The sequence below is a fragment of the Vigna umbellata genome, chromosome 1, assembly GCF_029865625.1.
Source record: "Vigna umbellata cultivar VRB3 chromosome 1, Vumbellata_1.0, whole genome shotgun sequence".
Taxonomy (NCBI): Eukaryota; Viridiplantae; Streptophyta; class Magnoliopsida; order Fabales; family Fabaceae; genus Vigna; species Vigna umbellata.
In genome coordinates, this window is record NC_142165.1 from 100,916,706 (window position 1) to 101,060,884 (window position 144,179).

Here is a 144,179-nt window from a genome sequence, read left to right on the forward strand (position 1 = left end):
CAACAACAATAGGAAGGAGGACCACTTTGGAATGGAAGCATCAAAGTTCAAATGATGAAATCCAAACTCAAAAGTTACATCATAGATAGCCAAGTTTGGATGACAAGGTAAGAATATATAGTGGTTTTGTCCTTTGGATAGGGCTGTTGGGTGGTGTGGAATAGGAGGGAGAAGGTTTGATGTGTTGACATATTGCATGGGCTAGGGTTAGGGTGAGGGACCCCTAAGGTTCGTAGGGTATGGAGTGGTTCAAAGTGTGTCTCCTCATAGACTCCATTGATTTGTGACGTGAGAGGGGTTTTGGATTTGCTTGTCTTGAACGGGAGCTTCATGGTTGTGGTGGTTCGACATGCATTGATGAATGTCTTAATTCATTGTTTGTGTTTGTGGGCGCGTGCTGGTTGTCCTTGCATTTGCATTTGCATTTGCATTTGTATTTACTGTTGAGTGGTTACTGAACAAGGCAAGCAGAAGTAGTAAGAGCTTTCAGTGGGAAACACCCACATCAGCCAAAAATTTAACACTCATTTATTGATTATCAGTAATAGTAACTTAAATTGTTTTGTATTTGGTGTGGTTATAAAGCATGGAATAATGAATTGAATGGCTTGGGTGTTGGACGACACTGATTGAAAATGGTGATGTTAGTTAATTTTTCGGAAGACATGAGGTACTACAGTGCAGAACGTACACACATGATTGTCTGTGGGCAGATATACTGACCAGGAAGGTTAAATGCATCTTTAGATATGTACTTTTATACTTCATTTTAAATGAACTTTATTTTATAAATTTAATTTTATACAAATGTTAAATAATTTGATGATCGCAGACAATACTTTAGGTTTATAGTTGTTAAAATGACTTGAGCTTAACTAATAGTGCACATAGAACAAATATATAACTAACACAGACTATAATAACATTAATATATATATATGTAGAGAGAGAGATAATCATATATGTATGAAAAGAAACATATATAATTCGATAGAAAGTACAAATTAAAAACGTTTTTATTCAAAAGTGAAAACTTAAAATTATAATGAGACAAAACGGGGGTATGTATTGGCACAATAAATACTTAAATACTATTTAATGAATTATTTTTAACATCTTTTTGGTAGAATGATGGGAAAAAAATATTAGATGTTTGATTTTATAGAGAGAAAAAAATGGTTGAACTTACTTTATTATTTCTTACTTATTTCTATTGATTTTTTTCTTAGTTTTGTAATATCAAAATAAATTACACATTTCAAAACATTTTATCTCTATTTCTAATATATCTTTAGTTTATCAGAAGACTATAAGTTTCAATTTTATTTCTTATTCCTTATTTTCATCTTATATACTTTTATGATAGTTAAGTATTATGATGCATAATCTAACTAATCGTATTGTAATATTCACGTTTCCAATATCTGTGAGAATAGAAATGGTTTAAATGAAATGATGTATGAATATTTTATTAGTTAAGTTAAAAATATTATAAATAAGAAGAGCTACTATTCAAGTTTTTTTTTTTATAAAAGTCACTATTTTCTTAAAATATTTTTTCTTTATATTTTTTATATATATTTCTGAAATAACTATTATTTTTTTTCTTAAATTTTGATTTCATCTTAGAGATATCGGTATAGAATAAAACACTTTTATCCTACCATAAATTAATTGAGTGGTTTTTTATTTATTTGAGTTGGTTTTATGAAAATGGTTGCTTGTTTAAGAATAAGGTTTTACATGCGTTGTTTTTGAGACAAAGATTAATCTTTGTAAGTTTAAGAGCATGATAACATGTTTATATTATTAATCAAAGTATGTATTTTATAAGTTGAATTTTTCCCGTGATAATAGAGAAGTTGAAAGGTTAGACTTGATGAAAAAAGTTATATTTTATCAATATATTATGCTTGAATATTATTATAAGGAAAATAATGATGAATTTATAATTTATTAGTATTAAATTGAGTTGGAGTGTAAATGAATTAAAGTATGAGTGTAATATGATTTATGATGTTTGTAAATACACTTATTTTCAACGAGGAAATAACATGTTGGGATATTCATGTTATATATTGAAATTGATATTATGAAAAAAATGATCGTAATTCTAGTAATATTGAACCTGCATAGAGAAAAATATTAAGTAATGATAGTTAAGAAAAGTTTTTATAACTTAATTTGTAGAATGGAAAGAAAATGTCTTATAAGTCATAAATATTTACACTATCACACAAGTGGATATGTCTAATTATATATAGCTTTGTTGTGTAAGATAACTTAGTGAAAATAATTATACATATTTTAAGTATAATTTAACGCATGTGCTTATCTTTAATAACTGGAGTCAAGTGTTATGTAATATTAAGAGTAAAACATTTGATTTTAATAAATGTTTATTAATGAATCAATTATGTATCATGAGAGTATACTAATGAGACGAGACGTGAGAGATCATTTTGAAATGTGAAAATGTATATGTATATGCATGAATAAAAATTTCTATTAATTTTTCAATAAATATCTTAATTATATGTTTTTCAAACATGGAAAATACTTATTAGTATTTTCTTCTCCTTTTTAAATATTTAAGGTTGATAAACGTAAATTAATAAACGTAAAACGCTACTTTGATGTTTAAATTAGAATATTTTAATTATCACTTAATCTTTTTTATACCCACACCAGTAATACATTAAAATAGGAATATATTTTTTCAAAAAAACGTTGATAAAAAATCTTTTTTAAAACGGTGTGAAATAAAAAAAAATGCTGAAATATTTAAAAATACGAGAAAGCATTACATTACGATGTCTATAACTAAAATTTGTTTTAAATTTAAATATGTTTTAATTGAAGGTATTTTATTTTAAAAATAAGAAACCGACAAGAACTCCTAAGAACCTTTGAGATTGATTTTTGAAGTTTGAAAATTGAAGACATAAAAGTGGCATCCAAAAGTGTTTTACACCATAACGCATGTTCCATTCTTTGTCGGAGTTGGGTCTGGTTACTGTATCTATTTTCAGTTCATTACGTAATGCTGCGCAAAGTGACCACTTTATGGCTGAAAAAGCAAGAGAAAGAAAGTAGCCTTTGAATAGTAAATCATTTCAAAATTTGCTACATATCTATTTGTTTCAAGAGTAAATATATATTTTTATTTTAGATTATAGTATTTATCTCTTGTACTTCATTTTTTTATACGTATTTACTCTACACACAAATGAGAAAATGAAAAAAAAAAACTATGTTTGTATTTACTGATTTTAAAAGTAAAAAAACAACAATAGATTTACAAAGATAATTACTTTCACTTTCCACCTCCATATATAAGAAAATAAGCAAATTAAAAACAACATAAATACTTCATAATTACATATTTAGTGAAAGAATATAAAACGTATTATGTTAGATTATATAACATAATATACCTAATTATATTTATAATATAATAAAATAATAATAATAAAAAATATAAAATTCAAAAGAATAATAATAAAGTTATAAAATAACAATCATAATAAACTATTAAAAATAAAAAAAATTACGTATTTTTATTTTTTTCAAATTTTTTAAATACTAACGTACATGATGACAAGATAACTCTTTATTTATGATGTATACGTAAGGTTTCCTCAGTTACGTTAGTAGAAGACCTAATTTTAACTTACTGAATAGACATGAATTTGAAATGTATCTATTCAACCAGGACTATATCATATCAATTACCTTCTATTAACTAATCAATAATTAACTATAAAACAAGTTGGTGGACCACGTGGTTTAAATCCATCAGATAAAAATCAATAAATAATATTATAAATAATACATTTTATGAGATATGTAATTTATGTTCATTAATTATTGTAATTATGGTTAGCTGATGCACTTGATTAATTTGAACATCAGAATGTCTTTTACATACATAATCACCGTCCAGTTTGAAAAGCACTAATATTCTTAGACAAAACAAGTGTCCTAAGATTGAAGGTTTGAAGTGTTAAAATGTTTTTGAAGCTTTTTTAAAGTATACTTTCCATTTTATAAGAATATATACATGATTGACTTTTGTCTTCTCCATTTAGTTCAATATTCCACCAATGATACATTTGTTTATATGATTTAAATTATTAATAAAACTTGAATAATATATCATACAACCAAATTGAACTGATTTTATTATAAATATTGTTATTATAAACTAATTAAAAATATACGTAACCTCGACGAAGCTCCTACGGCAATGACCATTATCATGCCCAGAAAGTTTATCCTTAAGAATAAGGATATGTAATTTCTTTTATTTTCCTTAATATGATCTTGGACCAAAATAAGAGTAAGGATAATAACAACAATTAACAAAAAGATTTGCGCCCATATGATTTACGAGATTTAGTGTGGAGTGAATATTCCTCTCCACAGTTTCTACGCTCTGTTAACTGTATTAAAAGAAAACATATAGATGTATTTAAATATCATTTTAAAGGTCTACTTTGTAGTTTGTTATTCATAATTTATTATATTTTTTATTTTTCTGAAAACATTTTTAACAATAATTAGAAAAAATAAAGAGAAAAGTTCGGGTGTAGGAGTGGGCAAAGGGCCTTGTTTGATGGGGGAGACAGTCTGTAAGGAAGTCGTACGAGCCGTTTTATGGAGCAACGTTTTACCACGATGCATTGTATTGCTTCCCGACCATCACTGGAACAAACCATAAAGATGTAGACCTCCCACATAGAAAAGGAAAAACAACGAAAAAGACCTTCCCAACTTTTTCTAACTTTTTAAAAATACATCAACAACTCATTTAATTTAAGTAGTCTTTTCAAACTGAAACATTATAGATAAAAGAAATATAATTGAAATGAAATACCTAAGACGTTTCGACGATGATTAATTACAGGTTAAATTTTTCGATAAAGATTAGTTATCACAAAACTAGTAATGGTCCTGTTGAAAATAAAAAAGCTAATCTCTAACTATTTCGACTGTTTAATAATAATCTATTATCTGTTGTACATATATACATTATTTTGTTAATGAGAAATCACTCTCGTTTTCTTCCATCTCTCTGTTGCATTCTCTTAACTCCTACCATCTCTAATAGTGGTATCAAGAGTAAGATTCGAAAACCTGGTAGATCAGTAACCGATCAAGAAGAAATAATTGTCGTGATAACAGTAATATTTCGGTGTTTGATGGAAAGGGATTCGACAATTGGTGTGAAGATGGACGCCATTCTTGGATTTCAAGAAGTGGACGAGGTAGTCAAGAAGGGTTTTAAAGAGCCATTGAACGGAGACTCTGAAGAGACAAAGCGACAGTGTAAAGAGAACAAGAAATTAGACTGCAAGGCCCAAATGTTGTTGCACCAATGCGTGTAGGCCACCATCTTCAAGAAGGTATCAAAGGCAGGCACGACGAAGGAGACTGGGACATTCTTCAAAAAGGCTACGACAACACAGGCAAGGTCAAGAAGATCAAACTACAAGGTCAAGAAGATCAAACTACAGTCACTTCAATGACAATACGAACTCTTGGGCGTGGAAGAACAAGAATCTATTGTTGACTATATTGAAAGAATCCAAATGGTAGTGAACACCATGAAAGCGTGCGACAAAGTGGTGAAAGATAAGAAGATCGTGGAGAAAATCTTGAGAACGCTAACCCCACAGTACGATCATATTGTTGTAGCAATTGAAGAAAGAAAAAACGTGGAAGACATGAAAGTGGAAAAGTTGCAGAACTCGCTAGAAGCCCATGAACAACGTCTGCTTGAAAAAAAAAACCCGAAAATGAAACGAGTTTGAATCAGACCTTACAAGTTTGAAGCAATTTCAAACCCAGAGGAAAAGGCAGAGGCAGATCTTGGGGAGGCAGATCTGGAGGAAGAAACATGAGCATTTCTAATCAAAATGTCGGAGAAGAATGCAACGAAAGCAAAAGAGGCGGAAACCAACGAGAGGAAGAAAGGACAAAAGAAGTGTTCAATGCTACACCTGTAATAAGTTTGGGTATTACTATGCAGAATGTTGGCACAATGAAACGACAAAGAACACCAAGAATGACAAGGCAACGAATCTTGTTCAAGACGCATGCGATTCAGAGTCTAACCATGTTATTTTGATGTGCACAACCGAACGGTTTTCACCTTTCGAGCAAACGGATGTAAATGATAGAGAAACCGTACGGGTGTCATCTTCAAATGTAGCAAAAGAAGAAAACAAACGATTGTCGTATTCAAGTGTAGCTAGTTAAGAAACCGAACGATCTTCAAATGTAACAGAAGACGAAATCGAGCGGCTGTCGTCTTGGATGATGAAGAAACCGGATGGTTTTTGCTTTCAACCCGAAGATCTATGATGAAAAGGTGTTGTCTTCAAACCGACCGAGTGTTGAAGAAGAGATGTTGTTTTTTAACCGAATGGGTGTCGATGAAGAATATCAATTGTCGTCTAAAAATCGAATGGTTGTTGTAGAAGAGATTTTATCATCAGACCGAACGATTGCTGTAGAAGAGATGTTGTTACTAGACCGAGCGGTTGCTGAAGAAAAGGTGTTGCTTCAAACCGCACAGGTGTTGAAGAAGTGGTGATGTTCTCAAACCGAACGGGTGGTAATGAACAAACCGAACGACAGATGTCTTCAGACCGAACATGTTGATGACAGACTTGCTATCTTCAGACCGAATGGGAGTCGATGATGAAACTGGACGGCTATTTTCGTTCAACCGTTAAACCGAACGGATGAGGGTTGCTGTTTAGAGACCGAACAGATGAAAATGATAGATTGTTGTTTAACGGGGGTTGACGGTCAGGTGTTGTCTTCATACCGAACGGATACGTTGAACAGGTGTGATTGTATTGTAGAACACATGTTGCAATCAAGAGCAACACAACATGCAACCACGCGCCGCATTCAAAAGAGGATGAATCATCGTGGTACTTGGACATGGGGTGTTCTAACCACATGACAGGAAGGAGAGAGTGGTTGGTGAATCTTGATCCGAGTATAAGAAGCAATGTGAGATTCGCAGATGATAGCACGATTACAACGGAAGGAATTGACAGAGTCTTAATCGCGGACAAAAATAACAGAGTTGCATATATGGATGATGTACTGTATGTTCCAACAATAAAATTTATTGAGTCTTAGACAATTCTTAGAGAAGGGATACACTGTGACTATGCAACAAGGACGAAGTGTTTGATGAAAGGCAGCAGTTGGTGCTCAAAGCCTCTCTTGCCAGAAACCGAATGTTCAAGGTGAATCTAATTGCTGCTAACGTCCATTGTTTTGTTGTTGTTAACACTGTGACTGAAGGATAATTATGGAACTATAGAGTCGGTGATGACAGAAGAAGAGGAGATCTAGAAATATGAGCATAGGCATGGTAAAAGAAGAAACAAACATCGAAAGAAAAGACGAAGAAAACCAAATAAAAAAAATCAAGTCAAAGTTCAAAAAGAGAATTGATAAGTAATACTCTCAGAGAGGGAAAGTAAGAGTCACAATAGCAATAGTCAATCCCAAAGGTTTGTAGAAGACACTAGAGCCAACTATAATTTTGACATATGATTAGTTTTAGAGGAGTGTATTGAGAATAAAAACTAAACTCTAACTGTTTGATAACAGTCTATTCACTGTTATACATATATACATTGTTTTATTCACTGTTGTACATATATACATTGTTTTGTTAATAAGAAATCACTCTCGTTTTCTCCCATCTCTGTTGCATTCTCTCAACTCCTACCATCTCTAACAGCTCCGTCCTAATGATAGCAAGATTTGCATTGGCTTTATTAATTTTAATTCTATCGGGAGATCATCCGATAACTTTTGGGCAGTAACTCTCGAATTAATTCGACGTAGCCTAAAAATATAGAATTCAATGATCCAGGTCAATTGCACTAACCCAGAAGAATAAATACAGCCCCGGTTTGGTCATGGATGGGTGTTCTTGCTCGGCCATTAGTTATAGTTACATCTGTCTCGAATATTAATACCACATACACACAAATCTAATATAAATGATGTTCATTTTAATGTGAATTGTTTTTCTTGTATGAGACATGTATTCCACTCTTGGGCAGCGATAAATAAATTGGGCAATTGATAAATGACGTGCTTTGAATCAAAGGCAGAATATGGCTAAAGAAATGCATTTAATATGCTAACAACATATATTTGAAACGAATCAGGAAATACACAATGAGGTTGATACATTCAGGTACCACAAAAAGATTTATGGAAGTGAATTAATTTACAATATTTCATCTTGTAGGGCGTAAAAAGAACCATCATCTACAGGTAACGACGGTGGGGTTCCAGGGGGTATACAAGCAGCACCGTTCTCACCAGCACATATACATAGAGCTTCAGCATCTCTGAGATTTGCATCAAGGTCGATGTGACCACTTAGCTCATTAATAAACTTCAACAGGGTGTCAAAGTCCATTTCCTCTCGAATTATTTTACCACGATACCGATTCAAGATTGCCACACACAAATACAGGTGCAGATGCTCAGACGGATAATGTGTCCATAAAACTTCCCACAAGCGCATTGTTTTCTCGTACTCAAACTCCCTGAAATATCAATCGATATCCTTTAGTTGTCAAAAGCATTTATATAAAATGCTTTAGGTAACTCTACGCAAGGCTATACCAGCCAGCAAATTAGCAAACCTATAACACTAACAAACTTACATCAAAGTGAATTTGTATATATTTTCCACGAGTAAAATCACCTATCATGTAACCTTTGAACTAAACTTATATAATTCCCCCCAACATTCTCTGTAACTGTCGAGGACACAACTACCAAGATAAAAAGAGACCAGACTTAGTGATCCTAAGAAATGTTGTTCATCATGGATAACACAATAAAACTATTGGTCACTCTAATCTGACAGAGTGGGTGCTTCTTCTCTCTGTCTGAAATGCTCTCAAGAATATGGCATCCTTCTGGCAAATCTTAGAACTAAAACACGATAATTCCAAAGTGTAAGAGAGCATTGGCCACAAAAAGAAAGCGGCACAAACTGAGATTAATTACTAGCAGCAACCGAAAGAGTAAATTTCAGATGTATGTTTGATCTTTTGGTCTATCCAGAAAACTTAGTTATAGTCAACTCCCTTCGGTTGTGCTGATATATCCAAAAACTATTTTCAGAAGGTAAGTAGAAAATAACTACACTTAACACACTCCGAAGCATTAAACATCATATGCAATATAACATGCACCAAAAGTTACTGAATTGTGACAATTTAAGTAATCCAACCTTTTAAATTGAATCAAAATCCACCGGAAGCAAAAGAAATAATTCAAGCAGTCACGTTGCTTAAAATAGTTATGCAATGGACTATCAAGCAGCTCCACCAACTGCAACAACGAATAAATGTATCAGTTCTGAATGCTAAAGCAACAGTAATAAATCTCAGTTTCAAATTTCATATAAAGAGTGTAGAGACCAAGTTACTCAATGCAGCATTATAAAGGTGGGATGTGACTGCTAGATACCATACCATCAGACATTGGCTGTAGAAAGCTCAAGTCAAAATACGATTGCATAAAATTCCTATTCTGCTATCTAGTTACATGAATCGATATGAAGCAAAGAAATATTTTGGGTTTACAATGGCCAACACAATCACCAATAAAAACCTTGAAGAAATACCCAACAAAAGCTAGTTATTGTAGATGAAAAGCCCCAGGCAATATAAACCCCACACCAAATCTCATTTCCAGTGTTGCATACCCCTCGCAATTAGATTACTAATTTCTCAACATGATTCGTGGCCCATGGGCCTGACACACCCAAGCAGGCTAACTCTGCATTAACACACTCATTCGCAATTGAGAGACATGACAGTAAGCTTCATATCCATTGATAAGAACATTGGGGAAACCATAACAAAAAACTTAATACTTAAGGCCTTTATAAACCCTACACTAGAATCTCAAATTTCAAATGTTGGACTCAAGTCCAGACTTTATAATTGGATCGTAATATCACAAGCCAAGCCTAGAGACCTCAGTCTGGTATAAGAACATTCTGTCAAAGGAATAGAACATAATTTGACCTTCACAATAAAGAAGATATTCACCTACAGTGTATTTAATGGAAAGACTTGAAAAGAAAGCACAGACGCACACAAGTCATTTGGAGTCAAACAAATAATTGCTGATTATATTAGGAATACATGTGATAGATTCCACAGGTGAGTGAAGTTATACAACCTAAGACCAGAGAGGAACAAGGAAGGTAAAGGTCTTGTTATGGACAAAATAAAATACAAAGTTGATTATTGAGGATAGTCAAGGGCATGCAATTGATCAAGATGTAATAGGAAGCACATCACCTCAAAAAACAAGAGGAACATTGTAGTGAAAATAAATAACGGAAGGCACTATTTCAACTAGGTGACAACTTTTGCATTAGTGGCACCATTGTCTCATGGCCCTGCAATTTGAGAGAAGACTGAAATTGGGAAGACATATATGTGGGCATTAATGTGCAAAATTTTGATGGATGACCCGAATCGAGAAATAGTTTCGTACAAAAAATTTGTAAAGTAGAAAAGATATCAGAACAATTTTTCATTGAAAGACCCAAGATCAGTTGAAAAGTCATGACTAAACGTCATAGGATAGTAATATCCTAAGGTTACTAGGCCCCCAAATATTGAAGTGAACAAAAACAAAAGGTGATGCAACACATTTATTGACTTGAGGACTATGTAAATGAACAGTCTAGACTTTAAGTGAAGAGTTTAAGTGAAGAGAGACTGGGAACTAAATAAGCAGCTTCTATAAATTGCAATATCCGGGGCATTGATGAGCGAGATCAGCAGGGGTAGAACAGACAGAAGCAACTGATGGTGAAAGATGATACAATCCCTTAAACTAATCTAGAACAAGAACAAAATTATTCAGACGGGAGCAAGTTTGCAAATGGAAATAAAATTGAAATGGAAACCAAGAACAAACAAGACAATTTAAAGTAAGACTTTGAAAAGGGTAAGTTCGACCAATGCCACAAATTTTAATGAGTCAATGCGAAAGTAGCATAAGGCAAAGAAATTGATGTAGCATAGCCTTGACTTGGAACCATAACTTGACAGCAGCATCCCAAATGATGTAGTTGGCTGACCCAATGAGATTTTCACAAGGGATTATGATGGTGAAACTCACAGCAGAGTTATCACTAGCAACAAGAGATGCATTGTCAGCAGAAGAAGCAATGAAAAACGATGTCAAACTGTAGGGGTGGCCAAACAGGAGTAGAGGGGCTCGTCATAGCAAAGGGGTACTCGAGGGCGTGGTTGTTGAAATCAGAAAAGTGGTTCTGCAGGATTAAGGACATGCCTGTGAACTATAAGTGGAGAGTGGCAACGTGTGGGGCAGTGTAAGGAGCTACTGCTGGTTCCATGGTCACAAAGGGAAGCAATGGTGGTTGGAGGCATGTGCTGGGGCATTGTCAACTGTATCACTATGATTGGCAGCAAAAACTTTGCAAAGTTGGACGAGAGTGTGAAAAGAATATAGTAGTGTAAAGTTAACCAATACAAACACAACAACCTAATAAATAACGATTAATGATGCAGTGCTTGAATGATTTGTTAAGGGCAGAGAATAACCTTAGATAAAGCAAAAAGTTGAGAGTGCATGCCGTTTTGATCCCGATTAAAATTGGGTCCCAGACGTTCCATTAGAGCAACAAAACACCAAAATGCCTCTGACTCATCATCCATCACAAACAATATTGGAGATAGAAGATCACTCATTCCCTGTTAAAACAGCATTTAAATAAGATTCCCTACCTATATGAGATAATAATCCAATTCTTGAATTGGAGGAAGGAAGAAGACGGCATATGGAAACAAAGATGCATGATGATTTATGGTTTCAAAATATAATTGATTCAAGATAGTAACTATTAAGATGCACCTCCTTGCTGTAGTGAATACATAACATATTCTTTATTAATCAAACAAGGGGAAGGAGCAAGACAGAATATGGAAACAATAAAGAGGCCTAACGATTCAAGGTTTCAATATATAATTGGTTCAAGAATATAATAGCCACAAAGATACTCCTCCTTGTTGTAGTGAATACATAACATATTATTTGCTTAATCTAACAAGAGGAGGAAGGGGGTAAGACAGCATATGGAAACTACAAGATGCATAATGATTCATAATTTCAAAACACACATAGTTTAAGAAGATAATAGCCATTAAGATACCCATCCCTGCTGTAGTGACTACATACATATTCTGTTTAAGGAAAAATGAGGACTCAACTTCCAAAAAGAATAACATCAAAATTTTGGTAATCAAGATATATAATATTCACAGCAATTAAAATTAAGTCCGAAATGCACGGCATAGTTACCTGGCAATAACCAAGATCGAAGTTGTAAAATGAATAGGTCAACAGTATATCTCGTAGAATATTTACATTTGGATTATCATCCCCTTCATAGAAAGGGATCGATCTATCAGTTCTCACCTTCAAAAGTACAAGATAATTAAAACTGCATTAGCATCTTTTATCTGTTCATAGTCATTCAAATTTAAAATCTGTTCCACTAGCTTACCACATCTTTCTCAATAAGCCCTTTCCTTTCCCTGAATTTTGTGAATCTTTTAGCCTGTGCAGAGGATATACTCTACAGAGAAAAAAAAAATTACAAAATTATATTTTGAACTAAGCTGACAGCTTATAGAAATAAAGCAGAAAAACAATGTTAAAAGAGATGGCAAATACATTATTAGAATTCATAATTAGAGGAAAAACAATGTGACAAGGTCACCATATTTGAGTAACTGGTAGGGTTAGGGTATGTAATAAATTGTAAGCTCCATATTTTCATTATGGTTGCATGTAAAATGTTCAACGTGGTAGCAATAACCAAGGAACTTTGGATCAAACATGGTTCCTGGACAAAAAAACTTTCACCTTATGAAAGCGCAATGTGGCCACAACTGGTTTTGCTATGTATGCTCGAAACCTAACTCATTTACAACCATATTTGATTTTATATCATAAGTCGCATCAATATACTCAACACCTCATGGATGTTTAATTTACATATTTGGCAAACAAACTATGAAGTAAAGGTATTGCAGACTATATTGTAACATTGGGATCCAAAGTATAAAAAAGGACACAGACCTCCGTACAATTAGTTCCATCAAACTTTTGATAAATAAACATTTTTCAAGTGATTAATATCAAAGCAGAAAGAGAAATACATCAATTAAAAAGAATGTAGGAGCAAATGAAAACCTGCCACTGGTTCTTTATGTTCTCATATTCTGACTTTTTAACAGACTTCTGGAATTCTCTCTCAGCATATGTTGACTCATATGGATAATATCCCAAAAGCAAACTCCAAACCTATAATTTATATATAAGCTTTAGCCGATGAAGAACATGTATTAATTTATAATCAAAATGCTTAGCATCAAAATCATTACATACGTGATAAACCAACCTCATTTCGTAATTCATGGTCAAGTCCACCATAAAATACTCTTTTTCTCAAAGCTTCTGAATCTGTGACTCGCCCTTCAGAATCCAAGAAGATAATCCACTGCAGATGTTTGATCCCAATACTAATTAGCAAACAACTGAAAACTTTGATAAATCTTTTACATAATAACACAAATGTTATCCCTCAACACTTGCAATCAGAATGGCTATAAGAAACAGGTGTCACTTCAATAATTGCAATGTGAAAGTATTGCATTTAAGATTGCGTGAAGGGCATCACCAAAACTAACATATAAGCTGTAATCCCATCTCCAGAATGCACCTTTAGTGGCACAGTATGCTAAAAATATAATTGGACGATATATTTGAGATGGAGGTTTGGAAGGGAGAGAAGACACTAAAAATATTTCATTTCAAGTAATGAATTAATGAATTCAAAAATGAAAAGTTTACCCCCCAACTCTTTTCCCTTCCAAATCATCCACCCAAATAGAGTCTTATCCACAATGACATCAACTTTCAAAATTAACGAAATTAAAAGTATAACCCAGATCAAAACATGAACAAGTAACTTAATGGATTTTCAGACAGAAAAAATCCTGAAAGTAAAAAATTTGGCTTCCTCGGGTCAAAAAAACTAATACAAGAATGCAAACCATCCATGCACATGAACTAAAATGTGTTGAAGTTGCTTTCATTCCATTTCAAACTCTCCATTTCCAAGGATTAGAATCTCCCTCGTGATGCAGTTTAAATCCTTTAAGTTCCTTTATTTTCCCTTCCAACACAGTAAAAATTAAAAAGTTATCAAGATCAGCTACAAATAAACTCCTTGATGTTTCAGCCATTTTCAATTTTTCATGTAAAACTAATTTGTAACACAAATTCCTTAAAGTTCAGATTAGAATGAAAATGTTAAATCTATTAGTTCTTATATCCCGTAAATCACAAGGGAAGCAACAGCTTTCAAAAACAGAACATAGGGTACCTTGTAAACTGGCTCAACTACTGGGTGATGTCAAATCTTATAGAACTTCATGTTTTATTCTAACTCAAACTCCAAGAAGGTCATTTACAATTATCTGGTCTACCCTAATTTTTACTGAAAATATGTAAAGAAAATAAAAAAAATATTAAAATTTGATTATATCAATATTTATTTTAATAACACTGAATTAAGGATAAAATAAACATCAACGAACATCATATCCAGCATCTGTGGGAGGGAGTAAAACCAACAAATCTAACTGAGTGTTGCAAACGGTTAAACTAAATCCTTCTAGATTGCTAATAACAACTGGATCAGAACATGAAAACAGATTCTTCATTGCCTGCACATAAACTGAATTATCAGTTTTTACAAGGTATGCACTCCCCACGACAATGATCAACTATCACACCCCTTCCTAACTCAACTAGCTTTTTATCATACCCATCCAATTAATAACCAACCACTTACAGGTAGCTTCTATCTGATATAATTATTCAGAGTCTTATCCTGTGTCCCTTCTATTTTTCCTACTTTCGACACTCTTGATACGAGGCCTCAGCAATCAATCAATCCCCCCTAAAAACCCAACTTGTCCTCAAGGTGAAATTCAATATCTTATGCTGACTCCCAACTAGTCCCGTCATCTGGTAGATCCTTCTGCATAATTAACACCTCCACAGTGGGTGCCATTCTCTCATAGTCTTCTCTACTGCTTATCTTGCAGACGTGGGTATGTCCAAACTTCTCATAAACCCTGAAACACTCCCCTTTTCTGACCTTGTCTCGTATTTCTGCTTCTAACAGTCTCTTGAAAGGCAGTACTCCTAAATACAAATCACTTTCAGATGCTAAAATTCCAGTGCCAATTGGATCTATTATTTGTAATGATCTGATAAGAACTAGCTCCCTTCCTCCAAGATGGCCTCCTGTGTTCGCCACTGCAAATTTCTATTTTTGAGCTTTGCTCATCCTGTCTGACAGTCTTCTTGATTCAAAATCCTTCAACTCTTCACGCATCTTATCCTTCACGTTGTTCAAGAACATGTCCATCAGGTACTACTCTTCAAAAGCCTCCATTACCCCTAAATATAATTCAAATTGAGTGATAACAAGTTCACAGATCTGGCCTGTTCAGAGCTAACACCAATTCAAAATGACTTTTTTATCATAGTGGGATGGAATCTTTGGATGAAAACATTCTTGATCCCTTGCCAGGATGGTTTGGTTAACAAGATTCCCCCCATTGGTACCATCATCCTAAGGCTTCTATGAAGATATAAGGTGATAGGATATAATGGGTTTAAGATAGAAGGAAGAAGAAATGAGAGGGTGGTTAAGAGGGAAAGGTTATTGACAATTAGTTAGTGAGTGGGAAGGGGAAGGGAGAGTTTATAAATAGTGTGTTTTGTACAAGATTAGTTAGTCATTTTGTACATTTGGGTATAGATTGGATATTTGTTCCAGTGGAGGTGATTCTTTGTACTTTGTTTCACTCATACATCAATAATATACAGTTTTGTGTCTTTTCGTGTGTGTTTGAGAGTTGAGGAGTGTTGTTCGGCTTCTTGACAAAAGAAGCCTATCAAGTTTGGTTCGACTACCGGATTCCCTTAGGAGAGGACTATCGGATTCCCTTAGGGAGGAGAATGTGATGGAAGGAAGAATCAATACTTTGGAAGGAAAAGTCAATACTTTGGAAGGAAAAGTCAATACTGTGGAGAGGTGGGCCAACAAACAGAAAAAGGTGCTGGCAAAACAGAGAAGAAATATCCAAGAAATGATATTGGAAGACCAGAATCAAGAAAGGGACTCAAAAAGAAGGGAGAAATCTCTTAACAGAGCAAGAAGGGGAGGGAAAGAGGAATTTCTGCAAGACAACAAGAAAGGAAAGAAAGAAGTAACGGAGTAATGAAAGATGGAGAAGAACTACCCAAGAAATAAAAGAAATGATGCAGAATATCAAGATTCAATAAATTAGCAAGAAGTGATGAATCTGCCATGAAAGGAAAGAAAGGGAAAAATGGGGAGGGATGTTGTGAAAGGTAGTCAACTAGACATCAAGACATCCAATAAACCCTCATATGGAGGAGAAAATTCAACCAATGGGGAGAAGAAAAGAGAAAGGGATATCAGTGAAGAGGGGAATGTTGTTACCATTACAACAGGGAGTAGAGTGTCAGAAGCTGTTGTTTTGAGTGTTGATTGTTTAAGAGGAATTAGAGGGGAAGACAGGAGAGAAAAAAATATATGTGAAGGGAAAGGCAAAGACAAAAACTGTGATGGAGAAAATGTCGATGATGCTGCGGAGAAAATGGTAGAAGTTGTTGATGTAAGGGTGGATAATTCACAAATGTTGATAGGGAAAATACATCAGGTGAAGAGGTGAAGACCATGATGGGAAGGTTGTGACTCTTGCTTCTCCAAGTAAAGGTGCAAAAGCTACTGTTTTTAGTGAAGATAGAGTGGTAGGTTGTGGTGGGTATGTCAAAACAATGAAGAAAGGGGAAGAATTGATGAGGTCTAGGGTTAAAACAGTGGTGTCAGGGAGTGACCCAATTGTGGTCTAGGTGTCCATGGGTGCATCCACTAGGGCTGCTACAGATCCATTTCCTGAAATTACTGAGGTTATAACACCTGCAGATCTAGCTTCTAGCAATGGCCACAAAGGAATTTCCAAGTTTCTTGCAAAATCTTTATTAACTAGTCTCTTATATTACACACATTGGTGAAAGGTAAAGATGGTAGAAAAGAAACTTCAGGAATGGAAGTAGTGCAAACAGTTTCAGAAGCAAACTAGAATACTTGTGCTCCGCAATGTAAGAGGTCACATGTCAAAAAGCAGTATAGAACAGTCATATGGTCCAAGGGAATCTTGGAAAAGGAGCAGTTCTTATTAATGGAACAGAAGGAGACAATAATTCTTTCATATAGACCACCACCCAGGCCTCCAGACCTGAATTGGAGGACAGTGGCGAGTGGGTTCCCTTCATATGATAACACAATGATGAAAAGGAGCCATGAGATCAAGCTTCATGGTTCCAACCTTGAGGACAAGGTTGTTCTACAACAGACTGTAATGATAGGATATAAGGTGATAGGGTATAATAGGTTTAAGATAGAAAGAAGAAGAAATGAGAGAGCAGTTAGGACAGAAAGGTTGTTGACCGTTAGTTAGTAAGTGGAAAGGGGAAGGGAGAGTTTATAAAAAGAGTGTGTTTTGTATAGGAGTAGTTAGTCATTTTGTACATTTGGGTATAGACTGGATAATTGTACCAGTGGAGGGAGAGAGGCTTCCTTGGGGGGTGATTCTTTGAACTTTGTTTCACTCATACATCAATAATATACATATTGTTTTGTTGTTCAGCTTCTTGACAAAAGAAGCCTATCATTCTATCCCTAAAGCCACCTTAACAGCGTGCATCTTTTCCCCTTCTACCACTCCTCTCAATCTGAAATCCAGCTTGCTAACCCAACTACATGTTTCTTTCCCAACAAACAGGTATCTGCAATTTCCTCCGTCTATCACTTGACAGATTCCATGATGGTGATCAGCATAAGCTTTCTTGGGTCACTTCATAGTGCTTGAGCAGAAGACCACCAAGAACTGGCATGACTCCTCCAATTAGAGTTTTCAAGAATCCCATCATGCATGACTTGACAATCTTTCAAGCAATACCTATAACAGAAGAATTGCACAATTCATTTGTGCGATTCACACGCTTCAAGTGAAATTTGTGCGACCAAGCTGAAGATATTCTATTGTGATTAACCATGCATCCAACAAGTAACCAACTAACTGTTGTTAGCCAATATTTATTTTTGTTACAATTACTCAGGGGCTTATCCTCTGTTTCTCCAATTTATTCTACCGTTAAACACTCCTAATAAGAGGCCTTAGCTACCAACAGATTGCATCATTTGCAAAAGAAACAATAAGCAAAAATTGCACGTTTACAACGGCCATCATGCAAAAGAGTATATGCAAAAGAAGATCTTATACATAATATGATGATTTTAGCAGCCTGTATGAGAAATACTATCTATTATATCAAATATACATTTCATACCTCTCCAGAACCTAGAGGTGGTTGCCGTGGTTTTCCCCATACTAATGATAAATTATCAAACTGCCAGAAGAGAGACAAAAGACCATATAATTAATATTGTACAGTGGAAAAGGGAATCGGGGGAAAATACACTATATTTTATACAAATATAAGCAGAGTATCCAAAACCAAATCATAAAAATAGACACTAAATAGATATTACCTCCACAAACTTCAGATTATATGTAACAGCTATGGACAATCAATTTTTTAAAAAATATCAGCAGTATTCTAAATCAATTCAAAACAGTAGAAATTAAATATAATATTTCCTCCATAAAATTAAGATTATGCACAACAGCTATGGACAAGCAATTTTTTACAAATATAAGAAGTATGCCAAATCAATTCATAACAGTAGACACTATGATATTACCTCCACAATTTCAAATTATTCATCACAGATTTACAGAAGCCAACTTAACACATGGACAAGGAAATTGACTTTAATTGGTCATTTTTAATAAGTCAGTGTGACTGTTAAAAATGGACTTTAAATCTAACTCAACCCCACAAAACCGGCTTATAATATAAGGTTTGGACCCACTTATAAACTATGAAATGACCTTATCTCTAGTAGATGTGAGACTTTCAACACACCCCCTCATGTCGAGGTATATACATCTCGAACGTGGGATTAGACATTTTTAATGGGTGGTCCAATAGCGGCCCGATAGCGGGTGGAACAATATGTCCAGCAAACAACAAATATCGCTAGGATAGGCTCTAACCATGGCTCTGATACCATGTTAGAAGTGGACTTTAAGCCTAACTCAACTCCACAAAACCGGCTTATAGGGTGAGGTTTGCACCCACTTATAAACTATGAAAATGGCCTTATCTCTAGTCGATGTGGAACTTCCAACAATGACATTGAACAAATCCTAGCACCTTAAATATGAACAAAATAGTACAATACTTCTATTGTTTTATCCTTTTCTAATATTTGTTTCTTTCATCAACGAAGCACTTATTGATGCCTGTTACCTCAGCAAATTAAAAAACCTTGTACTTAATGAAATATCTTGAAAGTAGCCAATGGAACTATTAGAGTAACCCAGATCAGAAGCTTCACAACGGCCTCCATCTCACATCAGATCATTAGTCAATGCCATCGCACTGTTCATTGTAAGTTAATTACGTTCAGGGTAGAAGATACCAACAAAGTAGGCACACCAAACATTTCTAATTACAATAATTCTTGTGCCTGAAAAAACAAGTTTCCATGCAGATAGTAAACTAAAATTTACAGTTGTGATGCAAGAAAAATAGGTTACCTCCTGAGAATCCAAGGCAACACAACTTTCATCAGAAGTCTTTTCCTCAACGAGGGAAGACTTCCTAGGATGATGATCAAGATTAGTCTGGGCATGGGTCCTCCTCTCACTGAATCCATTACTATGGTTTTCCCTAAAAAGTTGTGATGTTGTCTCTCGGGCAAATTTTGTGACAAGCGAAAACTTCTCTAAAACATTAATAGAGAGGTCTCGAGCAGGATCTACTTTATGACTAGGTCTCCCATGGAACTGAGCAGCACTAAAACTTCCATTATTGACATCATTATCAGCCCTTCCTTGGTTCTCATTCAGAACGGATTCATCAACAGAGAGATTTGAAGGTCCACATGCAATGGGAACAGCTCTGGGCAGCTCCAAGGAAGACAAAGTCCTCTGGATGTCATTGCAAATGTTTAGAAAAAATATAGCAATCCAATTTAAATAGCTTGATATTTAACTATTATAAAAAAAGGGCTTCACAGACCTAAGGGAATTATAGACATAAGCACTTTCATTCATCTCATTTTTCTAGCAAGACAATTTATTAACATTTGGACTGTGAGAATGAGAACAAAACAGGAACAAGTTGCTTATGATCTTCTACCACTGATGTAAATTCTCCTTTGCAAAATATTATTTTCAATCTACAAAGGATAGTATGAATCTATGATCCCGCAGGAAAACCAAACAAAGTCAATTGAATATTAAACAACTCATACCTGCAGTGTATTCTGAAAATCATTTACAAGGAATACGTTGGCATCCTCTTCAGATCTACATTAGGCATAAGAATAAGATTATGCGAACAAACTTGCATGAAAAACTTGAATAAGAAATCACAGAAACATGCTGCAAATATAATATCATTTGTCTTGCAAATATAATATAAGAATAATGGTAGCATTAAAGAGTGATCTTGATGTGAACAAAGGAGGAAATGGCTTATGTAAATTTGTAAATTACAATCTGCAACTGTAGAAAATGCGCTTGATGATGATTCTCCATCATCTAAAAAATCATTGCACTTATTAGGATGTCATGAATGTTGCACATACCTCATCACTTCTTCATGACTAAAAATGGTTAACTCTTGCAAATAATACATAATGATATCATACGAAATTAATTTTTCTGATCAATAAAACACTGCCAAATTGTATGTTCATCATTTCATACACATTGAAATAACATCATATAAATCCAGAGAAACAAATGCAGGATCAACAACTAGCTACATAAGATTGGCTATGACAATATTAATAATTCCAAATTAAAAAGAAAATTAAAAAAAATAAAAAAAATCAGTAGAGGCATGATATGAGGCTAACCTCACAAGAAGAACATGCTGCTTTATTGTAGCTAGGAATTCTTTGACTCCTCCACTATAAAAATAGAGTGGAGGATAAGCAAGTCCTGCAAAATTTTATCCAGACAAGATTGAATTGTAGAACACATCATATAATAAGGAATAGACCGAGTCAAACATCTAGAGCTGCCAGGGATGTAAATAGTGTCAACGAGAAACACAAACATCTTATTTACCAAATCATTGTTATTCAGAATACTTCAAAATACTACAACTAGATAAATTTAACAGAGATTACTTCAGAAATGAACCATAACAACCTTTCAAAGGGAAGTCATACGCCACTGAGCCAGCAATTAAGTTCAATAGCAGATAAATAAAAAGACAAGACAAAACAATTTAATCAATACAAATGAAGCATACAAATCAAGAAATGACAGCTTGGTACTCAAACACTTGGAAAAACAACTCATATTGAAGTTACAAGCATTGGTGCGCCAACATTGGCAAAAACAACTCATGATAGTATTGAAATGCAACAAAATACACCGACTGCTTAAAAAGGAAGCATCAAAATGTATTGAGATTGAAAAAATCATCAAAAACAAATGGACGTAATTGTATTTTCTGACATTTATTATTGAAAACATACTCAATCTTAGAAAGTGGAACGAATCAGCTAAAAAATGATAGCAGGAGGCAGAATAATTGCTATTTTAAATGCATACAAAATAACTTATACTACATATATAAATACTAAAAAAATTCATAATAAACAATAAGTCACAATAATCACCATCAAACTGTGAGCAATAAAAACATTGTAATGAAGCCAAAAAAAAGTAAAAGATGATGATGAAATTAATAAAAAAGTCATAATAAAGTACATAAAAAATTATCAGAAAGTAAAATGGGTGTGAAGTCTAAAGAAAGAAGGATAAGAAGTACTCCTATAATGTCGGAAGTAATCAAGGTCAAAACAAATGTAACAGTCATGAATATATTACCCCCCAACAACAATAAACAATACTTCAAGGGTAAAATTGGAATTTTGAACCTTATACCAGAGTAGGGAAAGCATGTACTGTTTTTCCTTCTATAGGCATTATAGAAAACAACTCCCACTGCTCCTCTATTTGAATCCCATATTGACCAAGACCACTATGAATAAAAAGGAAAGATATGACATTTTTTAAATTTTATTTAACATTTTTAAATACACTAAACTTTATTTTTCAACTATCATATTACAAGACTGATGAGTCCCAAACCCCTATCAAGGATGGAGGAAAGTGTTTAAGGAAAATAAGCAAGATTGGAGGGAGGTTTCTTGACCTTTCTTCTATTAGTGTGCTTAGTTTTTGTCTTAAATAAATTCTAGACTCATGTTTGTGTCTTGGGTTTTGCAGATTTGATAGTAGCACCTCCCCTTTTAAGGTTGTCACCTTTTAGAGGAATGAAGGGCTTAGGAGGACGCTAGACCAAGGAGTGTACTCACCACACCCATAGTTTTGCTAAGAAGACACCCTTAGAAGTGGAGAAGAGAGCTTCATGAAAGTGGAGAAGAGAGCATCTTGGAGTGAGGGCTATGCACACTTGAAGGAGAGAGAATGCGCTTTTTGAAGATTTTACAAATGATTGGAGAATTATCACCTTCCCTCATCATTAGGCTTCTAGAAAGATACTTTGTGATTTTGCTAGTGTATCCCTCATCTTTGTATTATTGCTAGGAGGTCCCACTCTAAGCCTATTTAAAAGGATCTCCTCCCCACTTGTAAAGTGTTGGTGAATGAAGAAGTTATTATAGCCATTTTTGGTTGTGGGTGCCTCTCTTTGAGAGTGAGCTCATCCTTTGATCTTATCTTGAACTTTGGTTCATGCGGTTTCTTTATTTCAAATCCCTTTATATTATGTTCATTGCTTCTGCTCCTTTATGATTATGTCTTGTCATTTTGTTCATTTTATTTGCTTATCTTGAATCAATCTTCTCTTATTTCTTATGATTATCGAGTCTATTAAAGTGAATCTTCACATCTAGATAACCTTGTTATCTTAATATCCAATGGGGATCTTCTTGATACTTTCTTAAGCAACATAACACAAACTCCTTGTCCTCTAGAAACAAGAGACTCTCGCAGGAACCCCTTCCTAAACTTTTCAAAAGTTACTGAGCCTACATCCATGCATCACAGATTGAGATGCATTCATTTATGTTGGAAATATAGCATTTACAGTTTATCAACCTTCCAATTAGCTTTGTTCCATACACCTATCTTAGGAAATTGCCACATTTTAACCGTTCTCTTGAAAATAATAGTAGTGGCATAGTATTTTTGTAACCATTTATGTTATAAACTGATCAAGTACATTAAAAAAAAATCTGTCCTTTTCTCACATTCTATCACCAACTTAAAGAAACCTTCTATTAACTTTTCCAGTGCTAGACACGGCTAGACCAATTAGACAACACTTGAAATGTTCACATATAGTTAGCTTTTTATTCAATCAGGCTGGCATGCTTAGACTAGGTTCCCTTCTGGTTTTCGTTAGGCATATAGAAGTCAGTGCTGGCTGATGGGTTTTCAGCGCAAATTTTGATAACCCCAATTCTTAAACTTTAATAACCAATTTTGAGTTCTATGGAAGGGTATCCACTTATGCACTGTCTGCAGATTAAAATCCAGATGAATTATACACCAGCACATCAGTTAGCTTACCAGAAAAGGGCAGAACACATGTAGAAATTTTAAGTCACCTGCCCTACAAAAGAATTATTTATCATCCATCCAAGATATTGAACTTATGTCCAGAATAACTGGAATTAACACCCTGTGACCAATTTGTTATTACATTATCAAGTCATGTGTACCTCTTGATTTCATATAAGATATGGGTAAATACACCTAAAAAATAAACTACCTGGTTTATAGAAGGCCAGAAGTGTAATATAGAACAAAACAATTATAAAAAAAAAAACATATAACACCCACCGTATTCATAAAGAGTAATTCACCTGATGATAGAACAACGATGATATATGGCCACGCAAGAGCAGGAGTATGCCTCCGGATGGACCTGATTTCAGTGAAGGACACCGCCTTTATGGTATATAGGTTTCTTTCTGAGTATGAAATGGAAAAAAATAAAAATAAACGTATTGATCGCGTTGCACGGAGCAAGAAAGTCATACAGAATGTAAACTACCATCATCAGACAGCCTGGCCTCTGAGCTATTCCCTTTGTAAGGTATCCAAGTCTAGAAGCGGCAAGAAGACATTTGATTTAATTAATAATTAATAGTACAAGACCAAAAAGAAACTAAAATAATTAATGATCACCATAAACAAAGACGAGTTTTGCTTAATCAATTTCAATCTTCCACTGATTCTTTCAGATGCAAACTGAGTCGGATGAATTGCGACATTTTCTTTCGTAAATACAATTTCGGCATCTTCCCGAAGGGAGTTCTTGGTACTGTCACTCCGCAGCATCATGCTAGCAGATCCCTAATCCCAATCAATCCGAGAAGAAAAATGGAAAAGTCAGTCAAATTTAAGAATAAAAGGCAGTGCATGAGTGGAGTATTCAATTGAATCGCCGAAAACCCTGATTGAAACGCAAATTGATCGAAAAAAGCAAAAGGTCACGACAAATCGTGAAGTTAGAAGGGCGACGGTCTTACATGTTGCTGCGACGCGGCGTAATCGGCGTCGTCGGATAAATCGTGAACCTCTGATTCTAACATGGAGGATTTCGCAGAGAACTAAAGGCTACAAGAACGAAATAGAGATATCTTGGTGGCGAAGGAAAACCCGTTGTGCGGGGAAATTAGAGAATGGAGAGAACGTAATGGCTGTTACTCGTTTCGTTTGTCTTCGACGCGGGTACGGAATCGTTTCGAGAAAATGGTTTAAGTATCCGAGATAAACGGCTGGGATGGATCGATTTATTTTCCATTTAATAATATGTTTATCCTTTGGGCCCACCGGCCCGGTGTTCTTGAACTTTCATTTATTCACCTTTTTTTCTATTCACCGCCTTGTGGACATTACAAAGAAACTTCTCTCATTTTTAATTTAATTTTATGCCTAAGAATTTAAGGATCTTGACTAACCTTGTTTGCTTCCCTCTCCTTGAGAAAGTTAAGGGGTGAATTTGTATGGAAAGCTAGTGGCATTGATTGGATGATTGAAGGAAAAATACACAAATAATTTGTGGGCTAGTCTTGATTGTATATCTTGATTGAAGGAAAAAAACACGAAAATCAAAATAATTTTTTAAAACTTTCTTATCTCATGAAAAAAGAGAAAAACGAAGTGTAATAAAAACAAACATAATTAAATTTTTATTATATTTAATCGATTAATCTTATTACATACTTTTAAATTAATATGTAACATATAATAATTAAATGTTTATAGATATATTTTATTATTATATTAAAACGAATAATTAAAATAATTAATGAAATAAATATAATACTTTTGTTAACATATATTTTATATTAAAATAATTAATTAATTAAAATAAAAATATTTTTAAAAAATAATTTTACAAATTATGCTTTTAAACATATATCAAAATATTTTTAGAAATTAATTTTATGATTTTTTTTTAAAATGTATTGAAAATTTATTCTATCACTTAATCAAATTCACTGCGAAAATTTTCTAATTTTAATTCATACAACCTCACTTTTGACTAACTTTTTCATTTTCTTCTTGTTCCACTATTTTAAATTCACTATCTAATCCAAACACATGCTTTGTGAGAATTTTAGTTTATTTGAACAGAAGACAATGTTTCCAAAGTATATGTTGATTTGATGGTCACTTTTGTGATACCAATAAATTTATTCTCTATTTTTCTCTTTCAAAGGTTGCGAAATTTATATTATCTATTATTCCATAAGACACTTTTTCACTTAGGTTAAGTGAGAGAAAGAAATTGAGATTAACTAAGTTAGATTTCTTAAACTTATAATTGAGAGCGTAATCCTAACAAATTTGAGTTGTTTGAGTTGAATTTAACAATCTATTTTTCAAGCATTTAAAATGGGCTAACGAATTAATTAATAATTTCACGCATGATGTTTGGATCTTTTTGGTAAACTTTATGCTACCTTTTTCATTAATTTTGTTTTGTTTTATACTTATAGGTGGTTATTTAAGAATATTTCTCTTTACACATCTCAATAGGTGTATAAAAGATAAAATTAATCGTGGACATTTTTAATTGAATTTTTTGTATTCATTTTCATATCTTAAGGACTTCATAATTTGGAAGCCTATTTTAAAATAAAAAAGTCATATATAAAGAAAAACCAATTGCGGATTTCAAAATGGAATATTGAATTTGATAGTCATTATAGAAATTTATTTTGGATTGTATAATTAAAAAAAATTATATGTTAAAATATAATATTATTTTAGATTGTGTAATTAAAAAAATATTCCATATTACACTATACAAAAATTATTGTTTTTTAAAATTTATTCTGTAAAAATGATTTAACATTTTTGGTTTAGAGTTTTTTCATATTAATTCGTAATATTTTATGTAATATATGTAAAATCCTTATATAATATAGTAAGTCCACATTTTAATATAATAGAACAGTTAGAAAAAGACCGTAAATAAAGTATTAAGGTTACAGTCATCTCAAACTTAGTTATAATTTAAAACTTAAACATAATAGAGTATTTCAAGATGATAAGGAACAACTAAGAGTCATAACTAGACTAAGCTGCAGCATCGTCTTTCTCCAAAGCCTGCTCTAGAGACACCTCATCAATCTATGCTCACATCCAAGTGGATGATCATTGCAACAGGAAACACAACACAAACAAAAGACAACCACAGAAGCAAGGGTGAGCTAGACATACAAAAATCATGTTATAACAGTCACAGGCAATATACAAGTAAGGACATATACTACGCTACGCAAACATGACTTGTTGCATTTTAACTTGACTCGTTTGGACTTAGAATGTTTGCCGAGCTATGACGGGTCATGCATTCGTGGTGGCCTCTACTGCTTTGCAAAGTCATTGCCAATGGTTTTCACCCCTACCACACTCATGAGGTTAGTCTGTTATCACTCACCTTGGGCCATACTGGAAGCACCCAAGACTAGGAACTCCTGCTACTACTCACGACATGGTTCAATCCTCTCTACTTGAGAATGATTGACCATTGTAGTTTCAGGATAACCCCTGAGACTGAGCTACCATGCAAATCATTTTAAAACACACAAAGGGCACCACCATGGATCATCTCCTTGAAGATCATGGAATTACGTCCAATAACCATACTTTTAAAACCACATACTTTCAATCACCAAACATGTCTCATACACTCGCATACTTCAATACAATCACATTACCACCATCATACTATGCATTCCAAACATTCCACACACCTAATTCATCCAAAACAAGAGCAAAAGTGAACTCTGGACTCAGAGGATTCGCACAGCGCACCCTTAATTCGCATAGCGAACGCAGCATGCACCAGACTTTCAACCTCTCGCATAGTGCACCCAGGTCGCTATATGAGAACCTAGACAGATACTACCCCTCCCAAAGAATCGCTATGCGCCCAAACTCGCCCTTCGAATTAAAATAGTAGTGACTCCATACCACCCCCAGTCGCATAGAGACGAGATTCGCTATGTGAATCTCCAGACAGAGAGCAGCACTCTCCAGTCATTCGCACAGCGCACCAGCTCGCACAGCGAATGACCCAGACAGTGAGCACTCTCTACAGGGACTCGCTATGCGAGACAGCTTGCATAGCGATTCTGCATCATCTGCAGAACGCAAATTCTCCAAAATCATGCACTCACACCAGCCCTTACCATTTCCAGGCCTTTTCCCCAATTTCTAACACCCTTAATTCTTGTTTTACACCTAATTGAACTTGTCTAGATGATTATAAACGTTCCTACTACAATTCTAAGGTGATTTAGACTCAATTTATACTATAGAATACCAAAATCAACAACTTAGGGACCCAAATCCAATTCTACTACTTGTAACTTGTTTTTGACCAGTTTGAGGTTCCTAACAAGTCAAAATTGACCTATCTGAGCTACCCAAACAGCACAAGAACACACAAGACCTCCAGTGCCCAAAATCACCACCTCACTTCCTCTCAAGTGACCCAAAACACTACCATTCCTCTTAACTTTAAACATACAGCTGCTACCTTAGATTTTACTCATCTAACATCCTCAATTGCAGTCACACAACACGTTTAAATCAATTCACAAGCATTAGTTCACAGATTCCCAGATGAACATTTCAGCACATAACATTCCATACACTCAAAACTTAAAAACGCAACACAAACAACACAATGATGCATAAATCAATCCATACACCTAACATATAACAACTTATAAGAAAGTATTCTAGCTCCTCTTACCTTAGGGTTTCGCAGCTAAGCTCACAACTTGATTCAACAGTGCCTGACTCAGCAAGAACTCAACCAAACCCTACAAACCACCCAATGGGTGATAGAACAACTCTTTAGAGCTAAGTTTTGACAAGAAATTGAAGGAGAAGGTTTCTAGTTGCATGAAATAAGTAAAATAGCATGCCCTAGGTTCCAAAACAGAGGAGGAAAAAGAAGAACTACTTACCGGTCCGAATGAAAGAAGTAATCGGTTCAAAATAAAGCCCTCTACGTTGTGGACGCTTGGACATCACCTAAACGAACATGCATTGAGTCAGTGAGTGTGAAGGTTAGAGAGAAGACAGAGGAACTTGAAGTTCTGAGCTTTAAAGAGAGAATGAAAGCAGGCTAATGAACCAAGTTTGTCCAAAATATATTTTTATACTGAAATAGAAATCTGACTCTATTAGTATAATATATTTTAATTCACTCATTAAAATCTAAATTTTCAGGTTTTTACATTTTCTTTTGTATGTTTTTTTTATGGGTTGGTATGATTTCTTGTATCTTATATTTATTTATTTTTTAACATAAGCTTATTATGAAAAAGTTGTTTTTTATCTTTATGTTAACTAAGATGTCTTTAGATAATATGTTTTTATTGTTTAATTATTTTTTTATATATTCTATATATTTGTTTATTTTTAATACAGATACTTATTATTTGTTTCTTTTCTTTAATAAAAGTCTTTATGAAATAAATTAATAATTTATATGACGAATCAATCTCTTTATTAATATAATAATCAATAATACTGCAGTTGAGTTCGTTCCAGCAACATCTATATTATGATCGAAATCCAAAAAACTCTATATATTGAGTAAAAGAATGTCTTAACCAAAACAAAACAAAAAAAAAAATTACCAAACAAAGGTATTTAGGATGAAAATAAAATTTGAATCTTTTAAATGCAAAAAATATCCAATCAATATTCCATTTCAATTCAACTAGTGAGATTAAATTTAAAATATAAAAAGTATAAATTTGGATTTAAAACTAAATCATTAACATAAACTTAAAATACTGCGCATAACTAGGATTGTGAAGTGAATCTGAATATTTAAATCTTTTTATAGCAATAATTTTATTAGTAACAATGGAAATACAAGCTGAAGTTGTCGTATTCCACATGCAAGGGAACAGTTCTGGGCAGCTCCAAGGAAGATTAAGTCTTCTGGAAGTCATTGCAAGTGTTTAGAAATAACATAGCAACCCAATTTAAATGGCTTAATATTCAATTATCAGAAAGCCTTATAATTCATCTCATTCTTCCAGCAAGAAGAAGAAAAAAGTTACTAACATTTGAACTGTGAGAATGAGGAGCAAGTTGCTTATGATCTTCTATCACTAATGTAAATTTTCGTTCTTTGGAGAATATTATTTTCATCCACAAAGGATAGAATGAGTCTATAATCCAGCAGTAAAACCAAACAAACTCAATTGAATATCACACCGCCCATACCTGCAGTTTATTCTGAATATCATCATTTACAATTTATACGTTGACATCTTCTTCAGATCTACATTGGGTAAACAAGTAAGATTATAAGAACAAATTTGCATGAAAACTTGACTAAGAAATCATAGAAATGTGCTGCAAATATAATATTATTTGTCTTGATGCAATAAACTTGATCATGAATTTGGCATTGTAAAGGTTTTACTAGAATCATGCCGACACTAAATGGTGGGCTATTGGGAACCCTTTCTATGTGGATAATAGACCTAAATAATGTGGACCATTATGTCTCACTAGGTTAAATAGAGATGAGTCACATTAGTAGGATACATTAGAGTCATTTGAAGAGAAATAAAAGCCAAGTGAGAGAAAAAAGAAGAGAGAAAGCCTCTTTCCTGCATAACCCTAAACCTACACTAGTGTCTTTCCTGCATAACCCTAAACCTACACTAGTGTTTTCGTCGTTGTGAAGTCGTTCACCATTGGATCGAGCTGATTTTTGGACAGTGGGTTCCAGACATATGGTTTTTCATTCTGGCCGTTCGGATCGGAGGTCTAGTTTGGGAGAAATCAGTCCCGCACCAACAACCCTATTTTGGAGAATTTTCATCTTCTTTGTTCTCATTTGTAAGCATTTGTGCTTAGTTAAATTGGCTTATTGAAAATATCATTTGGTAAATAATAATAATACCAAATGATATTTTCAATAAGCCAATTTAACTAAGCACAAATGCTTACAAATGAGAACAAAGAAGATGAAAATTCTCCAAAATAGGGTTGTTGGTGCGGGACTGATTTCTCCCAAACTAGACCTCAGATTGACGATCCGAATGGTCAGAATGAAAAACCATATGTCTGGAACCCACTGTCCAAAAATCAACTCGATCCAACGGTGAACGACTTCACAACGACAAAAATACCAGTGCAGATTTAGGGTTATGCAAGAAAGACTTTCTCTCTTCTTTTTTCTCTCACTTGGCTTTTGCCTCTCTTCAAATGACTCTAATGTGCCCTACTAATCTGACCCATATCTATTTAACCTAATGAGACATAATGGTCCACATTATTTGGGCCTATTCTCCACATAGGAAGGGAGTCCAATAACCCAACACTAAAGAGTGATCTTGATGTGCACAAAGGAGGAAAAGGCTAGTGTGTATTTCCAAACACAATCTACATGCGTAGAAAATGGGCATGATGATGATTCTCCATCTTTTCAATAAACACTGCACTTATTAGGATGTCATGAATGTGGCACATACCTCTCACTACCTCATAACTAAAAATGGTTAAGCTTTGCACATAATCGCAATGATGTCAAACAAAAATCGTTTTGCTGACATTTAAACAATACCAAATTTCAGGTTAGTCAATTTCACACAGTGGAAGAAAAACATCATATAAATCCATAGAAAACAAATGCAGGGGGAATAACTAGCTACGTAAGGTTGGCCATGGCACTATCAACAATGCCAAATGAAAAAGTAAATTCAAAAATATCAGTAGAGACATGCTGATAGGATATGAATGTGGGCCTTAGAAGGAAGGGAAGACAATAATAAAATATAGTTGTTAGAGGGGTTTAGGGGTCTGTTAGGACAGTTAGGAAGCAGGGGTAGGATAACTGTCCTGGTGGGGTGTTATGTTCAGTTTAGGAGGAGTCTTTAAATAGGGAAAGGGTTGTCTAGGGATGTGACCTTTGGTGATTAGATTGTAAAACAGGTATTGACCTGTGGAGAGAGTTAAGCCTCTATTTTCTTGTTGTACAGACATTCTTTTTGTCAATACTACACAGTTTCATTCATACCTTGCGTCATTTTGTGTCAAGAAGGAAGTTCTTGATTAGGTTCCAGGAACCTATCACATGCTATCTGAGGCTAACCTCACAAGAAGAACATGCTGCTTTATTGTAGCAAATAATTCTTTGACTCCTCCACTATATAAATAGAATGGAGGAAAAGCAAGTCCTGCAAAATTTTATCCACACAATAAGCTATAGACTGAGTCAAATATCTAGAGCTGCCATAGATACAACTGTCACCAAGAAAACAGAAACATCTTATTTACCAACTCATTGTTATTCAGAATACCAGTGAGCCATAATAGCCTTTCAAAGGGAGGCCATACAGCCACTCAGCCAGCAATTAAGTTCAACAGCAGATAAATAAAAAGACAAGACAACAATTTAATAAATACAAATGCAGCGTACAGATTGAATGTACAAATCACAGCTTGGTATTCAAACACTTGGAAAAGGTTCAAATATTCATATTTAGTTAATAGAAATTGATGTTACAAGCATGGACGCACCAAATTTGGCGAAAACACTTCATGATGGTGTTGAAATGCAACGAAATGCACCACTCCTTTAAAAGGAATTATCATAATGCGTTAAGATTGGAAAAATAATCAAAACAGAAAACGTAATTGTATTTTCTGACATGTATTATGAAAAACATACTCTTGGAAGTGGAACACGTATAAGCTAACTCTGAAAACACTACAACAGGATAGCAGGAGGCGGGATGACTGCTATTTTAAATGCCATAATACAAACTAAATAACTTATACTACATATATAAATACGAAGAAAATAAAAAATTCATGATAAACAATAAGTCACAATAATCACCATCAAACTATGAGCTACAAAAACAGAATAATGAAATTAATAAAGAAGTCAAAATAAAGTACACAAAAAATTATCAGAAAGCGAACTGGAGAAGAAGTCTAAAGAAAGAAGGATACGAAGTACTCCTATAATGTCTGGAAGAATCAAATTCAAATAAGATGCAACATTCATGAATACTTTACCCCCAATAACAACAAACAATGTTTCAAAAGTAAAGGTAGAATTTTGAACCCTATACCATGGTAGCGAAAGCAAGCACTGTTTTGGCTTATATCGGCATTATAGAAAACCACACCCACTGCTCCTCTATTTAAATCCCATAGTGAAAGGCCACTATGAATGAAAAGGAAAGATATGACATTCTTAAAATTTTATTCAACATTTCTAAATTCACAATCTTATTTTTCAACTATCATATTACAAGACTCTGGTAGTACCCTTTTCATAAACTTTTCAAAAGTTACTAACCGTACATCCATGCATCACAGTAAATCACATGGAGAGATACATTCATCTACGTTGGAAAAAAAGTACTTTCAGTTTATTAACCTTCCAATTAGCTTGGTTAGTGTTTAGCTGAGTTCAATGTATCTATGTTACGAAGTCGTCACATTTTAACTGTTCTCTTGGAAATAATAGTAGTTAAATAGTATATATGCAACCATTCTTATTATAAACAGATAAATCCACTGAGTGGGAGTGGAATAAACTCTTACATTCTGTTTGGATTAAAGATTTCTAAATTTTCAAGAAATAGAAATGAATGACATTTGAATTGAATGCAATTGAATTCTTTCGATATTTTAAATAGTCTTTGGACAGAGTAATTAAAATAATTTATATTTTAATTTTCTTGTTTGAATAAAGTAATCAAACTTTTCTTTTAAAATAAAATTCCATTTTAAAATATAAAATTTTAAAATTAAACTTTAAATAAATATTAGTAAACTTTAAAAAGATATTTTTGAGAAAATTTCAAATTTTACTAGTTATTTGATATCCCTTCTAAAGATTTCTATTTCCTCAAATTTCCTAATCTAAACAAGATATTTTACCCAAAGAAATTTCAAATCACCAATAAATGAATTGCTCTTTCAAATTACTTCAAGGTCAAGCATCAAGAAAGAAAATCTTTCTTTTTCTCACCTTCTATCACCTACTTCAAGAAACCTTCTATGTATAAAAGTTTCCATTGCTATACACGGCTAAAGCAATCAGTCAACACTTCAAATGTTCTCAGGTACTTATAAATATAAAACTCACTGTATTCACAAACAGTAATTCACCTGATGATAGAACAACAACGATGTATTGCCACCCAAGAGCAGGGGTATGCTTCCGGATGGACCTGATATCAGCGAAGGGCACGGTATAAATGTTTCTTTCTGAGCATGAATGAAAAAAAAAAAACAAACAAGATCAACATATGTATCACATTGCACAGGGCAGTAAAGTCATACAGAATGTAAATTACAATTATCAGACAGCCTGGCCTCTGCTGAGCTATGCCCTTTGTAAGGTATCCAAGTCTAAAAGCGGCAAGAAGACACTTACATTAATTTAATTGTAATACAAGACCAAAACGTAACTGCAAAAAATCAAAGATTACCATAAATAAAGACGAGCTTTGCTTAGTCAATTCCAGTCTTCCAGTGATTCTTTCAGACGCAGACTGAGTCGGATGAATTGCGACATTGTCCTTCGTGAATACAACTTCGGCACCGTCCCGAGGGGAGCTCTGTTTGGTACTGTCACTCTGCAGCACACGCTAGCAGATTCGTAATCCCAGTCAATCAGATAAAAAATAATGGTAAAGTCAGCTAAATTTAAGAATAAAAGGCAGCGTGTGAGCGGAACATTCAGTTGAATCGCGGAAACTCTGATTGAAACGCAAATTGATCACATGAAGAAACAGGTCACAGGAATTCGTGAAATGAGAAGGTGACATGACAGTCTTACTTGTTGCTGCGACGCGGCGTAATCAGCGTCGTCGGATAAGCCGTGAAGCGCCGACTCTAACATGGAGGATTTCGCAGAGAACTCAAATCTACGAGAACGAAAGCGAGAGATATCTTGGCGGCGAAGAAAAACCCGTGGTGCGGGAAAATGTACAGAATGGAGAGAATGTGATGGTTGTTGTTACTCGTTCCGTTTCTCTTCGACGCGGGTACGGAACCGTTTTGTTTGAATGGATGAAGTATGCTAGATCAACGGCTAAGATGGATCCAATTATTTCCATTTAATATTATTTTATTATTTGGGCCCACCGGCCCATTGTTTTTGAGCGCAGCCTTGTGAACCTTACTAAAATACCTCTCCATAGTTTTAATTTAAGTGTATGGATCTGGTACTCAAATAATCCTAAATGTAAGTAAAATCTATCATTTGCATGCTTTCTTTTTTAATCTTACTTCTGGTATATTTATATGTCAGTGCACTCTTATTTTTCATTGCTGTTATTTTGAACTTAGTTGCCATTACCCATATCTATTCTCCTTATCTAAATTTAGCATTTTTATGAGTATTTTGATATGTAAAGTTTAAAACTCATTTAAATCGAAAGAAGACATTGTGAAAGCACAAATTATCCAATCATTAAAGGATGACTAATAATTACATTTCTACCTGGTTATAAATCAATTTTCTGCCATGCATAACTGATTATTATGATTAATTAGAACGACAAATTGTAAATGAAAGAATGGAAAAGAAAAAAAAACAGAGTAAAATGTTATTATTTATATTAAAGGAAAGAAGATAAAAAAAAGTAAAGGATAATTTATATATATAAAAAAGGATTATCTATTTTTTATTTAACCATCATTATTATATACTATTATTTTTTAAAAATATATCGAGGCACCAAGTATCTCTTTATAAAAATATATTTATACCGACGTATAATGGGATTCTACATTATAACATCTACAACAATATATAATGGTGTTTTCCATTCTAATGTGCATATTTCATTTTCTTTTTTAATCCTAAAATTACAAAATTTATAATATTAAACAATATGTAAATGATCGAGATTTTTCTTTTTTGGTGTAGGCATTTATAATATATGGTCGTTATTATATGAATCCAAATTAAAATAATATGTATTAAACAGTGTCAAGATAATAAATTATTACTATCTTATAGATTAGATATATTTTTCTGATAAAGTATCTTAAATACAGTATCTTAAAGTATACGACACAAATACTTAACCCAGATTAAAGTACCGATGTATTATAGAGTGCATTTTTGTGATTAAGAATGAAGATGAAGCAGATGGAGAAAGAGAATACGTGTGTGGTCAATTGAGTGATTAAGATATCGTGATAGGAAGAATAGATATGAAGGATGGCAGTGATGGAAGGTAGAGATGGAGATCTGAAGCGTGATCTTGAATTTGTGCACTTGGCACGTGTAATTAAAGACAGGACATGTGTCCTATTAAAGAAGGGTGACATAACACACCATTTATTACATAAAAAAAAGAGAGTTAATGTTATTGGGTATTATGAACTAAATTAGAGTATTTTTTAAGTATGAGAACCTAACAATAATAAGGTTTGAAATAAGGATTAAAACAGAAATCACATTATAATTTAGAGACAAAAGAATATAGTTATTTTTTTCTTAAATGTATTTTGAAATATAATTCTAAATTATATTTTTTTAAATATATTTTAGATTATACAATTTGAAAAGTATTTTCAGATTAAAAATATATGTTCTAGAATATATATTTTGGAATATAATTCTAAATCCAAAAATATATTTCAGAAGTTCACAGTTCATTAAAAATAAGGAGGCGAAGGGGTAATTTCTGTTTTTTATTATAATTTTAGTCAGAGGTAATTTAAGGTTTAATTTATTTTTTTTATAATTTTAGTTGGGGTAATTTAAGGTTTACAAGTTTTGTGGATGTGCACGAAGGAAAAAAAAAAGGAGTAGCAGAAAGAAACAACCAGAGTATTGCAGTGGCTACTATATACAGTGCATAATGTCCAAAACAGTGGTCCACGTAGATGCAAAATGTTCCTTGTTCGTCTTTTCGGTCTTGTAGAATATTTTAGAATGGATTTTAAACTATTTTTGAAATTTTCATTCCCTAAATATATATATTGGTAGGTTTTATGAAATCATCTAAAATAAATTACAATTAATTTCTAAATACACAATTAAGGTTGCAAAACTCACTCTTAAATTATTTGTTTTTTGGTCAGGAGGACCTTCCATATCAAATTAGAATGGTATTTAACTTTACCTTTTCTTTTAGTTCTTTCTCAAAATCTAAAACTAACTATATCAATTCTAAAATTTAAATTAATAAACATTTAATAATTTTATAAATTTGAATTAGAAATTTACTTATAATTTAATTATGATTTAATATGTTTTTAGTTCAAAGATATATATAAAAAATGATATCTTGAATTTAAAATATTTGAAAAAAAATCATTTGAAAGTTAATATCCCTACTTCCTTGTTAATAAAGTTCCATTCTTTACCTGTAAACCAAAACAAACATCCTTAGCCTTCTAAAAGTGTTATTTCTACTAGCTCACTAATTTATGCACACTTTTACTATTTAAAGCTACTAATATAGTCCCTCCATGCCTAATCTTACACTAGTGCTATTACATCACAACATTCCTTATACTAAAAATTTTCCTTTATCTCACCTACCATTCCTCGTTTATAAACTTTATATCTGATTCCAATACACTTTCAAGAAATTTACAAGTACTTTATTATAAACCTTTCAAATATTGACAACTCATTAAAAAATAGATAATTAATCGAGTCTTTTATTTACACATGACAAATATGGTACCATATAAAGTTACTCTCATATATTTTAAGTTATTCCATATAATCACTCTATTTGTAGAACTTTCATCTTCCAAAACACTTACACAATTTCACATTTCCCCACTAAGATGATATATATTTATGTTCTACCATGTTCTATACTCATATGTCCTTTCTCATTTTAATTTTTTCCTGCCATGGGAGGAAGTTAAGGGTAATGAAAGAGAAATTGTGCATGATAAGGAAGGAAAGAGAGGGACAAGGAAGGGTAAGCAAGTGAAGTTGGCGTGTCTTTACTGTCTTCGCAAACAGACAACTAACCTTGACTTCGTTGCCATGCATAGCTGAAACATTTATCCGTCATATTCCAAACCTTCCCTAACTTCTTTATTTCCTTTTACCTTTTTTCGATGCAAATTCTTCCCTCATTAACATATCTTCATCTTCCTACTATACCTACTTTCCTACCCTTAACACAATACATCAAAAACTTCCTCAGGGGTTCTATTTCATTCAAATTTTCTCTTAAATTCAAATTCAACTACTAGTATGTGCCTCTACATATATAAAAAATACATAAAGTTACTCATAATTAAAAGATAAATATGAGTTAAAAATAAAATATGAAGCATTATCCTAGTATTTAGAAAAGACAAAATATTATCCAAAGATATTGTTTAGAAGTTTTAAAATGGATAAAAAAAATTTATATCGTGAATACATTTTATTGTGATTTTCAATGTATTTTTAATGCAATTTCTAATGATTTTTTATTTTAAGCTATCTAATTAATTAATTTCTTAAAAACGATTTACCTTCATTTTTATTTATAAAAAAACCAATTTAATCTCTTTATCCTAAAATATTTAGTAGATGAATTAAAGTTAAAATATCTTAAAAATAAGTAAAAGTAATTACAAATTATTTATATTTAAAAGTAAAAGAAAAAATTGCTTTTTTTAATGAGAACAGAGCTAATAGTTAACCTAAATTGTTTTAAAATATATTAGAAAGAACAATATGGGATATGGATAACGACATGAAGGATTTATTAAAGAACAAAGTTTCCCCCCACACAAAAAAGAAAGAAAACCTTATCAAACAGAAAGAAGAGTCAAAGTTTGAAGAGAACAGCATCATAACAAGAAAAAGATTTTTCTTTTAAATACGCAAAAAGCACATATAGTGACTGAAATATTCCCTTGAACAGTAAGACTTGAGAAAGCATGTTAGCTTTCCTCATTGGAGGAGGGCCAACAGGTCCCTTGCCATGAAGGCTTTTAGAAATCTCAGTTATAATAAGAAAATGGCTGGGTGTCCTTGTCCATTATCCACCTTGGGGACCCTTTTCATGAAATGAAAAAGAAAAAAGTAAAAGACTTGAAATAGCAGCATATTCTTTCTGACTTCTTCTGACCATTGAGGAATTTATGTTTCCCCAGCAGAACTTTTGGCACTTCAACCATATACATGCACGAGTCTAGAATATTATGTGTACTTATAAGAAACGAAAGGCCCAAGAGTTCATGAGCAAGCTATAGGTACCTTTTGACCATCCCTCAGTCTTTAACAAACCCTAGAAAGAGGAGTTGGAATGGAAAGTCCTAGGATCTGGTGAGGAAAGAAATGAGAAATATGGGAATGGTTTAAGGCGTGGGGGAATATGTTTGGCCAGTGGCACGCCAACTTATCGCCACAAATCATGAGAGAGAGATACACGGGTATTCTTTCAAGAACAATGATCATTTAACATTTTGAGGTCACATGAGAAGAACAAGAGGGAAATTATACACGTAATAAAGGTTACTGGTCATAAACAAAGTTACTGTTTTTTATTACAGTAAATTTATCTTACCATGCAAATTAACAAACTTTGATTATATGTGGCTACCCATGGCACTTTGTAGTCGAATAATTGTAAAAGTTTTATATCATCAATGCATGCACTATTTACTGTTACTTTTGTTTAACTTTGTTGGTGATATTTTTGGTTTTTTAATTCTACCTCAATCCTTTCTTTTACCTCGTACAGAAAAAAAATGCAAAACTGTTTGATGAAAGGGTCTTTTACAGTTCCCGAAAGCTTGAAATGGAGGGAAGAATACATGGAAAACAAATAAAAATGAAAGAAAAAGGGAAAAGCAAGAATAAGAGGAAGTGGAAAAGAATGAAGAGGAAAAGAGAAAGTTGTAAGCAAAACCCAAGGAGAGTGTCTCCTAGTGCAGGTTCAAGGCAGGCCCCCTTTGGCGCCGGTGTCCCCGCGCGCCTTTTTCCTTGTTGCGTGTTTCTATTTCTTCTGTTTCTTTGTTTCAAATATTGCAAACTCTATACTTCTCAAACTTCTCTCTAGACATATCCCTTCGCTGACATTCTGCACTCTGTTCCCAATCTATATTTTATATATGCGAATCTCTCTCTCTTCCCACCAACGCACAATTTGACCATATATTAATAACTTTGTTTACTAATGCTTATAATACTTAATTAATTAATGTATATTACCAAAAAGTACCATGTTGCAGATATTGTATGCCAGAGACAGGTTGGTCACTAAAGTTTCCACGGGATGTGCCATGCAAGATGGTAAGCATTTTGTGATTCAAGAAGATCGTGCAAATAACAGAAAGGGTAGTTAAACTAGTTAATCAGATTTGCATATTTCTGAAAGAAAAGGGAAAATAAATGTGATATTATAGACGGCATTGATCAGAGATAGAAAAGAACTGATTCAATTTGATTTATGATTATCTCCATTTAAATAGTGTTGGGTGGATATTTAGGAAACCATGATTTGTATTCCTCCAGCCAGGGTACATATAAGCCAACTATCTTATTCTCTCTTGCGAAAAGCATAATCAAATGCAAGCATGATCTAAAAGGGTCCTAGTTAAAAACAATAATTAATGCTAGAAAGAAAGGGCACAACTAAAAGAGTTGTTTGGGATGTGTTTCATATTGTGTGTGTGTGTGTGTGAAGAATATTTCAGGTGCATGCGCAAAGACAGAAGAGCTTGATTTTATTGAGTGCAAACTAAGCATGACAAACCCTAAAGTAAGTGTTGCTCCCCCTTGACATCATTCCACTCACCATCTTCACCTTCCCATCCCGAGGCAAAACCTACCAGTATATACATTCTCTGCTTCTCCACCACATCTCATATCTTCTCTATCCTTCTCTCACTCTTTCTCTACATAGAATCCCACATTTCAATTCCTTTACATTTCATTTTGCCACTCACACATGTCATTCAACACTAATAAGCCATTCCTTTTTCTTTTGTTTATTTTGGAAGCCATGCATGAATATATGCTACATGTATGACCTATATAGGTCCCTCTAAACCCTCTACCTGATATCGTTATCTACGTAGAAATGATAGTGTTCTATAGCTATATGTAAGATATCTCGACTTATTACCAAAGCAAAAGTGACTTAATAAAACACGCCTTTGCGTTTTGTCTATTTCTCAGTTTTTGATATACCCGTGATTGGAATGTGGAGAACCCACTTCTGTTTGGTAGGAATATAAATCTATTTATGGGTTTTGTGCTTTCCACTTTATTAATTTTCATTTAGGCATGCTGCTAGCGCATATATAGTTGCACCTGAAGCATTGATAGCGACTCCCATCTCGAATTTAATTTGTGTGGTAAGTATAGTGATGTTCCTAAACATCAACCAACCTTATATCACTGCATTCTTCCTCCAGCTCCACCATCATGGTCGCATTTCATATTCATGCTTTACTTACAACAAGGACATTCAATAATTGTGATTAGGTGCAAAATGGGACCCTGGGGGATATTGTTTAATGTTGAAACGCCTTTTTCTTCCTTTTTGGTAGATAGGCTATTAGCTAGAGAGCTATCCAACTGCTTGAAATTTTCATTACCCCCCACTTCTGTCATGGATCTTCAATAAGTCATATCATGGCGGAACGATATAATACTGCTGGGATCAACTTGTGCTGATTATGTGCATGTTTTTCATCTGATACAAGAGAGAAATGATGGATGATAGTGTCTGTGATATGGGAGGCAGAGAAAGCGATGTTGGTGAGGTTCAATCCGAAGACGGATTTACATGTAGAAGCAGTAAAATACGATCTCAGATTGAGCCGCGCCAATATCACTTATCATTGCTGAGTCCCCCTCATTGTTGCTTTCCAGCTCATCACAACTCATCAGATTCTCTCGTCAGAATATTACTTCCAACGTTGATTAAGGTTGTCATAAACAAACATTTCCCTCTTGGTTGGTCCAATCTTTGACTGAAACCAGTTGCTGCTACCAGTAAATCCAGAGAAGCTCTAACTCAAGTGCAACATCGCGATTATCACTACAGGTAAGTAAGAATATTTATCTATAAGATCGATCTTGATTTGGTGCTTGCTTTTCTGGTATGATATTTTGATTAGGAAACCTGAGACCAGATTTTATTGCATCTGTGTGTGTTCTCCCTTGTGATCTTCTCATCTACATTAATATCAAGGTGATCCGACATAAAGTATGAGACAAACGCTAAACGGAGAAGTGATCTATGTAGTTTAGCCATGCATATATATCATGTCCATTTTCATCCTTATTTTTGTTTAACGAAAGTTTGGTAGTTAACTATTCACTCTGAATGTCTTCGCATTTGATTAATTAAAATAAAAAAGTCACAGCGTATATTCATTTTTGTTCTTCATCCTCATATTTAATGTGAACTTCATGAATTATCTGCATAGGATTTCAATTTCATTTTTCCCCTTTGGCAACCATCGGATTTTAAGATATTAAACAATGATAAAGTGGACAAAGATCGAGGCTATCTCGTGTCAGTTTGAATAGTTAGATATCGATAAACTGGAATACAAGAGACTAAATTTGTCGTCTGATCAGCTTCCAAACTAAACCATTTTATAGTATTTTGACGATCCAAAGTGCTTCTGAATACGATTAGTGGGACGTAAGAAGAACTGTTTGCCCAACAGTGTTCAGTTCTTTTGTCAAAGTTGATGATTTTTTAATTTAATTTAATATTTGCGATAAAGACTTGGTCTTGTGTTGCATGTGTGATGAACAGTTCGTTAACACAGCATAGGTGTTTGATGATTGGTTTGGGGTGCTGTTTAAGTTGAACTAAGAACAGTGCTATAAGTTGTTTTGATAGAGCTGGTTTAGACAAATTAATTTGAAAATGAAAAGAAGTGTTTGTTTCTTGGGAGACCAAAGATTGACTTGTTTTATTAGAGTAGCTGGTTGCAGTGAAAATCAAGGTCCTGGATGGGGCTAATGATAAGTGATTGATGTTATAAGTGATATAACGGTGAATTGAAGTTTCCATGTTTGAGTCCTTCAAGTCTGGCTGGGGGCTGTTTGGCTTTGGGGGAGATTAGTAATGATTCATGGACAAGAATGATAGTTACTACAGAGAGACATTAAAAAACGGGGCCTTACACTTCGAAATTATTTTTTCCCATCACTTTTTCATTTGTTTCTGTGGCTCATAAATGTCAGTTTTTGGAATGTAATTATTCCCCTTCATGTACATCTTTCTATGTGATTAATGGTTAAATTCCACATTATATAAGAGAAACATTAAATAGGATAAATGAGTTTATTGAAGGTTAATTACTTTTAGATGGATTTTCAAAATGGAACCATTTAAAAAAAATTGAATTGAGAAATTATAAACTATGAAAATTCAAATTTGGTTACAAAGTGATTACTTTTTTTCCTTTTATATATAGTGGGTCTGATTTGATTAGAAGGTGTTTTAGTTTTTTTTCTAGGGGTTTGAATTGGTTGACCGTTTACCGTTGAATATGGATGAGGATGACTTAAATTAATATTATTTTTAAATGTAAATAAATTTTATTATAATTGAACTCTTAATTGATCAATTAAAAATTTATTATACAAAGTGTATATTTGTTAATGATCAATTAAAATCATTTTCCCTGATTTTCTGGAACTCTATTATTATGTTGTTGTGTGTAGTTGATTTTTTAATTAATATAGCATAGAATTAATTTATTTTTTACTATTTTGGTTTGAATTTGTGATTATAGTAATGTAATGTTTTACTTCAAAATTATTCATTAATAATGTTAAGTTGGATGGTTGTTCATCCAACTATATGTATCATACTAGTTTTAAGAAGTGGGCCTTTCAAATACAAACATTGTTAAAATTGAGTGAAAATTAATAAAAAATTTCCTTAAACTTCTCATTTTGTCTTAAAAGTATTTATAATTTAAAACATAGTATCAATTTTTAGACCAATATTATAACTTAATTGGTTATTTATTTAAATTAATTTCTTAAGAATAAATAATTTATGTTTTGATAATATAAAGAGTTTTTACAATGTTATTCAATAATAATTTGTTTCATATGATAAGTTTATCATTTTTTACAATAACTACATTAAAATTCATGTAAACGATGATTCTTCTATTGATTGACAACATAAAACTTTTAACATGATTAGGATATAATACGAGGCATAAATGATATTATTCATTATTTATTTATATATTATTTATAAATTTTAAGATGATATTAGTTACTATTTTTAATAAAAGTAAGAAGATTAGTTATTTTTTATTCACAATGTATGGTAATATTAAAAATAAATAAAATGTAATCAATAAATATTTTCATTAATCTTTTTCAAAAACAACATAAATGCTTTATGTTTTAAGGAAATGTGTCACTCGTATTTTAACTTTGTAAACCAATATTGGTAATATGATTGACTATAGAGATGTCAAAACGCGTAATACGGCTCGATCCGGCCCGGTCCACCACGGATTGGTCACTTAATGAGTTAACTCAACTCGATTTACTTATTAGCAAGTTTAAAAAACTCAAACCCAGATCGACCACATGTGTTAGTGGGTTAAACAGATTGACTTACTAGCTCATTTAATTATAAATTTTTTCAAAATAAAAAAATTACAATTTTTTTAATTCAAATCTAAATAAACCTTATTCTGATAAAGACAATTAAAAAAAAGTATCATACAATCCAAGCGTAATAAAAAAATATGTACAAAAGACGAACAAATAAGTTTTTAATATTGATAATTTTTTATTAATTGTTCATTTATAATATTAGAGTCTTTAATAGATAAATTTATAATATTTTTTTCTCTTTTGAAACATCTTCTTCTTTATCACCATCTATAATATAATTAAAAAAATTATATATTTTTTTAAATCCAATGGGACTTAAATTCGTGGTGATTTGTAGGTTACAACTTATTTTCACATCACTAATTGATTCAAATTATATCTTCAAACAAGAGGCTGTTCTAACAAATTTACTTTCCTCAGTATATTTTGTATAAGTTACAAATTGAAGAATATAGTTTAGAAATTGCAAATAGTAAATACACAATTTGAGTTTATTCTATTGGGTAATTGTGTATTTAATGCATTATATTTTTATAACTTCATATTTAAACTGGAATATTTTTAAAAATATTGACTTAAATAATTTCATAATAAAAATATTTAATACATTAAACACTCAATTTAAAAATAACATCAAAATATTTTCTCTTAATTATATTGGAAATTTTAAAAGACATTACTGTAACATTTTTATAATTCATTGAAATTGAACACACTTTAAAAGAAATTACAAATACGCCTGCTCAATCAACTCAGTTGGAATTCTTTTGACAATTATTATGGCATCTATTCAAAGAGGGGAATAAAATATTTGCTAGAAAAGTAAAAAATAAAAGCGTTTTTTTTTATGCATCAGATAATGACTTTTAATTAATTCATAAGAATAAATGAAATTTTGATGAAAAATACCTTTGAAAAATTTATGTTAATAATTTTGTTGACAAAGAAAATGAGATAAAAGATGAAAGGAAAAGAATAGAATTATAATTTACTTGTTCGTAAAAACATTATAATTTCCGCTAGAATAATAGAAAATAGAAAATTTCTATTTATTTAAATCTAAATAACTAATTAAATGGTATGTACAGAAACACAATACAACAATGGATAAAACCCAGAGTTTATGAGATAATTTATTCTTCTGTTTTCTTTTCCATTTATTGTACTATTAACATATTAATCAAATTAATGAGAGAGTTTTTTGGATTCTCAATAAATTTAAGAGTTTTGCTATAACTGTTTTTCAAGTCTCACATAATGTTTTTGAAGAAGTTAAATTTGTTTTGTAAACGTTAAATATTTAAGATTTAAGTTTAAACAAAGGAACATTATTTCTTGTGTGTGAGTTTCATTGCTAGCCTAATTGAGGCAGCAGAAAAATTCATAATTAACCAATTTTTAAGAATTATGATATAATATTAAAATCTATTTTAATTTGAAAACTTTGTACTATTAAATAAATAAACTGTTAAAAGTTGTATATACTATCTAATATTGTAAGATAAAAAATATTTAATAAATTATATCGTGGCTACATCAAGATTCAAAGTTGTGAAAAAGTGCAAATTGAATTTCTGATATTTATATAAAAGAAGGTGGTTTTTGACCCAAAATGTGACAATTTCTTAATGAATTTAGGTGTTTGAGCATAAGTTTTAAAAAGTAGGGTTGACATTATATGAAGAAATGTTCATCTAAAAATTTGTTTTTCTTCAAATAATTATTTAATTGAAAACTTTATTTATCTTTAATTGAAATGGATTTTGTTTGTCGAGAGCAGTTACTTGATCATTTTCTTAATTTTATATATATATATATATATATATATATATATATATATATAATATTATACTTCTGTAAAATAATAATAAACATATAAATTAAAATTAATGTATATAATTGAAATCACTTCATTTATATTTTTTAATTATAATATTGTTATTTTAAAAATAAATTTATAAACTTAATTATTTTTTTATGTATTTCGTTGTGTTTTAACAATAAATTTTGAATTTTTTTTATCGTTATTTAAGCTAAAATTGACCATTCCTTGTGAGTTTTATTTATGTAATTTAAAAAATAAAATAATTGAAAAATATTATATAAGCAAGTCAACTATAACTTATTTTAAATAAGTTAACGTTAGACATGTTATTATATGAATATTTTATTAAGTAAGAAAAACGAAAGCAATACTAAATTTATGATAAAATTATTTCATATACATAGTTAAAATACCTATTTAAAAACTAAGTAAAAATATAGATTGGTTACCGTAAACCTATGATATCTTTTACGAAAATGATTTTATATTTTAAATTTCATTTAGAAAAAAGCTAAATTCCTCGACATAAATGAATAAAATAAAGTGTTCAATTTACTAAAATTAAATGCTTAATTATGATAACTTAGATGGAGAATGAAAGTTATAAATATATTATAATATTTATGAAAAATTAATTAAGATTTTTTCATAATTAATTTCAATATTGTTTTTAACTTTTAATTTACAAAGGAGAAAAAAATAAATATACACATTTCAATGGATTTTAAATCAATAATTAAGTAAATAAATTTCAATAAATCACATCAATAACTTTAATTAATGCAATAAACATTTTTAATCTAAAAATTAATAAATATTATGTATATTACTTTCGATTAATGCAAATTTTAAATTATTTTCTACAGTTTACGGTTATTTTGAAAATAACATAAAATTTTAAATATTAACCGTTATTTTTTCAGTTTTGTTTAACTCTTTTGAATCACATTAATAAACCGGTTATAATGAAAAGATTAACTTGAGCAAAAAAAAGCATTTAAAATTTATCATTAAAAAGTAACTATATTCATTTTGAAATAAATAAATATCTAACTTTTATTTTTAAAAACAATACTATTATAATTATAAAATATAAACCAAGTGTTTCTAATTAATTACTTAACATATTTATAATTAGTTTATAATAATATAAATCAACTTTTTAAATTAAATGTACGCATATAAAAGATAAAAAGAAAATAAAGTTATCATTTAAATGTCCAACTCATTGTGGAAAAAAAATTAGTAAATTTGTTAACTAGGTTACCACCAATTTAAAATGACCACCTGACTTAAATTTGTAATTTTGTTTTTTAAAACTTTACCTAGATAATAGGAAATTTTGTTAAAGAAAAAGGTTGAGCAATACGAAAATCGAATAAGTAGAGTTGGTTTAAACCATGTTCCTACAGATAAAACCCAGTTGAACCCAAACCCAATGAAACATGAATGATTACATTTGATCACATTGAAGCCCACAAACATTAGTATATGTTATTGTAACATAGTTTCTCTCAAGGTCATGGGCATTAACCAGATTGACCCTCAAACAAGAAGGTTGCTACTTACTTTGGAAGTTCTTGCAGAAAGTCATAATCATGATATGTATGGCAACAAGGATCTAATTTTAGTTCAAAATGATAAGATTCCAATGAACTTTCTGGGAACTAAACATCATCAACATGTATAAATCTTTTATTTTTTAAACACACTGGCACGTACCAGAGGATATGGACTATCTTACAAGAACAAAGAAATGATGCACAATTCTGACAATTTTTTTCTTAAAGGGGGAAAAGGAAAGAACAGTAATAATAGATAAGGAGTTTTGCCCATTGAACCGTATAACCAGAAGCTCATTGTTTCAGAAAAGCAAGGAGGGGAATCTGGTATCATTATGTTCCATTTTTTTTCCCATCGTTTGTTTGATTGCAGTGTTAGTGTTAGTTTTCTCACTCACACTGCTTCCTGGTCCAACCCACCCTAGCTAACTGTATTTGGAGCCTAATTTTTTGTTTACCTGAAGGACCAATGCATAGTGTCAATAATGGACTATACAGATACATTTGGTTTATCCTAATAGTGACAAGATAAGGTCAAAGATTGGTAGATATTTAGTCCAATATTTGAATGATCATATTAATATGCATGCTGATATATTAATTAGGTAATGTGTTTTGGTCTTAAACCATGCCTACTTATGATTTGAGTACACACAGGTTAAATAATTGCCCAGTGAATCTTCTTGCCACTATCTTGGATATGCACATGCTGGTATAATAAGGGGAGAGAAAAAAGTTTTCGTCGCCACCTAAGTAACCACTGAGAAGGCATTATTGCTGGTTTTCCTGCCTTTTACTTTTCTATCTTCTTGTCACGATATGGTATTCACTGGGTTTCTTTCGTGCAGGAAATGAATTGGATTTTGTAAGTGTAGCTTTAACAACTATAATAAAGATACATCACAGACTTTTGGCAGGGCCTATAACAGTGATTGGGTTGCCATTGTACTATTCATTTGTCCCCAGTTAACGAGGATATTTACCTGTTTTTTACCAAGCATGCGTCCTGTCTCAGACCTCTAATATTGCTGAGGTAAATATTGTAAGTTGTAACCTTAAGAATCTTGCTACCAGGGGTGAGTAAGTAGTACATACATGTCTCAGTTTCTTTTGTCAAAAGGCATACACCTCCATGATCCATGATCAGATCAACTCTGTGCTGGACACTGTTTTTTGAGAAAAAAATATTGATTTAAAAGGGTATTTGTGAAAATCAAGAAAACTTGTACCAAAAAGGGTATGCACCAAACAACTTGAAGTTGCAAGAGCATTGTGTTTCAAAAACTTCTTTGGCCAAGAATAAAAGTTCAGTGTGAGAAATTGTTCTTTAAAGGTAATTGTTGTATGAGAAAATTGGTGATGTGTGGTTGCTAGTTAGCATTATACGCACAATCATAAACTTAAATCCCGTGTCATCATTACCAAGGTGAATTCCTCACTGTTAAGCCTCGAAATTTTGTCTTGATTTTTCTAATTTGAGCAATGGATGAGTTGCATGTGACAAAACTATAGAGATGGGGGCAACATGGTCTATCAAAGTATTCTCAATTTGGTCGGGACACCTTTATTATCTATAATGTCAAATCAATGAAAAGAAAAAAGCCTAATCATGTGCCCATAAAAAAGAACAGAAACCTATTCTCTCATGCCAGGCATCTTCAAAAGGAACGGTGCGAGCTTACGAAAGATTACAGCATGATTGATGCTAGGAATGGCATAAGTTTCAAATTACTGACGGTAAGCAGATTCTATATATAATTGCTGCTTTGATATCAAAAGGAAACTTTGTGACTACCTTTCTTACAATAACGAATAAATTAAAGCAAATTCAGATTCCTTTTCCCATTTCAAATTATCAAGCAAGACAGATATTAAGACAATACAGTCCACAGACAGTTATGCTATGCACAAAGACATATATGCTATCAATGTTGGTATCAAGTATATATACTGATTCGCGTGGATATTTTTCTTTAACATTACCCAATTGGAATATAGAATCGGACATATACTGGCCTGCAACAAGTATCTGTCCAAACAATAGAAGATGTTGAACAACTTTGCTTTTAGTGGCCTTAATCTCCTAAAAGTATATACAATGAATACTTACTACGATAAATGCTGCTGAAGATATAAGTAGCAAACAAATTTTCTGAGAAGTGAGGCATTTGGTTCAATAGATTTAAAGATGCATAAAATCTGGAATTAAAGTAGTATAACCAGTGAAAAATGCAATCGATTCAGGTCGCTGAAAAAGACATTCTGAGAAGTGAGGCATTTCATATACATACAGGGGAATTCTCAGTTACAGCATAAGCAAATGACAAGTTTCTTTGCATATTGATGGTTAGCTCCCTAATAAAAGAGCTCAAATAAAATCAATGTATCATCATTCATCACTCTTTCCTCATTCTTCTGGCCCTGACATATTTTAAACACCCAAAAAATATGTAAGCTTGAAATGTCCATCTCCACACAACAACAACAAAGGAGGCATTCCAACCTTGGTTTCAATCAATGATTAAGCCAGCAATAAAGAAGAGGACCATTTTTTTCGTCTCACCGATGCTGCTTGCTGGTATTCAAAGGAGAGGCCCTCATGCTCTTGGATTGTGTGTATGTGATGTGTGGAGTTCCATCTTTCTTCTTCCGTCTCCCTTGTTGGGACAAGCGAGAGTGATAAGACAAAATTGCAAGGTCATTAAGCCCCTGCAATGGAGTCAGCGCTTTCACAACTTCATCCATGTTGGGGCGAGATTTAGGGTCTCTGCTGAGGCAGCTATAAGCTAACTGGGAAATCTTCTGCACTCCTTTTAGAGAATAATTTAGCTCCAGGCGAGGATCCACAAGCTGGTACAGCTTTCGCTTGTCAGCTAAGTATGGCCTAGCCCAAGAAACAAGATTTTGCTCCCCACTCGGACGCTTCTTGTCCATTGATCTTCTTCCTGTTAGTATCTCAAGCAACACAACTCCAAAGCTATAAACATCACTCTTAGCAGTCAAGTGCCCTGGTAAAAGAAAACAAACAGAAAATCATGCAGTTGTTTAGTTCTCATAGGTCTTAGAAAGACTTCTACAGGTGTCTGGATAGATGAACATGCGCTGCCTTAATGTCTGCGCTGTAGCAGAAATTGTAATCCATAATACAACTTTCACCACAGCATATCCAAAGCTTTAAAGAGTTTCATTCTTACCTGTCATGACATATTCTGGAGCAGCATAACCATAAGTTCCAACTACTCTGGTAGAAACATGTGTTTTGTCTCCTTGAGGTCCTGCTTTTGCTAGACCAAAATCTGAAAGCTTTGCATTATACTCCTGTAAGATACGACATGTTAATAAGTAATAAAACAAACTTCTCTGAAACTGATTGGATTATTTCAGTAACCACGTACCGTATCCAGCAAAATATTAGATGTTTTAAAATCTCTATAAATGACTGGTTCTGGACCATTGTGGAGGAAGGCCAATCCTTTTGCTGCACCAAGGGCAATCTTAACCCTGTTGGGCCACGGGAGAGGTACGGTTCCTTCAAATTGTGGCAAAATCGGGACTTTAATTGTTAGATACCGTGATCAAGAGGAAAGGGACCAGAACAGAATAACTAGTTGTAAGGTATGCCAGATCTATCATCATCATCATCAAGAATATGGAAGCAATGAGGGGAGAAGGCAAATAAATAGTGAAAAGAAAAAGTTATTAGATGATACAGAAAAGATTACAGAAAGAGTATGAAGTCATGAAATTTCCTGTTAATATCCTCGAGTAATATTTTTATGTGGTTAATTCTATGGAGTATTTTCAATAACCACAGAATGCATAATTTTATCCTTTTAACATATAAAGTCATTTGCTACTACTCAAGAACACTTCATGATAATGGCATAACATTTTGCTAGCTAATTTTAATTTTTATATAAATAAGACAATAATCAGTTGTGATACAAGTCACACTAATTGCTCCAGTAAATAATTCCTACAAGGGGAAAAAGAAATGCAAAATATATGCTGGTGAAGAAAGAATTCTACAATGTTGCATCAAGTCACAGATTAACAAAAGCAGATCACTTCATTAGTTTTGGTTTATTATTCAAGCAATAGCAATCGAACGATTTTGCAGGAAACCTGGAAACTGTTACCACATAATCTCAGATATGTAGCAGTCCTCATAATTTCTACGTAGAAAAGAAAGGAAAGGCAAGGCAGAAACTAACTTCTGAATAGATGATTTTCTAGACTTCCACGGGTCATAAACTCGTAAACAAGAAGCCGCTGATCATCTTCAATGCAGTAACCGATAAGTTTCACAAGGTTAGAATGGTGAAGCTGTCCAAGAAAGTCAACTTCAGCCTGCATCAACAAAATGTCATGTTACAATTCAATCTCCAACCTATCCTAAACATCACATTACAACACCAATCTACTAACCCAAAGCAGATATTTTACTAACCACCCATTCTCTATGGCCCTGAAGGCCATCTGGCTTCAAGCTTTTGACAGCCACTGTAATCCCTGACCCAGGTTTAGCTGGCGAGGTTCCATCTTCCTCAATCCATCCTTTGAAAACATAACCAAAGCCACCTTCCCCAAGAATGCTATCAGGTCTGAAATTTCCAGTTGCAGCTTTAAGTTCTTGAAATGAAAATTGAAGGAGCTGGCATGCAGCCTTGTTCTCCTGGGGTGGGGGATCAGGGTTATCAGAAGATAATCGAGCTTCGAGGGGAGGACAAAGTTCTCGATTGCTAGCATTCAGGTATCTTGTTTCGCTTGCTGCATCAGTAAAAAATAAAGAATGTGAAGGCTTCCTTCTTGAAATTCCCAATACTCATGAATAAGATTTCTGATAATTGCATTTAGCTTGGTTTTGGATCTGACAATGCAATCGAAACCATCATATCACAACGGATTAAATAAATCCTTAGTTTCTACTTTCAAGCACAAAATTTATAAAGCTTCAAATTCCAGAAAATCCATTCACTCTCTACGGAAATGAAAAATATAAATCCTTTTGAATTTTACAAGGGGGAATAGCTCAGTTTGCTCTGCGCACCACCCCACGTTCCTTCGAAGGAATCATGCAGTTAGCTATGCTTACAGTGTCTGAAACAAGAAGATGGAGAAAAGGGTTCTGAGAACGCACATCGATAAAGCTGAAAAAGATCCATCTTTTTAACTACCCACGTCATAATTAAACTCCATAAAAATGCCTGCCACAGAAAGTTCATTTTTTATATAAAAAAATAACCATCCCAGAAAACTCCATGATTTCAAGCAAACCCAGAATCAGGTATTTCGAAAAAATCAAGTCCTACATTGGCTAAAGACTGTGCCTAATAAGAGCTTATATAGCTTATGCATCTCTCCGTTTACAAATCAAGTTTGTCGGGGATAAGTCAGGCCCAAATTCTAAATAAGGTACTGCAAAACCACAAACTTTTATTTCCGAATTAGAAGGAAGAAGAAACTTTAAGCTTCAGAAAAGAAGAAAGTAAACAAAAGCAGAGAAGAGACTCATGGGGTGTGGCCAAACTTGAAACTTCATTCAGTGGTGAGAGAGAGAGAGAGAGGAGTGACACTAAACAATATAGTGGTTGAGATTCACAATGAAGATGAAGAATTCTCCAAGGTGGAAAAAAATTGTTTATGTTGTGTTGTGTATGTACCTGCATCATAAACGAGACTAGTACGAGGGATAGTGTTAGCAGAGTCTCTGGAAGCTGAAGGTTTGCACGCACCTCTAACACCGCGTTTAAGGACAGCCCAGCAACCGCACTTCTTCTCTGTCTCCATGCTCACAACTTTCATATTAATCACGGACTGAGGGAGAAGATGTTAACCATGGTTGGCTTCAAAGAAAGAAGAGAGTGATAAGAGAGAGAGAAGAGAAAGAGATGGTGTTTGTGTTTGTGTTGGAGATTGCAGGCATCATCATCGCCATCATCGCAGTGTGTACAAAAAGAACTTTTTTCCCACCACCTTTTGTGTGGGGGATGGGAATGGGACACTCTCTCACACACACACACACTCTCTCTCACCCTCTGTTTTTACCTTTGTGCTTGAAATTACCAAAACACAACATAAAACCTCATGTCCAACAAAGTTTTAGCATTTTTTTGGAGTGCCTCCTTCGTGCCTTTCACCGCCATTCATTCATTCATCAACCTTTTATACCCACAAAACAAGTACCACATATTTTCAAACAGCTGATACGCATACTTTTCTTTATTCATTACACAGAACCATGTATTTTACTTTATGTTTCTTTAACATTATATTTCCACCTTTTCTTCTACTGTCTGTTTTGAATTATAACTTTTGCAACAATTTCTTAATTTACTTCATCATTTTGTTTTTTGTCCACTAATTATCAAAGTTTTACAATGGGTTTTAATTTTTGTACGTATTAATATAAATACTTTTTGTATTGTCAATCAATCAGTTTTTAAGATAATGTTGTTCGTATTAGATTTGAATAATGTGCCCGCAAAGAATATGATGTTACGTGTCACAGTAGACAACAAATTTTGCTGCTCAACTGTTCCAATGATTATGTTGTAATTTGCCTGTTTTTGTTTCCGTTGTGATTTTATTTGAAACAGAGAAATTTATAGAATATTTTTTTCCTGGTTTAGTATATAAGTCACATGCCTGAATTATGTATCATTGAAGGAAGAATAGTTGATACTATAACACCCTTCCTACAGGTTTCGTTTATTATTATATTATTTAATATTTATTATTATGCGCACTTATAAAACTATAATTATTCAATTTTGATAAACCTCTTCTTTACATAATTATAATTTAATAAAAAAAATTATATTTTATGTAAAATTGCTAATAATATTAAAGTATCTCTCTATATATAATGTAATATAATAAGAGAATAATCTTTTATAAGAGAAATAACTATTGGTTGTAGAATAATACATTAATAGTTCGATTTAAAATTACAATATCACTTAAATGAAGCCAGTTGTTTCCAAAATTACATAATTTATATATTTTAATCTTGATAATTAATTTACAGTAAGAAAAATTGATAACATTGTTCTTTCACAAACACATAACGTATAAAATGAGCATTCTTCAATATTATATTTAAATAGTCAGATAAAAAACACTTATTTTGTATGAAAATATATTGTTAGTCTTCAATATATATATCAACTTCTAATCTTATATCTATTAGTTCATATGCTGAATACAATTATAATAATTTTCAAGCATGAAATAAGAAAGTGAATTATTGAAAATAAAAAACAAAACACGTACATCATATATCAATCAATTTTATTTGATATTATTATTAAAATATAGAATTATAAAATAATCTAATAAATTAATGAAATGTTAACAGTATGTTATTTAATTAAAAAAGTTAGATGATACCTATTTGATTAAAAATATAAATCTTTTAATATTCAATATATCATAAAAAAGTATTAAAAACTGAAATAAACATACTCAACTTTATACTTAACACTTAAACCTATATTATATTATTAATGTTAATATAAATGTTTAAATTAGTTTGTTAGTTAGTTTCGGTAGCTATCATGAGGTGGTGTATCATATATGACATCAAATTAACATGTCAAGTCACAGTGATCTCCAAGTGAAGTAAATTTAAAATGTAAATAAGAAATAAAAAATATATATTTTTTGAAGTATTCTCCCTAATTTAGTGTGAAATATGTCTTAATTTCATAACACAAACAATTTTAATAATGGTATTTTCTTTCATTATTTCAAAGACCATCTTAGTCTTTTTAAAGTCTCAAAAAGGGAATATTATAAGAGAGAAACAAAATTACCCTTTTAGAGTAAGTATTGAATATGTTTGAGAAATTATGTTTTTATTGAGTTTTTTTGTAGTTTTTTATTATCATAGTTTTTTATTAGGTCTGAATGAGTTCAACTCAGTGAATTCATTTGAAGTAGAATTTAATATTTAAAAAAAATATATAATTATTTAACTTATTAAGTTAATTTGACAATTTACTTTAAACTAAAAGTCAATATGAGCGAGTTATTTAAACTTTTATTGATATTAACTTTTAAAAAAAGTATATTTAACTTTAATATATATATATATATATATATATATATATATATATATATATTCTTTAATAAAAACTTATGTATGATTTTCATAATTATTTCTATAATAGATTATATTTTTTTATTTTATTGCTAAATTTAATAAAAAGTTGATTACATAAAAAAGAAGATTAAAATTTTAAATATATATTTTAGTTATTCAGTCAATTTTGTTTAACTAATAATATTTTAGTTATGTCAGATATAAATAAGTTTTAAAAATAAAACTTAGAACTGATATTTTTATCTATGTCAACTCCATTGATTTAAATATTTTCTGAAATGAATTTGATTCATTTTTTATATAAAACAAAAAAATATTTAAAAGTTAGATTAAATTTTTGTTCATTCTAAAATTATTATAAAATACCACATTTTATTATCAAATTAAAATATAAATTATTTTCTTTATAAATTTTATGTTACTTAAAAAATGTTGGACATACCATTTATTAAAAATAATGTTTTACATTATTTTTACAAAATAATATAAAATGATTTAATTCAAAAGAAAAATATAAATTTTATAATCATACTATTGGAAAATATATTTAACTCCTATAATATATAATCATGCGAAAAACATATCAATAACCACTCTTTACATTATAAAGATGTAAGCGAGTACTGCATATAATTTCTGTTATGAGTATTTTATATAATCACAAAATTCTCTTGACAGTGCCACAAAAGCAATAATTCAAAAAATAATGTTAGTTTTGTAATATTTATTTTTCTGTCCATTCAGTGACTAGTTAACTTACATTATCTCCCAGTGTAAAAGAATATATTATTTTACATTTTTTTTCTCTTTATTATAGAAGAAATAATGTAAAAATAACATTGTTCCTGAGAAATTGTACCACAATCACGGACAACATCCCCCACTACATCAGTTAGTAACATGATATATGTTTAAAATTATTATAAAATAACATTTTCTTAATTGTGCATTGGAATTTTAAAAACACTTTCCCAATTTTTATCAAAATCTAGAAACAACTTTACAAATAGCCATTATCTAGATTCTAGACCTGACGTGTTTTCAAGATTGAATAAAATAATGAACGAAAAGAACGCATTTGGGATCATTCTTGATCTATGTTGCTAGTTTCATCATTCCAGATTCTTGTTAATGGGTGGTAAGCAGAAAAACTCAAACTATAGGCTGATATTGTTCTAGAAGAATGCTTACAAACAACACTTCTGTTAGTATTGTTATTCAGCTTGATGGAAAAGTTGAACCATTCAAGGGTAATAAAGGTTTTGAGTTAGACTTTTTGTGTTTTGAGGACAAAATGAGTTTTTGGTTAATAAAATGATAGCCAAAAACTTAAAATTAGGCGTGAATTAAGTAACGGTGACCAAAAGAGTGAGATTGATAATATTATTGTTGGGTCAAAACTAATAGAAAGATGGTCAATAGCATTTTTGAGTGCAATCCCATCACTCTTTCTCTCTCTCTAGGGTGGGATAGATTCCTACATAGATGAAAAATGGAATGGGGGAGAAGAAGAGAAAGAAAGAGTGAGTGAGGTTGCTTGGTGAAGAGTCATTTCATGAACCAACTATAAACAAAAATGTATTCTATGATGCTTGGGGAGATCAAAAGCAATTTAAGATCCTATTCTCTACACTATGCTTTCAACTTGACAAAGCTTGATGAAAAGGAGTGATGCGAATTGCCCCCACTAAGTTTGTGGGTCCTGTCGTTTGCTCCCACCATATATTCTCTTCACTAACACAAACAAGATGAGGGAAGAAAGAGCTAAGGTTTTGGAACAGTGACACTGAAATTGTAAAACTTAACAGAAAGAGTAATTTATTTTTATTGTTTGAAAGAGGGTGAAGCACTTAAGGTAACATAGTTCCGTGAGTTGCGTGGAGTGAAGCATCAACATCAATAGAGAGATAGAAGAATATGGTTCATCTTCTTCCCATCTTCTCTAACCAGTAATTCTTCCCAAGTCAGGACCAGCACCAACTCTTAACCTCCTAATCAACTTTATAGTTAGCTGCAATGTCAATTTCACTGCGTGCTTTATCCTTGATATATATTCTAATTATTTCTTAAACTATGATTTCTTAAACTATTGAAGGTGTCTTAATGATTCTATCTGATGGATTTTTTTTTTCTTTTTAAAATTACTATTACCTAAACTTAACTAATAAAAAGCTTAAAATTAGTAATTAGTGAATGCTGCAGGAGTCTTAATTATTATAGACAGTTCATAACTAGTTGCTTTAGAATATTTTTTTTTTCTAGTTTGATATCTCAAGTTTTAATTAAGCAAATTAACTCATATAAATATTGCAATTGTATAATTTTAATTCCTTCTCAGTCCGCCATCTAATTTCTAAGATTTTGTTAGTGTCATTGACATGCGATCTATTTGTTGTCCAACACATATTTGACCTTGTTTAAAAAAATGGTTTGTGCAATCATCTATTTAATTTCAATTAAAATGTAATTTATACCCCTAGTAATTCAGTTATTATTGAATAGCATGTAATATGTTTTATATTTAATTTGATTACATAGTATAAATGTATTTTTATTGTGTTGTGCGGTGAAATGGGATTAGTTAATTATGACACAATACAAACACATTTGTTAATTCTTTGAAAACAATAAAAAAAATTGAGTTGAACATAGTAAAAGTATTATTGGAATCAGCAAAACCCTTTCTTATTGGTTTTTTCTTCCTTCAAACCTGTTTTTCCTTTGCACCTCAATCTCTTTATTGAAAACTAGTTCGTAGGGGTAGTTGTCTTTTCTTTTTTAATTTTAAATTTTTATTAAAAGTATTAATATAATTACTACTATATTAAAATAAATGATTAATGAATTTTGTTTATATATATATATATATATATATATATATATATATATATATATATATATATATATATAAACCAACAATAATTAATAATAATTTTAATTTTTTACCTTTGACCGTGTATCTACACTCTAAACGATGAGAAAAAACTTTAAGAAACTCCATTTTTTTTTATAAACACGTAAACGTGCTTACTCCCAAGGTGCTTACTCCCAAGTTTAAAACTAATATTTCAAAGAAGAATATTTATTAAAGAAAAAATATTGAATATATATTTAATAAATTACATGTTTAGTTGAAAACACCAGATATATTGAATACTTGAGATGGGCTGGAACAGTAGAAAGGTAAGGCGTGTGTAGAAACATAGATATACAAATTATTCCCTGATTCCCTGTGTACCAATCCTATCTATTATATTGGTTGGTTATTAATAGGAGAGATCGGAGGTAATTCAGCGGCGGATTGCATGAGCGGTTGTTGTGTGGGTGGCGGCGGCGGCGGATCGGACGCGGAGTGAGCAGAGGATCGAAACATGTCTGCGATCATAGTGTGCGGGAAGAGATCAGCGCTGTTCCAAGAGCTTCCTCCAAAGAGGATCCGTTGTTCTTCTTCTTCTTCCCCGGTTCGCCTCTCTCCCTCTTCCCTCCTCCACCACCTCGCCGCCTTCTTCCCTGACATGGACAACCACCTCCTCGAGAAAGCCCTCGAAGATTGCGGCAACGACATCGACTCCGCTATCAGAAGCTTAAACCAGCTTCGCTTAGGAGCATCAACACCTCCTTCTCTTCGTTCCACTCCTACTGCATCTGATGCTACTCTTCAATCGCAAAGTTTGTTACCTTTAAACCTCTTGCAATTTGACCATAACTGTAATTTGCATTAAATGATGCTTCTGTTTTCTGTCTTTTATACTTTCGGTTTTTTCAAGGCATTTTCCAGTGAAACAGGTATATAATTTAGCAATATATATGCCCTGTGGACAGGTAGTATAAATTCTTTGCACAATAAATTATTAACACTTTTTTAGTCTCTTCACTGTTACTTCATGCTCAATCAAACTATATACAAGTTGTATTATTCGTTATGTTAGGTCAGTTTTAGTTCTGAAGTATATTCATCTAAATGTAAGACAGTGTAATGTCTATTCTAATGGTTGTTATTGAACCTATATTGAGCTATTTGTTGTTGCGTTATTGGACATGATAGTCAGATGGTAATGCATATAACAGAAAACAATTCCTGATCTCATGAACTAGGCCACCCCCCTACAATGTATGATTTGTTATATTAGGTCAGTTTTGGTAGTCTGAACCTTGATTTATTTTGTTGTTTGATGAAACAAATGACATTTCCGGATATTGATGGGAAGAAGTGGTTGTTTTAGTAGGTGAAGGGCAATATGATGCAGAAGTTTCAGCTTCTGAGGACCCGGTTACTGGACAAAATTATCCCACAAATGGTGCTGAATGGGTGGAGCTTTTTGTTAAAGAAATGATGAATGCTTCAAACATGGATGACGCCAAAGCTCGAGCATCAAAAATGTTAGAGGCTTTGGAGAAGTCAATTTGCATGAGAACAAGTGTTGAAACAGAGCGAAACTTCCACCAGGTTATTTATTATGGCTATATGTTTCTCAGCGTTGTTATTTTCAACCTAAATACCGAGCTCAAATGCTCTTTCAATTCCATCTAATAAAAGTCATTGGTTGTGATATGATGTACTCGTTGTTTGGTTTACATCAGGAAAATACGGCGTTGAAGGAACAGGTGGAGGCCCTTGTTCAAGAAAATGTGATTCTGAAGCGTGCTATCTGTATTCAGCACGAACGCCAGAAAGAATATGAAGACAGAGATGTAGAGTTGCAGCAATTGAAGCAATTAGTGTCACAGTACCAGGAACAAGTAAGAGCTTTAGAGGTAAACAATTATGCACTGACAATGCACCTAAAGCAGGCAGAGCAAAGCAGTTCCATCCCTGGGCGTTTTCATCCAGATGTTTTCTAGGTAACAAGTGTATCTGGCTGTTTTTGTAGTTTAAGTGTGATCACGAAGAAGACACAATTAACTCATATTTAATGATTCGGTAAAAAAAAATAAAAATCTATCCTACTTATAAATTATTAGCTTTTTGATGTAGATTCCCCCATGTGATCAATATTTTGGATGTTAGGAGATTTGATATGGCTTGCCTCAAGTAAGCCCCTTGTGATATAGATTGTGTCTGACTGTCTATTATTGGTGTTTTCTGCTGCTACCATCGTTTTTGTGAAGCTTCTAGCGATTCATAAGTAAGGACCGATCATGTTTTTGCTGAGACAAAAGGACTACCACCTGGTGCGAAGAGTGAATCTGTCATTTTTTGCAGTCATTCTGTAATGAATTGTTCACATACATGATGGGTATGGTGGGTTTGGAGTAATTAATAAAGATTGTGGTTAGATACTTGAATTAAAAGGTTGTTCTAACTTATATAACTTACGCATTACCCAGTAAATGACTACTAATTCTTATTTATTCAAATCATATCAGGTCATAAGGGTTCACTGGCAAAGAATATTAACCAGTCTTTACTTTGGTTTCATTGTTTTTAATTTAACATTTTAAATTTATAATTTTGATTATTAAAATTATTTATAGTTTTTAACATGTTATTTGTATTAAAGCTCCTTAAGAAGACGAAAAAGATTGTTTCCAGAAGCATAGATTAGCAAAAATCCTGGATAAGAGGAGAGAATGGTTATAGGAACGGAAAACTTGAGATACATAGTCACAAGCTCTCACTACCTAGTTAGGTTAAGAAAATGGCGAGAAAGTAGAGGAAAAAGATATGGTCAAGAAACCTTCTGGAGAACAAAGGGAGGAGGGCTTCTCCCTGAACCTTCACCACTTTCTCCCTGTACCTCCCTATTTTCTTTGACTGACAAAAGTACCCTCGGTAAAAAAAATTATCTTTACCATAATTTTTGTATCTTTTTCAAAATCCTAATCTCTCTTCTTCTTTAATCTTCTTCCTGGATCTCCCTTTCTCATTTTCTTCTTTTCAAATTCTTAAGTCCTTCTCCATATTTTTTCCGGTGTTGCTCCTTCTACCACCCCAAGTATTTCTGCACCTTCCCACTATTTTCTTTTATTTCAAAAATACTCTACATCTCCTCACTATTTTCTTTTATTTCAAAAATACCCTACACTTTTCCACTATCCTCAACAATCTTTCTCTTTCTACATTAATGGAGCATTATCTTTATCTTTCTCTCTCTACATTAATGGAGTATTGCTTAGATTTAAACTTGTGATATATTGCAAAATATAAAATTATAAACTTAAAGGTTACATGCAAATACAAAATAATAAACATAATAATATTAATAGTAAATAATATATTATTATTATTATTATTATTATATACTAACATGATGAAAGAACTAAATAAATATCAAATCTTTAACAAATAACTTTTCTTTTATATTTTAAATATTTAATAATATTTTTATATTATTTATCTAATAAATTAAATATTTTATTCAAGTTATTTGAGTCAAACATGTCGGTAAGTTAAAACATAATATAATGTTAAAAATTATAGATATTAAATGTAAAAAAAACACATATATATAAACATTTTTTTAGAAATTTAGAACAAAATTTTACCATTTATTAAGTGATTTGAAGAAAAAAAATATATATTGAACAGTGAAAATAAGATTCAATCAAGCTTATTTAAGGGAAAGTGTAAATAAAATTTTGCAATATATCACAAGTTTAAATCTGAACCAATAATGCAGAGAGAGAAAGAGAAAGATTATTGAATATGGTGGGGATGTGTAGGATAATTTTGGAATAAAAGAAAATGGTGGGGAGGTGTATAATATTTTTGGAATAAAAGAAAATAGTGAGGAGGTGTAAGAGCACTTGGGGTGGTGGAGAGAGCAACACCCTATTTTTCCTCTTTTCCTCTCCTGTACATGCTTTCTTTTGTTTTTCTTCTCTTTCTTGGTCTACTTTTGACTTTCGTTGTCTTTGGTGGTTCATTGTCTTTGTTCGATTTTAGTTTACGAGATGATATAATACGATTATATGATGAATGGTTAATTTTTGAGATTAGAGTTTGGATTTGAACGAATTTTATTTGCATGATTGAATGTTGGAAAATGTTAAATCTAGAAATCTCTTGAATCCTTCAATGTTTTTTTTAATTTATATTTATTTAATTTAATATGTTTTTAATTAATTATTTTTTAAATAATTTTTTTAGTTTTTGGATATGTTTGTAATTTATATAATTAATTTTTTTAATTATTTATTTTAATTTTTGGATAGGTTTATAATTTATAGAATTAGAATTTTTAATTTGTTTTGTTTTATTTTTGTTTAATATAACAAATTTGTATTTAATATTTTGTAATTAATTTTGTTGGTTTTTTGATAGTTTTGTAATTTATATAATTTAATTTTTTAAACTTTTAGATAGGTTTATAATTTATTGAGTTTAATTTTTTTTAATTAAATCTGTTTGATTTTATTAAAATTTATTTATTTTTAATTAGTTTTTTAGTAGTTTTTGGATAGGTTTGTAATTTATATCATTTAATATTTATTTGATTAACATTTTTTAGTTTTTGGATGAGTTTATAATTTATTGAATTTAATTTATTTTTAATTAATTGTTGTTTAGTTTTTGGATATATTAATAATTTATTTAATATAATTTTAGTTTTAATTAAATTTTGTTTAGTTTTGCATTCGTTTATAATTTATTTAACTTATTGTGTTGTTTAATTTTTTAATTGTGTTTTATTTAATGAATTAATTTTTGATAGAAATGACAAGAATTCGAGGTGTATCTACTTATCCGAGGGAAAGTTTTCCATAGGGTGAAGGAAGAAAAAAACTTACAGCTCCACCTCGTAGAAGGGTGCAAAAGTTGATATCGATGTTCATGTAGAGAACTGTGTAGTTGAGGAGCTTGTAGTTGAGGAACATGTAGTTGAAGAGGAAGAGTATCAAAATGTTCTTCAAATAGATCACGAAGTGGGTAGGTTCGAAGGAGATCCATGACCATGTCTCTTATACCTTATGAGAGGACGGAGTGAGTGCAAAACTTTTATTTTAATGATTATTGTTTAGTTTGAATAAATTTTATTTTGAATGGACTTAATATCATTTTTGGTCTCTATATTCGTCAATTTTGTTGGATGTGGGACTTGTTTTTTTCAAATGTTCAATATAGTTCCTAATTTCGTAATTTATATTCAATTTGGTTCTTTTTTATTGACGACGTTTAAATAGTTAACACATAGTATCCAATTTCATAATTTATATTGGCATAGTATCTAGATAAGCAATAAGTAAATGAGTTATTAGTTTTCTTTTAATATACGTGACAAATTCTTATAATTTTAGTATTTAAGTAACTTCTTTTTAAAGTTAAAATAACTAATTACAATAAAAAAACGCTTATCAGAAAAAATATCTGTAATATATAACATTAATAAAGGAGTATTCTTTTAATCACTCATGGTAAACATTAGAGACAAAAAGGAGATCTACTGAAAATTGTTGAACAAAATATAAACTCTCAAACAATTGTTGGTTTCCACTTGTTTACTGATGTTACTGATGGTAAGTATTTCAATTTGTTTCCATTTACAATTTAGATTTTAATAAATTGAAGCTTGAACCACCTACCTGACAGCTGATTTAATTTGTTTGCGATTTAGCAATTTTTTAACAAATTTATATTATATTCATTCTGGTATATAAATTTTGTTAATTATTAATTTTTAATTAAGCTAACATTGTCATAATTAAGAAGAACATCCTAAATATCAAGCATATAAGTTACTTTACAAAATATTAATTATTAATTTTTAAAAGTTCAAATTCATATCCTTTCTAACTATGAAAAAAAATGTGAACCTTGATAATCGAAAATAATTATTTAACTATAAATTATAATATTAAACTATCCAATAAAATAAACAGGTAGAATAAAATACAGAAATCAAAACACTTCAAAAAAGTTTACAAAGATATAAAAAAACAACCCAATTACCGATGGTAAGAAAAAGACAGTTGAATAAAAAAAAATCTCAACTATTTCAAATGTTCTTTCTTTTTACTCAAAAATAAAAATTTACATGAGAAAAATGAGTGAGTTTGTCCCTTTTTCTGGTTAAATACTCCTTCCACTTCTTTTAATTTAGAACAGATTCTTCTTCTTTACGGATAAACAATCTTGTCTTTTGTTTCTTCATAATTCATCTTCCATTCTTTCTTCCAAATGTCCAATAGCTGCATCATCTCTCTTCATGTCACTTACTTTTTCTTTGTTTTCAGACATTTTATTTGCTTGATCTTGTTCATTGTTGTTTTCTATCAGGAATAGGAATTCTGATTTCTTGAACTCCAAGAAAAAAAAAGAAAATTCGGTACAGTTTTTTATTTTAAAGTCACATGTCCCTAGACACTAAACTATTTGTCATCTCAACTTGGACAAAAACAACCTCCTTAGAAAGAATTCAATCCACATGAAAGCTTGGAGTTTAGGAATTTCATTACAAGATAGATTTTTCTTAATGAAAAGTATTGGGTAAGTTTTTTTTTTCTTTTTTTTTAATCTTTTCTATTTATGCTTACCAAGAAACTTGTGTTATATTTACTCGAATAAATATAGCACAAATTTCTTGGTAAGAAAAATAGAAAACATTTAAAAAAAAAAAGAAGAAAAAAAAATTTACCCAATACTCTTCATTAAGAAAGACCCTCTTGCAATCAAATTTCTAAACTTTAAGTTTTAATGTGGATCCAATTCTTCTTACGAAGGTTGCTTCCGTCCAAGTTAAGATGGGAGAAAGTCACACTTTCTTGTATGGGGACATGTGGCTTTAGAGTCAGAAGTTGCGCAGAAGTTTCTTTTTTCTTCTTGGAGTTCTAGAAATCAAAATCCCTGTTTCTGACAAAAAAATCATGAGCAAGATCATACATTGAAGCAAATAAAAGATTTGAAAATGAAGAAAAAGAAAATGACATAGAAAGAGATGTTGCAGTTCTTGAACATTTAGAAGAAACGAATGAATGGAAGGTGAATTGTGAAGAAAACGATTGATTGTCCATAGAGAAGAAGAAACTATTTTGAATTAAAAGAAGTAGAAGGAGTATTTAACTAGAAAAAGAGATCATGTGTCCAAACTCACTTATTTTTCTCATATAAGTTTTGAGAAAATATTATTTGACACTTCTATACTCATATGACACATTATTTCTCCTCATCTTGTTATAAAAATCATATCAAATGAATATGGTGTCTCAACCTACCCTACCCTTGCTCATAAGGTTTTAATTTTTTTTCAGTAAGAAATGAGCATTTGAGATAGTTGGGATTTTTTTTATTCAACTTACTATTTCTTAAGATAATGTTAAGTATTCAAGGATTTGATAAATTAATTTTACATCTTTTTAGAAAAATATTAAATGGTGCAATTTTACATATTATAAGTGCAACATTCATATATTTTTCTTAAATTATTTAAATCGTGTTTATATAGGTAAGTAACCGAATTTTGATCAATAATTTTAAAAACAAAATAATATATTTAAAGTAAACAGTTATTTTAATATCGTTTTAATATCTAATAACTATGTAAAGTTATTAATGTTCTCTGGTAGTATGAATAATCTTGTTTTACTACTATTACTTTAGTTTGTATATAAACAAATGATACAACAACCACATTCCTTTAATAGTTAACAATATTGACCTCTAACTTTGTATTAAAAAAATAATTTTGAAAACAATAAATCTAACATGATTAAGATACTCAAACTACAACCTCCCTCTTATAAAGTCGGTGGTTAAGACCATTTGATTATTTATTACTTCTATATAAAAAACAAAAATATGAGAACCCATGAGTTAAGTCACCAATTTTTATCACGAAAATTCTATACCTAATTACTTATTAAGGTGTACACGAGTTTATTCACATAGATAAATGAAATTATCTTATCATATATATATATATATATATATATATATATATATATATATATATATATATATATATATATATATATATATAAATTTGCGATACATATAAATTTAATTAATTTTATTTTAATTTTCTATTTATGTAAAATTAATCCTTTTCGAGTTCAAGAATAAATAATACTTGTATTAGAAATTGTGGGAATTGATTTCCCATTTCTAGTAAATTAATAACTTGAAGTTATGGATTATAGTTTTCATCTAACATATCTTGAAAAAAATATATTAATTTAATCCTATCTCCCATTTCAGCTAACTTTACTTCTAAGGCTATGCCATCTTTTCTAGATGAAAAGATCTTATCAGCTCGATAAATGAAAAATTATAGCAGAACCAATCTTTCGAAATGGAAAAATTATAAAGTGTTAGACGTATCACTTTGTATACACTAAGTTTATAGGTAAGTGGACTCAAATCGTGGATGACATCCACCACAAACTAAATTATTGCATCTCAGACTCAAACTGAACCTATGGAAGTTTTCATTTCAAAATTAATATTTTTTTCTAATTAAATCATAAATATAAAACTTTATAAATTATTATATATTAACTTTCTATTAATGATTGTTATCCTATTAATTAGTCTTTATCTCAACCTATGGGTTGGCAGCATGTCAAGTTGGCAACACGTCCGAATGTGATGCTAATAGGTATGTCATATATTACATTATATATAACAGAGATCCATATAAATATGTCATTGTAATTTTTTTTATATGTCACTTTGACAATACGTAAATTAACTTAGTAATTTTAATTTAGTGTGCAATTTTTATCTATTAGGGGCAATTAAATTAGCAATTTTTGTCTTATTTTGTTTCTACAAAAGGAAAAGAATAATATTATTTATAGTGGACCATGTAAAATGCAAGCGTCAGTCTTTATTTTGTTATTGCATGATACACTTTTGCTTTTTCTAGACGCATTTTGAAGAGCTGGAAAAACAAACAAGCAACCCCACCCACATTAAGTGAATCATATGTTTCAGAAAATAAAGCATAATCATTTATTTATTTATTATCTATATATATAATTAAATACTGGACTCGTTATATTTCGTGAATCAACTCAAATTTAAGGATATTTTTGGTCGTGTTTAAACTGTTTTAAAATCAGATTAGTCATGATTAAGCTATTTAAGATGTTGAATTAAAATTTCATGATTTAATCATTTAAATTTCACTAGCTTTTGATTTTGTGATTATAATTACTTTCCTAAAGAAATGTTCATTGTTTACCAGTGTCTAACGTTTTTCAAATTTGTTATCTCATGTTTTCATTTATTTTACATTCAACATAAAGAAAATTAAAGTATATTATACACTTTTTTATAATTAATCAAAACTGTTCAATGAGATTTTAACCAATATTCGTATTTTTAGTTTTATATTGAAAATTTTAATTTTGAATCTAAAACTGATTTTCTCTTAAAATATTTTTAAGTAGTTTATAAGAAGAAGTAAAAAAAAATTATTACTGGTTTAATACTAAAATCAATTTTATTTAAAATGCATTATATGCAAAGTTACGATATAATTGCATGTGAGGAGACATACATTTTTTAGATAAAAAGAAAGACAAAGGAAAGGAAGGAGGAAGCATTTTAATGAAAAATTTCAACTAATTAAATTCAACTAAGTTTCTACTGTTTAAACTGAAAGATACATGAAAAAAAAAGTTATTTTTACACTATTTAACTACCATTTGAAATGGTCTTAAAAAAGAGGTTAACTTTTGTATTTTAAAGATTCTGTATTTTTAAAGAGAAAGAAAGAGATAAGAGTAATAAGGAGTAGTAAATGGGTGTAAAAGAAAATTTTATCCTTCAGAGTAAGTGGTCCTATTTGAAAGTTGGCAAACAAAGCCTACCAGATTCAATTAATTACTACATTTGGTGAAGATAATTACAAAGTATGACATTGGTGGAAAATGTCACATGAATCGTTCAGGCTCTTAAAAAAAAGTGAGATTTTTCTTGATTGGACTCACATTCAACAACGATGGCTTTTGCTTAAAATAACCTTCCTCGTGGAAATAAATTAACCTTCATAATTAACACCGTATGTTTGGTCATATGCAGCATGTGAGGCTCCAGAAACAACATCCTCTATCAATAATTTACTTTTCCCAATTTCATGGAGGAAAGAGAACAAAGCTACAAAACCCTGAACAGTTATAAATCCACACACACCCAGATTAAAGAAAAAAAAAAACATACTACATAGCCATTAAAGTTACAGAAACATGAAAATTTGTTTAAGAATCTACATTCCTAATAATGAGAGAAATTTTTCATTTCGTGTATCTCTGTGTGGCCACCACATATAGAGAGAAAATGGAGTTAATTAATGATGGATGGTGTGAATTGAAAAAGAGAGAACCTGTGGTAGCAGTGGACTATGCGTGAAAGAGAGTAAGTTTTCCTCCCTTCATCATCATTCTCTTAAACTCCTTGAAATTCACCATACCATCTCCATCCATGTCAACCTTCTTAATCATCTCTCTGCACTCTTCACTCTTCTTCCCTTCCTTTAACCCCAACGAAGTAAGCACCAAAGCTAGCTCCTCCACCGAAATAACCCCATCGTTGTCCTTGTCGAACACATCAAAAGCTTCCTTTAGATTAATCTCCTCCTCTTCTTCTTCTTCTTCTTCATTTTCGTCTTCTTCCTTTTTCCCTCCCATACACTCACTTGTCAACAGGCAAAACTCCTCAAAATCTATCAAGCCATCACCGTTCGAATCGTACTTCACAACAATATCGTCCACCTCTTTGTCTGTCATCAAGATTCCGATGTTCCTCAGGGATTCCCTCAGCTCCTGCTTCGTCACGAAACCGTCACCGTTTTTGTCGAAAGTGGAAAACACCCTTTCGAGCTCTTCCTTCTTCCTGGAGGAACCGTGCTCCACCTTGGCCGTTGGTGAAGGAGTGAGGGCGGTTTTGGTTTTGCAAGCACTGCTGGGGAGGAAAATTTGAAGGCACGTGGTAATCTTGTTGGTGGATACTTGAAGGAAGATATTTATGAGACCTGCAATGAAGAGCAGGGCCAGTAACAGTGTAGATAGATCCATGGTTTTGTTGGATGTGATCTAGGAAACAAAACAGAGGGTAAGGGATAAGGAAGAAGAGAACCACGAAGAGAAGGAACCGAGTATAGTTTACTTTTCAGAACAACCTATGAACCAAAGATTATACAAAGAAACTTCGTCTGCTTTTGAGGTTTTTGTTTGTTTCGGAAAACAATATTATAAACGCTCCATTTAGTGACTCAAGTGTAACCATCTCTTCCATACAGTTTATATAAACTAATAAAATCATATAAATAGTTATAAAAATATTGAATATTTATTCCATTCTTGTTCTAATTCGAATGTTTTATTTAACATTTTTATCACTTCTTTACACTAAAACTTTACAAATACAATTGTCTGAGTCTTGATATTAAGAGAACAAATAATTTACTGTAGTTTCACCCTTTGATTATAAATAGAAAATTTTGTCTAAGTCTTGATTTCAAAGAGAACAAATAGTTTTTACACTGTCATTTCAGTCACGTATTAATAATAAGTGAGCTGACATTTGTAATAACTATCTTAAAAGTTATAATACGTGATTAGATTATTCAGTGCTTTAGTACCTTAATAGTTATAACATGTGATTAGATGATTATCTAGTGTCTAACTATATCTTAAAAGTTAACCATGATAATGTAAAATTCACTAAGTTAAAAAGTTATATTAAAATAAAGGTTTAATACATTGGTCCTTACTTTTAGGGGTTTGGTTCAAAGTAATCCTACCTTTTAAAAAAGTTCAATAAAATCTCATGTTTTGTTAAAAAAATGTTCAATTTGATCCTTTTCCTCACGCCGTTAAAAACATAACGGTGCAAATGTCACTCTGGTATCTCTTAAGCACGTGGCACACGTTAATAGGTAGACTTAAATGATTTTTTAATTTAAAAAAAAAGTTCCTGCCACATCATATTCACCATCTCCAGACACTCTCTAATTTTCTCTCCAAGAAACCCTAGCCGCCGCACCATTCAGCGCCCATCCTCACCGGCAGCCGTCCTCTCCAACGCATCACACGCCACCACCAAAGCTATGAGACAAGAACGCGAGAAACCCTAGGTCTCCACGGTTTGCTTGCAGATCTGATTGTGGTTGCAGGTGGACGCAAGCAACGGTGCGATTAATGGTGGAGAAGAGTGGAGATTCGCGATCTGCAGCAGCTGGCAATTTGACTGGTGGTTAGTGGTGGACGATTCTGTGGTGGAGATTGGACGGTAGTGCTGCTGGCGCGATGACGATTTTGCTGGTGCGAGGGTGAAAATGGTGAAGATTGGTGGTCGCGGCATAGCAAGGGATTGCGTTGGGTGGTGGTGCAAGAACGAAGGTGAGATGCGAAGGTGATGGAGCTGCAATAGAAGGGAGAAGACACTTTGGTGGTGGCACGTGATGTGTTGGAAAGGACAATTGTCGACGCTGGATGGTGCGGCGGCTAGGGTTTGTTGGAGAGAAATTAGGGTTTGTCTGGAGATGGTGATGATGACGTGACATTTGCACCGTTATGTTTTTAACTGCGTATGCAGAAAGGATCAGATTGAATATTTTTTAATGAAATATGGGATCTTACTGAACTATTTTAAAAGACATGATTACTTTGAACCAAACCCCTAAAAGTAGGGGACCAAATGATGTATTAAACCTAAAATAAATTCTCATTATTGAATATTTTAAAAATATATATTTAGTATTGGTTTTATAAATTACCTCTGTTTGATTCTTACTTTTATAAAATGCATTAACAATTAACATTTTTTTATATAATATAAGGATTAAAATAACTATAAAAGTTGAAAAGTGACCTAACCAATTTTAAGACTAAAAATACCACCAAATATATTAAATGTTTTCGAATTGAATGGGGAAATTAAATTTAAATATATAATTATAATAGTATAGCTCCTTATTGTTTAAGTTATAACAAATTTTCATGATCTTATTAAAATAATTATAAGATTTCCCTTTCATTTTTTTCTTTTTCCAAAGTGCGAAAAAAGTTACGCGGGGTTTGGTGGGAGTGCTCTTTTTGATCCCACAAACCGCGTCAACAAAATTCTAGTTATACGGATAAAAGTAATTAGAAACATTTGAATGAATAATAATATATTACATTAATTAGTGATTAAGAAGTGTTCTCAGTGAGTCTTATATAAAGTTTAAGGTAGTTTAAATATTTTTTTTATCGTGTGTAGTATTTTTAAAAACAATGAAGCAACTCCAGTTTTTAAAATATACATGATAATTAACTTTAATGATGTCGCTCGATAAATTTAAGATCAGAAATTAAAGATTGTTTTAAACTAATAATCGATTTCTTAAACTTTTTATTGAAATAATCATTCATTTTCCTTAAATCTTAATTAATGACTTATGTTTCTACCACACCAAATATTCAATCTTAATACAAGTTCAAACCTAAAAAAATAAACTCCCATAAAGTTTTGTCACTCTATGAACATGAAATTGGAACAAGAAGTAAAAAGATTTTCTGATTAAATGCCATGATTAAAAACATTTTCAAAAACAAAATAATAACATCTTATCAAATGACATTCAGGTGGTCATTCTTTCCAAATCACAAGCTACAGTTTTCCAAATCACAAGCTACAGTTTTGCTGATATTTGATTAAGCAATCCACTCAAGTATCTCAATTTTACATACTATAATAATTGATTCATGTTATCATAAAATTGATGATAATTAGAGTATTTTTTTAATACTTCTAAAAGAATTAAGTTGTTTTTGAATATGTTAACAATGGACATATTAATTTAGACATAAATTTAATCAACATTAATTTAATTAATTTAACAACAAGTATGAGATTAATTTAATTAATACGTTGTAATCTAAAAAGAATAGCAAGTAAATATGTAAAATGATTGTTCAATATTCCTTTATATTTTTCTATAAGTACACGAGTAATATTTGTAAGAAAATATCAATTTTGAAAATAATTTCAGAATAAAAAGTATCTTAATTCTCCAAAAAGAAAAGTGCTTTTAAGCAAGGGGTCACATGATAGAATATGAGAATCGAAATGCTCTGAATGCTTCACACACACACTCCAATATGGTTACGCAACAAACGTCTTTTAAATTAGATAAACGTATTACTGTACTAAAAGAATTTTATTTGTTCCTATATATTCTGACATCATAGTAACATATTTCACGATTAAGGAATATAGGTCGCAACTATTACTATGTACACACAAAAAAGAATATTACTATGGGTCATTTATTTTATTTTTTTCTTTTTATTTTTATATTTCTCTCCTGAATCTATCATTTAGAGGAAATAAATTTTTTATAGTTGATTTTAAGGTATGATATTTAGTTGATTTTGAAACAGTATAAAATATAAATTATATTAATAAATATATATTAAATTTAAATGTAAAATAATACAATTATTATACTAGTTAAATTTCAACTCAACGAAATAAAATAATATAATAAAAATACGACATGCATGATTTAATATTATTTTGGTAAGTAGCCAAGGAATTTGATGCTCTACCTTACCCAAAGGTGAAGATATACTTGTCCCTCCTCAAGATATATACATGGAATTGCTTTAGATTTTGAAGCCTTTTGTTCAGTGGATTGTGGAATATAGTGGTTAAGACTGTGTTTGTACAAAGGGTAACAACAAAATGAAAAAATGATTTAAAAGAAGACAAACAAGTTTTTCCTTTTATAAAAAAAAAAATTCTAGAAACCCTAACAAATAGTGACGGTTCTAAAACTCTTACAAATAGCAGTTGTTTAAGACAAATTGTTGACATTTATTTACTAGTATTGTTTTTTCCTACAGAATTTTTAACCGCTTATATGAAAAATAAGTTCTAAAAATTTTGATATTTTTTAGTGTGGTATCAAATAAAGTATTTGTTTTTTTAAATATTTAAAGTAAAAAAAATTTCTCTAAATTTAATTCTTCTAAACATACAAACTAAATGAAATGCAGAAGAAACCATTCTTTATATTTAAATTCTATTTTTTTTTAGAGATTTTTTCCTCAAAATTGGAGTGGATTGAGAAAAATGGAAACAAAAGAGTTTTGTTCATTTTTTTTATTAGAAGGACATTATAATTATACAAATTCAATTATTTCATAATATATAAGTGTATAAATTTTGTTATAGAAAAAATTTAAATGTTATCAACTGAAATTAATTATCTGACTCGTTATCTATTTCCCGAAAGTGCAAATCAACAAAAAACAATGGAAATATAAAGTGAGTTAAATGGTGGCATAAGTTGACATTTTAGTATTTGACAGCTGGCAAAATTCTTGTAACGAGTTTGAAATGTCAGCATAAAAGAAAATCTAGCATTCATAAATTATAAATTAAAGAAAAAATATATAAAACTTAATTATTAATTTTACACCTTATGCAAAAAAAAATCATTTATAATAAAAATTTATGATCAATATAAATTTCTAAAGAAAAATTTCTATTGATTATTTTCTAAAGTTCTATGGAAACAGATTAATATGTTACTCTTCATATTTTTTTCTTACAGCAATATTAAAGAAGAATCTATTTTCAAATTGGAGAGAAATAATATATCAAGCAATTATCCCTATCTAGAAAACAAATTTTAAATGCAAGTATTTTGTGCAACTTGATGTTTGCTTTATTTTCTAAAAAAAACGTAAATAAAAATAATTTATTCGTCTCAAAAAGCTGAATTTAAACGTCCATATAATCTTGAGTGCCAATCAAATTTGTTACTCAACAAAAGAAAAATCAAATTTACTATTCAAACCTTATTTGTTTATGCTTCGACATGAATATTCTTCAATAACTGAATTCACATATTATTTCATCAAATAAAATTCCTAATATAATTTTTCATTTGATTAATTAGATAAAATTATCATTATTATCTTAATGATCTTAAATAAAACAGAATGTTGCTTCTCTTTTTCCTTTTTTATATCACTTAAGAATGGGTCAAATACACATCATGCTGCTCTTTGGGCTTAAACCCAATTTTCTAATATTGGGCCGAAAATAAAATATCTTGGTCTCCATGATTAATTCCTCATGCGAGCTGGTTCATAAAAAAGTTAATCATTGAATTATATATTATTTGTTTTATTCACAATCTACCAAATTCGTTGAGAAAGGTTTTCGATAATTCAACATTGTAAAAAAATAAAGTAAGAGCATCATGGGTAAGTAAATAAACCTTGATCCACGATTAATCTAAAACGTTTACCTTTCAGAACTATTCTAGATTTTTTTTTACAAATTTTTAAAATATTATTGAATAGAACATGACGAGTAATTGCTTAAAGAGAGAAAAAATACACTCAACGGTACAAAGAGGGCGAATAAAAGTTTAAAAATTCGTAATTTGCCCCTTTATATAATTTAAAAACCATCACTATTGATATACAGGAAAAAAATATAAACAATGATTATACTTATACATTTCAAAATTGTACGCAATACTTATTTTGTTTAAAATAAAGTATGTATCATTTTAAATATTAATTTAACAGTTTTAAATATGCATAAAAAGTATTTTAGAATTTATGAGTATTTTAGTGAGTTGGGTTGGATAAGATTTTAAGAAAATCTTCTGTTCAACCTACTAAAAAAATATCAGATTAGATTTATGTCATTTTTATGTTAAATTCAATATAATTAAACCCGCTTTTGAACGTGTTATATTGTACTTGGTTAATTAGACTAATATTTTAAAAAATTATTAAAGAATTATTCTTTTTAAGTATCGACTTATTTAAAAAAATACAATTTTTATAACAATTAAGTTACAAATAAGATAATATAATTTTCATAATAATTAAGTTACAATTTCAAATAAGTTAATAAGTCAAGTTACAATAAGTGTTAGAAGTCTCACACCGGCTAACGATAAGACTAATTTATAGTATATAAGAGATACAAACCTAACTTTACAAGTCGATTTTACTAAAAATATTTGTAGAATTGACATATTAAAAGAGACACTTGACAAGTCTTTTACCATAAAATACTTGGAAGTTGTTAAAAAGATTCTTAGGATAAGTATCTCATGTGATAGAAGAGAAAAGAAGATTTGACTACCACAACATTAAGAAGGAATTACAAAGATTCATGATGAAAAATACTAAAGTTATCAGCAATCCTCCTGCTACTCAATTTAAATTGAGTGTTAAAAATAGTCTTTGAAATGTAGTTGAAAAGACATATATAAACAAAGTTTCTTTTGCATCTACGGTGGACAATTTGATATGTGTTACGGTATGTACAAGACCAAATATTGCACATGTTGTTACTATAATTTGTTGATTTTTGTCAAATGCATGTATAGAGCATTAGAATAATATGAAATGAATTTTGAGGTATATTCGTGAGATTAGTTATTTAAGGCTTTATTTTGGAGGTGTTAAATCTATTTTGTTGGGTTACTTAAACTCAAATATGACTGAAAATATTTATTCTTGAAAATCCAGTTCAAACTATTTGATTAAGTTTGCAGGAGAGTTGTAGCTTAGCAATTAAGACTTCAGAGGTGTGTAGCATTGTCTACTACAAAGATAGAGCTCATTGCCATACAAAACCATGAAAGGAGTTACTATGGTTGAAGAAATTCTTGTAAAAAGCTTGGTTTTATGTAGAACAACTATCCATTTTATTTGTGGATAATCAAAGTGTTATCCATCTTGGTAAGAATCCAACTTTTCATTCTAGCTATAAACATATTGATGTGAGGTATCATTGGATATGTGATACTTTAAATGCTAAGTTATTGGAGTTTGATAAAGTTTATATAAATGAAAAGGGTGTTGACATGATGACTAAGACACTACCAAGGAAGATATTTGAATCTTCTTCTGAGATTGCATGATTGGAGGTCACCTCCATATAGATGTGAGAGGGGAAATATGTTGGATTGGACTTTCAACTATGTGTCTAAAATGTCCATCCTAGTCAAATTTATTTCATTGTTTAATATAGGTGGAGAGAGTATTTTAGGTCATAAGAGATTTATTTTCAAACCCTTAAAGAAAGAAAAGAGAGAAATTTTGTTGGCATAGAGTTTTTCATCTTGATCTCAATTAAAAGTTTAAGGAGAGAAATCAATCTCGCAATGTTGTTCTATTTTAGATTTATCTTTTTTTTTTTTTTTCATATTTAAGAGTATTATTACTTTGATGTATTGACTAATTATATGTATTATGTGTGTTTTTGATTTGATTCTTTTTATCAGTACATAAAATATGATTTTTTCAGTTAAAAATATTGCCAGTTGTCCTTTTATGATCATTGTTATTTTATTATTATTTTTTTCATAAATTCGTTTAGAGAAATTATTTTTATTATATACTTTAGTACATTTTGTTGTTATTATTTCCGATGAAAATTGAATTGCAGTTGGTGCATTCAGCTGCAACATAGAATGTAAGAATTGAAGCGGCAATCTTGATTTGAAATTTAGGTAACTTGTGTTTTGTTTTATTTTGTTCATCTGTTGGGGCCCAAACGTGGCACCAATCCTTGTAAATTTTTACCACTGGAAGCGAGGTCTCACTATCAAGTTTTTAAGGAAGGTTCTGAAATTTGTAAAATGGAGTTGAGGAGAGATATTTATGAGATGAAAAGGAAAATTATGTTTGATAATTTTGGAAAAAAAAAAAAAAAGAGATTGAAAGAAGAGAGAAGTGAAAAAGGATGAAAGAAGAAAGAAGAAAGAAAAAAGGGATGAGGTTGGTCCACTGTTGTTATATATTCGTTGTCACAGAAAAGTATGAGGTAGGAGCCCAACACCACAACTACCCACCACTTCAATATATATATACTTCCCTAATTTTATGCATGATTCCTTTATTAATTACCCTCTTTTCTTTTCCCATGCAAATTAATCTTCATTATTTCTAATATTAAATTCTTTCATATATTTTTAAATTCTTCCAAACTTTCTATTTCACTCTGTTAAAACTGTAACTTCAATTCAAGATTAATTCGATTCAATAAACCTCGCTTCAGTGAAAAACACGTTTCCCAGTACTAATTATTCAATTGGAATTTTCTGCTATATTCTAATTATTATAGGCTTTTTTTAGAAGGGTTATTATAAGACTTCTATTGGGTCAAGGTCAAGATAGAATGAAGAAAGTCGAATCATTCATAAAAATTAAAATTTATAAATTTATTATCTTAATTTTGAATTATGAAGATATTAATATTTTATATGGATTTAACTCCTATTTTATTAATGTTGTCATCTTAATAATTTTTCTTAAAGACATTAAAGTCAATTGTTGGTTTTGATAATTAACTCAAATAAATACAATATGAAAAATAAAAAATGTGAACACCATAAAAGAAAAAAAATTATTATCTTAAAATTTTAAGTTAAAATAATGTTAATATTTTATGTATATTAAACTTGTGTTTCATTTGTATTATCTATTTTATAATTTTCTTACAAAAACCTAATATATACTTCTAATATGTAAACAAAAAAAACACTTTTTCTCAACGAAGTTTTAGGACAACTTTCCAACAAATTTTAAACACTCATTCCCAAATTTTAGAATTTTAGAAGAAAACCCAAATTCAAAGGGACTCCCAAAGAAAATATATTATGTCTGAAAATCTTGCAGATTATACAATACAAATCCTAAATTTACTCTCATCTTAATTATTCTTTCAATTCAAGTTTTATATGTACCTGCAATTTTGTAATTCTTTAAACTCTTTACAACTATTTTCATCCCTTTTTAGTTTTTCTCTATACAATATAATATTTTCCCCTATAATTTCATTAATATCCATGTGAATATTGTGTTTCATGAACCTAATATGTATTTTCTCGCGAAATAAATACATATCAGGAGTATTACACGTGTCATTGGTTGTTTGTTCCTAACACTTTATGAATTTCACCGTAATATATCTCATGCACTCACATTGTCTACACCGTAATAACAAAGGAATAAGAATATTTGAAAGAATTACAAAAAAAAAAAATTAAAGGGCTGGGAAAGTAAATAATATGAGGATGATTTAGTATTTACTAAAGNTTAATTATGATAACTTAGATGGAGAATGAAAGTTATAAATATATTATAATATTTATGAAAAATTAATTAAGATTTTTTCATAATTAATTTCAATATTGTTTTTAACTTTTAATTTACAAAGGAGAAAAAAATAAATATACACATTTCAATGGATTTTAAATCAATAATTAAGTAAATAAATTTCAATAAATCACATCAATAACTTTAATTAATGCAATAAACATTTTTAATCTAAAAATTAATAAATATTATGTATATTACTTTCGATTAATGCAAATTTTAAATTATTTTCTACAGTTTACGGTTATTTTGAAAATAACATAAAATTTTAAATATTAACCGTTATTTTTTCAGTTTTGTTTAACTCTTTTGAATCACATTAATAAACCGGTTATAATGAAAAGATTAACTTGAGCAAAAAAAAGCATTTAAAATTTATCATTAAAAAGTAACTATATTCATTTTGAAATAAATAAATATCTAACTTTTATTTTTAAAAACAATACTATTATAATTATAAAATATAAACCAAGTGTTTCTAATTAATTACTTAACATATTTATAATTAGTTTATAATAATATAAATCAACTTTTTAAATTAAATGTACGCATATAAAAGATAAAAAGAAAATAAAGTTATCATTTAAATGTCCAACTCATTGTGGAAAAAAAATTAGTAAATTTGTTAACTAGGTTACCACCAATTTAAAATGACCACCTGACTTAAATTTGTAATTTTGTTTTTTAAAACTTTACCTAGATAATAGGAAATTTTGTTAAAGAAAAAGGTTGAGCAATACGAAAATCGAATAAGTAGAGTTGGTTTAAACCATGTTCCTACAGATAAAACCCAGTTGAACCCAAACCCAATGAAACATGAATGATTACATTTGATCACATTGAAGCCCACAAACATTAGTATATGTTATTGTAACATAGTTTCTCTCAAGGTCATGGGCATTAACCAGATTGACCCTCAAACAAGAAGGTTGCTACTTACTTTGGAAGTTCTTGCAGAAAGTCATAATCATGATATGTATGGCAACAAGGATCTAATTTTAGTTCAAAATGATAAGATTCCAATGAACTTTCTGGGAACTAAACATCATCAACATGTATAAATCTTTTATTTTTTAAACACACTGGCACGTACCAGAGGATATGGACTATCTTACAAGAACAAAGAAATGATGCACAATTCTGACAATTTTTTTCTTAAAGGGGGAAAAGGAAAGAACAGTAATAATAGATAAGGAGTTTTGCCCATTGAACCGTATAACCAGAAGCTCATTGTTTCAGAAAAGCAAGGAGGGGAATCTGGTATCATTATGTTCCATTTTTTTTCCCATCGTTTGTTTGATTGCAGTGTTAGTGTTAGTTTTCTCACTCACACTGCTTCCTGGTCCAACCCACCCTAGCTAACTGTATTTGGAGCCTAATTTTTTGTTTACCTGAAGGACCAATGCATAGTGTCAATAATGGACTATACAGATACATTTGGTTTATCCTAATAGTGACAAGATAAGGTCAAAGATTGGTAGATATTTAGTCCAATATTTGAATGATCATATTAATATGCATGCTGATATATTAATTAGGTAATGTGTTTTGGTCTTAAACCATGCCTACTTATGATTTGAGTACACACAGGTTAAATAATTGCCCAGTGAATCTTCTTGCCACTATCTTGGATATGCACATGCTGGTATAATAAGGGGAGAGAAAAAAGTTTTCGTCGCCACCTAAGTAACCACTGAGAAGGCATTATTGCTGGTTTTCCTGCCTTTTACTTTTCTATCTTCTTGTCACGATATGGTATTCACTGGGTTTCTTTCGTGCAGGAAATGAATTGGATTTTGTAAGTGTAGCTTTAACAACTATAATAAAGATACATCACAGACTTTTGGCAGGGCCTATAACAGTGATTGGGTTGCCATTGTACTATTCATTTGTCCCCAGTTAACGAGGATATTTACCTGTTTTTTACCAAGCATGCGTCCTGTCTCAGACCTCTAATATTGCTGAGGTAAATATTGTAAGTTGTAACCTTAAGAATCTTGCTACCAGGGGTGAGTAAGTAGTACATACATGTCTCAGTTTCTTTTGTCAAAAGGCATACACCTCCATGATCCATGATCAGATCAACTCTGTGCTGGACACTGTTTTTTGAGAAAAAAATATTGATTTAAAAGGGTATTTGTGAAAATCAAGAAAACTTGTACCAAAAAGGGTATGCACCAAACAACTTGAAGTTGCAAGAGCATTGTGTTTCAAAAACTTCTTTGGCCAAGAATAAAAGTTCAGTGTGAGAAATTGTTCTTTAAAGGTAATTGTTGTATGAGAAAATTGGTGATGTGTGGTTGCTAGTTAGCATTATACGCACAATCATAAACTTAAATCCCGTGTCATCATTACCAAGGTGAATTCCTCACTGTTAAGCCTCGAAATTTTGTCTTGATTTTTCTAATTTGAGCAATGGATGAGTTGCATGTGACAAAACTATAGAGATGGGGGCAACATGGTCTATCAAAGTATTCTCAATTTGGTCGGGACACCTTTATTATCTATAATGTCAAATCAATGAAAAGAAAAAAGCCTAATCATGTGCCCATAAAAAAGAACAGAAACCTATTCTCTCATGCCAGGCATCTTCAAAAGGAACGGTGCGAGCTTACGAAAGATTACAGCATGATTGATGCTAGGAATGGCATAAGTTTCAAATTACTGACGGTAAGCAGATTCTATATATAATTGCTGCTTTGATATCAAAAGGAAACTTTGTGACTACCTTTCTTACAATAACGAATAAATTAAAGCAAATTCAGATTCCTTTTCCCATTTCAAATTATCAAGCAAGACAGATATTAAGACAATACAGTCCACAGACAGTTATGCTATGCACAAAGACATATATGCTATCAATGTTGGTATCAAGTATATATACTGATTCGCGTGGATATTTTTCTTTAACATTACCCAATTGGAATATAGAATCGGACATATACTGGCCTGCAACAAGTATCTGTCCAAACAATAGAAGATGTTGAACAACTTTGCTTTTAGTGGCCTTAATCTCCTAAAAGTATATACAATGAATACTTACTACGATAAATGCTGCTGAAGATATAAGTAGCAAACAAATTTTCTGAGAAGTGAGGCATTTGGTTCAATAGATTTAAAGATGCATAAAATCTGGAATTAAAGTAGTATAACCAGTGAAAAATGCAATCGATTCAGGTCGCTGAAAAAGACATTCTGAGAAGTGAGGCATTTCATATACATACAGGGGAATTCTCAGTTACAGCATAAGCAAATGACAAGTTTCTTTGCATATTGATGGTTAGCTCCCTAATAAAAGAGCTCAAATAAAATCAATGTATCATCATTCATCACTCTTTCCTCATTCTTCTGGCCCTGACATATTTTAAACACCCAAAAAATATGTAAGCTTGAAATGTCCATCTCCACACAACAACAACAAAGGAGGCATTCCAACCTTGGTTTCAATCAATGATTAAGCCAGCAATAAAGAAGAGGACCATTTTTTTCGTCTCACCGATGCTGCTTGCTGGTATTCAAAGGAGAGGCCCTCATGCTCTTGGATTGTGTGTATGTGATGTGTGGAGTTCCATCTTTCTTCTTCCGTCTCCCTTGTTGGGACAAGCGAGAGTGATAAGACAAAATTGCAAGGTCATTAAGCCCCTGCAATGGAGTCAGCGCTTTCACAACTTCATCCATGTTGGGGCGAGATTTAGGGTCTCTGCTGAGGCAGCTATAAGCTAACTGGGAAATCTTCTGCACTCCTTTTAGAGAATAATTTAGCTCCAGGCGAGGATCCACAAGCTGGTACAGCTTTCGCTTGTCAGCTAAGTATGGCCTAGCCCAAGAAACAAGATTTTGCTCCCCACTCGGACGCTTCTTGTCCATTGATCTTCTTCCTGTTAGTATCTCAAGCAACACAACTCCAAAGCTATAAACATCACTCTTAGCAGTCAAGTGCCCTGGTAAAAGAAAACAAACAGAAAATCATGCAGTTGTTTAGTTCTCATAGGTCTTAGAAAGACTTCTACAGGTGTCTGGATAGATGAACATGCGCTGCCTTAATGTCTGCGCTGTAGCAGAAATTGTAATCCATAATACAACTTTCACCACAGCATATCCAAAGCTTTAAAGAGTTTCATTCTTACCTGTCATGACATATTCTGGAGCAGCATAACCATAAGTTCCAACTACTCTGGTAGAAACATGTGTTTTGTCTCCTTGAGGTCCTGCTTTTGCTAGACCAAAATCTGAAAGCTTTGCATTATACTCCTGTAAGATACGACATGTTAATAAGTAATAAAACAAACTTCTCTGAAACTGATTGGATTATTTCAGTAACCACGTACCGTATCCAGCAAAATATTAGATGTTTTAAAATCTCTATAAATGACTGGTTCTGGACCATTGTGGAGGAAGGCCAATCCTTTTGCTGCACCAAGGGCAATCTTAACCCTGTTGGGCCACGGGAGAGGTACGGTTCCTTCAAATTGTGGCAAAATCGGGACTTTAATTGTTAGATACCGTGATCAAGAGGAAAGGGACCAGAACAGAATAACTAGTTGTAAGGTATGCCAGATCTATCATCATCATCATCAAGAATATGGAAGCAATGAGGGGAGAAGGCAAATAAATAGTGAAAAGAAAAAGTTATTAGATGATACAGAAAAGATTACAGAAAGAGTATGAAGTCATGAAATTTCCTGTTAATATCCTCGAGTAATATTTTTATGTGGTTAATTCTATGGAGTATTTTCAATAACCACAGAATGCATAATTTTATCCTTTTAACATATAAAGTCATTTGCTACTACTCAAGAACACTTCATGATAATGGCATAACATTTTGCTAGCTAATTTTAATTTTTATATAAATAAGACAATAATCAGTTGTGATACAAGTCACACTAATTGCTCCAGTAAATAATTCCTACAAGGGGAAAAAGAAATGCAAAATATATGCTGGTGAAGAAAGAATTCTACAATGTTGCATCAAGTCACAGATTAACAAAAGCAGATCACTTCATTAGTTTTGGTTTATTATTCAAGCAATAGCAATCGAACGATTTTGCAGGAAACCTGGAAACTGTTACCACATAATCTCAGATATGTAGCAGTCCTCATAATTTCTACGTAGAAAAGAAAGGAAAGGCAAGGCAGAAACTAACTTCTGAATAGATGATTTTCTAGACTTCCACGGGTCATAAACTCGTAAACAAGAAGCCGCTGATCATCTTCAATGCAGTAACCGATAAGTTTCACAAGGTTAGAATGGTGAAGCTGTCCAAGAAAGTCAACTTCAGCCTGCATCAACAAAATGTCATGTTACAATTCAATCTCCAACCTATCCTAAACATCACATTACAACACCAATCTACTAACCCAAAGCAGATATTTTACTAACCACCCATTCTCTATGGCCCTGAAGGCCATCTGGCTTCAAGCTTTTGACAGCCACTGTAATCCCTGACCCAGGTTTAGCTGGCGAGGTTCCATCTTCCTCAATCCATCCTTTGAAAACATAACCAAAGCCACCTTCCCCAAGAATGCTATCAGGTCTGAAATTTCCAGTTGCAGCTTTAAGTTCTTGAAATGAAAATTGAAGGAGCTGGCATGCAGCCTTGTTCTCCTGGGGTGGGGGATCAGGGTTATCAGAAGATAATCGAGCTTCGAGGGGAGGACAAAGTTCTCGATTGCTAGCATTCAGGTATCTTGTTTCGCTTGCTGCATCAGTAAAAAATAAAGAATGTGAAGGCTTCCTTCTTGAAATTCCCAATACTCATGAATAAGATTTCTGATAATTGCATTTAGCTTGGTTTTGGATCTGACAATGCAATCGAAACCATCATATCACAACGGATTAAATAAATCCTTAGTTTCTACTTTCAAGCACAAAATTTATAAAGCTTCAAATTCCAGAAAATCCATTCACTCTCTACGGAAATGAAAAATATAAATCCTTTTGAATTTTACAAGGGGGAATAGCTCAGTTTGCTCTGCGCACCACCCCACGTTCCTTCGAAGGAATCATGCAGTTAGCTATGCTTACAGTGTCTGAAACAAGAAGATGGAGAAAAGGGTTCTGAGAACGCACATCGATAAAGCTGAAAAAGATCCATCTTTTTAACTACCCACGTCATAATTAAACTCCATAAAAATGCCTGCCACAGAAAGTTCATTTTTTATATAAAAAAATAACCATCCCAGAAAACTCCATGATTTCAAGCAAACCCAGAATCAGGTATTTCGAAAAAATCAAGTCCTACATTGGCTAAAGACTGTGCCTAATAAGAGCTTATATAGCTTATGCATCTCTCCGTTTACAAATCAAGTTTGTCGGGGATAAGTCAGGCCCAAATTCTAAATAAGGTACTGCAAAACCACAAACTTTTATTTCCGAATTAGAAGGAAGAAGAAACTTTAAGCTTCAGAAAAGAAGAAAGTAAACAAAAGCAGAGAAGAGACTCATGGGGTGTGGCCAAACTTGAAACTTCATTCAGTGGTGAGAGAGAGAGAGAGAGGAGTGACACTAAACAATATAGTGGTTGAGATTCACAATGAAGATGAAGAATTCTCCAAGGTGGAAAAAAATTGTTTATGTTGTGTTGTGTATGTACCTGCATCATAAACGAGACTAGTACGAGGGATAGTGTTAGCAGAGTCTCTGGAAGCTGAAGGTTTGCACGCACCTCTAACACCGCGTTTAAGGACAGCCCAGCAACCGCACTTCTTCTCTGTCTCCATGCTCACAACTTTCATATTAATCACGGACTGAGGGAGAAGATGTTAACCATGGTTGGCTTCAAAGAAAGAAGAGAGTGATAAGAGAGAGAGAAGAGAAAGAGATGGTGTTTGTGTTTGTGTTGGAGATTGCAGGCATCATCATCGCCATCATCGCAGTGTGTACAAAAAGAACTTTTTTCCCACCACCTTTTGTGTGGGGGATGGGAATGGGACACTCTCTCACACACACACACACACTCTCTCACCCTCTGTTTTTACCTTTGTGCTTGAAATTACCAAAACACAACATAAAACCTCATGTCCAACAAAGTTTTAGCATTTTTTTGGAGTGCCTCCTTCGTGCCTTTCACCGCCATTCATTCATTCATCAACCTTTTATACCCACAAAACAAGTACCACATATTTTCAAACAGCTGATACGCATACTTTTCTTTATTCATTACACAGAACCATGTATTTTACTTTATGTTTCTTTAACATTATATTTCCACCTTTTCTTCTACTGTCTGTTTTGAATTATAACTTTTGCAACAATTTCTTAATTTACTTCATCATTTTGTTTTTTGTCCACTAATTATCAAAGTTTTACAATGGGTTTTAATTTTTGTACGTATTAATATAAATACTTTTTGTATTGTCAATCAATCAGTTTTTAAGATAATGTTGTTCGTATTAGATTTGAATAATGTGCCCGCAAAGAATATGATGTTACGTGTCACAGTAGACAACAAATTTTGCTGCTCAACTGTTCCAATGATTATGTTGTAATTTGCCTGTTTTTGTTTCCGTTGTGATTTTATTTGAAACAGAGAAATTTATAGAATATTTTTTTCCTGGTTTAGTATATAAGTCACATGCCTGAATTATGTATCATTGAAGGAAGAATAGTTGATACTATAACACCCTTCCTACAGGTTTCGTTTATTATTATATTATTTAATATTTATTATTATGCGCACTTATAAAACTATAATTATTCAATTTTGATAAACCTCTTCTTTACATAATTATAATTTAATAAAAAAAATTATATTTTATGTAAAATTGCTAATAATATTAAAGTATCTCTCTATATATAATGTAATATAATAAGAGAATAATCTTTTATAAGAGAAATAACTATTGGTTGTAGAATAATACATTAATAGTTCGATTTAAAATTACAATATCACTTAAATGAAGCCAGTTGTTTCCAAAATTACATAATTTATATATTTTAATCTTGATAATTAATTTACAGTAAGAAAAATTGATAACATTGTTCTTTCACAAACACATAACGTATAAAATGAGCATTCTTCAATATTATATTTAAATAGTCAGATAAAAAACACTTATTTTGTATGAAAATATATTGTTAGTCTTCAATATATATATCAACTTCTAATCTTATATCTATTAGTTCATATGCTGAATACAATTATAATAATTTTCAAGCATGAAATAAGAAAGTGAATTATTGAAAATAAAAAACAAAACACGTACATCATATATCAATCAATTTTATTTGATATTATTATTAAAATATAGAATTATAAAATAATCTAATAAATTAATGAAATGTTAACAGTATGTTATTTAATTAAAAAAGTTAGATGATACCTATTTGATTAAAAATATAAATCTTTTAATATTCAATATATCATAAAAAAGTATTAAAAACTGAAATAAACATACTCAACTTTATACTTAACACTTAAACCTATATTATATTATTAATGTTAATATAAATGTTTAAATTAGTTTGTTAGTTAGTTTCGGTAGCTATCATGAGGTGGTGTATCATATATGACATCAAATTAACATGTCAAGTCACAGTGATCTCCAAGTGAAGTAAATTTAAAATGTAAATAAGAAATAAAAAATATATATTTTTTGAAGTATTCTCCCTAATTTAGTGTGAAATATGTCTTAATTTCATAACACAAACAATTTTAATAATGGTATTTTCTTTCATTATTTCAAAGACCATCTTAGTCTTTTTAAAGTCTCAAAAAGGGAATATTATAAGAGAGAAACAAAATTACCCTTTTAGAGTAAGTATTGAATATGTTTGAGAAATTATGTTTTTATTGAGTTTTTTTGTAGTTTTTTATTATCATAGTTTTTTATTAGGTCTGAATGAGTTCAACTCAGTGAATTCATTTGAAGTAGAATTTAATATTTAAAAAAAATATATAATTATTTAACTTATTAAGTTAATTTGACAATTTACTTTAAACTAAAAGTCAATATGAGCGAGTTATTTAAACTTTTATTGATATTAACTTTTAAAAAAAGTATATTTAACTTTAATATATATATATATATATATATATATATATATATATATATATATATATATATTAATAAAAACTTATGTATGATTTTCATAATTATTTCTATAATAGATTATATTTTTTTATTTTATTGCTAAATTTAATAAAAAGTTGATTACATAAAAAAGAAGATTAAAATTTTAAATATATATTTTAGTTATTCAGTCAATTTTGTTTAACTAATAATATTTTAGTTATGTCAGATATAAATAAGTTTTAAAAATAAAACTTAGAACTGATATTTTTATCTATGTCAACTCCATTGATTTAAATATTTTCTGAAATGAATTTGATTCATTTTTTATATAAAACAAAAAAATATTTAAAAGTTAGATTAAATTTTTGTTCATTCTAAAATTATTATAAAATACCACATTTTATTATCAAATTAAAATATAAATTATTTTCTTTATAAATTTTATGTTACTTAAAAAATGTTGGACATACCATTTATTAAAAATAATGTTTTACATTATTTTTACAAAATAATATAAAATGATTTAATTCAAAAGAAAAATATAAATTTTATAATCATACTATTGGAAAATATATTTAACTCCTATAATATATAATCATGCGAAAAACATATCAATAACCACTCTTTACATTATAAAGATGTAAGCGAGTACTGCATATAATTTCTGTTATGAGTATTTTATATAATCACAAAATTCTCTTGACAGTGCCACAAAAGCAATAATTCAAAAAATAATGTTAGTTTTGTAATATTTATTTTTCTGTCCATTCAGTGACTAGTTAACTTACATTATCTCCCAGTGTAAAAGAATATATTATTTTACATTTTTTTTCTCTTTATTATAGAAGAAATAATGTAAAAATAACATTGTTCCTGAGAAATTGTACCACAATCACGGACAACATCCCCCACTACATCAGTTAGTAACATGATATATGTTTAAAATTATTATAAAATAACATTTTCTTAATTGTGCATTGGAATTTTAAAAACACTTTCCCAATTTTTATCAAAATCTAGAAACAACTTTACAAATAGCCATTATCTAGATTCTAGACCTGACGTGTTTTCAAGATTGAATAAAATAATGAACGAAAAGAACGCATTTGGGATCATTCTTGATCTATGTTGCTAGTTTCATCATTCCAGATTCTTGTTAATGGGTGGTAAGCAGAAAAACTCAAACTATAGGCTGATATTGTTCTAGAAGAATGCTTACAAACAACACTTCTGTTAGTATTGTTATTCAGCTTGATGGAAAAGTTGAACCATTCAAGGGTAATAAAGGTTTTGAGTTAGACTTTTTGTGTTTTGAGGACAAAATGAGTTTTTGGTTAATAAAATGATAGCCAAAAACTTAAAATTAGGCGTGAATTAAGTAACGGTGACCAAAAGAGTGAGATTGATAATATTATTGTTGGGTCAAAACTAATAGAAAGATGGTCAATAGCATTTTTGAGTGCAATCCCATCACTCTTTCTCTCTCTCTAGGGTGGGATAGATTCCTACATAGATGAAAAATGGAATGGGGGAGAAGAAGAGAAAGAAAGAGTGAGTGAGGTTGCTTGGTGAAGAGTCATTTCATGAACCAACTATAAACAAAAATGTATTCTATGATGCTTGGGGAGATCAAAAGCAATTTAAGATCCTATTCTCTACACTATGCTTTCAACTTGACAAAGCTTGATGAAAAGGAGTGATGCGAATTGCCCCCACTAAGTTTGTGGGTCCTGTCGTTTGCTCCCACCATATATTCTCTTCACTAACACAAACAAGATGAGGGAAGAAAGAGCTAAGGTTTTGGAACAGTGACACTGAAATTGTAAAACTTAACAGAAAGAGTAATTTATTTTTATTGTTTGAAAGAGGGTGAAGCACTTAAGGTAACATAGTTCCGTGAGTTGCGTGGAGTGAAGCATCAACATCAATAGAGAGATAGAAGAATATGGTTCATCTTCTTCCCATCTTCTCTAACCAGTAATTCTTCCCAAGTCAGGACCAGCACCAACTCTTAACCTCCTAATCAACTTTATAGTTAGCTGCAATGTCAATTTCACTGCGTGCTTTATCCTTGATATATATTCTAATTATTTCTTAAACTATGATTTCTTAAACTATTGAAGGTGTCTTAATGATTCTATCTGATGGATTTTTTTTTTCTTTTTAAAATTACTATTACCTAAACTTAACTAATAAAAAGCTTAAAATTAGTAATTAGTGAATGCTGCAGGAGTCTTAATTATTATAGACAGTTCATAACTAGTTGCTTTAGAATATTTTTTTTTCTAGTTTGATATCTCAAGTTTTAATTAAGCAAATTAACTCATATAAATATTGCAATTGTATAATTTTAATTCCTTCTCAGTCCGCCATCTAATTTCTAAGATTTTGTTAGTGTCATTGACATGCGATCTATTTGTTGTCCAACACATATTTGACCTTGTTTAAAAAAATGGTTTGTGCAATCATCTATTTAATTTCAATTAAAATGTAATTTATACCCCTAGTAATTCAGTTATTATTGAATAGCATGTAATATGTTTTATATTTAATTTGATTACATAGTATAAATGTATTTTTATTGTGTTGTGCGGTGAAATGGGATTAGTTAATTATGACACAATACAAACACATTTGTTAATTCTTTGAAAACAATAAAAAAAATTGAGTTGAACATAGTAAAAGTATTATTGGAATCAGCAAAACCCTTTCTTATTGGTTTTTTCTTCCTTCAAACCTGTTTTTCCTTTGCACCTCAATCTCTTTATTGAAAACTAGTTCGTAGGGGTAGTTGTCTTTTCTTTTTTAATTTTAAATTTTTATTAAAAGTATTAATATAATTACTACTATATTAAAATAAATGATTAATGAATTTTGTTTATATATATATATATATATATATATATATATATATATATATATATATATATATATAAACCAACAATAATTAATAATAATTTTAATTTTTTACCTTTGACCGTGTATCTACACTCTAAACGATGAGAAAAAACTTTAAGAAACTCCATTTTTTTTTATAAACACGTAAACGTGCTTACTCCCAAGGTGCTTACTCCCAAGTTTAAAACTAATATTTCAAAGAAGAATATTTATTAAAGAAAAAATATTGAATATATATTTAATAAATTACATGTTTAGTTGAAAACACCAGATATATTGAATACTTGAGATGGGCTGGAACAGTAGAAAGGTAAGGCGTGTGTAGAAACATAGATATACAAATTATTCCCTGATTCCCTGTGTACCAATCCTATCTATTATATTGGTTGGTTATTAATAGGAGAGATCGGAGGTAATTCAGCGGCGGATTGCATGAGCGGTTGTTGTGTGGGTGGCGGCGGCGGCGGATCGGACGCGGAGTGAGCAGAGGATCGAAACATGTCTGCGATCATAGTGTGCGGGAAGAGATCAGCGCTGTTCCAAGAGCTTCCTCCAAAGAGGATCCGTTGTTCTTCTTCTTCTTCCCCGGTTCGCCTCTCTCCCTCTTCCCTCCTCCACCACCTCGCCGCCTTCTTCCCTGACATGGACAACCACCTCCTCGAGAAAGCCCTCGAAGATTGCGGCAACGACATCGACTCCGCTATCAGAAGCTTAAACCAGCTTCGCTTAGGAGCATCAACACCTCCTTCTCTTCGTTCCACTCCTACTGCATCTGATGCTACTCTTCAATCGCAAAGTTTGTTACCTTTAAACCTCTTGCAATTTGACCATAACTGTAATTTGCATTAAATGATGCTTCTGTTTTCTGTCTTTTATACTTTCGGTTTTTTCAAGGCATTTTCCAGTGAAACAGGTATATAATTTAGCAATATATATGCCCTGTGGACAGGTAGTATAAATTCTTTGCACAATAAATTATTAACACTTTTTTAGTCTCTTCACTGTTACTTCATGCTCAATCAAACTATATACAAGTTGTATTATTCGTTATGTTAGGTCAGTTTTAGTTCTGAAGTATATTCATCTAAATGTAAGACAGTGTAATGTCTATTCTAATGGTTGTTATTGAACCTATATTGAGCTATTTGTTGTTGCGTTATTGGACATGATAGTCAGATGGTAATGCATATAACAGAAAACAATTCCTGATCTCATGAACTAGGCCACCCCCCTACAATGTATGATTTGTTATATTAGGTCAGTTTTGGTAGTCTGAACCTTGATTTATTTTGTTGTTTGATGAAACAAATGACATTTCCGGATATTGATGGGAAGAAGTGGTTGTTTTAGTAGGTGAAGGGCAATATGATGCAGAAGTTTCAGCTTCTGAGGACCCGGTTACTGGACAAAATTATCCCACAAATGGTGCTGAATGGGTGGAGCTTTTTGTTAAAGAAATGATGAATGCTTCAAACATGGATGACGCCAAAGCTCGAGCATCAAAAATGTTAGAGGCTTTGGAGAAGTCAATTTGCATGAGAACAAGTGTTGAAACAGAGCGAAACTTCCACCAGGTTATTTATTATGGCTATATGTTTCTCAGCGTTGTTATTTTCAACCTAAATACCGAGCTCAAATGCTCTTTCAATTCCATCTAATAAAAGTCATTGGTTGTGATATGATGTACTCGTTGTTTGGTTTACATCAGGAAAATACGGCGTTGAAGGAACAGGTGGAGGCCCTTGTTCAAGAAAATGTGATTCTGAAGCGTGCTATCTGTATTCAGCACGAACGCCAGAAAGAATATGAAGACAGAGATGTAGAGTTGCAGCAATTGAAGCAATTAGTGTCACAGTACCAGGAACAAGTAAGAGCTTTAGAGGTAAACAATTATGCACTGACAATGCACCTAAAGCAGGCAGAGCAAAGCAGTTCCATCCCTGGGCGTTTTCATCCAGATGTTTTCTAGGTAACAAGTGTATCTGGCTGTTTTTGTAGTTTAAGTGTGATCACGAAGAAGACACAATTAACTCATATTTAATGATTCGGTAAAAAAAAATAAAAATCTATCCTACTTATAAATTATTAGCTTTTTGATGTAGATTCCCCCATGTGATCAATATTTTGGATGTTAGGAGATTTGATATGGCTTGCCTCAAGTAAGCCCCTTGTGATATAGATTGTGTCTGACTGTCTATTATTGGTGTTTTCTGCTGCTACCATCGTTTTTGTGAAGCTTCTAGCGATTCATAAGTAAGGACCGATCATGTTTTTGCTGAGACAAAAGGACTACCACCTGGTGCGAAGAGTGAATCTGTCATTTTTTGCAGTCATTCTGTAATGAATTGTTCACATACATGATGGGTATGGTGGGTTTGGAGTAATTAATAAAGATTGTGGTTAGATACTTGAATTAAAAGGTTGTTCTAACTTATATAACTTACGCATTACCCAGTAAATGACTACTAATTCTTATTTATTCAAATCATATCAGGTCATAAGGGTTCACTGGCAAAGAATATTAACCAGTCTTTACTTTGGTTTCATTGTTTTTAATTTAACATTTTAAATTTATAATTTTGATTATTAAAATTATTTATAGTTTTTAACATGTTATTTGTATTAAAGCTCCTTAAGAAGACGAAAAAGATTGTTTCCAGAAGCATAGATTAGCAAAAATCCTGGATAAGAGGAGAGAATGGTTATAGGAACGGAAAACTTGAGATACATAGTCACAAGCTCTCACTACCTAGTTAGGTTAAGAAAATGGCGAGAAAGTAGAGGAAAAAGATATGGTCAAGAAACCTTCTGGAGAACAAAGGGAGGAGGGCTTCTCCCTGAACCTTCACCACTTTCTCCCTGTACCTCCCTATTTTCTTTGACTGACAAAAGTACCCTCGGTAAAAAAAATTATCTTTACCATAATTTTTGTATCTTTTTCAAAATCCTAATCTCTCTTCTTCTTTAATCTTCTTCCTGGATCTCCCTTTCTCATTTTCTTCTTTTCAAATTCTTAAGTCCTTCTCCATATTTTTTCCGGTGTTGCTCCTTCTACCACCCCAAGTATTTCTGCACCTTCCCACTATTTTCTTTTATTTCAAAAATACTCTACATCTCCTCACTATTTTCTTTTATTTCAAAAATACCCTACACTTTTCCACTATCCTCAACAATCTTTCTCTTTCTACATTAATGGAGCATTATCTTTATCTTTCTCTCTCTACATTAATGGAGTATTGCTTAGATTTAAACTTGTGATATATTGCAAAATATAAAATTATAAACTTAAAGGTTACATGCAAATACAAAATAATAAACATAATAATATTAATAGTAAATAATATATTATTATTATTATTATTATTATATACTAACATGATGAAAGAACTAAATAAATATCAAATCTTTAACAAATAACTTTTCTTTTATATTTTAAATATTTAATAATATTTTTATATTATTTATCTAATAAATTAAATATTTTATTCAAGTTATTTGAGTCAAACATGTCGGTAAGTTAAAACATAATATAATGTTAAAAATTATAGATATTAAATGTAAAAAAAACACATATATATAAACATTTTTTTAGAAATTTAGAACAAAATTTTACCATTTATTAAGTGATTTGAAGAAAAAAAATATATATTGAACAGTGAAAATAAGATTCAATCAAGCTTATTTAAGGGAAAGTGTAAATAAAATTTTGCAATATATCACAAGTTTAAATCTGAACCAATAATGCAGAGAGAGAAAGAGAAAGATTATTGAATATGGTGGGGATGTGTAGGATAATTTTGGAATAAAAGAAAATGGTGGGGAGGTGTATAATATTTTTGGAATAAAAGAAAATAGTGAGGAGGTGTAAGAGCACTTGGGGTGGTGGAGAGAGCAACACCCTATTTTTCCTCTTTTCCTCTCCTGTACATGCTTTCTTTTGTTTTTCTTCTCTTTCTTGGTCTACTTTTGACTTTCGTTGTCTTTGGTGGTTCATTGTCTTTGTTCGATTTTAGTTTACGAGATGATATAATACGATTATATGATGAATGGTTAATTTTTGAGATTAGAGTTTGGATTTGAACGAATTTTATTTGCATGATTGAATGTTGGAAAATGTTAAATCTAGAAATCTCTTGAATCCTTCAATGTTTTTTTTAATTTATATTTATTTAATTTAATATGTTTTTAATTAATTATTTTTTAAATAATTTTTTTAGTTTTTGGATATGTTTGTAATTTATATAATTAATTTTTTTAATTATTTATTTTAATTTTTGGATAGGTTTATAATTTATAGAATTAGAATTTTTAATTTGTTTTGTTTTATTTTTGTTTAATATAACAAATTTGTATTTAATATTTTGTAATTAATTTTGTTGGTTTTTTGATAGTTTTGTAATTTATATAATTTAATTTTTTAAACTTTTAGATAGGTTTATAATTTATTGAGTTTAATTTTTTTTAATTAAATCTGTTTGATTTTATTAAAATTTATTTATTTTTAATTAGTTTTTTAGTAGTTTTTGGATAGGTTTGTAATTTATATCATTTAATATTTATTTGATTAACATTTTTTAGTTTTTGGATGAGTTTATAATTTATTGAATTTAATTTATTTTTAATTAATTGTTGTTTAGTTTTTGGATATATTAATAATTTATTTAATATAATTTTAGTTTTAATTAAATTTTGTTTAGTTTTGCATTCGTTTATAATTTATTTAACTTATTGTGTTGTTTAATTTTTTAATTGTGTTTTATTTAATGAATTAATTTTTGATAGAAATGACAAGAATTCGAGGTGTATCTACTTATCCGAGGGAAAGTTTTCCATAGGGTGAAGGAAGAAAAAAACTTACAGCTCCACCTCGTAGAAGGGTGCAAAAGTTGATATCGATGTTCATGTAGAGAACTGTGTAGTTGAGGAGCTTGTAGTTGAGGAACATGTAGTTGAAGAGGAAGAGTATCAAAATGTTCTTCAAATAGATCACGAAGTGGGTAGGTTCGAAGGAGATCCATGACCATGTCTCTTATACCTTATGAGAGGACGGAGTGAGTGCAAAACTTTTATTTTAATGATTATTGTTTAGTTTGAATAAATTTTATTTTGAATGGACTTAATATCATTTTTGGTCTCTATATTCGTCAATTTTGTTGGATGTGGGACTTGTTTTTTTCAAATGTTCAATATAGTTCCTAATTTCGTAATTTATATTCAATTTGGTTCTTTTTTATTGACGACGTTTAAATAGTTAACACATAGTATCCAATTTCATAATTTATATTGGCATAGTATCTAGATAAGCAATAAGTAAATGAGTTATTAGTTTTCTTTTAATATACGTGACAAATTCTTATAATTTTAGTATTTAAGTAACTTCTTTTTAAAGTTAAAATAACTAATTACAATAAAAAAACGCTTATCAGAAAAAATATCTGTAATATATAACATTAATAAAGGAGTATTCTTTTAATCACTCATGGTAAACATTAGAGACAAAAAGGAGATCTACTGAAAATTGTTGAACAAAATATAAACTCTCAAACAATTGTTGGTTTCCACTTGTTTACTGATGTTACTGATGGTAAGTATTTCAATTTGTTTCCATTTACAATTTAGATTTTAATAAATTGAAGCTTGAACCACCTACCTGACAGCTGATTTAATTTGTTTGCGATTTAGCAATTTTTTAACAAATTTATATTATATTCATTCTGGTATATAAATTTTGTTAATTATTAATTTTTAATTAAGCTAACATTGTCATAATTAAGAAGAACATCCTAAGCATATAAGTTACTTTACAAAATATTAATTATTAATTTTTAAAAGTTCAAATTCATATCCTTTCTAACTATGAAAAAAAATGTGAACCTTGATAATCGAAAATAATTATTTAACTATAAATTATAATATTAAACTATCCAATAAAATAAACAGGTAGAATAAAATACAGAAATCAAAACACTTCAAAAAAGTTTACAAAGATATAAAAAAACAACCCAATTACCGATGGTAAGAAAAAGACAGTTGAATAAAAAAAAATCTCAACTATTTCAAATGTTCTTTCTTTTTACTCAAAAATAAAAATTTACATGAGAAAAATGAGTGAGTTTGTCCCTTTTTCTGGTTAAATACTCCTTCCACTTCTTTTAATTTAGAACAGATTCTTCTTCTTTACGGATAAACAATCTTGTCTTTTGTTTCTTCATAATTCATCTTCCATTCTTTCTTCCAAATGTCCAATAGCTGCATCATCTCTCTTCATGTCACTTACTTTTTCTTTGTTTTCAGACATTTTATTTGCTTGATCTTGTTCATTGTTGTTTTCTATCAGGAATAGGAATTCTGATTTCTTGAACTCCAAGAAAAAAAAAAAAATTCGGTACAGTTTTTTATTTTAAAGTCACATGTCCCTAGACACTAAACTATTTGTCATCTCAACTTGGACAAAAACAACCTCCTTAGAAAGAATTCAATCCACATGAAAGCTTGGAGTTTAGGAATTTCATTACAAGATAGATTTTTCTTAATGAAAAGTATTGGGTAAGTTTTTTTTTTCTTTTTTTTTAATCTTTTCTATTTATGCTTACCAAGAAACTTGTGTTATATTTACTCGAATAAATATAGCACAAATTTCTTGGTAAGAAAAATAGAAAACATTTAAAAAAAAAAGAAGAAAAAAAAATTTACCCAATACTCTTCATTAAGAAAGACCCTCTTGCAATCAAATTTCTAAACTTTAAGTTTTAATGTGGATCCAATTCTTCTTACGAAGGTTGCTTCCGTCCAAGTTAAGATGGGAGAAAGTCACACTTTCTTGTATGGGGACATGTGGCTTTAGAGTCAGAAGTTGCGCAGAAGTTTCTTTTTTTTCTTGGAGTTCTAGAAATCAAAATCCCTGTTTCTGACAAAAAAATCATGAGCAAGATCATACATTGAAGCAAATAAAAGATTTGAAAATGAAGAAAAAGAAAATGACATAGAAAGAGATGTTGCAGTTCTTGAACATTTAGAAGAAACGAATGAATGGAAGGTGAATTGTGAAGAAAACGATTGATTGTCCATAGAGAAGAAGAAACTATTTTGAATTAAAAGAAGTAGAAGGAGTATTTAACTAGAAAAAGAGATCATGTGTCCAAACTCACTTATTTTTCTCATATAAGTTTTGAGAAAATATTATTTGACACTTCTATACTCATATGACACATTATTTCTCCTCATCTTGTTATAAAAATCATATCAAATGAATATGGTGTCTCAACCTACCCTACCCTTGCTCATAAGGTTTTAATTTTTTTTCAGTAAGAAATGAGCATTTGAGATAGTTGGGATTTTTTTTATTCAACTTACTATTTCTTAAGATAATGTTAAGTATTCAAGGATTTGATAAATTAATTTTACATCTTTTTAGAAAAATATTAAATGGTGCAATTTTACATATTATAAGTGCAACATTCATATATTTTTCTTAAATTATTTAAATCGTGTTTATATAGGTAAGTAACCGAATTTTGATCAATAATTTTAAAAACAAAATAATATATTTAAAGTAAACAGTTATTTTAATATCGTTTTAATATCTAATAACTATGTAAAGTTATTAATGTTCTCTGGTAGTATGAATAATCTTGTTTTACTACTATTACTTTAGTTTGTATATAAACAAATGATACAACAACCACATTCCTTTAATAGTTAACAATATTGACCTCTAACTTTGTATTAAAAAAATAATTTTGAAAACAATAAATCTAACATGATTAAGATACTCAAACTACAACCTCCCTCTTATAAAGTCGGTGGTTAAGACCATTTGATTATTTATTACTTCTATATAAAAAACAAAAATATGAGAACCCATGAGTTAAGTCACCAATTTTTATCACGAAAATTCTATACCTAATTACTTATTAAGGTGTACACGAGTTTATTCACATAGATAAATGAAATTATCTTATCATATATATATATATATATATATATATATATATATATATATATATATATATATATATATATATATAAATTTGCGATACATATAAATTTAATTAATTTTATTTTAATTTTCTATTTATGTAAAATTAATCCTTTTCGAGTTCAAGAATAAATAATACTTGTATTAGAAATTGTGGGAATTGATTTCCCATTTCTAGTAAATTAATAACTTGAAGTTATGGATTATAGTTTTCATCTAACATATCTTGAAAAAAATATATTAATTTAATCCTATCTCCCATTTCAGCTAACTTTACTTCTAAGGCTATGCCATCTTTTCTAGATGAAAAGATCTTATCAGCTCGATAAATGAAAAATTATAGCAGAACCAATCTTTCGAAATGGAAAAATTATAAAGTGTTAGACGTATCACTTTGTATACACTAAGTTTATAGGTAAGTGGACTCAAATCGTGGATGACATCCACCACAAACTAAATTATTGCATCTCAGACTCAAACTGAACCTATGGAAGTTTTCATTTCAAAATTAATATTTTTTCTAATTAAATCATAAATATAAAACTTTATAAATTATTATATATTAACTTTCTATTAATGATTGTTATCCTATTAATTAGTCTTTATCTCAACCTATGGGTTGGCAGCATGTCAAGTTGGCAACACGTCCGAATGTGATGCTAATAGGTATGTCATATATTACATTATATATAACAGAGATCCATATAAATATGTCATTGTAATTTTTTTTATATGTCACTTTGACAATACGTAAATTAACTTAGTAATTTTAATTTAGTGTGCAATTTTTATCTATTAGGGGCAATTAAATTAGCAATTTTTGTCTTATTTTGTTTCTACAAAAGGAAAAGAATAATATTATTTATAGTGGACCATGTAAAATGCAAGCGTCAGTCTTTATTTTGTTATTGCATGATACACTTTTGCTTTTTCTAGACGCATTTTGAAGAGCTGGAAAAACAAACAAGCAACCCCACCCACATTAAGTGAATCATATGTTTCAGAAAATAAAGCATAATCATTTATTTATTTATTATCTATATATATAATTAAATACTGGACTCGTTATATTTCGTGAATCAACTCAAATTTAAGGATATTTTTGGTCGTGTTTAAACTGTTTTAAAATCAGATTAGTCATGATTAAGCTATTTAAGATGTTGAATTAAAATTTCATGATTTAATCATTTAAATTTCACTAGCTTTTGATTTTGTGATTATAATTACTTTCCTAAAGAAATGTTCATTGTTTACCAGTGTCTAACGTTTTTCAAATTTGTTATCTCATGTTTTCATTTATTTTACATTCAACATAAAGAAAATTAAAGTATATTATACACTTTTTTATAATTAATCAAAACTGTTCAATGAGATTTTAACCAATATTCGTATTTTTAGTTTTATATTGAAAATTTTAATTTTGAATCTAAAACTGATTTTCTCTTAAAATATTTTTAAGTAGTTTATAAGAAGAAGTAAAAAAAAATTATTACTGGTTTAATACTAAAATCAATTTTATTTAAAATGCATTATATGCAAAGTTACGATATAATTGCATGTGAGGAGACATACATTTTTTAGATAAAAAGAAAGACAAAGGAAAGGAAGGAGGAAGCATTTTAATGAAAAATTTCAACTAATTAAATTCAACTAAGTTTCTACTGTTTAAACTGAAAGATACATGAAAAAAAAAGTTATTTTTACACTATTTAACTACCATTTGAAATGGTCTTAAAAAAGAGGTTAACTTTTGTATTTTAAAGATTCTGTATTTTTAAAGAGAAAGAAAGAGATAAGAGTAATAAGGAGTAGTAAATGGGTGTAAAAGAAAATTTTATCCTTCAGAGTAAGTGGTCCTATTTGAAAGTTGGCAAACAAAGCCTACCAGATTCAATTAATTACTACATTTGGTGAAGATAATTACAAAGTATGACATTGGTGGAAAATGTCACATGAATCGTTCAGGCTCTTAAAAAAAAGTGAGATTTTTCTTGATTGGACTCACATTCAACAACGATGGCTTTTGCTTAAAATAACCTTCCTCGTGGAAATAAATTAACCTTCATAATTAACACCGTATGTTTGGTCATATGCAGCATGTGAGGCTCCAGAAACAACATCCTCTATCAATAATTTACTTTTCCCAATTTCATGGAGGAAAGAGAACAAAGCTACAAAACCCTGAACAGTTATAAATCCACACACACCCAGATTAAAGAAAAAAAAAACATACTACATAGCCATTAAAGTTACAGAAACATGAAAATTTGTTTAAGAATCTACATTCCTAATAATGAGAGAAATTTTTCATTTCGTGTATCTCTGTGTGGCCACCACATATAGAGAGAAAATGGAGTTAATTAATGATGGATGGTGTGAATTGAAAAAGAGAGAACCTGTGGTAGCAGTGGACTATGCGTGAAAGAGAGTAAGTTTTCCTCCCTTCATCATCATTCTCTTAAACTCCTTGAAATTCACCATACCATCTCCATCCATGTCAACCTTCTTAATCATCTCTCTGCACTCTTCACTCTTCTTCCCTTCCTTTAACCCCAACGAAGTAAGCACCAAAGCTAGCTCCTCCACCGAAATAACCCCATCGTTGTCCTTGTCGAACACATCAAAAGCTTCCTTTAGATTAATCTCCTCCTCTTCTTCTTCTTCTTCTTCATTTTCGTCTTCTTCCTTTTTCCCTCCCATACACTCACTTGTCAACAGGCAAAACTCCTCAAAATCTATCAAGCCATCACCGTTCGAATCGTACTTCACAACAATATCGTCCACCTCTTTGTCTGTCATCAAGATTCCGATGTTCCTCAGGGATTCCCTCAGCTCCTGCTTCGTCACGAAACCGTCACCGTTTTTGTCGAAAGTGGAAAACACCCTTTCGAGCTCTTCCTTCTTCCTGGAGGAACCGTGCTCCACCTTGGCCGTTGGTGAAGGAGTGAGGGCGGTTTTGGTTTTGCAAGCACTGCTGGGGAGGAAAATTTGAAGGCACGTGGTAATCTTGTTGGTGGATACTTGAAGGAAGATATTTATGAGACCTGCAATGAAGAGCAGGGCCAGTAACAGTGTAGATAGATCCATGGTTTTGTTGGATGTGATCTAGGAAACAAAACAGAGGGTAAGGGATAAGGAAGAAGAGAACCACGAAGAGAAGGAACCGAGTATAGTTTACTTTTCAGAACAACCTATGAACCAAAGATTATACAAAGAAACTTCGTCTGCTTTTGAGGTTTTTGTTTGTTTCGGAAAACAATATTATAAACGCTCCATTTAGTGACTCAAGTGTAACCATCTCTTCCATACAGTTTATATAAACTAATAAAATCATATAAATAGTTATAAAAATATTGAATATTTATTCCATTCTTGTTCTAATTCGAATGTTTTATTTAACATTTTTATCACTTCTTTACACTAAAACTTTACAAATACAATTGTCTGAGTCTTGATATTAAGAGAACAAATAATTTACTGTAGTTTCACCCTTTGATTATAAATAGAAAATTTTGTCTAAGTCTTGATTTCAAAGAGAACAAATAGTTTTTACACTGTCATTTCAGTCACGTATTAATAATAAGTGAGCTGACATTTGTAATAACTATCTTAAAAGTTATAATACGTGATTAGATTATTCAGTGCTTTAGTACCTTAATAGTTATAACATGTGATTAGATGATTATCTAGTGTCTAACTATATCTTAAAAGTTAACCATGATAATGTAAAATTCACTAAGTTAAAAAGTTATATTAAAATAAAGGTTTAATACATTGGTCCTTACTTTTAGGGGTTTGGTTCAAAGTAATCCTACCTTTTAAAAAAGTTCAATAAAATCTCATGTTTTGTTAAAAAAATGTTCAATTTGATCCTTTTCCTCACGCCGTTAAAAACATAACGGTGCAAATGTCACTCTGGTATCTCTTAAGCACGTGGCACACGTTAATAGGTAGACTTAAATGATTTTTTAATTTAAAAAAAAAGTTCCTGCCACATCATATTCACCATCTCCAGACACTCTCTAATTTTCTCTCCAAGAAACCCTAGCCGCCGCACCATTCAGCGCCCATCCTCACCGGCAGCCGTCCTCTCCAACGCATCACACGCCACCACCAAAGCTATGAGACAAGAACGCGAGAAACCCTAGGTCTCCACGGTTTGCTTGCAGATCTGATTGTGGTTGCAGGTGGACGCAAGCAACGGTGCGATTAATGGTGGAGAAGAGTGGAGATTCGCGATCTGCAGCAGCTGGCAATTTGACTGGTGGTTAGTGGTGGACGATTCTGTGGTGGAGATTGGACGGTAGTGCTGCTGGCGCGATGACGATTTTGCTGGTGCGAGGGTGAAAATGGTGAAGATTGGTGGTCGCGGCATAGCAAGGGATTGCGTTGGGTGGTGGTGCAAGAACGAAGGTGAGATGCGAAGGTGATGGAGCTGCAATAGAAGGGAGAAGACACTTTGGTGGTGGCACGTGATGTGTTGGAAAGGACAATTGTCGACGCTGGATGGTGCGGCGGCTAGGGTTTGTTGGAGAGAAATTAGGGTTTGTCTGGAGATGGTGATGATGACGTGACATTTGCACCGTTATGTTTTTAACTGCGTATGCAGAAAGGATCAGATTGAATATTTTTTAATGAAATATGGGATCTTACTGAACTATTTTAAAAGACATGATTACTTTGAACCAAACCCCTAAAAGTAGGGGACCAAATGATGTATTAAACCTAAAATAAATTCTCATTATTGAATATTTTAAAAATATATATTTAGTATTGGTTTTATAAATTACCTCTGTTTGATTCTTACTTTTATAAAATGCATTAACAATTAACATTTTTTTATATAATATAAGGATTAAAATAACTATAAAAGTTGAAAAGTGACCTAACCAATTTTAAGACTAAAAATACCACCAAATATATTAAATGTTTTCGAATTGAATGGGGAAATTAAATTTAAATATATAATTATAATAGTATAGCTCCTTATTGTTTAAGTTATAACAAATTTTCATGATCTTATTAAAATAATTATAAGATTTCCCTTTCATTTTTTTCTTTTTCCAAAGTGCGAAAAAAGTTACGCGGGGTTTGGTGGGAGTGCTCTTTTTGATCCCACAAACCGCGTCAACAAAATTCTAGTTATACGGATAAAAGTAATTAGAAACATTTGAATGAATAATAATATATTACATTAATTAGTGATTAAGAAGTGTTCTCAGTGAGTCTTATATAAAGTTTAAGGTAGTTTAAATATTTTTTTTATCGTGTGTAGTATTTTTAAAAACAATGAAGCAACTCCAGTTTTTAAAATATACATGATAATTAACTTTAATGATGTCGCTCGATAAATTTAAGATCAGAAATTAAAGATTGTTTTAAACTAATAATCGATTTCTTAAACTTTTTATTGAAATAATCATTCATTTTCCTTAAATCTTAATTAATGACTTATGTTTCTACCACACCAAATATTCAATCTTAATACAAGTTCAAACCTAAAAAAATAAACTCCCATAAGTTTTGTCACTCTATGAACATGAAATTGGAACAAGAAGTAAAAAGATTTTCTGATTAAATGCCATGATTAAAAACATTTTCAAAAACAAAATAATAACATCTTATCAAATGACATTCAGGTGGTCATTCTTTCCAAATCACAAGCTACAGTTTTCCAAATCACAAGCTACAGTTTTGCTGATATTTGATTAAGCAATCCACTCAAGTATCTCAATTTTACATACTATAATAATTGATTCATGTTATCATAAAATTGATGATAATTAGAGTATTTTTTTAATACTTCTAAAAGAATTAAGTTGTTTTTGAATATGTTAACAATGGACATATTAATTTAGACATAAATTTAATCAACATTAATTTAATTAATTTAACAACAAGTATGAGATTAATTTAATTAATACGTTGTAATCTAAAAAGAATAGCAAGTAAATATGTAAAATGATTGTTCAATATTCCTTTATATTTTTCTATAAGTACACGAGTAATATTTGTAAGAAAATATCAATTTTGAAAATAATTTCAGAATAAAAAGTATCTTAATTCTCCAAAAAGAAAAGTGCTTTTAAGCAAGGGGTCACATGATAGAATATGAGAATCGAAATGCTCTGAATGCTTCACACACACACTCCAATATGGTTACGCAACAAACGTCTTTTAAATTAGATAAACGTATTACTGTACTAAAAGAATTTTATTTGTTCCTATATATTCTGACATCATAGTAACATATTTCACGATTAAGGAATATAGGTCGCAACTATTACTATGTACACACAAAAAAGAATATTACTATGGGTCATTTATTTTATTTTTTCTTTTTATTTTTATATTTCTCTCCTGAATCTATCATTTAGAGGAAATAAATTTTTTATAGTTGATTTTAAGGTATGATATTTAGTTGATTTTGAAACAGTATAAAATATAAATTATATTAATAAATATATATTAAATTTAAATGTAAAATAATACAATTATTATACTAGTTAAATTTCAACTCAACGAAATAAAATAATATAATAAAAATACGACATGCATGATTTAATATTATTTTGGTAAGTAGCCAAGGAATTTGATGCTCTACCTTACCCAAAGGTGAAGATATACTTGTCCCTCCTCAAGATATATACATGGAATTGCTTTAGATTTTGAAGCCTTTTGTTCAGTGGATTGTGGAATATAGTGGTTAAGACTGTGTTTGTACAAAGGGTAACAACAAAATGAAAAAATGATTTAAAAGAAGACAAACAAGTTTTTCCTTTTATAAAAAAAAAAATTCTAGAAACCCTAACAAATAGTGACGGTTCTAAAACTCTTACAAATAGCAGTTGTTTAAGACAAATTGTTGACATTTATTTACTAGTATTGTTTTTTCCTACAGAATTTTTAACCGCTTATATGAAAAATAAGTTCTAAAAATTTTGATATTTTTTAGTGTGGTATCAAATAAAGTATTTGTTTTTTTAAATATTTAAAGTAAAAAAAATTTCTCTAAATTTAATTCTTCTAAACATACAAAACTAAATGAAATGCAGAAGAAACCATTCTTTATATTTAAATTCTATTTTTTTTTAGAGATTTTTTCCTCAAAATTGGAGTGGATTGAGAAAAATGGAAACAAAAGAGTTTTGTTCATTTTTTTTATTAGAAGGACATTATAATTATACAAATTCAATTATTTCATAATATAATAAGTGTAATAAAATTTTGTTATAGAAAAAATTTAAATGTTATCAACTGAAATTAATTATCTGACTCGTTATCTATATTCCGAAAGTGCAAATCAACAAAAAACAATGGAAATATAAAGTGAGTTAAATGGTGGCATAAGTTGACATTTTAGTATTTGACAGCTGGCAAAATTCTTGTAACGAGTTTGAAATGTCAGCATAAAAGAAAATCTAGCATTCATAAATTATAAATTAAAGAAAAAATATATAAAACTTAATTATTAATTTTACACCTTATGCAAAAAAAAAATCATTTATAATAAAAATTTATGATCAATATAAATTTCTAAAGAAAAATTTCTATTGATTATTTTCTAAAGTTCTATGGAAACAGATTAATATGTTACTCTTCATATTTTTTTCTTACAGCAATATTAAAGAAGAATCTATTTTCAAATTGGAGAGAAATAATATATCAAGCAATTATCCCTATCTAGAAAACAAATTTTAAATGCAAGTATTTTGTGCAACTTGATGTTTGCTTTATTTTCTAAAAAAAACGTAAATAAAAATAATTTATTCGTCTCAAAAAGCTGAATTTAAACGTCCATATAATCTTGAGTGCCAATCAAATTTGTTACTCAACAAAAGAAAAATCAAATTTTACTATTCAAACCTTATTTGTTTATGCTTCGACATGAATATTCTTCAATAACTGAATTCACATATTATTTCATCAAATAAAATTCCTAATATAATTTTTCATTTGATTAATTAGATAAAATTATCATTATTATCTTAATGATCTTAAATAAAACAGAATGTTGCTTCTCTTTTTCCTTTTTTATATCACTTAAGAATGGGTCAAATACACATCATGCTGCTCTTTGGGCTTAAACCCAATTTTCTAATATTGGGCCGAAAATAAAATATCTTGGTCTCCATGATTAATTCCTCATGCGAGCTGGTTCATAAAAAGTTAATCATTGAATTATATATTATTTGTTTTATTCACAATCTACCAAATTCGTTGAGAAAGGTTTTCGATAATTCAACATTGTAAAAAAATAAAGTAAGAGCATCATGGGTAAGTAAATAAACCTTGATCCACGATTAATCTAAAACGTTTACCTTTCAGAACTATTCTAGATTTTTTTTTACAAATTTTTAAAATATTATTGAATAGAACATGACGAGTAATTGCTTAAAGAGAGAAAAAATACACTCAACGGTACAAAGAGGGCGAATAAAAGTTTAAAAATTCGTAATTTGCCCCTTTATATAATTTAAAAACCATCACTATTGATATACAGGAAAAAAATATAAACAATGATTATACTTATACATTTCAAAATTGTACGCAATACTTATTTTGTTTAAAATAAAGTATGTATCATTTTAAATATTAATTTAACAGTTTTAAATATGCATAAAAAGTATTTTAGAATTTATGAGTATTTTAGTGAGTTGGGTTGGATAAGATTTTAAGAAAATCTTCTGTTCAACCTACTAAAAAAATATCAGATTAGATTTATGTCATTTTTATGTTAAATTCAATATAATTAAACCCGCTTTTGAACGTGTTATATTGTACTTGGTTAATTAGACTAATATTTTAAAAAATTATTAAAGAATTATTCTTTTTAAGTATCGACTTATTTAAAAAAATACAATTTTTATAACAATTAAGTTACAAATAAGATAATATAATTTTCATAATAATTAAGTTACAATTTCAAATAAGTTAATAAGTCAAGTTACAATAAGTGTTAGAAGTCTCACACCGGCTAACGATAAGACTAATTTATAGTATATAAGAGATACAAACCTAACTTTACAAGTCGATTTTACTAAAAATATTTGTAGAATTGACATATTAAAAGAGACACTTGACAAGTCTTTTACCATAAAATACTTGGAAGTTGTTAAAAAGATTCTTAGGATAAGTATCTCATGTGATAGAAGAGAAAAGAAGATTTGACTACCACAACATTAAGAAGGAATTACAAAGATTCATGATGAAAAATACTAAAGTTATCAGCAATCCTCTTGCTACTCAATTTAAATTGAGTGTTAAAAATAATCTTTGAAATGTAGTTGAAAAGACATATATAAACAAAGTTTCTTTTGCATCTACGGTGGACAATTTGATATGTGTTACGGTATGTACAAGACCAAATATTGCACATGTTGTTACTATAATTTGTTGATTTTTGTCAAATGCATGTATAGAGCATTAGAATAATATGAAATGAATTTTGAGGTATATTCGTGAGATTAGTTATTTAAGGCTTTATTTTGGAGGTGTTAAATCTATTTTGTTGGGTTACTTAAACTCAAATATGACTGAAAATATTTATTCTTGAAAATCCAGTTCAAACTATTTGATTAAGTTTGCAGGAGAGTTGTAGCTTAGCAATTAAGACTTCAGAGGTGTGTAGCATTGTCTACTACAAAGATAGAGCTCATTGCCATACAAAACCATGAAAGGAGTTACTATGGTTGAAGAAATTCTTGTAAAAAGCTTGGTTTTATGTAGAACAACTATCCATTTTATTTGTGGATAATCAAAGTGTTATCCATCTTGGTAAGAATCCAACTTTTCATTCTAGCTATAAACATATTGATGTGAGGTATCATTGGATATGTGATACTTTAAATGCTAAGTTATTGGAGTTTGATAAAGTTCATATAAATGAAAAGGGTGTTGACATGATGACTAAGACACTACCAAGGAAGATATTTGAATCTTGTTCTGAGATTACATGATTGGAGGTCACCTCCATATAGTTGTGAGAGGGAAAATATGTTGGATTGGACTCTCAACTATGTGTCTAAAATGTCCATCCTAGTCAAATTTATTTCATTGTTTAATATAGGTGGAGAGAGTATTTTAGGTCATGAGAGAGATTTATTTTTGAAACCCTTAGAAGAAAGAAAAGAGAGAAATTTTGTTGGCATAGAATTTGTCATCTTGATCTCAATTAAAAGTTTAAGGATAGAGAAATCAATCTCGCAATGTTGTTCTATTTTAGATTTATCTTTTTTTTTTTTTGTTTTTCATATTTAAGAGTATTATTACTTTGATGTATTGACTAATTATATGTATTTGTTTGTGTTTTTGATTTGATTCCAGTAGGTTTTTATTTCTCACATAAAATATGATTTTTTCAGGTTAAAAATATTGACAGTTGTCCTTTTATGATCATTGTTATTTTATTATTATTTTTTTCATAAATTCGTTTAGAGAAATTATTTTCATTATATACTTTAGGACATTTTGTTGTTATTATTTCCGATGAAAATTGAATTGCAGTTGGTGCATTCAGCTGCAACATAGAATGTAAGAATTGAAGCGGCAATCTTGATTTGAAATTTAGGTAACTTGTGTTTTGTTTTATTTTGTTCATCTCTTGGGGCCCAAACGTGGCACCAATCCTTGTAAATTTTTACCACTGGAAGCGAGGTCTCACTATCAAGTTTTTAAGGAAGGTTCTGAAATTTGTAAAATGGAGTTGAGGAGAGATATTTATGAGATGAAAAGGAAAATTATGTTTGATAATTTTGGAAAAAAAAAAAAAAGAGATTGAAAGAAGAGAGAAGTGAAAAAGGATGAAAGAAGAAAGAAGAAAGAAAAAAGGGATGAGGTTGGTCCACTGTTGTTATATATTCGTTGTCACAGAAAAGTATGAGGTAGGAGCCCAACACCACAACTACCCACCACTTCAATATATATATACTTCCCTAATTTTATGCAACATTCCTTTATTAATTACCCTCTTTTCTTTTCCCATGCAAATTAATCTTCATTATTTCTAATATTAAATTCTTTCATATATTTTTAAATTCTTCCAAACTTTCTATTTCACTCTGTTAAAACTGTCACTTCAATTCAAGATTAATTCGATTCAATAAACCTCGCTTCAGTGAAAAACACGTTTCCCAGTACTAATTATTCAATTGGAATTTTCTGCTATATTCTAATTATTATAGGCTTTTTTTTAGAAGGGTTATTATAAGACTCCTATTGGGTCAAGGTCAAGATAGAATGAAGAAAGTCGAATCATTCATAAAAATTAAAATTTATAAATTTATTATCTTAATTTTGAATTATGGAAGATATTAATATTTTATATGGATTTAACTCCTATTTTATTAATGTTGTCATCTTAATAATTTTTCTTAGAAGACATTAAAGTCAATTGTTGGTTTTGATAATTAACTCAAATAAATACAATATGAAAAATAAAAAATGTGAACACCATAAAAGAAAAAAAATTATTATCTTAAAATTTTAAGTTAAAATAATGTTAATATTTTATGTATATTAAACTTGTGTTTCATTTGTATTATCTATTTTATAATTTTCTTACAAAAAGCCTAATATATACTTCTAATATGTAAACAGAAAAAACACTTTTTCTCAACGAAGTTTTAGGACAACTTTCCAACAAATTTTAAACACTCATTCCCAAATTTTAGAATTTTAGAAGAAAACCCAAATTCAAAGGGACTCCCAAAGAAAATATATCATGTCTGAAAATCTTGCAGATTATACAATACAAATCCTAAATTTACTCTCATCTTAATTATTCTTTCAATTCAAGTTTTATATGTACCTGCAATTTTGTAATTCTTTAAACTCTTTACAACTATTTTCATCCCTTTTTAGTTTTTCTCTATACAATATAATATTTTCCCCTATAATTTCATTAATATCCATGTGAATATTGTGTTTCATGAACCTAATATGTATTTTCTCGCGAAGTAAATACATATCAGGAGTATTACACGTGTCATTGGTCGTTTGTTCCTAACACTTTATGAATTTCACCGTAATATATCTCATGCACTCACATTGTCTACACCGTAATAACAAAGGAATAAGAATATTTGAAAGAATTACAAAAAAAAAAATTAAAGGGCTGGGAAAGTAAATAATACGAGGATGATTTAGTATTTACGTAAAGTTAAAGAGTGAATTAAATTTGGAAAGAGGATGGGTTGGAAATTAAAAAAAAGAGAGAGAGAGAGAGAGAGATTAGGTTTACGATGGTGCATGTGGAGAGGAAGTGGAACAGGCTGTTAAACTGCGAGAGTGACCCCATGAGGGCGACTTCATTCGGAAACAGACAATCCCACCTCTCCATCTCTCTCCATCAACCCCGTCCCGTTCTAACGTACACCTTTATTCCTCTCTCTCCCTTTGGGAAATCATCACATGCTCATGCTTCCACGCTCCTTACCATGGTCCCACTCCCATCACCCTTCACCACGTTCTCCTTCCTTCACCCCTACTCTTACTTCTAGTTTAGCTCTGCCACCTCACCAACCTCTTCCACCCCCACGTGATCTTTTCTAACACACACCCCCTCTCTCTGCCCTTGTACCTCATTTCCTTCCTTCATTTCTATTTTTTTTTCCTTTAATTAATTACTGTTACAGATTATATCATTTTTATTTCCAATTCAGCCCTTTCGGTTATTGAAAGTGGACAGACACTCTTCATTTTTTTTTAAATTTCCACTCTACTAACCTTGTTTTGTAAAAATTAATAATGGTAAGTAATTTTAAGTTCAGTTTAAACTCTCCTCGTAAGATAAGATTTAAATCTATTTTATATGTCTTTAATACGAAATTTTACCCATAGTTGTACTTTTAGTTAATAATACTTTTAATATCCTAAAAGGTCAATTGCTTTTATATTGTTATTTTTATATCACAGTTATAGTTCCGTTAAAAAAAATTTCAAACCATGGACGTTACTGTGGATATCGGAATAAAACAAAACACAGTAATATATCTACCTATATTAAGTTATAAACCTAAAAGTGTTATGATTTTATTCTCATTCAAATGATAAAGAATTCCTTGAACGATAAAACTCAACTTGAAAAAATCTGTAGAAACTTGAGTGACATTATTTAGGTCGGAAAATTGATATGATTGGTTTGAAGAAGGAACTTTCACTTGAAAGTAAAAGTCATGTTTGAGCAATGTTGTATTTCTCGAAAAAGATATATATATATATATATATATATATATATATATATATATATATATATATATATATAACTAGAAAAGACTATTAAAATAAGTCAAATTCAATACATATATCAACATATAAATATTCATCCCTAACAACTATGTAAATATATTAGGACTAAAATTTCTATCTCTAAAATTATAGCATGTTTGTTTTATGATATAATTTGCAACTTTACATTTTTATTAATTCAATATTTTAAAAGTATTAACGTTAAGAAATAAATTTTAAACAATTTTATGAAATTAGTATTTAAGTGCCTCCATCCATATGTAAATTGATGTTATATATATTTAACTAATGTGTGACTTCTAAATATAATATAATTCAATATTTTACCAATTTAACTAATATTACTGATGGTTGGTATGTAAGAATTTCATCAACTCACACAGTATAACATAATTATATTAAATAAAGTAATTCACAAATATTTAGTTTATAATTTGATGTAAAGACTCATAATTTAATGTAAGGAGTACTCTTCTTTATACTTTATATTTATTTGGGAGAGAATAGAGTAAAGAAAACTCAAGAATTCTATAAACTGCTTTTAGAAAACTAAACCTAACAAACAAATATAATACAACCACTCAATTTCATAAAATTTCACATGATGAATCTAGGTTTATATACATGCAAAACCTTTAAAGAGAGGATAATGGAATCTTAGAGGAAAAAAAATGGAAAACTTGCCATTGTTACTCCCTAAACTTAACACGTAATGTCATTTTTCAATTAACTTTTAAATATTTTCATCTAATTCTCCAAAAAAAGAATGCTGTTTATTCTTATTTTTTCCGGAAGTAATTTTATTTCACGATTTTCCTACTACTACTATTATTATTATACGGTAACTTGGAAGTTAAATGTATTATCATTAGAGCTATCAAAACGGGTAACCCAGCCCGATCCAATCCGACCCACCATGAGTTGGTCACTTAGTGAGTCAATCCAACCCGATTCATTTATTAGCGAGCCAAAAAAATTTGAACCCGACCCGACCCTCCACAGGTTGTTGGGTTAAACGGGTTGGCTCATTGGCTCACTTAACTTTTTCTCACCCTCTTCTTCTGAGATTCTTATAACATGTTACTTTGATCGATCAAATTGAAATAGTAATAATTGGACCAATTGATATAAAAGAAAATGAAACAAAAGAACTCTATTGTTATATATTCTAAGCTATCAAGCATAAAATTTTGCCAATTTAATTTAATGAGACATACACAACCGTTTGACCAAGAAACTACATATAGACGTTAATAAAAATATATAGCAGAGGGGAACTTTTGGATAGATAGCAGCACAACGCAGCACGAAAAGCAGCTCTATTGCGAAGTAAAGGTTGTGCGTTTTTGAATAATTAATTTAATTAATTTGATTTCAATAAAAAAATAGGATTTGAATAATTAATTTAATTAATTTGATTTCAATAAAAAAATAATAGGTGGGTTGGTGAGCCAACTCGACTCATCACGGGTTCAACCTGGGTGAGCTGGGTCAAAATTGGCTTGCATCAAAATTTTCACATTTTTTTCCAACTCAACCCGGCTCGAACTCGTAGTGAGCCAGATTGACTCACGGATTTCAACCCATTTTGACGACATTAATTATCATTATCGTCGTATTGAATTTATAAATGATTATCTTATCGATTAACTGGATAAAAAATATAATTACTCAAATGAATAGACATTAGTTATATGCATATCACGATTACATTCTCTGTATTTAGGATGAGTGTAAGTTGTTAGTTTGTTTTGTTATCAAATTTCAATTTTAAAACAAAAAACTGTGTTTGGAAAACAAGAGTTAAAATATTTTAAAAAGAGTTTGGAAATTATTTTACCTTCTTTGATATTATATTGAATAAATTCACATCCACTATTTTTAAAATAAATATGGTTTTCTTTATAATATTAAGAAAACAATACTTATATTTTGTAATCAGACGTTTATCTTTACTGTATTTTTATTAAGTAATAGTGTTCTCTCTTATATTTTAATAAGACTGTTTCGGGTTGGGTTAGAGATCGCAGTCAAACATTTATTCACACTTTATTCCTAGTTATTTAATGTTATCATGGATATCTTTAGTTAAATTTTTCTATATTTTATATGGATCAAATTTCAAACGGTGCGGGCAACTACCTCTCAAAGTCACTCCGACGCTCAACTTAGTATTTTAGTCCATCGTCACAACAAAATCTTAAATTCATAATAAATACAATCACATATCTTATTAAATCATACTTATATTTATAAGTTTCAAGCTTGACTTATAATTAGTAGTACTGTAATGACGGTCCAATACCTAATAAATAAGACTTACGGTTAGGATTATGACAGGTATGAGTATACAGTACAACGATTTTTTATTTGTGTTCTTTTGTTTATAAAACATTTGATTTTTATATTTCGAAATTTTACATTTTAACTTCTATAATATTTGATTTAAAGATATGAATATGGCTTATTATATATATATTACAATATATTTTTTTAAGTCGATTTTGAGTTTTAAGTGGTAAGACGTGTATACTTTTTAGGCATGACCCTCTATACCTCTACAGGGGTTGCATCTATTCCTCCTCATTGGCTCTATGTTTTGTGACCTTTCTTATTGTCTTTGTTTTGTAGGTTTGACTTTCTCTTCCTCTGTTTCTCTTTCTGTTTGTTTTTACATTTTCTGGGATTGAAAGGGTTTACATGATAAGATGACTTGCAAATTTGTTACAACGATATCTTAGTTTGATGGGAATACTTATGGGGAAATTTTCTTCGTTGTTTAGAAATATGATATTTTCATTATCAAATTTGGTCCAATGCATAACTTTATTGTTATTTTTAATTGAACTAAAATTTCATTTTATAATATAACTTTAATTTTTTTTCATCAAAGTTGTACTACAATTTCACTTTTTTTTATCCGAGTTGTTGTAAACGTAATTTTAATTAAAAATAAAAAAATTTATTATTGTATTTACTATTGTAAAAAAATAAATAAAATAATTAATCTTATTTATATTAATATTATATATTATACATAATTGTCTTAAATGAGAAGTAATTCAAATATGGAATTGAGACACACAAGGAAGATAAATAATATGCAATAAGAAATAATATTAAATTATTCCTAAACTTCAACAACATTGGAATTCATTTTTTTTATAAACATTTAGTTTTCAATCTTTAAAAATAAATACATATAGTCCTTTTAATTTCATTGTGTGAAATATTTTTAACATTTTAAACTACGTTTTATATTAACATTGTTTATATAATTTAATAAATTTGATTTCAAATGTTAATTTAAAATATTATTTACTACATAAAAAAATAATATTTTTATGTTGCTATATCCAATATTAAAAATTAAAAATATATTTAATTCTAAAAGATATTCATAAATTTATTATTTTAAAGTTTTGAATTAAAAGTAAGCAAAATATCTTATACACAGTATATGACTTTCTTTTTATTAAATCATCTAAAAACTTTTAAGATTGTATTAAATTAATGAAAAGAGATTAATATAATATAATATATTATTGGCTCAACATTAACTCTAAAAACACTAGAAAACATATTACATATAGTATAAATTAATTTACTCTATTAGAAAGTCTAATAGATTATAGATTATCTTTTATGTAGTGTTATCGGATTAAAAAAACTTGAAAATTTTAAAAAGAAAATAAAGATGGCATAAGAAAATAATTTAGAAAAGATGTGTAATTTTTAAAAATAAATAATTACTTAATATTCTAATTTAGATATTGTAAAAACCTCAAAAATATATTTTAGAAGTTAAAGTGGTTTAAAAATAGTTAAACTCGATTATTTTAATATAAATAGTTTTGTTATAAACGAGTTTTATAATTTTAAAACATAATCTCTCTAGAAACCACTTATCTAGAGTTCTCTCTAGGGGTTCTTCCTCTTTGCTTGTATGATTGAAAAGTCGGGACTGTAGGATTGATCATTGCAGTGAGCTTTTTAATTCGAATCGATCATTACTGCATTAGTGTAAATTGGGTTTTAGCTATCTTTTTTGTTATCTGTTGTATGTGAGGTTTTTTTCACTTGGATGTATCCTTTTAATGATTTATATGAATCTGTGCTCATCAGTAGTTCTAATAGTATATCTTGATCATGTTTGTGTTGTTCCTAAGTGTAGATAGGACATCCTATGAATTTGAATGAGTTTGGATTCTTTGGAACAAGTTCATCTATCTCTTAGGTAAGGGAAACTAATTGCACTATTTCAAGTTATAGATACTTTAAAATTTTCTAATTGTATGATTGTATAGTGAATTGTGTGAATTATTGATTAACATTGTATTCAATAGCAATAGCAAGGGATTCTCGTCACCTTTTATCCTATTAGCTTAAATTTGATCAATTGCTCAAGTGCACAAGCTTTCATGCTTAAAACTGTTTTGAACTCATTACAATTCTTGGATGGTAATCTCGTGCTTGTGATTTTGTAGAGTGTAAAAACTACTACGAGTATACACCTTTGGTGAAGTTCTATCTCAAAGCGTGTATTCGGATAATTGAGTTTAAAGTCATTTGTGTGTATGTTACATTAGATATGAAATTTTATACATGGTTTAATTTATTCTACGTTTTAAATTGTTGTAATAAATTATTTTTCTTTTTCAAACACTAGCTTACCCTTCCCTCTTTTCTTTTTGTGTTGTTTTCTTTTATTGCAATGATTATCTATTAAATATAAAGAGATAATAAGATATGCCATTAGTGGAGACAGAGAACTTTATTAAATAATGTTATTTATTTAAATTCATATATTCTTTACTGTCTATATTTTGAAAGATTTACTTTAATATTATGTAAACTTTTACATATACTATGTTGGTATAGTTATTAGTTTGACTAATTATTTTAATATTTTGCATGCTTTTTTATCTATTTGTTATATCAAAATTTTAATATTTTATTTAATAATTTATACTATTAAATGAGAGGTTATATATATTTAATCCGCATAATGTAAATAATCACTATTTAGTTATATATATTCTTTTTCTAATTACTACACAATGTTAACTTTGGTGCATGTAAGAGAATATTAACGATGGTAAAATCAGTTTGAGACAATATAAAGAAGAAAAAACTAAGAAATGAGTAAAATGGAAAGTAATTTGAAATTAACACAATTTTTTTAATTGAAGCAAATAATATTTAAATATTTAAATATTTAATTCAGAAAATTATGATAATATCGGAGTTTGGTCTTAAAATAGTTTTGTGATTCTTTATATAAAGAAGAGAGTGGTAAGGAAAGACAAATGATTTTAATAAGAAAGTTGATATTTGGTTATTTGAAAATGTAAAAGTATAAAATTAGAATAATTTGGCATGATTAAAAGTAAATGGTATTTCTACGTTAAAATAAAATCGATTGATAAGAGAGTACAGGGATCCTTACGAGTGCATATCATTAGACGGTGGAAGTGGTCGTGCAGCTGACTTGTGAAAGGATAAAAAATTGACAGTGAGTGAACGTGTGTGATACTGATTTACTGATGCTAATATTATTTTATCATAAAGAAAATGATGCATGAGTATGATGAGCATGCGTTTGTTGATTTGGGTGTGGAGTGGGACCAATAAAACTTTGAATTCATCCCTTCAATTATCATGAGAATGGAAATAAAGAAAAAGTAAAAAAAAGAATTAAAAATATGTTGATTGATTTTCATTCCCCATGTAATGTAATATGTATGCATGTGTAGGTAGTCCTCTCTTTGTTTTGTGCAGTTGACAGTGCTGCCATTTGTCCTCCTTTCTTTCAGAGTCTGTGAGTGTGAGTGTGTGAATGTGTGGCTCTATCTGTCTTCACTGATCACTCTGCTGCCACACGCTTGGCTTCCCACTGCACTACTGCACTCTTTCACTTCCAAATTCACTTCTTATCTCTTTATTCTTATAAAATATTTTCTACATTAATTTTAATATCATTATTATATTATTATAAATATTAAAAATAACACATTAATTACTGAATGAGAATTTATTGAAACAGGTAAATTATGGGTGGATGAACTCAGATACATTTGAAAAGGAGAATGTTTGTTACCAATCATACTCTGCAATTCAAGAGATGCTCCATTTCTTGTCGCTTTTCATTCTTGCTATTGTTTTTGTGGTACTTATTATACCCCAGAACTTTAGTTTTCACTTTCTTCCTTTGAGGTTCATGCTTTTCTCTAATTTTAATCAAAATTATAATTCATAATCAAAACTCATCACAATAAATTTTATTATCTTTCGTGTTTTTTACAGTACTAAGTAATTGAAAAATTAATTAAGTGTTTATAATTTTAATAATTTCTCTTAAGTATATTGATAATTATTCAGTCATGTATTTTCTTTTTTACACTAAATCAGAAATTAATTTCATTTTAAAATTATTTTCAGTTGATGAATTATTGTATATAATATGAATCAAAACACGGATTACTTCGATGATATTAAAAATATACTCTATTCATATTCATTATTCAGTCTTTTCCTTTGATTACTTCAATCTAATTAATACCTTAATAATTATAGTTTGAAGTTTTTTTCCTCATAGATTAAAATCAACATTAAATACTTCATTTATGGAACCAATTTTACTAAAATATCATTACTCTCTCAATAATTAATCTTCCAGTGAAAACTGAAAAGTCAATTTATATTTCATGTAACTATAATAAAATTCCGGTTAATTTGAAAGACAAACAGTAACGTATAGCACTTACTATCTACTCACTACAAAGCTTTAAATTATTTTAAAATATCTTAATAAAGACTGTTATCTATAAAAAAAACATGATAAATTTGTCCAATTTTATAATAGCTATCTTAAAATTCATATCAATAATAAATTGAATTGATGGAATGTGTAAAAAAAATCAAATCACTTTATATAATCATTAAAATCTTTTTTAAACACAAGAAATCTCTTTAGATATTAAATTCTAAAATACATAATTATCATATCATGATTAACAACTCCCATTCAATGCTGTTTTGATATTTAAGGTTTCAAATAATTTTTTAGATATAAATTCAAACGTTAAATAAAATAGTGACACATAATTTATTATTAAAAAAAGTTGTTAACATATAAATTTTTTTTAAGGTTTGATAGACAGTAGTACTTATAAGGAATCAATTATATTAGATTATTCTTACTTTAATGCTTAATTTCTGTAAATATATTTTAAATATTCTATGATAATATTTATTACGAGGTCCAATCAGAATAAAAGTTTTAACATTTCATTAAATACCCAAAATATGAATAAAAGTATTTGCAATAGTAAAACCTCAATTAGTCTAGAATATATAGGGAGTACTATCAATTCAAGTTGTTATCAAAACAAGGAAATCATCCTCCATATTAATCTATTGCACGAAATTTTATCATAATACTATTACAGAAAATAAAGGAACTAATTTTTTTCCCCAAACATTTTTTTTATTGAATAATGTTGATCTAATTATATAGGAGTACGACCTTTCGTACTGCACATATGGTTAATATGATTTCAGTGAAATGACAATTATATAGATAAAAATTGGGTCTCCTTTTTAATTTATGTGTGTGAGATAAGAGATAACTAGGGACCTAGTGACATAGCTTGCAGATGATGTCTGAAGCTAGCCATTGCATAAAAATGCAGGAAGTATGTGTTGGTGATAACATGCATGATTCTGTAAAAGATAATTAGACAAAATTGTTTTTAAGTTTGAGTGTATTAAGATAGAGAAAAAAAGACGAAAAGACATGAATTGTAGCTCCATTTGTGGGCACATATGAGTTTGGCACATCTGTATATATGTGGCATCTGTGCAGATCTAAGATGAAGGAATTGGATGTGTTGTGGCGCATGGACCCTTGGCATGCTATAGAAAGAGAGATGGTACAAGTTAGTGACGAAAGAGAATTAGATGAATAGTATAACAATAGGGACATTGCATACATATGGTACCCCTGCTGAATGATTTCTCTGGCCCCTGAGCCCTGAACGATAACATCAACTTCAAATACTAAGCATCTTTGTTTATCATCCAAAATGCCAACCATGTTCAAACATTAAGTTTCCATGCAGATTATAGTATTGCTGTGCCTCTTGGGCCTCTCTAATTGTCTTCAGCTCATAACATTTACACACCTACCAAATATCATGAGTAGTTGAATAGACCTTACATACCTCATCCCTGTCTCTGCTTTATACATGTGCAACCAACTCCAATCATCATTTTTCACATTATAATGACATCACCACAATCATTATGCAATTTACAAACTAAGTATCTGTAAAAAACAATCATATAAACCATCATCATATACACTCAAAATCTTACAAGATCCATCGTGTACCCATTATTTTATGCGGCTTTTATATGTATGATTCAACATCAATGGCCGTGTTCAACTTAATTTAGGTAAAAAAAGATGTCCATTATGCAGAAAAAGGCGAATGAGAGTGAGACCCGTGGGAGACTGCCACTGCAAATAAGGTCATTCATTTCAATTGAAATTCAACCCTAGCTAGCTTGTCCCCAGTCTTATTCTCAGTGGTAACCCTAAAGCCTAAGAACTCTCTCTACTTTTAGTCTGTGACAAGCTTCAAGTGCAGAATTTGGTTCCATGCAGATGGACAACAGGACAAGCTCCAGCTGACTGCTGAGTCCAACCTTGTCCCCACTAAGATCAAACCACACTTCTATTGCATATTTACTGTCCCAAACTTCATTTTCTTTTTCCAATCTATAACCACCCTTTCTTTCTTTTTTCCCTCTCTGACCTTATGTCATTCCCATCCATAATTGAGACCATGGCAGGCCCCCACTGGGTTCAAAACCCTTCTCCAAATTCATCATGAGACCGAACGATCAAATTTCGAATGTCTTTCATGAAAGTTTGAGGGTAGGGCGATTGCACATCTCCATGTTTCGACATGAACCACAAGTCTCAACAAAAATTTTCCACCGTATTTATAAATATCCTTTTAATTATCTTTGGTAAAAGTTTGATCCAGTAACTTTTTTTTTATGTCATACTTCATCCTTGCATTTCATAGACAATAAAAAAATTCAAAGGAGGGTATAAAAGTTATGATTTGTTTTCAACCAAGTAGAACTTATTGCTTCCATACGTGCCTTTCACTCAAACCTTCCCTTTTAAACAAAATGTTCAAACCTAAACTATTTCACTAAAACATCTCTTTTACTTAAAATCATTATTTAAATTTACAGTTTTCCTTGTAAATTCTAGTCCAAACACACTACACTATAGTCGCTGCCATGAAATTTCTAGTGGGTTGTAATCTATTAACTTAGGGTAAGACCTACCTAGAAGTTTTGGGCATTCTATAAATAAGTACACATTTTGAAGCAAGCATCGAGTTTAAACGTGAAATCATTCAGATTCTGAGTACTTGGGAGTTTCCATGATGATTATATGATTATGATCATATATGAGGAGTAGCGAGGCCCAACCTAATTTAAATACTGTTAATATCATATCAGTAATATTAGGTTTGATTAATTTAAACACTTTCCGAACACATGTTTCTCTTGAATTACCTTGTTTTGATTATAATTATGATTTGTATTTAGGCATAACCTAAATGACATGAAGAAAAACAAAATTTAGAAGACATTCATTGAACCGCGGTGATCCCGGATAGTAGTGTTGGTGGCATATGACAGAAATTCTTGTGGCTTCTGCCCCATTCAACGATGTGAAACAGTATCCTCCACCACGTGAGACATATATTATCTTTATGCCGATAAAAAGAAGGAGTTGAAAGCAAGCGTAATTAGAGCAAGTGTTTGCATGTGCCTCTCTCTCTTTTGAGTGTAAATCATTAGGGGTGTGGCTGTGTGGTAGGGCATTGAATTAAGAAACTGACACCTAATACGGAACAATGGCTAATTAATAAAATGAATATAACCACAAAAGAGTGTGGAAAACTGGAAAGATTCACACTTGTGGGAATCAAGAAGTGAAAGATGTGACTTTGAAAAAACTTGTCAACTAGTGGCTTGGATTATTCTAATGGACGTGTCTTGTAACAATCCTTTTCTTTTACCTCTGCGAGAGTGTTCGTGCTCTTTCCTCTTCTCATTCTATTTTTGAAATTTTTGCTTTCCATGGTAAATTTTCTAATCATCCTAACGTCGAACACCTTAAAGTCACAGTTCTAAATAAAAGGGGTCTCCGCTCCTCACCGATATATTCATAAATGTTGCTGGTTTGCATTTACAAATTAAATATCTGTGATTGAAATTTCATTTTTTTTATAAGACAATTTGTAGTCCTAGTTGCAAAATCAATCATAAATGTTTTTACACATTTCTTGATAATAGAAAACTGTTATGCCTGTGTAAGGATGGATGAATGAACCATGTGCGCATATTCCTTCTTGGATCAAATTATTCACGCGGAAACAATTATCTTTCTACTCATAGAACATGTCATACCAATTTATAGATACATTTCATGTGTAAAGTATTTAGATGTTCCCAGACCCATTAAAATCCACTCAAAACCAGTCTTAGTAGATTACATGTGTTAAGGAAGGGGATTCGAAAATCAGATGATGGAAGGCAGATGTGAGCAGTTAAGTGGCCGTTCGGCTCTGACGGTGGGACAAAAACTAAAAGTTTTTAAAATTTCACGCCACTTTCTGCGTGCACCCTTTTTCCCCAGATTTCTGAAACTTCCATTCTCTCCTCCTTCTCTCTACAAATCTCATTCTTCTCTCTACAAATTCTTACCTTTTCTTTCATCTGATCATCATTCAGGCAGTACCTGAGTCTTCTTGGTGTCAAGGGGTTCACTTTGCACCGATCAAGTTGTGGTTTTAAGCTGGTGAGTTCCTTCTCTTCTTAGAACGTTCGTTTTCTAACACATGCAAACCAAGTTCTGGTTGCACGAGTTTATCATCTCATTCTGAGCACATTTCTGGCCTTTTGTTTGGTTTAATTTCATAAAGTGTGACCCGTAGGATTCTAAGATTTCTGGTGGTGAGCGATTCTATACAAACTGTGAGCGTTCGACTAAGTTTAACAGGTAAGGGAAGCTTATATAATTTGATTTTATGTTAGTTTTGAATGTATGTATGTTCGTTGAATTGCTGAATGTATATGAAATATGATTGTTGATATGTTTTGACTGTATGAAGTATGAAAATTTACTATGATATGAATGTATGAAATTATAAAGATAGATGTTGAGAAATGAATTGATATAAATAATTGTAAGTATGAAATTCCATATGAAAATTTAAGTTCGTCACTGAATGGTTTTTGACCGTTCGGTTTCCTCGTGGACTCGGTTAGAACTGGATTCTTTCATTTGGATGGAATTCCAGTTGAGGACCGAGTGTCTTCGTTTAGTAATATTTATATATAAGCTTCAATCAAGGATATTCGTTCCTTCGTATTATGTTATAAATTTAAGTATATCTATATGAAATTGTATAATACCTTCGTTCTTGAACATTAGTTAAATGATATCTTATATTTATCAAGCCTTTATTATATAAGTGTTCGGTCTTACACCAAGCGCTCGTTCTCTTTTCCGTAATCTATCTTGATAATAAGAGCGTTCGTCCAAACTCAATAGTGTTCGCTCTCTACCGTGCTCGGTCTTCGACTGGCATTCGGTTTTCTTGATGATAAACTCATAAATAAGCTAAGTATTTATAACGTTCGGTTTTTTCATATGATTCCTTTAAGTACTATCATTTGATGTCTCACAGTGTTTGTCTCCATTGGTTTCAGCCTAGAGTCTTAGTACTCGGCCTAGGCTTTACGGTGTTCGATCTAAACGCTCATGAGTCAGTTCATTAAATTGGCTCACTTTGTAAATAACATTTGCTTTTGTTAGTTCTTGTGAAATAGTATTATAATCGGTCTCTTCCCAACCCCGATAGTCACTCTCTCGGTTTTGATCTGTTTGGAACTGGAAACCTCTCGGTCTCACTCCAAGTGTTCGATCTCGTTCGGGGTTGAAGATTTATGTTCGATATTTGGTATCCTAAGGGATCTTTGTCCAAATTGGTTCAGTTGAGGTTTAATAATGAAAGATGATGGAATATAATATGGATAAAACGTCTTTAATTATGAAAGAGTATTCTGGAGAGGAATATCTCATGAATGGATATTGGAATTGGTAAAGTATGAATGTGGGCACGCTAAGCTGGCAGTTCATCCTGATATTCCGTGATTACTCGTTCTCACGTAGAGAAGGGTAAGTCATGTGTGGGAACGGCAGGGGGTCCTAGTCCTTATGGTTAATTTGGACAGATAGGACTAACCTCGGGTGGCAGCTGTTGAGGGTATCTCAGTTACTACATCACCCATGTACACGAACGTCGTAGCTACACAGAATTCATACAGTCAGGACAGTCAGAGTCTAGTATTAGGCTTTGCATGAAAGAGTTAATGATTTTATCTGATTTAAATAATTGTGTGTAATATATGCTGATACATGAATTAAATTACATAAGGTTACCCTATTTTCCTGTCTTGTCCGTTTTGTACGTTCGGTTATTGTCCTGTCGCAATGATCATCCGTGTGGATGTGAGCAGAGGGAGAAGAACTGCTGGAAGAAGCGCTGGAAGAAGAAAGTTTGGTCGAGATAGAAGTTAAGACCGAACAGTAGAACTGTTCGGTCAGTAGTCAGTTTAATTGTACGATGACCGTTCAGTCATCTTTTACCTTTTTCTTTTGTATCACCATTCGGTATAGGTCTTTTGTAAACCGATCGGTCTAGATTGCTTATTGGTATAATTTTAACTTTCTCGTTATTCTGTAAGATCGTTCGGCCATAAGCGTACGTTACATATTTTGTAAGACTGATCTGTAATATTATTAAAATGTGATTATTCGATTATATAGTTTTATACTGTAATTTTTTGGATGTTACATATGTGCACCTCATGTACAATTTTTTAGATAAACACAATTGTTCATTATTTCAATAGAAAATGGTCACTTTATCTTCGTGTGGTATATTTATCGATTATGTAATACATTTTGTGCTACCATAGTCCCAACAATTTTCTCGGTTGGACCTAACTAATTGGAAATACCCAATGGATTCCTAATGATAATAAAAATAATGGATTGACTTCTTTATATATAGATTTGTTATTTGTTGCGTTATATAAAGTATTAACTTTCCTTCAAGCTTGCAAGTAGTTACTTTATTTAAAACTCATTCATAGATCTTTCGAAATAGTTAAGATGAGGTGTTTTGAAGTCTTCTCAGACATCCACACTAAAAATAATAATATACATATCATCTAGTGTTGTGTAATGCCAAAGGTCGTCACCAATATGTTTTGAATACATGAGAAAAAAAAAGCTGTATGTTCTACTCTACTCTAGAGCCATATAACAACGATGTTGTTTGGAATTAGTGATAATATTAGTATGAGTGTAACATATTAAGTGAAAATAAATTTTTAACAAACACTTTTTATCTATGATTCGTTTTAATATAATTATTACTAGAAAAATCTAATTTACTAGAAAAATTATTGGTCAGTAATCCCTCACTAATTTACGAGAAAATATAAAAAAATAAAATTATAACTTCTTTGTGGCAAAATAACTACAAATTTACCCCAATATATATTTGTAGTTAATCTCTCATTAAATTGCTAAAATTGAAGTTATAACAAAATAATTAAAGATGTACGAAAACAAATATTTGTAACTAATCTTACTCAATTAAAATTAATGAAGAAAATAATTTGTAATTTAAATATTTAATTTTTTCAAAATTTAAATATTTTAAAATTATATTTTAATTATAATTTTATATATTAAAATACAAAATATAATTATAAAATACCAATAAATATAAATCGATGACATTTTACCTGATGGCTACCGTAGGCCAACTTCTATTTTCATGCCAACTATGAGAGGATGTGTCCATATTGAGTGGACATATATCTTTGAGTTTCCTTACTTTGTTTAGGTTTATATTTATATTTATATTTATATTTATATATTTTTTTATTTTTATTTTCAGTAAGTCATATCCTCGTAAAAAGAATATGAAATTCATTTGAATATTTTTGAACAAAGTATTGTAAATATGAGAAAAAAAATTATATATTTATCAATTAAATAAATATGACAAATAATAATTTGTCGATAAATTTTTATTATTAATAGATATTTTTAACGGTAACCTTAGTTTAAAAAATGAGGTCAGTAATTTACAATTTTAATATATATATATGTAAATGACGTGCAATTTGAGCATAATATGAAATTTAGTAGATGAATTATTAAATACACCAAGAAGTTAAAAAATAAAGTAGGAAACTCTAGTCGAGATAATATAATGAAACTTTATTATTCTAACTTATCCAACCAGTTAAGATTAATTACTTTGCTACAAATAATACTATTCATTGTAGTGACTTTTCTCATATTTTAGATTAAGATATTGATTACAAATAGGATATAAATGTATTTTTTAATGCACTTTTCAGCTTTGTTTTTCATTTAGAGATTTATTCTTAACCCAAATATCTTCTATAAAACAAAAGGTGATGTACATTTTATTATATTATATGAGAAGATTTGCTATGTTTTTTTAGCTTATAAGTTCTTTTTCTCCTTTTTTTTTTTCAGCTTTTAAGCTAAGTTTATAATATCTTAAAATCATGAATGCGTTGGGCTAAGATGCATTTTTGTCTATTAAACAACACAAAGAATCTTGGAAGCATCTTTTGCTCAGTGAAGTTATTATTTTACTAAGTGAAGCTAGGATTGATTTAGTGAAACAACACTAACCCTATTTTTCTTAGCATAGACAGAAATAATTTTAAAAAATTAAAGCAAAATTAATTCATTCTTACAGGAGAAAATGGTAGAGGAAAATGTTAAACATAACTACACAATCATTACTAAATAATAATATTAAGTATAAAGTGTAAATATATATTTTACGTATTTATAGTCTTTCAAAATTTAAAATAATTTTTTTTAGAAACATATTTTTTATTAACAAGTAGACATTATCGTATGAACATATAAATATATATCAATCATTCATATTTATAACATCACACTTTCGTTGTGGATCCATATTATTACAAATGAAATATTTACTCCCTTGTATATAAACATATATACACTATCATCATCGTAGGTCGAAAATCACAAAATGCAAGAATAATCAGAATCATAATACATAATACATTTAAAAATGTTATTATCATAAACTTAATTTAAATCATTTGTTTCATATCAAAACAATGTAAAAAATCTGGATAAATTTATTGATTTCACTTTATAATATTTTTATTGGATAAATGAGTTAACGATTTACTTATTCAAATTCTTAAGGTCGTTACCTCCAACAACAATTATTAAATAATAAAACCAAACAATATAGATAAATAAATAGAGAAGTTGAAGATATAAAAAAAATTGAGCATCATGCACCTCACTAAATAAATTAAATCAAAATAATAAATAAAAATAAAATTATGAACACCTCAATTAAATAAATCAAAATAATAAATAAAAATGAGGTTATGAATACTTCACTAAATAGATAAAATAAAAAAGAATAGTAAATATAAATGAAAATGAGGTTATAAACACCTCAATAAACAAATTAAATAAAAATAAAATTATAAACACTTCACTAAATAAATTAAATAAACATAATGATAAATATAAAATAAAATGAGGTTATATCCACTTTGCTAAATAAATTAAATAAAAAAATATAAGGTTATATCTCATTAAATAAATTAAATATATAAAATAATAAATATAAATAAAAATGAAATTATAATCACCTCACTAAATAAATTAAATAAATCAAAACAAATAAATAAAATAAAATTATGAACAGCTCACTAAATAAATTACATAAAAAACAAACATAAATAGAAATGAAGTTATAAACACTCTACTAAATAAATTAAATAAAAATAATAATAAATATAAATAAAAACAAGGTTATAAACACCTCACTAAATAAATTAAATCAATAAAAAATACAAGGTTACTAACACTTAACTAAATAAATTAAATATCCTGAATAATAAATATAAATATAAATAAGATTATAATTACCTCACTAAATTAATTAAATAAATCAAAGTAAATAAATTAAACGAGGTTATGAACACCTCACTAGATAAATTACATAAACCAAATAATAAATAGAAATAGAAATGAAGTTATAAACCTCTCAATAAATAAATTAAATGAAAATAATAATAAATATAAATAAAATAAAAATAAGACACATTATTAAGATAAATAAATTTAAATAAATTAAATATATAAATGTTTAACTTTTCTTAACTCAAATAACTTGTTCAAATAATAATCAAAATCATCTTTTAATTTTTACAAAGTTTTCTTTTCATAATTTCTCAATTTACTTATAAAAACATATTTAAACAAAAAAAATCAAATATAGTTAACACAAAAACAGAACATTTTATAATTATAATATTATTTATATTGTAAATATTTAGATGTCACAATTATAAATTATTTTTCTTAAAAGATAATCAGCTATTTATATTATATAAGTTCATAAGTTAAAATAAAAAATATATACTTTTATTAAATATTCTTCAAAAATTAAATTTATTTTATATTAAATATTTAATTATGAAATTTAAATATAATTAATAACTAAGTATATTTTTATTCAATTTTTTCAAAAACTAAATTTATTTTCTATTAAATATTTAATTATAAAATTTAAATGAAAATAATAACTAATATGGAAATAGAGAATACTACCGTGCTCCATGAATAAAGTTTTCTTTAATAGGAATAATTCTTATTTGACTAAGAAAAATTAAATATCTAAGCGAAATCAGTGATTTGAAAGTTTTTTTGAGATATTGGAAGATTGGAGAGAGAAAGATGCCATAAAAATAGAAAGAAAGGAGGAGAAGAAGAAAGTTAAGGGGCTGACAAAAGATATTTGTTAGTCCTCTACCCTATAATTTTACATTTTTTATGTTTTGAAATTTATAATTTTACATCTTTTATGTTTTTAAATTTCGATGTTGATTGAAAAATATTATAATGACATTGAATTTTAGCACTAGATTTATAATTATTAGTGAGATAAATTCATGTTCTTAAATCAACTATTATCATTCGATCATTAAGGGGTCGATTATGAAATTAAAATCCTTAGAAATTCCATTACAAATGGATTAACTTGAATCATGCACATAGAGTCTAAGAATTGTATGAGAATTAAAAAAATATATGTATATTTTCTTAATTAAGAAATAATAAAATATATTTAGAATAGTAAAATATTCCCTTTTTGATAAATATAAGATATAAGAAAGTTTAAAAATTAATTTTCCGTTTTATTTATAATTTTTAATTTTTAAATTTTTAATTTAAAATTAGAATAAAAGTAATTAAAAATATTAAATTTTTTAATATTAATTTTAAAAAATATATAAATATGTAATGCTATTATAATTTAAATCATTAACATCTATAAATTGAGTTTTCACTATAAATTATAATAAAATAATTTAACATATATATGTAATAATTATTGTAAGAGCCTGAAAATGTAAGGCTACTGGGTCCTGTAGCCTGACCCAAGAAGCTAAGGGCACTAGGACCTCAGAAGAGGCCTCATTTTTCCAGTTCTGAGTTCATTTTCCAGTTCCCCTTTTCTCTCTTTAAACTCATCTCTATTTTTCTTCTTCTTGCTCTGCCTTCTCTCTACCCTTGCACTCATTTGAGCGTTGAAATTTCAAATAGGTGGTGTTCTTTCACTCACGGAGTTGAGAACTTCCCTTCTATCCGATTAGATTTCTATTTGGACGGGTAAGTCAGTTTCTCCACTTTTTCTTGAACTTAGGGCATGCAACTTTACTGGTTGCATGGTGCTCCTTTTGATTCTCTGTCTATTCTAGCTCTAAGAGCTGTTTCCATCACCATTTAGGTGGTTGTAGGGCACTGTTTGGATTTTCTCTGTGAAGGCACGGTTAGGGCACTTTAGTTGACTATACTGCTCAACTTCAAGGTAAGGGGAGCTAATTATTTTTGTATGAATTTATTTTATAAAAATATATGCATATGAATGTTGAACTGGTGTGCTATTGTGAAACTGTTTTATGACTTTTATTGTATTGGGTGTTATAATTGAAACTGTGAAATTGTGCATGTTGTGATGTGATGAATTTAATCTGTTTTGAATGAGTTTGTTGGCTGAAATTGATCTTGTTGGAAGGTCTGGAGTAAGGATTTTGTAATAGCATGTATATGGGTATTAAATAGATGAAATTATTGAGAGTCTTTCTTTGTTGGTAGGATAGAGGAACCTTTAAAACCTGAGTTGGCACATCCCTGATCATAGAGCAGCCCTGGCCTGGTCCAGTCAGTTGTGACTAGTCATATCTGCTGGCGTCGAAGGTGAGTTTGATACGCTCAGACATCTGGGTCCTCTCAAGTGACCAATTGGGGTAAAGAAAGATCTCTACTAGGATGAAAATAAAATAAACAAGTTGATTGTAGATGCATAAAGTTATGATGTGTTAATTTCTAGTCAATTATAATTTTAGAAAATCACTTACTGTGTGTTTGGAATTCAAAATAAGGATCCATATATAAATATATATATATATATATATATATATATATATATATATATATATAAATATATATATATATATATATAATAATATAATGTAAATATATATATTTATAAGATAATGTACGTATCATATATATATATATATAATAAAGTAAGGATAGTTGTTTCAATACTTATATTGAAATGTGAGTGTTAATCAATAATTATATTACTTGTAGGTATGTATAAATTGATGCATTTTATGAGCTGTTATGGGTTAGTTGGAGTTGTTTGGTTTTTGGTATTGATTAACTTAGATTCAATTGTGGAGATGTTATTTTTATAATTTGTGAGTGGTGAGTAATGTATATTGTTGAGATTGTGTATATGTTGATTGTGGCAGAAAGTATATGATTACAAAGTGATGAAAGTATGATCCAAGTTGTAAATCAAGTTCCATCTGTGTAGGATCTCTTGGTGAGATCCTTAGTGTAGAATGATTGCATGGTAGCTCAGTCTTGGGGTTTTCTTGACGCTCCAATGGTCTTTCATTCTCAAGTAGAGAGGATTGATCCATGTGGTGAGGAGTAGCAGGAGGTCCTAGTCTTGGAGGCTTCCAGTATGCTCCAGGGTGCCGAACGAATTAACCTCGTGAGTGTGGTAGGGTGGAACCCATTGACAACGGCTTTGCAAAGTAGTAGAAGCCACCACGAGTGCATAACCCGCCATAGCTCGACAATCATTCTGGTCCGGACAAGTTGGTCTATAAAACAATGAGTCTTGTGATGTCAATGTATCATGTTTGAGTGGCTTTTACATGTCGTGTGTGATTGAATAACATGATTTTTATATCTAGCTCACCCTTGCTTGTTTGTATTGCTTGTGTATGTTTCTTCTTGCGATGATCATCCATTTGGATGGGAGCAGATGGCGAGGAGTCTCCATTGGAGACGACTTTGGATGTTGAGGACAATGCTGCCGCCTAGTCTCCGGTGATGTTATTAGTTATTCCTGAAATTTGGGATACCGTTTTTCCTTCTAGCTTATATTTAGATCTCTTTGGAGTTTAAGTTTAAATTCTGAAACTATTTTGAGGATGACTGTAATCCTATTTACTCTCAACTGCTTTCCTATATTACGCATGATGACGTCCTTATTATATATATGCTTTTTATATAATTGGAATGTCACAATTATTTTAATTTAATTAATTAAAAAATTTAATTAATGTAGTTATTGATATAATTCTTCACCGTAAAATTTAATCTTATATCTATTTAAAGTTTTTATATTATATTTTTTTAAAAGATGTGAATATGTAATATTATTATAATATAAATTATTAATATTTAAAGTTTTAAGTATTAATTGTAGTAAACTAATTTAATATGTTAATGTATTTATTAATTTAATCTATTTAATTAAAAAACAGAATTATTGCAGCTATTTATACAGCTCTCACAGTAAAATTTAATCTTATATATTTTTTCGTTTTTCAAACAGAATCATAAATTAGAAATAATAAAAGGAATGAATTAAAAATAAAGAGAAGAATAGGATAGGAAATAAAATCAATAATTTTTAAAATATAAGTCACTCTCTTGTTGAATAAAGGTATGAAAATTATATTACAAAATAATTTTTAATAATAGTTAAAACTAAACGTGCCCAAAGCAGAAAGTAAAAAAATCATATGTCTGTTCAAGTAAAATAATTATTGACCATACATAAATATATAATCATATAGTCACTATGTATTTTCTTAACTTTCTACACGCAAATAATTATCAAATATACTTAAAAAAGCTACCGCTAAAATAAATTAGTTATACAATAAGTCAATTTTTAAGTGTGGTTAAATAATAATAAGTAATTATTCAGTATTTGTCAACAATTGTATTCATCTTCTAATTATTATTTTTTTAGTGGCTGCCAATACCAATGCACCAATTGCAGTACAATAGAGTTGTAATTCATTAGTTATTCCAGATGCTCTCCAAATCTGAAAATTAGAGATTATCCTTTTAACCTCTTATATCACCATTCAATATTTCTTAATCCATTGGATTATTTAATTATGTTTTTGAGAAATCTCCTCTAAATCATTAGTATGGCTATCAAAATCATGAGCGTCAGCATGTAGGTTCCAGATCCAAGTAGTAGTATCTGGTCCCTTAGCTATTGTTCTTGAGAAATTGTTTGATCAGCAGTTGATTGGACTGTTAGCCTTAATATCCTAAAATTATTCATTCAAAAACTGAACCTTTATTAATAAAGAGAACAAGTCCAACTGTAATTTTTCTAATAATGATCAAATTTATAGATTAAATAGGTTTACAAGTAAAATATTTTATCTGTTATTAAATCATAATTAGACTAATGCTAATTAAAAGTCTATAATTTATAAATACAAATTTAAGATAGATGATGATAATGATATTTATTATAGTTAACTCTTCCAGAACAACAATAATTTATTCACTTAAACATCAAAGTATCTAATTCAGTAAAAAAAAATACAAAAACTTGAATTATTAAAATAGTTTAAAATTTGTTAAGAATTTGACTCACCGAATTATTAAAATAGTTTAAAATTTGTGAAAAATGATCCAAACCAATATTTTTTTTATAATAAAGGCATGCAATGGTACATTCACTGAATGAGGTCTCCATTCCCCTAATGCTATTTTATCATTTGTGGTAACAACATTTAGAACGTACAAATTTAGATACGTATACTGTATTTATTAAATAATATTTAAGCTGTGTGTGATTACAAAAGCCTTTTAGAAACAAGCAAAATACATTAACTAAAATGATAGTTGGAAATAAAAATAAAAAAGAATGAAGAAATTAAGGAATAATGAGTAAATTTGGATTAAAGTTTTTGGATATGAATCCCGGTGAGCACAGATGAAATTACCAGCTAGCACTTACCTGCCACCAACAAACACTGTATGACATGTGCCCGCCACTGACTGCACAAGGGAGCAATGCCCACCAACAATACAATTAATACCATATTTACATTTTCACATATCGCAAATAAATTTTAATAAAAAGAGTATGTAATAATTGAATTTTAATTAAAAATAATAAAAGTTCTAGAGAGTGATAGAAGTATGTAGAAATAGTGTTACAGTGAGCGTAAATACATAAAGCAGTGTTGTATGGTTTGAGTGGAATGATTGGTATATTATATAGATAGAGAATAAGTAGAAAGAGACGGTAAAATCTTTCACTTCCATGCGAACGGAAACAAACCAACCCACTTGCTCCGTACGCTACAAAAGAAAAACAAACTGAATATCAAACTGATATAACTGGTGTCTGCTGCTCATGAGGTGGACCTTACACTAACACCTCTCCATCTTTTTTTCTTCTTTCTTCTTTATATTATAATTATTTTTTACATTTTTTTTATTTTTTATTTTTTTTTTAATTTCGATCGGATCCTCAAACTTAAATAAATAATCTGTGAGGTGATTACGGAGGACCCACAGTGCCACATTAATATGGAAGCACGCACATGATGATGATGTGATGATAATATCTTATGTTATCCTATTCTCATATTTTATGTTATGATGCCATAATAATGCAACTAAATTAACCACAAATTTAATGTGTGTCTGTTTTTATTCCATCCATCCATCATCCTCTCACGCTACTACAGTTCATTATAAAAAAATTCAAAACTAATTATATGTAAATTTGTCAAAAATTATTTTGGTGATTGTAAAACAATAAAAGTTCCAAAACAAATAAAAAATATAGTTTTTGCAATGTACCACTGTCCAAGACCATTTAGATTTGATCTGTTTTTTTATTCTTATGTTTTTTTTTATCTGGCCCTTTTTCCTGTGTTTATTTTACATAGATAATCAAATTTTCTGTATACAAATTTAAAAATAATTACGGCAGTTTTAAGTAAAATTATTATTGTTTTTGATTGTAAATAAATTAACATTAATTTCATTTTAAAATATATAAATATATGTTTGATATTCAAATAATTTATTATCTTTTACTACATATTTTATTTGTACAATATTTATTCAAATATTGACTTTAACATAAAGTACTTTCTATAATTAGCATTCAATTCAATAAAACGATAAAAAAATTAAAGATAAAACCTTAATCTAAACTTAAAAAATATGTGAACAAAATTTAAACTGAATCAATAAACTGAAACAAATATATATATATATATATATATATATATATATATATATATATATATATATATATATATATATATATATATATATATATATATATATAATTAATGTGTATTAGAAACTAAAAAAAATTTTAAAACCAATTTTACATTTTCTGTTTTCTGTTCTCGTTCCTGACGAGTCCAAAAATGTATAGTTACTTCACAACTAAAAGTAGAAAAAAATTAAAAAAAAACTCATGAAGAATACAAAAATAAAATAAAATGTACATGTCTCTATGAGAACTTAGAGTTTGTTTGTCCAAAACAAAAAATTTAAGCAAGTTTTAAGTTATTATAAAATTATTAATATGATTATTACAAAATTTAAATTTTCTCAAATGTTTTTGGCGACAAGATTTTGAAAATTTTAAATACTTTAAATTAAATTGATTTATTTTTTTGTTATCAAAATATGTTCCAGTTCTCAATGTAATTAGAGATTCAAAATTTCTCATTAAAGAATTATTTAGTTTTTGACACTTAAGTAAATAACAAGAGACAAATTATGTATTGTTTTATATAGACTTTATATTGGGAAGGAGATAAAAATTCCTTTGTTTTTTTTTTACTTTGACCAAAATTGGTCTTCTTGAAAACTATAAATGTAGTTTCCAATTGAAAAGGTTAATAAGAATGAGAAAATTTTTCACCTAATTTCTTTTTTCCTTTTGTTTGGTAATCAAAGATAAATTTTCCCAAAAAGGAGAAAATAAATTAAATCTTTACTTCTTTTCCTTTTCATTAATGAAAAACCTTAAAAGTTGAGACATTGTTTCTCTTTCAAAAATAATGTTTTTCTGTTTTCAGAAAGTTTCAAAAAATAAAATGTTTTTCTGTTTCTAGAAATTTGTTGATGTCTTTCTAATATTGTGTATTTTTTTTATTTTGAATGGTTAGTTTGTAGAACAATTGGGCAAAGTACTCGAAGAAAATATATCTGGGAAGATTAGGTTTTAGTTTAGTAAAAATATGTTTTAAAAATAATTTGCAAAGTTAAACCCTAAATTATTGTAAATTAAAAAAAAAACAGTTATCAGAAGAATAAGACATTATAGACATAATTTACATATAACTTATTTTCTCTTCTCTTCCTTATTTTATATATTTTTTTCATTATTACTTTCTTACCATTATATTTTTTTCCTAAGTTCAAATGTATCCATAAGAACTTGAAAACTTTAATCACTTTTACAAAACTCACACAGGTTAAAATAATTTAATATAAAATTTCATAAAATGGTAATTTGACTTGGTTTTATCTTTATCTTCACTCTTGTATAGTAAAATATAATGACTAAACTCATACATTTTACATTTTCTTTTGCAATATGCTTGGTTTTTTTCCTCAAAATATACTTGTTGTTTGCTTATTGTTTAAACAATTTTAAGTTTTTTTTTAGAACTTTAAGTTATTTATTGCATTCTTTGGAATGAAAGTTTTAGGTTTCAAAATAGTTACACTCAAATATTATTTTAATAAGAGTAATTATTAGAAAGAAAAATTTAAATATGATATGCATTCAAGAGAAAATAAAATTGCTACAATACCATTTGAGAAGTGTCAAGAAATATAAAGAAATAGTAATATAGAATGGGCACACAATGCTTACATCCACATATCCCTTTTTAATAATTCCTTCTGTGTGGATTTATATATATAAAAGAGCTTCAGTTTAAGTTAGAATATAAGGGTTAAATAATTTAAAACTATTATTCGGTAAGTTTTTCTTTGAAAAAATTATTATACGTATCAACAAATTTCATTGTATATGACGATAATAATGTAATAACTCCTTATACCATACATCTTTTACTCAAAAGCTAATCAGCTAAAACTACGTATAAAATAATTTTTCTAAATTTATATTTGAACTTTCTTCCGAGGATTTAAAAAGCAATTGAAAAAAAAAAAACAACAAAAAAACATACTCATTGCACGTCTTCCGTTCATGTTTCCTATTAAACTTTTCCTTATATAGTTTCACTTCGTGTGTAACATTTTTTTTCTAGCTTATTACATAGTAAAAAAAATGTTTGAACAAGCGCTTATAAGTTCCTATCTAGTTTTGTCCTTACATTGTTTACTTGATGAGAAATCGGTCCCTGGGGATTAAAAAAAATGATGTAAGGTATATGAATCGAGCATAATAGGGGGTGGAAATTAAGATAAGAGAGTGGTTTATGTTTGGGAAAATAAGAGAGGAATTGTTAAAGATAATAAAAATGCAAAAAATAAAAAATAATGAATTTTTGGATAGATCTCAAGTAGGAAAAGTGCAGATAAAAGTGGGCGCATTTTTAAATTTGAGCCAACATTTGGCATTAAAAACCCAACCACTTTGTAGTGTAGTACACCTTGATTTGTGTAAGTAGCTAGTTGTAGATGCGTAGCGCATAGCTGGAATAGGTGCAGGATTTATACTGATACAAGTGTAAAAATAGAATTTTGACATTAATTAATGAATATGGATTGCATAATATTGATCGTAAAAGATTGATTAGAGGAAGAGGAAGGGAAAAAAAGAAAGTAATAGGCATAGATACAAAGATTGGGGACCATAAACAACCCATACTTTAAATCTAGAGAAAATAAAAAAGAGATCCTGGTCACATGGTGGCATGTGAGGGGGGGAATGGGAATGGGAATGGTAAGGTTTTTGAAAGGAGAAAGTGTAAAAATAAAAATATATTAATTATATTTGTGTTCTTTTGTTGCTTAAAATCTGATTTGGCTGTCAATTACATTTCTTTTATTGATTTGTCTTTTTTGGAAAGATTATTGTTGTTTACCCATCTGACGTGTTTGTATGTGACCCACTGCGCACTCACCGGGAAAGTAAGCCATTTTGAGGGTAAATTGAAGCTTTGTAAGTGAAGTGAACCCTACTCTCTCACCCCTCCAACTCTCTCATCTCATCTCTATAAAGCTGGTACATTCATATTATAAATGGTAGAGTGGTCCACGATAACTTTGTATGGGCATGCTTATTTCTCACTTCTCACTTCTCACTTCTCACTTCTCACTTCTCATTTCTCACCCCTTTACTTTCCTTCTTCCCTATATCTCCACTAACCCCCACCCTTTTTCTCATTATAACTTAACTTTTTCTTCTTCTCTTCTTCTTCTTCTTCTTCTTCTGTGAGATCTGACCTCAATTTTCCTCTCTCAAGTCCTCGTCATGCTTTTCCACAGCTTTCTTGAACTTCTTATGCATCTTATATCTCTCCACCTTCAGGATTTTAAGCCCTAGAAGCTCAAGAAAGCTGTGGGAGAATATGGCAATTCGGGCTTCATTTCCTTTCGTAATTCTCTCGTCTTGTTGCAAGATTCACGGGACACGGCTCTTCAATTCTCTCATCCTTATTATCACTTTCATCCACGGTAACTCTCACTACCACTCTCTTTCTTCTTAATTATCTTCTACCCGGCCTCTTTGTGTGTGATGTTGATGTCTATTCGCTTTTCGCTTTCGTGTGCTTAATCATCTCCTAATCTACGCATTTTATACCTTTCTTATGTCTCAGATTCACTTTACCTGCTTTTATTATACCCTTGCTGCTGCGTAATTCTGTAACCCGATCCGCTCGAATCCTTTTCTTTTCTCTCTGTTCAATTTCTTTTACCGCTCCTGTTTTCTGTGACAAAATTGGTAGGTTCCTTTTCTCTCGGCTCATGGATCAACGATGACAATGTGGGGTTTCTTTAATATTACCCTCTTATGATAGGGTTCAAAAGCAAAAAGAAAATATGTGTTAAATCTGGTGCCACTACACGTTTGAGCCATGCAAGGTGAGTGAGCGGCAGTAGAAAATTAAATTATTTTTATTTTGTGGATAAAATGAAGAAAAATTTAATGTTTCCTAGTTGTCTGTGGAATTAGGTGAAGTTTCCCATTAACTGATTTACCTCTAAAAATCTGGTTCATTCAATCAAATGGTGAAAAAAAAAGGTAATGCTTGCAGAGAAGATTCCCCACCTTTCCTTTTTATCATTAATGATGATAGTTCTTCCTGTTGCCCTTTTAGTTTAGTGAATCCACATCTTCTCCTACATTTCTGTGAAAAAGGTTAACCTTTGTCACTACGTGACATCATTTTTTTAACCACTCCTCTCTCCTGACATCATTTGGCCTATTGATTTTCAATTCCCTCTCTTTCTTTCTCTCTCTCTCTCTCTATCGTTTTCTCTTTCACCCTCCTCTGGCTGGCTGTCTCTTTCTCTCTAGAAACCCAAGTTGGTGCTGAAATCTTGGGTAATTTATTAATCTAATAATTAAATCAAATTTGTCCCACTTACAGTTTTACAAGCTCACATGACATGCTCACAAACTTTGTCTAGATCACTGTCTATGTTGCAGACTGCATTGTAGTAAAGAGCTAAAGACACCCAATTTGGCATACGAATCTGAAAATCAATTGAATTTTCACCCGAATAAGCTTCTGGGCATGGCAGAATCTAGGTGTGTAATCGTTAGCCTAGTGAGAGGGATTAATTATAGTATTGCTATTGTGTAAGATAAAACGGAGAACCTTTACCAAATATAAGGCACATGTTTTCATACACTTGGAACCTTTAGCTTAAGGGAATGCCACAAGTTGTGCACAGAAGTAGGACCACCAAAAATCAGATTAATTCAGACAAACACGGACGCATGGCATTTCTCTGCATCTTCGTATAAAATGGATATCATAACTATATCCATCATCAACAGCTACCCAGTGTGTGTGTGTGTGTGTCATGCTACCAAATATATTTATATATATCCGTTTCTCTCTATATTTGCCCCGTTTTCCTTTTCTTTTTTCACTGCGTTCAGAGAAATAGTGAAAATTTTGAACACGGGAACACGAAACCCATTGAGTATTCCATGAAACAGATTTGTGAATCGTGACACGACATCGTGTGTGAGTTAGCAGAGACACAGAGCCACAACTGATCATCGATGCACAGTGAAGCCTTCAATGACATGAACTGAATCCTCAGTTAAATTTCCTAGTACGGAATTATTCGTGTTTTAGAGACCACTGTGCAATATATATATATATATATATATATATATATATATATATATATATATATATATATATATATATATATATATATATATATATTAGAAGGAACAAATATAAATGTTGTATTTCACTTTGTTTATTTTTCTTATGTATGAAGCTAAACAGGAACGTGTCAGTTGCCATGCAGTGTAACTTGTTCCTCGTTGTTGCAGTGCTGCTTGCTACAAGTTCTTAATATGTTAACCTAAATTTCAATTGAGAAAATTTAAACATCGGCAATGGCAATGGGCTCTAGCTTTGATGGCATGGTTTCCCCACCATTTCCCACCACAACAAAGGTATATATATGGGAATGTTCCGATTCATGCACCTAACCAAATGTTATTGTAATTAAAACCCCAAAATAATGGTTTTCCCTTTTACTTTTCAACAAAAATATCTGTTTACCCTTTTGATTTGTCGTTTATGAGAAATTAGAAAGACATTCTGCTCGACGCAAACATTTTTAAAAAGAGCACAGATTCTCTCTCTTTTTTTTAACAATAAACAAGTTCACATGCTCATTCATGGTATTCACTCACTTAAAGCTTGCATATATAGCTTATCTTATTCCACTCACACAAGCGTATGTTAGATTTTTATAAATTCACTACATTTTATAGTATCGAATATCAGAAAAAGATAATCATTTATGGAAAATAATAATAAAGTATAATTTTATTTTGGATTAATTAGTGTTAAGAATTTTTTTCTGACGATTTATTCTCTCTTCCCCTTATTCTAATAAAGAAAGAGAAACTTGTTCACTTCTTCCCTTTTTATTATTCATTCAAAATTCATATTATAATATATGCACTCTATTTTTCCTTCCTTTTCTTATCTTTGTGCTCAATTATTTTTTTCTCTCCTTTTCACTTTCATTCTAAGCAAACATAGATAATGAAGGGTATCTCTTCAGATGAATTTCACTATTGATGTTAGAAATTATGAGAGATTTAACCTAATTATCGCATTCAATTCAGAACTTCATCCCGTATAGTTAAAGAGAGAGAAGGAAAGAGACTCTTACTAAAACAACGAAGAAACTGACTCATATTCAGTTTAAGCAGTTACAAATATTTATCAACTCCTACGCCTTAAGTTTGAATTTTTTTTTTTTTAATGGAAATGCTTTTAGAAATTCTTCCTACACATTAATGTTAATTTCAAGTTATTGTCAATATCATTCAGCCATTTTCTTTAAAACCTACCTAGGCATATAACTTGAGAATTATTTATATATATTTATTTAAAGTCAATATCATTAATTTTATTTTAATTTCAATTTAATTTATTGGCAGCTAGTAAATGTTTCTTTCTCAAATCACTCTCTTTTTATTTTATTCATATATTCAATTTTTTAAACGTATGATATGTTACAGTCCACCTATTCATATTTTTAAAAAATAAATGTTAGCACAAATATCAATAATAAATATATTAATAATAATAGTACGTTAAAAATTTATTCAATTTAAGTTTTAATTGTAATAAAATCATATATATTAAACATATTTATTATTTATATATTATGTGCACATAGAACACTAAAATACTAGTTTCAATAAAGTATACCATATAAATAATCAGTAGCTTTTTTATTTCTTTTAGGAATGCTGTTCTTTTCCATTTTTTGTAGAAGTTCTTCAGCAATTAAATGAGATGAAAGAGGGAGAGAGAGAGAGAAAAAAAAATGAATAAAAAATGTGTTGTAAAAATTCCTTCTCTTTTCTCCTCGAATGCTTTTCATCTTCCTAGAGAATGGAATCAAAAGAAAATATCTGGTAGCAAACCGCAACTTTCGAAGGGTTCCATCATACCTTTTAATCAATAAAATAATAATTCGAAAAATTGGAATATTCATGAGCAAACGAATTTAGCGTACCAAAAGGCAACACACCCTTAGGATCCGTACGTGTTTTGGAATAGAATTTAGGGGGAAACGTTAGGTTATAGATAAAATCACTCATTCATAAAACAAATTCATACAACATTTGAAAAACCTTATTGTATTTTTTCACAATTCTCTATCACATCAATCATCTCTTTTTCTCTCTCTCAGCACCACTTTCCACACAAAATTTTGCACCTATACAAAAACTTTCTCAACGAAAAAAGAAATTGTACGTATTTTGTACTCCAATCAACATCAAGGTGCTTATAATGGAAGAGGAAGGTAAGATGTTTACAGGGTTGAATTTGAAGTGGAAAAGTAGGTAGTTGCAATTAAGCATGAATATCCATTGCACTAATTAGAACTAATTAGAGTTCTTGACGAAACGAATATCCATTATTGATAAGAATAGCCCTATCTACAAGGAAGAAAGAGCATGGTGCATTGAATATTTTTGTGTTGATCGATTGTGAACCTCATATTCATTAGAGGATAAAACGGGTTGCAATCAAGTGTGTAGGATTGTGATATTAAGCATAATGTCGGCAGGATCCGTTAGAATTGGCTCTGTATTCACATTACACGCCCCGTGAAAGAAGATTGAAAAAATGAGTGTTATTTACAGTGACATGAATGAGAGTGAGTCATGAAATGGCAACAATAACAATCCATGGTAGGGTATGCTATTGACGTAAGTAACTGTAACTTGCTGATCAAACGCCCAATCAAAATAATAACACTTCCCCCTTTCCGATGTGAAAGTGCCAATATAACAATAAAAGGAAACTATGTTGACCCGTGATGGGAAATTATAAATCGTACACATAGCCACCACAATCATCATCAACTATATATAAGTTTCAACTTGGCTATTATGCCTCACCCTCTATCATGCCAATTAATTTCTTACATTCTTTCTTCCTATTACTTTCCGGAGACATAATGGAAATTCATAATTAACACTCAATGCACACACAAATTAAAAGCATAGAAAACTGTATATTTATATGTATATACTTAATAAATACTTTGAACATGTACGCCTTCATTCTTGCATCTGTTTTCATATATCCCAGAACAGGATTTGGTATCATATATTATTTTTGGGAGGTTATGATCGAAATAAAGACTTTGTTGCTGTTCTATATAGCTGGATGAAGGCAACGTGATAAGCTAAAAGCTCATCAAGGGTTATAATAATATTGTGAATAATTTAAAAATGTGATAGTTGTTAGCCACAAGACAAAAGGGGCACTGCTAAGACAGCAAGATCAAGAGAATTGTCTATTAGTTTATTGCCTCTCCATCGTTTAACTCTTTTCACCAATCTTCCACTCTTGCACATCGCGGAACACAATGAAATCTAACTTTTTCAGTTTAATATTTCTCTAAAGTGAAAACTGGCTGGTGAAACATAATTAAATCAGGCAAACAATTCCCGCAATCCACATCATTTGACTACCATACATCAGATCCATCACAAGGGATTAAACTAAAGGAAATAATATAAGAAGGATAACCATGAGTGAAAAGGCATATTTTAAGAACAGTATAGATCCAAACAAGCAAAAGCAGGACATCATGTTCAATCAGTTTAAAGTTATTTATCATCCGCTTAAAAAAAACAAAAACAAACAAACAAAGCCATAGAATGAGGAACAAGTTAGAATATGTATGTTAGATTAGTGGGTTACAGTAGGATTAGGATATAGATTTTGCAAATAAAGTGGCATGCTCATACGACTTTTACAATGTCTTTTGGAAAAGGAGAAAAAAAAAATGGAGTTGTTTATTGGAGGGAGTCATAGTGCTCGTGAATGCACCAACTAAAAGTCCCAGTAAAGTTGATGGCGCTGAAGCTCACCATTTTGTCGGATTTAACAGTGAGAGACACAAAAATGAAGGAAAAAGAATAACCCGTTGTGGAAAATTGATATTAATATCGGGATCGGCCACTTCTTTTTCTAGGCCATGCAAGATCGATTGCTTTATCTATAACTTGAAATTGCTTTTACTGTTTCTAATTTCAAAATCTTTCGGGAGAAACAAAAGGGGTCTCATTCGAACTGATTCTCGGCACAGGGAAGCAAGATAAAGAAAGAAACAGTACTCGCAGGTGGTCTAAAATTCCCATTTCCCGCAGCATGGCTGTCCCTGACTTAATTGGGAAAAGGAAAACCCTAGTTTCCTTCACAAGCAGCTCCTGCACTGGTTTT

At 30.2% G+C, this 144,179-nt stretch overlaps 6 protein-coding genes, 1 long non-coding RNA gene and 2 pseudogenes across 19 annotated transcripts in view; 2 read left to right on the forward strand and 7 right to left on the reverse strand.

Moving 5' to 3' along the window:
- Positions 1 to 8,157: 8,157 nt before the first annotated feature.
- Positions 8,158 to 25,086, reverse strand: LOC124828199 (RabGAP/TBC domain-containing protein). The gene is made up of 15 exons (XM_047301438.2): positions 24,875 to 25,086; positions 24,531 to 24,698; positions 24,397 to 24,448; positions 24,206 to 24,313; positions 21,215 to 21,299; positions 20,606 to 20,660; positions 19,887 to 20,279; positions 18,571 to 18,630; positions 13,514 to 13,612; positions 13,306 to 13,416; positions 12,614 to 12,685; positions 12,409 to 12,525; positions 11,652 to 11,801; positions 9,293 to 9,393; positions 8,158 to 8,597 (listed from the first exon to the last, which is right to left on the reverse strand). Exons 1-15 carry the CDS (start codon positions 24,935 to 24,937, stop codon positions 8,273 to 8,275), a joined length of 1,959 nt encoding a protein of 652 aa, XP_047157394.1. The 5' UTR covers positions 24,938 to 25,086; the 3' UTR covers positions 8,158 to 8,272.
- Positions 25,087 to 26,794: 1,708 nt separating this feature from the next.
- On the reverse strand, positions 26,795 to 34,904 carry LOC124828200 (uncharacterized). Of its 3 annotated transcripts, none has more exons than XM_088115516.1 (8): positions 34,702 to 34,904; positions 34,352 to 34,498; positions 34,029 to 34,127; positions 31,918 to 32,077; positions 30,114 to 30,171; positions 28,838 to 28,904; positions 28,621 to 28,690; positions 26,795 to 26,987 (listed from the first exon to the last, which is right to left on the reverse strand). In XM_088115516.1, exons 1-4 carry the CDS (start codon positions 34,762 to 34,764, stop codon positions 32,015 to 32,017), a joined length of 372 nt encoding a protein of 123 aa, XP_087971642.1. In that variant the 5' UTR covers positions 34,765 to 34,904; the 3' UTR covers positions 26,795 to 26,987; positions 28,621 to 28,690; positions 28,838 to 28,904; positions 30,114 to 30,171; positions 31,918 to 32,014. The 3 variants fall into 3 exon arrangements, with proteins under 3 accessions (XP_087971642.1, XP_087971647.1, XP_087971638.1); XM_088115521.1 differs by having other exon boundaries at positions 34,029 to 34,090; positions 34,352 to 34,510; XM_088115512.1 differs by having other exon boundaries at positions 34,352 to 34,510.
- Positions 34,905 to 50,060: 15,156 nt separating this feature from the next.
- LOC148206972 (serine/threonine-protein kinase PBL34-like) lies at positions 50,061 to 53,978 on the reverse strand. Of its 2 annotated transcripts, none has more exons than XM_088105176.1 (6): positions 53,508 to 53,978; positions 52,295 to 52,614; positions 52,059 to 52,194; positions 51,240 to 51,373; positions 51,039 to 51,162; positions 50,061 to 50,852 (listed from the first exon to the last, which is right to left on the reverse strand). In XM_088105176.1, the coding sequence occupies exons 1-6, from the start codon at positions 53,647 to 53,649 to the stop codon at positions 50,404 to 50,406; spliced, it is 1,305 nt and encodes a 434-aa protein (XP_087961302.1). In that variant the 5' UTR covers positions 53,650 to 53,978; the 3' UTR covers positions 50,061 to 50,403. The 2 variants fall into 2 exon arrangements, with proteins under 2 accessions (XP_087961302.1, XP_087961303.1); XM_088105177.1 differs by having other exon boundaries at positions 53,580 to 53,674.
- Positions 53,979 to 59,025: 5,047 nt separating this feature from the next.
- On the forward strand, positions 59,026 to 63,949 carry LOC148206973 (uncharacterized). 5 transcript variants are annotated; one of them, XM_088105178.1, is made up of 4 exons: positions 59,026 to 59,134; positions 59,225 to 59,620; positions 60,175 to 60,398; positions 60,533 to 61,021. In XM_088105178.1, the coding sequence occupies exons 2-4, from the start codon at positions 59,323 to 59,325 to the stop codon at positions 60,791 to 60,793; spliced, it is 783 nt and encodes a 260-aa protein (XP_087961304.1). In that variant the 5' UTR covers positions 59,026 to 59,134; positions 59,225 to 59,322; the 3' UTR covers positions 60,794 to 61,021. The 5 variants fall into 5 exon arrangements, with proteins under 5 accessions (XP_087961304.1, XP_087961308.1, XP_087961307.1 ...); XM_088105182.1 differs by lacking the exon at positions 59,026 to 59,134 and adding an exon at positions 63,607 to 63,949 and having other exon boundaries at positions 59,141 to 59,620; positions 60,533 to 60,793; XM_088105181.1 differs by lacking the exon at positions 59,026 to 59,134 and having other exon boundaries at positions 59,141 to 59,620; positions 60,533 to 60,793; positions 60,927 to 61,243.
- Positions 63,950 to 68,943: 4,994 nt separating this feature from the next.
- LOC124828196 (calmodulin-like protein 3 pseudogene) lies at positions 68,944 to 70,107 on the reverse strand (annotated as a pseudogene).
- Positions 70,108 to 82,164: 12,057 nt separating this feature from the next.
- Positions 82,165 to 86,053, reverse strand: LOC148206974 (serine/threonine-protein kinase PBL34-like). Of its 2 annotated transcripts, none has more exons than XM_088105184.1 (6): positions 85,612 to 86,053; positions 84,399 to 84,718; positions 84,163 to 84,298; positions 83,344 to 83,477; positions 83,143 to 83,266; positions 82,165 to 82,956 (listed from the first exon to the last, which is right to left on the reverse strand). In XM_088105184.1, exons 1-6 carry the CDS (start codon positions 85,751 to 85,753, stop codon positions 82,508 to 82,510), a joined length of 1,305 nt encoding a protein of 434 aa, XP_087961310.1. In that variant the 5' UTR covers positions 85,754 to 86,053; the 3' UTR covers positions 82,165 to 82,507. The 2 variants fall into 2 exon arrangements, with proteins under 2 accessions (XP_087961310.1, XP_087961311.1); XM_088105185.1 differs by having other exon boundaries at positions 85,684 to 85,778.
- A 5,079-nt stretch (positions 86,054 to 91,132) lies between these two features.
- LOC148206975 (uncharacterized) lies at positions 91,133 to 96,056 on the forward strand. Of its 5 annotated transcripts, none has more exons than XM_088105186.1 (4): positions 91,133 to 91,241; positions 91,332 to 91,727; positions 92,282 to 92,505; positions 92,640 to 93,128. In XM_088105186.1, exons 2-4 carry the CDS (start codon positions 91,430 to 91,432, stop codon positions 92,898 to 92,900), a joined length of 783 nt encoding a protein of 260 aa, XP_087961312.1. In that variant the 5' UTR covers positions 91,133 to 91,241; positions 91,332 to 91,429; the 3' UTR covers positions 92,901 to 93,128. The 5 variants fall into 5 exon arrangements, with proteins under 5 accessions (XP_087961312.1, XP_087961315.1, XP_087961314.1 ...); XM_088105189.1 differs by lacking the exon at positions 91,133 to 91,241 and adding an exon at positions 95,714 to 96,056 and having other exon boundaries at positions 91,248 to 91,727; positions 92,640 to 92,900; XM_088105188.1 differs by lacking the exon at positions 91,133 to 91,241 and having other exon boundaries at positions 91,248 to 91,727; positions 92,640 to 92,900; positions 93,034 to 93,350.
- Positions 96,057 to 101,033: 4,977 nt separating this feature from the next.
- On the reverse strand, positions 101,034 to 102,195 carry LOC148206976 (calmodulin-like protein 3 pseudogene; annotated as a pseudogene).
- Positions 102,196 to 143,862: 41,667 nt separating this feature from the next.
- The window catches only part of LOC124840712 (uncharacterized), a 2,301-nt gene continuing 1,984 nt past the window's right edge, over positions 143,863 to 144,179 (reverse strand). Inside the window, exon 2 of the long non-coding RNA XR_015783849.1 lies at positions 143,863 to 144,179. This exon is cut by the window's right edge and continues 222 nt beyond it. This is a non-coding gene — a long non-coding RNA (uncharacterized LOC124840712).

What these genes read in the sequence shown, in the direction of transcription:
- LOC124828199 (XM_047301438.2), bottom strand. Translation starts at nt 24,937, where the DNA reads ATGTTAGAATCAGAGGTTCACGATTTATCCGACGACGCCGATTACGCC. An exon ending in ATTTTCAGAATACACTGCAG is followed by an intron (nt 20,280 to 20,605) that starts GTATGAGTTGTT and finishes AATGACATCCAG; the next exon opens with AGGACTTTGTCTTCCTTGGA. An exon ending in ATTTTGATTCAATTTAAAAG is followed by an intron (nt 8,598 to 9,292) that starts GTTGGATTACTT and finishes TTGATATTTCAG; the next exon opens with GGAGTTTGAGTACGAGAAAA.
- LOC124828200 (XM_088115512.1), bottom strand. Translation starts at nt 34,764, where the DNA reads ATGTTAGAGTCGGCGCTTCACGGCTTATCCGACGACGCTGATTACGCC. An exon ending in ACGCCGCGTCGCAGCAACAA is followed by an intron (nt 34,511 to 34,701) that starts GTAAGACTGTCA and finishes CGAATCTGCTAG; the next exon opens with CGTGTGCTGCAGAGTGACAG. An exon ending in AAAGCTCGTCTTTATTTATG is followed by an intron (nt 34,128 to 34,351) that starts GTAATCTTTGAT and finishes ATTCATGCTCAG; the next exon opens with AAAGAAACATTTATACCGTG.
- LOC148206972 (XM_088105176.1), bottom strand. Translation starts at nt 53,649, where the DNA reads ATGAAAGTTGTGAGCATGGAGACAGAGAAGAAGTGCGGTTGCTGGGCT. An exon ending in AGAAAATCATCTATTCAGAA is followed by an intron (nt 51,374 to 52,058) that starts GTTAGTTTCTGC and finishes CACAATTTGAAG; the next exon opens with GAACCGTACCTCTCCCGTGG. An exon ending in CTAATATTTTGCTGGATACG is followed by an intron (nt 51,163 to 51,239) that starts GTACGTGGTTAC and finishes CGTATCTTACAG; the next exon opens with GAGTATAATGCAAAGCTTTC.
- LOC148206973 (XM_088105178.1), top strand. Translation starts at nt 59,323, where the DNA reads ATGTCTGCGATCATAGTGTGCGGGAAGAGATCAGCGCTGTTCCAAGAG. An exon ending in TGCTACTCTTCAATCGCAAA is followed by an intron (nt 59,621 to 60,174) that starts GTTTGTTACCTT and finishes TGGTTGTTTTAG; the next exon opens with TAGGTGAAGGGCAATATGAT. An exon ending in CAGAGCGAAACTTCCACCAG is followed by an intron (nt 60,399 to 60,532) that starts GTTATTTATTAT and finishes GGTTTACATCAG; the next exon opens with GAAAATACGGCGTTGAAGGA.
- LOC148206974 (XM_088105184.1), bottom strand. Translation starts at nt 85,753, where the DNA reads ATGAAAGTTGTGAGCATGGAGACAGAGAAGAAGTGCGGTTGCTGGGCT. An exon ending in AGGGCCATAGAGAATGGGTG is followed by an intron (nt 84,299 to 84,398) that starts GTTAGTAAAATA and finishes TTGTTGATGCAG; the next exon opens with GCTGAAGTTGACTTTCTTGG. An exon ending in CTAATATTTTGCTGGATACG is followed by an intron (nt 83,267 to 83,343) that starts GTACGTGGTTAC and finishes CGTATCTTACAG; the next exon opens with GAGTATAATGCAAAGCTTTC.
- LOC148206975 (XM_088105186.1), top strand. Translation starts at nt 91,430, where the DNA reads ATGTCTGCGATCATAGTGTGCGGGAAGAGATCAGCGCTGTTCCAAGAG. An exon ending in TGCTACTCTTCAATCGCAAA is followed by an intron (nt 91,728 to 92,281) that starts GTTTGTTACCTT and finishes TGGTTGTTTTAG; the next exon opens with TAGGTGAAGGGCAATATGAT. An exon ending in CAGAGCGAAACTTCCACCAG is followed by an intron (nt 92,506 to 92,639) that starts GTTATTTATTAT and finishes GGTTTACATCAG; the next exon opens with GAAAATACGGCGTTGAAGGA.